Source organism: Mustela nigripes, chromosome 3 (assembly GCF_022355385.1).
Source record: "Mustela nigripes isolate SB6536 chromosome 3, MUSNIG.SB6536, whole genome shotgun sequence".
NCBI classification, from domain to species: domain Eukaryota; kingdom Metazoa; phylum Chordata; class Mammalia; order Carnivora; family Mustelidae; genus Mustela; species Mustela nigripes.
In genome coordinates, this window is record NC_081559.1 from 40,352,964 (window position 1) to 40,490,222 (window position 137,259).

The 137,259-nt window shown below is 45.5% G+C and overlaps 2 protein-coding genes across 13 annotated transcripts in view; one reads left to right on the forward strand and one right to left on the reverse strand.

Annotated features, from left to right (window-relative positions):
• DGKD (diacylglycerol kinase delta) overlaps nucleotides 1-38,652 on the forward strand; it is a 113,978-nt gene extending 75,326 nt beyond the window's left edge. For 2 of the 5 annotated variants that reach the window (XM_059393744.1, XM_059393748.1), the window contains 25 exons: nucleotides 833-939; nucleotides 1,294-1,419; nucleotides 1,549-1,651; nucleotides 2,277-2,439; nucleotides 5,412-5,520; nucleotides 8,713-8,852; nucleotides 9,986-10,070; nucleotides 11,257-11,351; nucleotides 11,457-11,556; nucleotides 11,633-11,906; nucleotides 13,181-13,336; nucleotides 14,199-14,327; nucleotides 15,533-15,629; nucleotides 18,031-18,141; nucleotides 19,565-19,661; nucleotides 19,910-20,017; nucleotides 21,021-21,134; nucleotides 22,195-22,329; nucleotides 22,645-22,796; nucleotides 24,684-24,795; nucleotides 24,880-24,972; nucleotides 25,953-26,072; nucleotides 33,872-33,989; nucleotides 35,143-35,273; nucleotides 36,494-38,652. In XM_059393744.1, coding sequence (XP_059249727.1) covers nucleotides 833-939; nucleotides 1,294-1,419; nucleotides 1,549-1,651; nucleotides 2,277-2,439; nucleotides 5,412-5,520; nucleotides 8,713-8,852; nucleotides 9,986-10,070; nucleotides 11,257-11,351; nucleotides 11,457-11,556; nucleotides 11,633-11,906; nucleotides 13,181-13,336; nucleotides 14,199-14,327; nucleotides 15,533-15,629; nucleotides 18,031-18,141; nucleotides 19,565-19,661; nucleotides 19,910-20,017; nucleotides 21,021-21,134; nucleotides 22,195-22,329; nucleotides 22,645-22,796; nucleotides 24,684-24,795; nucleotides 24,880-24,972; nucleotides 25,953-26,072; nucleotides 33,872-33,989; nucleotides 35,143-35,273; nucleotides 36,494-36,583 — 3,065 coding nt within the window. In that variant the 3' untranslated portion in view covers nucleotides 36,584-38,652. The remainder of the gene's footprint in view (nucleotides 1-832; nucleotides 940-1,293; nucleotides 1,420-1,548; nucleotides 1,652-2,276; nucleotides 2,440-5,411; nucleotides 5,521-8,712; nucleotides 8,853-9,985; nucleotides 10,071-11,256; nucleotides 11,352-11,456; nucleotides 11,557-11,632; nucleotides 11,907-13,180; nucleotides 13,337-14,198; nucleotides 14,328-15,532; nucleotides 15,630-18,030; nucleotides 18,142-19,564; nucleotides 19,662-19,909; nucleotides 20,018-21,020; nucleotides 21,135-22,194; nucleotides 22,330-22,644; nucleotides 22,797-24,683; nucleotides 24,796-24,879; nucleotides 24,973-25,952; nucleotides 26,073-33,871; nucleotides 33,990-35,142; nucleotides 35,274-36,493) is intronic. The other 3 variants (XM_059393745.1, XM_059393746.1, XM_059393747.1) reach the window with 3 other exon arrangements.
• Nucleotides 38,653-43,891: 5,239 nt separating this feature from the next.
• On the reverse strand, nucleotides 43,892-120,691 carry USP40 (ubiquitin specific peptidase 40). Of its 8 annotated transcripts, none has more exons than XM_059393750.1 (33): nucleotides 120,583-120,691; nucleotides 120,166-120,240; nucleotides 119,058-119,275; nucleotides 116,513-116,580; nucleotides 115,135-115,248; nucleotides 112,534-112,698; nucleotides 110,384-110,530; nucleotides 108,055-108,198; nucleotides 105,493-105,621; nucleotides 99,301-99,399; nucleotides 97,555-97,662; nucleotides 89,115-89,415; nucleotides 85,884-85,965; nucleotides 83,876-84,047; nucleotides 81,295-81,379; nucleotides 79,640-79,710; nucleotides 78,231-78,550; nucleotides 75,817-75,940; nucleotides 74,198-74,255; nucleotides 69,564-69,617; nucleotides 68,727-68,815; nucleotides 67,457-67,543; nucleotides 63,735-63,771; nucleotides 61,961-62,025; nucleotides 59,966-60,040; nucleotides 57,794-57,887; nucleotides 55,742-55,836; nucleotides 54,446-54,564; nucleotides 51,382-51,447; nucleotides 49,414-49,624; nucleotides 49,186-49,281; nucleotides 46,873-46,964; nucleotides 43,892-45,516 (listed from the first exon to the last, which is right to left on the reverse strand). In XM_059393750.1, exons 1-33 carry the CDS (start codon nucleotides 120,633-120,635, stop codon nucleotides 45,405-45,407), a joined length of 3,825 nt encoding a protein of 1,274 aa, XP_059249733.1. In that variant the 5' UTR covers nucleotides 120,636-120,691; the 3' UTR covers nucleotides 43,892-45,404. The 8 variants fall into 8 exon arrangements, with proteins under 8 accessions (XP_059249733.1, XP_059249732.1, XP_059249734.1 ...); XM_059393749.1 differs by having other exon boundaries at nucleotides 120,166-120,273; XM_059393751.1 differs by lacking the exon at nucleotides 120,166-120,240.
• Between the last annotated feature and the right edge of the window lie 16,568 nt (nucleotides 120,692-137,259).

Consider the following 137,259-nt stretch of genomic DNA (forward strand, 5'->3'; position numbering starts at 1 on the left):
CTCCTGTTCTTGTACTGCCTGTGAGGTTAAGAATGGTTTTAAATGGTTGGGGGGGTGCCTGCGTGGCTCAGTTGGTTAAGCATCCAGCTCTTGATTTTAACTCAGCTTATGATCTCAGGGTTGTGAGACAGAGCCCCATGTTGGGTTCCATGCTCAGCACAGAGTCTGTCCCTCTCCCTCCCTCTCTGTCCATGCCACACCTTCCCCGCGTGCACTCTCACACTCTCTTGAATTAAAAAAAAAAATTTTTTTTTAAGATTTATTTATTTGACAGAGTGAGAGTGTAAGCAAGGGGTGAGACAGAGGGAGAGAGAAAAGCAGACTTCTCACTGAGCTTGGAGCCCAGCATGGGGCTCTGTCCCAGGACCCTGAGGCAAACCTGAGCTGAAATCAAGAGTTGGACACTTAACCGCCTCAGCCATTCACGTGCCCTTAAATAAATAAAATCTTTTAAAAAATGGTGGAAAAAAAAAGAGAGACAATTTGGTGACATAGAAATCCTGTGATTTTTAAATTTTGGTGACTGTACTTGCAGCATGGTTCACGGTGGCACTCGTGCTGCTGGGCAGGGCTGATGAGTCTGGTCAGAGCCCACATGCAGTCCCAAGAAGCGGACGCCTGCAGTCCTGGATGCTGGTCTCACTGTGCTCAAACTCTGCGCGTGCCCCTGCTGTGTCGTTTACAACATGTAGTGTATTCAGTGCTCGTTCCCAGCGGTCCTGGAAGAGCAGGGCAGGTCGTGATGGACTGCCTCCTCAAGCACGGGGAGCAGCACTGTGCTGAGCGAGGCTCGGGGTCGAGGCTTGACGGTCCTGCATCTGTTCTCTCACAGTATGCAAATTTAAGGCCCACAAGCGGTGTGCAGTGCGCGCAACCAACAACTGCAAGTGGACCACGCTGGCCTCCATCGGGAAGGACATCATTGAGGATGAGGATGGGGTATGCATGGGGGAACCTGACAACCCTGCACCGACCCTCTCCCCCTTATGCTGGCGTTGGGGCAGGGGGCCCTCCACCCCCACTGGCCTGTGCTCACTTCTTCTGCTCGCACTGGGTGTGGGGGGCTCGGCATGGTCCACTGCGCCTCTCAGCCTGTCCCTGTGAGTCGTGCTGTGCCCACCGGCAGCAGGAGTGGGGTGCCAGGCAGCATGCTGCAGACCCTGCCCTCCCCCTGCTTATGTCGGGGAGCAGGTCTTTGTTGAGTTATTCCAGAGCGTTTTCGCATGAGGGCTTCCTGGCCTGTGTGTGGGGCTCTGGAGACGTCCCTAGTGCACATGTCTCTGTGCTTTGCAGATTGCCATGCCGCATCAGTGGCTGGAAGGAAACCTGCCCGTGAGTGCCAAGTGCACAGTGTGCGACAAGACATGTGGCAGTGTGCTACGCCTGCAGGACTGGCGCTGCCTCTGGTGCAAGGCCATGGTGAGTGGGCAGGCTGCATGGGCCTGGCACCTGCTCCCTGTGCATTCTCAGCTGGTCCTGAAGTGCCCATTTCTGAAGTGGCAGGGAGTGTTCCGGGGGATGCCGGTGACCCCCTGTGATGTGTTTCAGGTGCATACGTCCTGTAAAGAGTCCTTACAGACCAAGTGCCCGCTGGGCCTGTGCAAGGTGTCGGTCATACCACCCACGGCGCTCAACAGCATCGATTCTGACGGTGGGTGCCTCGTGCTCTCCTGGCTCACCCACATTCTCCCCTTCCCGGCACCAGGATGGGTGATGCTGGTGATTTGGGGATGATGTCGGGAAGTGGTCAGGCATGGCGGCTGGGGCGAGAAGATGTGCACAGAGGTGGTAACGGAGTCTGGTGGCCGTTGAGTATGCTTGGACGGGAGCTGGTGCACTGTGCTCTTCATCTGCTGGCTTCCATCGAGCAGCAGATGTGAACCAGCATGCTCACCTGCACCTGCTCTTCTGTCTAGGTGGTAGATGACGGTGTATATTCACAGGCCTTGGTAGAAGGTGGGAAACTGGGGTATGGATCTTAGGAATTAGCTCCTCCAGATTGAGAGCCAAGAGGGAAGGACAGCAGTGAGGTACATGGTCTTTCTGAACTTGAGTCATGTAAGCACAAAGTCAACTGCCTGGGACCCCCATCCTTCTCCATGGGGAATGGGGATGGGGAAGATTGTTTCTTGATCTCTCTGGCTGGTGACTGGGCACGCACGTGGAAGTTACAGGTCTCTTGCAGGTGTTGGCTGCTTTTTTATATGATGGGGCCCCTGCTGGGCTTTTGGACAGCTTTCTCATTTTTCCCTCTCCCTTTTCATCCTCACATTCAGGCTTCTGGAAGGCCACGTGCCCTCCATCCTGCACAAGCCCACTGTTGGTCTTTGTCAATTCGAAAAGTGGCGACAACCAGGGTGTGAAGTTCCTCAGAAGATTCAAACAGCTGCTGAACCCTGCCCAGGTCTTTGACCTCATGAATGGAGGACCACACCTCGGGTAGGAAGCTTTTAAAGTCGAAGCTTATAAAGTCTTGGAGTTCTAAAAACGTTTGAAGATAATGCATTGCTCGTGAACTAAATGATTCAAAGATACAGACAAATTTAAATAAGAAATAAAAATAGTCTCTGTTGAACAGTGAGTAGAGCTGCTTGTCTCTCTAGCTTTCACGTGTGTCTTTCAGTTGTACAGACACACTTTGAAATTGGTTCCCTCCTGTTATTTCCTATCACAATGGCCTGCTTTTCGTGTCTGTCAGCATGGGCGTGTCCTCACGCCAGCCATTACAGGTCCTCTCGTTCTCTGTAGTGGAGCCTGGGACGGAGGAGGCTGTGTTTCTCCAGTGAGACTCCCAGGGAGGTCTTCATCTGGGGAGACACAGGAGGTCTCTTATCTGTTAGCTGGGGATGTGAGGTGTGTTCTTTTTCCTTTTGTACATTGTGTAGTTTGTGGAGAACATTTGCTGCTGTAATGAACTGTTAGATTCCTTGCTTGGCAGCACCAGTTCAAGGTAGGGCTCTAGGAGGTGGCCTTGCCTGGAAGGGAGATTGTCCAGGATATTTGCTGTGGAAAGAGCTTACAGAATGTGTTCTCTGGTGTGTTTTGGCCTCGGAGGCTCTTGGGAGTTGTGTTGTTCTGGAGCCGGGTGTTGCTGGAGCAGGAGCTTGGGCCCCTGTCAGGGGAAAGGAGCATGCCCGCTGGCGCCCTAGGGGTCTGGCATGTCGCTTTTCCTCATGGGCAGCAAGGCCCCGCTGGGAAGCAGTCACGGGTGGCAGCTTGCTGGCCTGGCCCTCAGAGGCCATGCTCCACGCATTTCTGCACATGGACTGCTCAACTGTTGGAACTGTTGGTCTGTGTGTGGGATCACATTCACTCTTGGTTTGAGAGTCTTAAAAAAAAAAAAAGTCATTTTAGTTAAAAAATGGAACTAGTGGTAGGACCATCACAAGCCTTTGTATCCCAAACTGGGCCTGTAGACAGCCGGGGTTGGGGGGGGCAGGTCATTGGGTGGGGCAGGCCCTGCAAACCCCCACCCTGCCCCTTGCAGTCGGCCCTAGGAGTTCCCTGGGGACCAGCCCCCTGTGGGAGCCCCTGTGGAGATGCGGTGGGTGTTGGTTTAGTAAGTTCCCGTTTCTGGGAAGCAGCCTTGACCTCCTGCAGTTCACCACAAAACTTGGAGGCGCTGCTTCCTTTTCCTGGTTCCCAGTCTGGATGTGTCCCATCTTCTCCAGAGAAGGAAGGCCTGAGAGAGACCAGTGTTCGCAAGAGAGCATACGTGGCCATTTCTCTCACAACCTGAAGGTCAGGTGCAGTCTCGTTGCTTCAGGCCCTCAGCCCTGCTGATAGCCTCAGTTTTGTGCTGTGTCACTCATCCCTGTTTGTTTTGTGAGGACTTCCTCTGGCCAGGACTCTGTGCCAGATGCAAGGGCAAGTAAGGTAGGGACCTTGTTTTCAGGGTGCCCAACACACAAATGGGTAGTCAAGGTTACAGAACAGGACAGTCTGTGGCGTGAACAGGGCTATGTACAGATTGTTTAGGAGCCCAGGGAAGGGGCATACAAATGAACTGGAGAGTCTCTTAGTCTCTCTGCCGAGCTGGCGCTGGAGAAGAGTTAGTGTTCCAGTGGCACAGAGGGAGGCGGGCAGCCTGGTAGGCAGAGGGCGCTCGTGTGCAGAGAGGGGAGGACATAGTGGGGTGGCTGGGAAAGCTGTGGAGCTGGGACAGGTAGCAGGCAGCCCCGGGCGAGAGGTTTGAACATTCGCTGGAAACAGGTGGCAGCTTCTTTGTTTTTTTTTTTTTTTTAAGATTTTATTTATTTATTCATTTGACAGAGATTACAAGTAGGCAGAGAGGCAGGCAGAGAGAGAGAGAGGAGAAAGCAGGCTCCCTGCTGAGCAGAGAGCCCAATGCGGGGCTCGATCCCAGAACCCTGGGATCATGACCGGAGCCTAAGGCAGAGGCTTTAACCCACTGAGCCACCCAGACGCCCTGAAGTGGCAGCTTCTAAAGCTAGACAGTTAGGGTGCCGGGGAGGCTCAGTCAGTTAAGCATCAAACTTTTGATCTCAACTCAGGTCTTGATCTCAGGGATGTGAGTTCAAGCTCCATGTTGGGCTCCCGGCTGGGTACGACGCCTATTTAAAATAATAAAGCTAGGGGCGCCTGGGGTGGCTCAGTGGGTTAAAGCCTCTGCCTTCAGCTCAGGTCGTGATCCCAGGGTCCTGGGATCGAGGCCCGAGTCGGGCTCTCTGCTCAGCAGGGAGTCTGCTTCCCTCTCTCTCTGCCTGTCAAATAAATAAATAAAATCTTTTAAAATATAATGATAATAAAGCTAGACACTCGGCAAGACTTTTGGGAAGGTCATGCTGGTGGCATGAATTAGAGGGGTCCCTAAGGAGATGTGAGGTAGGGAGGAGGCTGCCGTTCTCTGAGGAAGGAAGCTTAGGTCGAGGAGGTGCCTGTAGAATATGGAGTGACATGTTCTTGTAGACGGGTGAAGTGTTTTCCTTCAGGAAAGCCTAGAGGATATCATTCAGGGTCATTGGTATCTGTGTGGTCCCTGAACCCAAAACCCAGAGAAGGCCTCTCAGGAGGAGGGTGAGGAATGAGCAGAAGGCTGTGGTGTTCTGAAGGGACATTGTCTGTAGCAGGTGCCCAAGAGGAGCACAGGAGGGAGATAGAGACAGATTTGAGGGGAACTTGATGGATCTCATACCTGGGAGGGAGGGGCAGTAGTAGCCTAGGGCTCCTGAGCTATGTGAGTGAGGGACAGTGGGCACAGAGGCATGGGTGGGCAGCCCAGTGGGCTGAGCCTGAGTACACCTGGGCTCTGGCTCCCAGAGGCCTATTCACAGTGGGGACACAAGTCAGCCAAAAGGAGTGCAGGTGGGGCCTTTTGGCTCAGGACTTGATGACCATCATTTGTCCTTTAGAATGGACCTCATCTCTTTGACATTCTCTTTTCTCTGCAGCTTACGCTTATTCCAGAAGTTTGATACATTCCGGATTCTGGTTTGTGGTGGGGATGGCAGTGTTGGCTGGGTTCTCTCTGAAATTGACAGCCTCAATCTTCATAAACAGGTACGTGGCCATGTAGGGGCCCAGCCAGGGGAGAGTGATGCTCTGGTTCCGTGATGCTCTTTGTCCCCTTGGCAGGGTGTGGCGAGGGTCTCAGAGGGAAGAGCCGGCAGCCTGATGGCATCACAAGGCTCAGGAGCTGTGCTGTAGGAATGGGAACATCACAGTTAGAAGTGAAGGGAGCTACGAAAGAAATTCCAGCCCTTGGAGGCCCCAGGCAGGAGCGAGTTGGGTGGGACTGCCATCCCACGGCACCCCACTGGCTTCTGTTGGGTAGTGGTAGAACCTGCTGCTTGTGGGGAGAGAGCAGAAGTAAACGAGAACGTTAGGTCACAGGGTTCACTGGACTTCATGTCTCTCTTTGTTTTTTTTTGTTTTTTTGTTTTGTTTTGTTTTATTTTCATTGCTATTAAATTAAAAATAGATTTTCCTGTTTGGAAAACAAAAAAAATGTTTATTGATTTTCCACTTTGCTCCATCATCCTCATTCCCCACCCCCCCAGCATTAACCACTGCCACTAACATTTCAGTGACTCTCTTTCAGACCTTCTGTCGACATGTATATATAGTGTAAGATATGATGCTGTTTTAATTTAAACAGATTCACATTACACATGGTCCTGTTACTGTGTTTTGCCTTGTGCCGCTCATCAGTAAATAGAGAGTCTTGCGATGGTTTTCCATCGGCGGAGCCGTGTGGCCCAGGTTGTCTTGCCTCCCTGCTCTGTGCAGGCTGTGGTTGCTCTTGGTCGGGGCTGCACCAGTTTCCCTTCCTGATGCTGCAAAAGCTGTCCCTTCCCCTTCACTGGCTGTTGCTTATCTTCTTAGTTTTGCCTAAGTAGACAAAAAAGGTAGGCTTGATTTTGATTTCTTCAATACTGATGAAATCAAATGATTTTGATTTCTTCAATACTGATGAAATCAAACATCTTGGTTAACTATGAATTTTTAGATGAATCAGGTGTTCATGTTTTTTGTCTAGTTTTCTGTTATGATATTTACCTTTTTAAAACATTTGATTTCTAAGAATTATTGTTATGTTAGGAATATAAATTTCTCATTGGTCCTATTTTTCCTAGTTTGTCATTTGCTTTCAACATAGGTTTTTCAAATCTTCAACCTGATTTGGGCATGTTTTTCAGAGATGTAGCCTTGACTCTTAGTGTTGCTGGTCTTAGTAGGTGGGTGGACTTCTCTTGTCTGTGGTGAGCCCTGGGCCCGGGGATGATGCGGAGAGGCAGCCCATCTGAACCCGGCCTGTGCAGGTGGACTGCTCCGCTCAGGCACATACTGCCCCCTAGTGGTGAAGGTGGACTAGTACACTTGGGTCCGGGATTATTTACAAAGTTCTTTATCAGGAGTCAGGAAGCCAGGGAGGCCAGTCATCTCCTTACATCCATTCGGCTGAGTTCACTGAGCATCCATCTCCTTTGGCTTCTCTGTGGCACTTGGTCCTGGTCACTCCCCCAGTTGCCTGGCTTCCCTGAGATCCCACCCTCACCCTTTCTCTGTTTCTCTTTCTCCTGGCTGCCCTCTGGCCTGCCTCCTTGCCTCAGAGTGCCTTAGGCCTGGCATTTTCAGCACAGAGCCTACTGCTCAGCCCTACCCAGCCTGCATTTCTTTCCCGGAGTCTGAAAATACCGTCCACCAGACATCTAAGCCAGCAATCCGACAGTCATTCTGGATTCTTCCCTCGCCCTCCCTCATGTTGTAGTTAATCACTGGCATTACACTCCAGTGTCTAGGCCACTTCCTGTGTGCTGCTGAGTACACCTCACCTGACCCTGGGCCTCTGTCCATCTAGGCCTTTGTCCATCTGCTCCTCACTCAGGGCCTTCCCCATGGGCAGTTTTGCACACTCACCCTCATTCATTCTAAATGAGTGTTCTTTGGTAGCTTCTTGGCTTTCAGATAAAGTTCAGACTTAACACAGTTTATTGGAGCTCCTGGTGTGGCTCCTTCATCTCTGTTACTCTGACTTCCTCACTCCTGATGGGGCAGGTGGGTCTCCTCTCCACCTGGAACACCACTGTGTCTTCAGCTTGAAGCCTGCTCCTTTTCTTTAAGGCTCTGGCACCTGGTACTCCCTGCATGGTGCTGGGCCTCCTTGTCCTTGCAGAGGACCAACTGTGCTTCCACACACTGCATGTGGAGCTGGAGACTGCGTTCTTGGGCATCCAGCATATAGGGAGCTCTCTGAGCCCAAACTGGCCCGATGAGAGTTCCAGCTGGAGGGCCAGGCCTGAGCAGTGCACACTGTCACTTTGGGGAGGGTCAGGTGGAAGGCTGGAGGCCGATGCGGGGGGTAGAGCTCAGGTTTGGTGACTAGACTGTTGATATCCTGGCCCCTCTTTTTTGTTTTTGTTTTTGTTTTTTTTTTTAAAGAAACATATAATGTATTTTTAGCCCCAGGGGTACAGGTATGTGAATCACCAGGTTTACACACTTCACAGCACTCAACATAGCACGTACCCTCACCAATGTCCATAACCCCACCACCCTCTCCCTACCCCTCTCCCCCTGCCACCCTCAGTTTGTTTTGTGACATTAAGAGTCTCTTATGGTTTGTCTCCCTCCCGATCCCATCTTGTTTCTTTTATTCTTTTCCTACCTTCCCAACCCCCCACATTGCATCTCCACTTCCTCATATCAGGGAGATCGTATGTTAATTGTCTTTCTCTGATTGACTTATTTTGCTAAGCATAATACCCTCTAGTTCCATCCACGTCATCGCAAATGGCAAGATTTCATTTCTTTTATGCTGGTCCCTGTTTTTGCTAGGACTTAGAAGCCAGGAGTGAAATGACACTGGTGGTGTTTTTGGAAGCTGATCCTGGCATTAGTGAGTAAGATGTAGTGGATGGAAAGGTAGTGGGGGAGCTCAGAGAACGATTCTCTATAAAGAAAGGGACAGGATTGTGGCCAGAGCAGTGAAAATGGGAAGGAAAGGAGTTTCGAAAATTTGTATCAGAGAGATCATAGAGGATTAAGTGTCAAGATGAGAAATGGGTGTGGGAGAGGGTGGCTCAGATGGTTCTGTAATCTCTCAGCTTAGAAGACCCTCGGTGGTCTCCTGTGGGCTCTGCCTAGATTATGGGAGCCCACCCATCTTAGAGGAGAATCTCACTGAACTTAGCTGCCTGTGTAGGTAATGAGGGTGTTTAATGCCGTGTCTTCCCCTCTGTGTCCTGCCAGTGTCAGCTGGGAGTGTTGCCCCTTGGCACAGGGAACGACCTGGCTCGAGTGTTAGGCTGGGGCTCAGCCTGTGACGACGACACCCAGCTCCCGCAGATCTTGGAAAAGCTGGAACGAGCCAGCACCAAGATGCTGGACCGGTGAGTGGTGGGTGTTCTTGTGCCACACAAGGCAGGTCACCTTGACCAGGTGTTCTCAGACTGGACTCCCCAGAGAATGTAGAAATTTCTACCCGTTTGTAGAAATTGGACCTGAATGAGAATGATTGAATCAGTGTTTGCACCTGAAACTAATATGAACACTGGACGAGAATGACACTTCGGTAAGAAACATGGAAGAATCAGATCTGGGATGTAAATCCCTGCCCTGTCACTGAGAGTTGCATGAACTTGAGTATTTTACTCAGTCTTGCTGTGTAGAAGAAGAAAATCCCAGCTACCTTGAGGGGTGTTGAGAGATGGAGAGTTAATTTATTTGGTAAATTCAGCTAGAGTTTGTTGAAAAAAAAATTACACCTGATTAGGAATTCTTTTATTCTGATAGTTTCTAACTTTTCATCAGGTTATGCAGAAGGTAAAAGCAACCAGAATAGGTGAGGAACCGGGCCCTTGTGCTCAGGTATGGGGAGGCCTTGGGGTGTTGGAGAGGGCAGCTCTGCCCCTTGTAGACACTGTGAGCAGAGTCGGCCTTATCACAAGGCAGGGCAATCCTGTTTCCCCATGTTCTGTTCCCAGAAGAATCTGAGTTCTGGGTAATTGTCCTGGGTAAGTTTAAAAATACTTTGGCATCCTTTTTGAGTGAGCTACTTTTAGTTCTGAGCTAGAAGTAGGAAATCCTACTAAGCACATGCCTGTGGGAAATTGGTCTCACTGAAAATGCTTCATGGTCTTGGGAAGGATCCTGCAGTTGCGATTGACAGTGTGATTTTGAGCGCACACTGGCTGCCCTGCTGTGTCTTCTCTCTTTAAGGGAGGTGTCTGTGCCTTTGGAGCCTGTGAAATGCTCACACCTGGGGAGCTGGCTAATGGCCGGGTCGGGGGAGAGTGTTGGGGAGGTTCAGCATTCTGCAGGAGGAGAACCCTTCTCTTGTGGAAGCAGGTGTTCCTTCCTGGGATCCCCTTCCCCTCCTTCAGGAGGGCTGTATGCCTTACTGGTTGTGACGCTTGTTCTCAGTTGTGGGCTGCAGAGTGGAGAAAGGGCTTCCGGATAAAGTCAGAGTGTTAGCTTCCCAGGGGCTGGGCTGACCTGCTGACGGCTGCCTCCCTGTGTGCAGGTGGAGTGTCATGGCTTATGAGACCAAACTCCCGCGGCAGGCTTCCTCTTCCATGGGCACCGAAGACTTCAGTGAGGGCTCTGAGGTATTTGCTGTCGCCCCCACCGGGCATCATCTTACCAGCCCACTTACCAGTTCGGGCCTCGTCCCCCACCCTCCGGTGATGAGCCTCTCTTTAAATGTCCAGCCTGAGGTTAGACCTGCAGAGGTATGGGCTCAGCCCCAGGTGGTACCGGAGCTGAGTGAATTCCGACTACCTTGTGGGCTTTGGGGTCATCTGGGGGGCTTCCTGGGATTACTCCAGCATTTGGGGTCCCTTTTGATGACTTAGGACTTCTGCTTTCATAGCATACATTCCCGAGACTGTTCCTGTGTTCCCATCGTCCCCACCAGGCCCCAGGCTCCCTCTCTGGACCCACCTTCTCTAGACCCCCCCCCCCCAACTTCGTCTTGCTGCCCTTGTGGTCAGCCTGTGCTAGTTCAGGGTTCAGCTCTTCTCTTCATTTTGTGGGACTTAATGGTCCCCTCAGGGCCTAGATTTTGCCCAGACCAGTGCAGCACTGGGCACATAGCCGTGCTCCTCCCCCTGGGCAGGCTGGCTGCTGGCTGAGTGGAGAGAATGCTCTGCCAAGGGCTGTCTCTCCATTGGGAGGGTCAAGGACAGTAGGCTAGGGTAGCGGTCTGCAAACGATGACCCCCCCGCTCCAGTCTGCCCATGCCTGCTCGGACCTGTCCAACGAGCAAAGAATGGCTTGTACATTTTGAGGAAGAATATAGACTGTAAAGTCTGAAATATTTACTGTCTGTCTGGCCTTGGGCTTGAGCCTCAAATGTTTGTCACATGGTAACCCCCATTAGCAGGCGGAGGTGAGTGGTGATGGGGTTCTTTACACTGAGAGGAGAGGGGCCAGGGCCAAGTCCTGACCAGAAAGAGAAATGTGTTGTCCACTGGGAATGGAGCCTTAGTTAAGGAGGCCTGCCTGTCGGCCTCGCTGCCGTGAGGCCCCAGGATCGAAGATTGCAACTCCCAGTGCGGACTGGGGATGTGTAGTCAGACTAAAGCGGCGCAAGCTCTCTGCGCTTTTGCTCCACGTGGTCTTTTTTGTTAAAATCTGTCTGTTCCCAGCTTGAGGAAGCTTTGAAATCTTTCAGCCACACTAGCAAATCTCAGGTTGGCGCGTGAAGGAAGCGGATGCCCCAGGCTAGCTGGGGATGAGGGTGAGTATGCTGTGAGCTTCTGGTCATGCCTCCCTGTCTTGGGGTAACTGTAGGTGCAACAAATTCTCTTCTATGAAGACTCGGTCGCGGCCCATCTTTCTAAAATCCTGACGTCCGACCAGCACTCGGTGGTGATCTCCTCGGCTAAGTGAGTGCCCGGCAGCCTTGGGGGAGCCAGGGGTCAACCTCACAGGGCGCCCGGTTCCCAGGCAGAACTTTCCCTGGAAGTGTCTTTTCACGTTTCCTCCCACAGAGTGCTCTGTGAGACAGTGAAGGATTTCGTAGCTCGGGTGGGAAAGGCCTACGAGAAGACCACCGAGAGCTCGGAGGAGTCAGAGGTCATGGCCAAGAAGGTTTGTCCCTGTGCCCCTGGGCAGGAGGGTGTGGGACAGAGAAACACTCTGCCCCATTCCATTTGTTTTCCACTAGTGCTCTGTCCTGAAAGAGAAGCTGGACTCTCTCCTCAAGACCCTGGATGATGAGTCCCAGGCCTCTTCCTCCCTGCCCACCCCGCCCCCCACCATTGCAGAGGAGGTTGAAGATGGAGATGGGGCGGGCAGCGGCTGTGGCTCCACAGGGGACCGCTCGGTGGGGTCGGCATGCCCTGCCCGGCCACAGATATTCCGTCCTCGGGAACAGCTCATGCTCAGAGCCAACAGTCTGAAGAAAGCCATCCGTCAGATCATAGAACACACGGAAAAAGGTAGTGATGAATTAGCTTTCTTTAGTAAGCACTAGAACTCTGTTTTCCCCCAAATAGGATGATAAGCAGGAATCCACCATGTAGGTCACAGCCAGACCCCCCAAGGTAACTTGCAGCCTGTGTGGTGGCAGCACCTCGTATCCGAGAGCGTGCTGGGGAGCATTCTCTATTTTCACCACACTTGTATCTGATGGAAGGACCAGAGGGAGCAGAAAGTAGAGGGCAGAGCAGGACGGTGCCCCCAGGGGGGAAGATGTAAACGGGTCCTTGGGTGGGGGACCCATCCCTGGTAGGGGCCTGGCCTGCGCTAATTGTCGGCCCTTGGGTGCAGCTTGGCAGAAGCAGGCAGTAGCAGCAGATGTGGAGGGAGCCTCTCCAAGGGGAGGTGGGGCTGCCCCTGGGGTGGGGAGTGTTCTGAGAAGAGCCTCACACTTGGAGTGGAGGAGCTCTGAGGAGTCCCTAAGGCAGCGGGGAGGCCTGGGAGAGGTGGGCTTGGCCCTGGGTGGTGGGTGAGGCTGTCAGCTGAGGTCTGGAGAGAGGGGCTGGCACAGGGCACTGCTGTGTCGAAGAGTGGGAGGCCAGGTTAGTGCGAGGTGGTCAGAGCAGTGGGGGGCTCTGAGGGGTTCCAGGCTGGGTCAGCCGCTGTATCCCAGGTACTTGGGACCTGGTGGCCAGGCTGCTGACTCTCCATGATGAGCCTGGGGACAGTGGGTAGGCAGACCATGTTGGATTAAAGACTGTGCCAGCTGGTTGCTCCCTTTTTCTAGACTTGGTTTCTAAGCTTTGAAGGGAACACTGCAGGTGCAGGGTGACCTGTGGACTTCTTGCATCCAGGCTCCCTTGCACTGTGTTGTCCTCAGTCGGTGTGCTCAGAAACCCTCAGAAACCATTTCACCACACTCCCATTCACCCCAGACCCTTCCCAGCAGACTGTCCTCCTTGTCCTTCAATGAGAAGCATGGGTTGTGACCCACCCCCCCCAACTCCCACTGCTGTGTGTGCACCAGCCCTGTTCCTGGCTGACGGTTGGTGGAGGCCCGGTGTGCCTTCATTCTGCTCGCCTTCTCCACATCTTCCAGCCTCTTGGCTCTCCCCTTTTTCCCAGCGTGGCCACACGGATGCCCAGTGCCTGGCGTTCTTGCCGATCTGGGAGAACAGGGGACAGGGTGGCTGCTTTGGGCTGTGAGCCTTCAGCTGAGAGGAAGTCTGAAGAGAGCTTCGTCCAAGTGCTCTGCCGTCGCGTGCTCAACTGTGGGTATTCTTTTCTTGCACAGCTGTTGACGAGCAGAACGCCCAGACCCAGGAACAGGAGGGGTTTGCTTTAGGTCTCTCCGAGTCAGAGGAGAAAAAAGACCTGAAGTCAGATGACAGAGTGTGTCCCACCGAGAGCTGCGGGGTTGCAAAGGGCAGGAGCCTCCGCAAAGGTACCGGTCAGTCCTGGTGACCCCATTGCTGTGGTTGAGCCCCTGCCACAGTTGGAAAGTTTTAGGTGCCTTCTCATAGTCACTTGGCAGTGTAAAGTCATGAACACACAGCCTGTTTCCATGCAGCACTTCCCTTGTCTGGGGAGGGCCCAGCAGGACCCCCGTCGGAAGGAGTATGCTTTCCTCAGAACCTGCCCATACACCCCAGACCCAGGCTTAGGCCTGTGGGTCCTCCTGGTGCAACAGAGATCCCAGCCTGGGGCAGGCACCCCTGGCTGCAGCCAGCCAGACACTGTGCGCTGTGCAAGTTACTCCAGACCAGGCTGCCTGGCATTTTGGCCAGGGTACCTCCTAGCCCTATGGGGTGTTTGCCAGGGGACCCTTATTCCTCCCAGAGCAGCCCCGCAGCCCAGGCTGTTGCTGTGGAGAGGTACTGCCTTCCCCACTATGTGTAGCCCCCTCCCTCGGTGCCTGTACACCTGCAGGGAGGTGTCTGCCTAAGCATTTTACTCAGTGGTTGTTACTGCTCTGAGCTCCGCACTGCCCATGCACGGATGCCCACAACCCAGACTGTGACCCGGAGTCAGCCGGGCCTCCCCATCCCAGTCTTGGCAGCGCCTCTGTCACCCTCCAGATGGCACCCAGACCCACTTACCTCTTGGGTCCCTTCCCATTTCCCCTCCTCTCTCTTGGGCCGCTTGATTTGTCTTATACACTCTGCCAGGGGCTGACCAGGGACTGACCAGGGGCTGATGACCTTCCCACTCCCCCCAGCCCTTAGGATGGTTGTTTCTCTAATGACTTCTCCCAGTGCTCCAGTGATGTTCTATTTTGGATGGTTTTATGGCTTTCTGTTCTGTTTTTGTAGTGTCCAAATCTCCATGTGAGAAGCTGATAAGCAAAGGAAGTTTGTCACTGGGCAGTTCTGCCTCTCTTCCTCCCCAGTCAGGAAACCGGGATGGCCTGCCAGCCCTGAACACCAAGATCCTGTTCTCGAGTGAGTGTCCCCTGCAGGCTGGCTGTGTGTGTCTGTGGGCCGGTGCAGGTGGGGCGCTAACCTGCCAGCTGGCAAGGTCAAGGCATTTTGCTTGGCCTGGCACTGAGTCTGGGGGAATGAATGAGACCAGGGCCTTGTCCTTCAAGAGTTTATATATAGGTCTGTGGGAAATATAGATTGGGTTTCAGAGTTATGTCATGGCATGTACAGTACCTTTATTTATCATAAAGGACAGCCAGCATTCAAATTGCTGCCAGAGGCCTTGGGAAGATGTCATCAAGGGGGTGATACTTGAGCTGGGTCCTCAAGGATGACTAGGAGTTATCCTGAGTGAAAAGGGTGGAGTGGGTAGGGTGTGATGGGGAGCCAGTCGAGTCATCCTGTCATTTCTAGCATGATTGTAGGAGGCACTACTGGCCACCAGGGGAGTATGCCTCTGACTCTGCTTTCATTTTGCCCAGGTTAGGGTCAAGGTAATCTTCCCTCCAGAGGGACTGTGGCTGTACTCTGTGTCTGCAGAAGGAAGGATTAGCACAGGGGGTTGAGGTTGCTGATAAGAGGCCCCTGACCAACTTCCTGAGGCCTCCTGGGCCCGGCAGAGTGCACGCTACACCATCTGCTCCCATAAGTGATTTGGTAATTTCTAGGTGAATCTCAACTGAACAGAGAGAAAATTCCAGAAGTCCATGGGAGATGAGGCTAGCAAGATATATTTGGTTAATCAGAGGCATAATTTTCACCAGAAGGGGTTAATTGGCAGAATGTTTAAAATCAGAGCTTCATTTCTGCCTTAATGTTTATGAGTTAAAATTTGTAAATTGGAGCAGGTTCCTTGGGGGTTCTGGACACTCGGGGTGTTCCCTACTGTACAATTGAACGTTTAGGGTTACTTTTACTGAGAGGTTATTTCAGGGGAGCTTCTCACGTGTAATGAGAACTGTCTTTGTAAACTCTTCTTTACCATGTCTCCAGGTGGTGGTTACTGCCACCGGTGTGTTTCATTTTGCTCTGTGAATAGCGATTTATAATGGTGATTTTTGACCTGAAATACTTAATTGTCAAAATTTGGATCTGTTTATACGTCATTTAGAAATAATTTAATTGCAGCAATGTTTTGAAGAATATGTGTTTCTTAGTCTGGAGGACACGGGTTTCTCTTAATTCAGTGAATCTTGACTTACTCTCTTCCCGTTTCCTCCTTACAGATGTGCGGGCTGGGATGTCTGGTTCCTTGCCTGGAAGTTCTGTCATCAGTCGCTTATTAATTAATGCTGATCCCTTTAACTCGGAACCAGAAAACCTGTGAGTATGGTGGTAAACCAGGCGAGCATGTTGTTAAAGGAATGTTGGAGTGCAGAAAACAGATTTGGAATTGGCTGCAGGAATTCACGTACAGTTGACTAGGTGATCCTTTTCCAGCTTCCTTAGCTGATAAGGAAAACTCGGAAATTGTGATGCCTCAGCTGTGTCTGGTTGGAAACTTCCTGTGAAGGGTGTAGCCTATCCTGGCTCATCCCAGCTTCCCGCACGGGTCCTGCCTTAGTTGTTTCTGAACATCCCCCGGGGTCTGAGGTTTCAGCAGGTTCAGAAGCTTCTGCTGGGAGCTGACTTGGCCCTTGGTCTTCATTTGCTCCCCAGTCCCCCAGCTGGCCCTGCATTGGCGCTTTGTCCTGACACCCTTCCTTTCCCCGCTCTCCCCTGTTGGTGCTGCAGGGGCCTAGGTTCTGGGGCCAAATCTAGGAGATACTGTCCTGGGTTTGGGATTGCAGGGAGGAAGGCTCCAGGGCTGCCCTGTGGGCTGGTGTCGTGTCCTTTGCCCTGCTGCTCAGGCACTGAGGACTCTGACGCGGCAGTTCTGGAGACACATGTATTTGAAAACGTGGTTTTCTAGGTTTTCCCTTTTGCTGGCTGATAGCAAGGTCTGGACGGTGTGGCTGGTGGCAATGGGTTGAATGTGTCTGGTGTGGTGAAGGGTGACAGGAATGTGAAGCTTTGCACTGGCTCGGGTGCTTCTGGAGAGTGGAGCCCGACGTGTGCTTAGCGGCCTTGGTTCAGATACCTGCTGCCTGATGCTGGCCTCGTCCCAGACCTGACACTGCTGTGTGCCTGCCCCTTACCCCGCCATCCTGCTCTGGTCCTCACCCTCCCCAACACCTTTCCTCAGTAAGGCCAGAGCTCAGCCTTCCGTGAGCAGTACCCACACGGCCTCCAAAGCTAGATTCTTCATTTGTTCCCTTTGCCTGAGATCACTGAAGTGCCACATCTGGCAGCTTAGGCGTCTGTGTCTTTTCCTCTTGCTCTCTTCATGTAGAGCGAGTCTCACCTGGAGAGAGAGGCCGCTCTCATCCCTCCATGTGGGGTGGCACGTCAGGGCCTGGCTCAGGGGCCCCCAGACTTGTCATTCTGCCTTTGCCTGTAGTGGCTTCCGGGGCCTGGCTGCCTCCCACTTCCCAGGTCCCTGGGTCCAGTTTCTCCATTCTCCTTCCCTTGTCCCCATGCTGTTTTTCGGAATCTGATCCCTCCCTTTTCCTAGGACCCATAAATACTGGTCAGCATGTGGTCTTTTGTTCAGAAAACAGTTCTGTCCAGAGCTTTGCTCTCACTAAGCTGTCAGGCACTTGGATTAGATGTGTCATAAAAACACATCCATGGGGTGATTGCTTCTCAAAGCAGACTTCAGACGCCTGTGAATCTTAAACGTGGTGGTGTTCTGACCCCCCAGGTATTCCCTGGGGAGTTTGTGGGGGAACAGCCAGCAGGCCTGCTAGGCATGTACTTTTCTCCTTGCTGTTTTCTCTGGGTGGAGGCTCTATGCTGCTCTGGAAGGAGAGGAGGGTCCCTGGAGCCCTTTTGTGACCCCTGCAGTCACGACGATTGCAGGGGGAGGACGGAGGCTGGGAAGCTGGAGTGAATTGAGTCTTGTCAGTGGCAGACACAGAGAAGGGAGGTGTTGCCATGGGTGCTGGGATAGATGTTTTTGCATTTGCAGATGGCTTTGATTGGGCATAGGGATGTTTGAGGCATGTTCTGAGACCCACAGTTGAAGCCGTGGGAGTATATGGCTGTAGTACTGTCGGGCTTCACACTGCTGCTGGGGGTGTGAGACAGCGTGACTGCTCCGGGAAACGGTCTAGCAGTACCCCAAAGCCCAGTTTCCACGTGGCCCAGAGTGCCACTCCCAGGGCCACACATGAGAGGAGGGAGGCCGCGTCCACACCAGTGTGTGTATCGGTGCTCACGCATCCCCAGTGGAGTGCTGGCCAGCTGTCAGGAGGGATGAGGCCCTGAGCACGGTTGAGCCCTGAAAACGTTATGCTCCGTGAAAGGAGCCAGATGCAGAGGGCTGTGCACTGTGGCTTCTACTTCCGTGAAACTTGCAGAGTAGGCACAGCCTGGAGACAGAAAGCAGATTTGTGCTTGCCAGGGCTGGGGAGGGTTTGGGGGCCGATGGCTAAGGAGGAGGGCAGCTTGCTTCTGGGGTGATGAGATATCCTAAAATGGATGATGACTTCATCGAGGAGGTTAAGTATCACCGAGTCCTATGTTCTAAACGGGTACGTCGGGTGGCCTGAGAGTTCCAGGTCAGTACAGCTGCTCCTGAAGAGCAAGGCGTGAGTTTCGCCCTCAGGGAGAAATGCTTGGAGGTCGGGAGGCTGCCAAGTGACCCGGGATGGTTCTCACTGGTCGGAAACCCCCATTGCAGAGAGTATTACACAGAGAAGTGCGTCATGAACAATTACTTTGGCATTGGCCTGGATGCGAAGATCTCCCTGGACTTCAACAACAAGCGTGATGAGCACCCGGAGAAGTGCAGGTAGGCGGCGGTGTGTGTGCACACCTGCCCTTTGCATCGTCCTCACTTCTTCTTCCCGGGAGTGAGCTGACTTCTGGAGTCAGCGAGATAGAGGGTGTGCAGAATGCAAAGGCAGAAGGCATATGTAAAGCCCGAGTGCCTTGTTGTCCGAAATGGAGGTGCTTTTACGAGGTGTGGGTAGAACCAGGTCAGAGTCCAGGAGGCTGGCCTGGAGGAGGTTTCCACCCCTCGGGCTTGGTATGGTGGGGCAGTTCCACATGGGAAAGTGAGTGACTGAGTCAGTCAGAGGGTCCAAGTTTCCGGACAGTTGTAAGTTCATGGTGATGCTATAAAGGGGCAGGTGGACACACCTCAGGACTTGATCTGGTGATCACCCAAGTCGTGTGTAATTGCAGATTTCTCGGAAAACAGAATCGAGCGTAAGAATTCAGGAAAACTTTGAGCTCTGGGGCTTGTGAGGTAGAGGAGACTGTCTCCGAGGCCCCAGGGACATCTCTGTTTTACAGCTCATGGTGGTGAGCCCGAATCATTCAAAAGTTCTAGTTAGTTAAAAAATAGCTGAAAAGGGCATTACAATGCACATAATTTAACAGAGTAAAATAAGTGAACAGAGTCATGCATCATGCAGTTTTAGAACCGTGGGACCCTGATAGGATACTCCCTAAGTTTGTAGCAAGAGCTTTGAAAAGGTCTAAGAGGAATTCAATTTCTAGGAGTCTATCCTAGAGAAGGAACTGGAAATGTTTGCAAAGAGGTGTGTGCAAAGGGATGACTGCCACATGATTTACAGAGCCCTGGAGTGGGAAGTGGCTGGGTTCCAGCAACCATGGGGAGTGGGAAGTGGCTGGGTTCCAGAAACCATGGGGAGTGGGAAGTGGCTGGGTTCCTACGTTGGTGGGAAGGTGCCCCGCTGGGGTCAGTCCTGCCTCGAGACACAGGCTTCGGTGCCAAGTGAACAGAGTTGGTCAGAAGACTGTAGACCGGCTCTTTCACCTGTAAGCCAAATACCTTGAGTAGACTGAGGAAGTGCACTGAAGTTTGTCATCATCAGTACATACAGATGTGGGGATTACGAAGATTATTTGCTGCTTTGTGCTTTTCTGCACTTCCGAAATTTTCTGTGATAAGCATACTTTTATAGCTAGAAAGAAATCATTATTATTATTATTATTATTATTATTATTATTTGTGAGGTTCTGTAATGTCTGTAAGTTACTTTTTTGGGAGTATTTTTCAGCAGAATTTTCCATCAGCAGATGTATTTCTTTATGCATATCTCACACATAAAGAGGAACTGTCCTCCCTCCCCTCGAGGTGTCTGTGCTGCATCTGACCGGCGTGTGATCAGCAGCTCGCGGCAGCGACTGTAGCTCCCTGTGGAGAGAGATTTGCGATCCTGTCATTCTTTGCTTTCCACCCGCAGGAGTCGGACCAAGAACATGATGTGGTATGGAGTTCTTGGAACCAAAGAGTTGCTGCACAGAACCTATAAGAACCTAGAGCAGAAGGTCCTCCTAGAGGTGAGCTGGAGGGTCTTCTGCAGCTTCAGGTGCTTGGGCCCATCTGGTCTCCTCTTAGCCTTTCTCCAGCCTGGGTGGGGACTCCCTTTGCCCTTTTGGTACCTCAGTGAGAGCTCAGCTGTGGCTGTGGCCTCCTCAGCCCGGTGTGGGGTAAGGGTGGGGGAAGGGGAGGATTGTTAGTGAAGAAGGACCAGGTTGATGCTGTGCATCTTTCTTTTTTTCCCTTTTCCGGCATTTCTGCTGTGCAGTGTGATGGGCGACCCATCCCACTCCCTAGCCTCCAGGGGATTGCTGTCCTCAACATTCCCAGCTATGCCGGAGGGACCAACTTCTGGGGGGGCACCAAGGAAGATGATGTACGTACTGGGGTCCTGGGTGGCGTGGCCCCAGGTGGGTGTGGGTAATTCCTTCAAGGAGCATCCACCACTTCAGGCCTTGATGGAGTACTCCACCTCTTAGGGGGGCTCTGTTAGTGGTGCAGAGGTATGGATGGATCTCCTCCCCTGTGCTGTCAGTCGGGGTACAGTGGAGAACAAGACAGACAGCTACCCCTGTCCATGAGAAGAGAAGCTGAACAGGAAAAATGTGGTCAGGGTATAGGTGTGATGCAGAAGCCAGGCCTGACTCCAGTTTGGGGCAGTCTGGGAAGGCTTCTCAGAGGAGGGGACATCTACACTGAGACCTGAAGGAGGACAGAGTTGGCTGGGTCAGGTGAGGGGAGATGTGGAGTGGGGAGGCTGTTCTAGGGAGTTGCTGGAACAGTGTTCCAGCTCATTCCGGCTCATTGGTGGGATAGGATGTGGCTCGGAGAAGGTCCCTTGACGGTGTGCAGTGAGTGGAATGCAGACAGGTTTGGGCCCATGTTTGGGCCCATGTTTCCCTGGATAGGTTTTGCTATCCAGGGAAACTATGCTAAGACCTGTGGGAGGCACTAATGGCCTCTAACCAGGGGCGTGGTGTCCTTCCTACATAAGAGCTAACAGAAATCATGAACGTGAACTACACCCTGGAGATGCTCTGGTAGCTGTTGAAAGGACTGGTCATGCGTTACCTCGGTCCTCATAAGAACACACCAGGGTTAGCCCTGGTTCACGGATGATGGGGCCAAGGACAAGAGAAGTTAAGTGACTTGCTTGAGGTCACACTGCTAGTCAGTGGAAACTCAGAGATTTGATTCCCAGCAGCTGGTCCTAGAAACCCCCTCAGTAATGCATTTGCTCCACAGCTGCCTCTCAGTTAGGACGCACACTTCCTGGTAGTACCCTCTCTATAACCAGAGCAGCGGCCTGGAGAGGGAGCACAGAGGGCTGTGCAGGGAAGTTTGGAGCAGAGGTCCGCTCTTAACACTGGTCCTTGCAGACTTTTGCAGCTCCGTCATTCGATGATAAGATCCTCGAGGTGGTTGCTGTGTTTGGTAGCATGCAGATGGCCGTCTCTCGTGTCATTAAACTGCAGCATCATCGCATCGCCCAGGTACCAGCCATGGTCTTGCAAGTGGGAGGGACCTGGGAGGCAGTCTGGCCTGGACATGTTTGGAGAGACAGGGCCTGAGCCAGAACCAGGCTCTTGCCTCAGTGCTCTCCTTGCACAGAGCCCAGAAAAATGGGCGGTTTTCCAGGACCACCCACGGCCCTGCCTCCTGGCCCAGAGCCCTTCCTCACCTGCTGTATTTGACAGTTAAATGACACTCTTTCAGAATTGGGGCCTACTGAATCCTGCTTGAGCTCCCTGCCCTGGCTTTCTCTGTGGGTGCACTATACCTTCTGTCCCCTTCTGTTGAGGTGGGATGAGATGAGACAGGCCCGACCGAACTCGGCCCGAGCCTGCGGCTTTCAGCAGCCACATTCTGAGTTTGGGAACAGAGGCCAAGCAGTGAGCAGTGGAGAAAGCATGGTCTTCCTGCTGCTCTAAGGCCCAGGAGGAGAGGGGAGATCAGAAGAAACTCCCCTAGTACTTACTTCTGGTGATGGGTAGAGGGCAGTGCTCTTATGCACAAGGAAGTGGGGAGTTTGATAACCTAGCCCACCCAAACCCCACGCAGTGACTTTCTAGTCCTTCTGGCCTCATTCTGCCCCCATGTAGGGTAGGGTGTTTGAATTTTATGATTTTAACTCTTGGGCATTATTTTTTGTTGAAAAGAGAAACAGTGAGTCATTAGCCACTTGTTGGGAGGGCTTTACCCTGTTCTGGGAGTGTTTCCCATGTGCACAGGGCCCTGTGGCTCTTGCTGGGCATGAGTCCCACCCTGGGCCTGGTGCTCGTGCCTGACCACTGAGGTCTCCTCAGTGCGGTCTCAGATGCAGTGCTGGGTGAGGGGGCGGTGGGGGTGGGACAGACCCGGGTTCTTCATGAGCTGTGCCCCAGCTGGGGTTGCTCTGCAGCAGTGGTCGGCAGTGGGCGTGGTGTCCCCCCAGACATCAGCTAATGGGTGCAGGGGCACATGGGACAGGAAGGCTCCTGCAGTGCTGGGATACAGCCTCTTAGCTCCTTGGTTCCACATGGTGCATGAGTAACGCCTGTGGTGTTTGTTCAGTGTCGCACGGTGAAGATTTCCATCCTGGGGGACGAGGGCGTGCCTGTGCAGGTGGACGGAGAGGCCTGGATCCAGCCTCCAGGATACATTCGGATTATCCACAAGAACCGGGCACAGACACTCACCAGAGATAGGGTAAGAAAGGCTGCCTGTGGGAAACGGGAGAGAACACACTGGTCCCAGGGCTCACCTGCGCACACGTGTGTGCCTTCTCAAAGAAGACCTGAGTTTCTAGTGTTTTGTTCTAGGAATTTACTTTTGTTAGACACAGAGTTTAAGGGAACAGGGGTATAATTTCCAGGATTACTTCCCCTTCTTGGTGTGAAACCGAACTCTATCTCTCCTTTTCTGGCTGTTGTCCAGTGACTGTCCCAGCAGTGTTTGCTGTTGGGCACCTGCTTGCCTCTCGAGAGAGCAGTGCATGGTGTGATGGTGCGTCCTTCGCCCTAGGCATTTGAGAACACCCTTAAGTCCTGGGAAGACAAGCAGAAGTGTGAACTTCCTCGCCCTCCGTCGTTCTCTCTGCACCCGGAGATCCTGCCCGAGGAAGAGGCCACCCAGATGGACCAGTTCGGGCAGGCGGCAGGAGCCCTCATCCACAGGTGGGCCCTCGCCTTCCCTGTGCGGTCAGCCTGCGGCTGGAGCCTCTGGGTCCCTGAACGGCCTTGGGGCTGCACGGTCACCGCTAGGGTGCAGGCGTGGCGTCCCTCCTCTGGGGCCCATGTGCCAGTCTGCCTACTTCATCAGGGCCCAGCTGGGGTTTCTGTGGGCCCTGGGCTTTGGTTCGTTTCTGCTCACTGAGTTGCAGAGATTGCTCGGAGTTCATGTAGCTGGACGCTTAAAATCCACTGGTGTTTTCACTGTCTCGGGTTCTTCAGAATAGTCCTGTTATTGCCTCTTTTACTTCATCCCAGAGAGCAGGTTTGTTACCAAAAAACAAACCCTGTAGTTATTAGGAAAAAAACAAAAACCACCAGTACCCAAAGGCATTTCCTTCTCTTAATCTGCTTTTGAGAAGTGGCTCCTGGAGCCACTGGGGACGACCTTCCGCACGGTGGTCTCCCTCTGCCACTGTCCATTCTCCCCACCTGCCTGGGTGCCGGCTGCCATTGGGCCTCACTCTGAAAGGGTCGTTCAGCCTGGTGACCTGTGCCCTCTCAGTTGCCAGATCCCTTGACCTTCTTCGGCTGCTGTCTGGTTCTGGTTTTCAACTGTATTTCCCTTCCCTGGTCGCCCCCTGAGGTCTCACGCTGGCCTGGTGCTCCTTGACTTTGCCTCTGTGCTGCTCTGAGGCTTCCTCCTCCTCTCCCCCTGCCGGGAGCACTGCTGCCCTGTGGGATCTAGGCTCTGTGTGCCCTTCTGGGCGATTCTTCTGTCCTTTCCCCTGGCATCACGCTCTCAGTCTGTGGGTTGGTAGCTCTCTCGGGATTCCTGTAGGCACTTCTGGTTCCATGCCTCCTTCTGGGTACCCACCCTCGAAAGCATGTCCTGTGCTGTGTCCTCTGTCTCAAGTAGCCGGCACCACTTCTTGCCTCTCCTGCCCCTGTGACCAGATCAGTATCCCGGCTTGATGACTTCACTTTTTACATTCTTTCTCAGTTCCTTGCTATATAACAGGCTTCTGCTTTTCTTCTCGCTCATTCTTGTCCCCTCAGAGTCTGTGCCACCCCCATGGGTGGGGACCTGCCATCTCATTGTCTTGTTTAAAGTCCGGCAGCTTGGGACGCCTGGGTGGCTCAGTTGGTTAAGCGGCTGCCTTCGACTTGGGTCATGATCCCAGCGTCTTGGGATCGAGTCCCACATTGGGCTCCTTGCTTGGCAGGGAAGCCTGCTTCTCCCTCTGTCTCTGCCTGCCATTCTGCCTGCCTGTGCTCTCTCTCTCTTTCGCTCCCTCTCACAAATAAATAAATGAAATCTTTGAAAAAAAATAAAAAATAAAGTCTGGCAGCTGCTCCTAGTTTTCCCCAGGGTAGGACAAGTGGTTCCCCACCCTCCTTCCCTGACTTATGAGCTCCCTCTGTCCCTGGTGCTCTTGCTATGTCCAACCCTGTCACCGCCCCCTATTTGTGTGGGTCCCTCAGGCCAGGGGCTGCTGCCTGGGGCCATGTCCTGGAGTCTCAGCCTTTTGAACCAGGATCATCCTCATAGAGAAGGGTCCTCTCATCCTCATTTATAGAGCAGGGAGGCAAAGTCCGCTTTCAGGAACAATCAGCTGTCTCCACACAACAGGCCTGCAAACCATGCTTCCTGTCAGCTTGCCATTTTACAGGCTGTGAGTCTCATTTTGGGTATTTTCCTCCCTGGTTGAGTTTCTGGAGAAACTTGGAGTTTGGTATCCCATTTCCCCTCTAAGACCTGCTCTGTTCCCTGTTGGCTGGGCTGTGTCTGTGTTGGCCCTCTGGGCTGGACCGGGCCTGTGTCTGAGCGAGGTGACATGATAGGCTGCCCCTTCATCTGGTCTGATGAGTGCTGTGTTTCTTTCCCTCTAGTATCCGGGAGATCGCTCAGTCCCATCAAGACATGGAGCGGGAACTTGCCCATGCCGTCAATGCCAGCTCCAAGTCCATGGACCGAGTGTATGGCAAGCCCAGAACCACAGAGGTGCCTGTGCTTCTCAGGTTTTGCTCCTCTGGAGTCCTGTAGCCCGTGGGCCTTCTACATGGGTGTCCTTCTGATTCCTCTCAGGGGCTGAACTGCGGCTTTGTCCTGGAGATGGTGAACAACATTCAAGCCCTGTGCAGGGAGACAGCACTGCTCCTGGCCGGGAGGGTGGCCCTGGTAAGCCGAGGGGCTGGCTCCCCATTGGGCATGCACTAGTGCCCACTGTGCAGGCGGCAGCAGGTTTCAGCCTGGAGCTCCTGGTCTTACGAATTCTAGACTCAGTGTGGGAAAGGGCCTTGGAGGTCATCTGATCTGGCCATGTGGTTGGTTCTCCAACCCTCTGGCCATGGCTCAACCACATCATCGCTAGCATGTTAGACTCCTGTGGACAGAACCACGTTTGTGGCTGTATGCAGAATTCTGCCTTAGAAATCTGCAGGCGTGGAGCCGTCTGCCTGTGACCAGGGAGGCAGACTCTGTTCTCAGAAATGCTGTGCTGTTGCCGTTCCTCACTTGGCCCTGCCAACCTGGCTGAAGAGTCAGCCCTGGGGAAGCATGTAGGTTGGGTTTCACTGAATTGCAGAAGCTAAAATAGGGAAGACCCGAGGGATGGCCTAGCCAACATTCTTGTTTAAAAAGATGAGTACGTGGAGGTCTAGGAGGTAGAGTAACTTGCTGAAGATCACACATCTAGAACCACCCCAAAAGTCTAGTTTCCATGTCTTCTATTGTTCATTTCACAGTAATGTGCTCTTCTGAGTGTGATGGCTGCTCCTTCGCTACCTCATAGCACTTCCTGCACTCTGGCGCAGGTCTGGTCCTGTCTTCTTTCTAACATAGGGCTCCCAAGGTAAACCCAATTAGGTCAAGTGTCAGTGCTGCTATTTTAGTTTTCAGACAAGCTTGTTTTTTCCCAGTATTTATGAAAGGAGAGTTTTAGTTCCATCACCCGATTCTTCTTAGAAGGGGAAGTTCTGAATCTGGCCCCTTAGCCAGTGCTGTTTCATTTAGTTTCCTTAGGAATTCTTATAAGAACTGTCTGAGAACCATCACTTTCCTTGGAGCAGACTATGTGCCTGCATGGGGGCTTTGCTGTGGCCCCAGCTCCTCACTGCTAATGACCAGCTCTGTTTGTCTTTCCTTCCTGCCTGGAGCAGCAGTTGGACCCCCCTCAGAAAGAGCGGCTTGGAGCTGCTCTCACAGAGATGGACCAGCAGCTCAGGAAGCTGGCGGACACCCCCTGGCTGTGCCAGTCCGTGGAACCTGGTGATGAAGAGGTATGTGGGTCACAGGCCTTCAGCTTCAGCGCCTCTGGGTGCAGTGGCTCTCCCTTCTGTACCTGTAATTACTGTGATCTGTGTAGCTTTGAGGTTAAGATGGTGTCCATCTTGCAGCCCCTGATAGGGCTTCTCAAGACTTCTCTATTAAAACACGTTAGAGGTATGGAAAGCCTGGCAGGTAGGAAGGAGTTGGGAGTTAGTACTGAGCACAGTCCTTGATGACTGGGCACTTACCGCCGTCAGAAACAGAATGGCAGGGCTGGCCTTCAGATAGAAGGCGGAGGCTAGCCCCGTTGTTTGTCCCTGGTGTGAAGACACATGGAAAAATGGCAGCTTCTTGAGTTTGTTGTCGACAGGGACACAGAGTTGGTCGACAAGGGACAGTCACACTTTTCTTTTGCATGTGTTTAGAGACTTCAGCATGTGTACTCCCTATCGCCAGGATAGATAGAACCCTGGGCATGTTGCACCCTGGCTTGCCTCCTGCAGCCAGTGAATAGGTAGGAAGAGTCCAGGAGACTCTGGATAGTTGTTTTGTTGTATAGTCAGTTTTGTGGGCAGATCTTGTTAAATGTGTACTGTAGATTTTCTTTTTTATCAGTGGTGGAACAGAAGTGGGCCAGGAGAAAAGTTCTTCCTAGGGTAGGGTACTACAGTCTTGCAAGAGAAAGAACTGTTAGACATTACACATCTGGCACCCCACTGCCAATTTTGTTTGTTAGAACCTGTTGGTAGCAGTAAGGAGAGGAAGAGAGGAAGGCTACAATAGTCTATCCCGTTCTTCCCTGAAAATGGAGGCATTTGTTGACAAATGCAACCTTGCATGGAAAACTGACTCTGAGGCCTTCCAATGAAACAGCAAAACTCAGTAACTTAACGTGTGAGGATATTTTGGTTTAAAAGGACTGGCTGAGCTCCTCAAACTTAATTAAATTATTAGCTGTAAATACAAAATTCTCATGTGAGAAAAAATTACTAAAATAATAATATATAGAATATTTAATAGATATAGCAGTAACAGCTCAGGATTTCCAGATTAAGTTACAAAAGCCTGTGAAGTGGACAGTAGGTGGGGAGGCTGGGAAGAAGACATGGACAGAAGAATGAAGGCACAGTAAGGTGGAAGGTTTAAAAAAAGGGTTCTTGACTTTGATAATTAGGGAAATGCAAAGTTAGTAGTATCTTTAAAAACTTAAAGGTAGGGGTTCCTGGGTGGCTTGGTTGGTTAAGCGACTGCCTTTGGCTCAGGTTATGATCCCAGGGTCCTGAGATCGAGCCCCTCATCAGGCTCCCTGCTCAGTGGAAAGCCTGGTTCTCCCATGCCTGCCATCCCCTCTGCTTGTGCTTGCTGTCTTTCTCTTGCTCTCTCTGTGTCAAATAAATAAATAAAATCTTAAAAAAACAAAAAACAAATCAAAACAAAAAGTTAAAGGTAGTTTCTAGTAGAATTGAAAAGATTTTTGTTTTTCCAAATCAGTTTTTCAGAACCAAAAACAACATATAATCTACACTATAAAAGAAAATAAGAGTCTTTAAAAAAAAAAAAAGAGAGGTAGGCAAACCGTAACAGACTTTTAACTACAGAGAACAAACTGAGAGATGATGGAGGGAGGTGGGCAGGTAATGAGCTAGATGGGTGATAGGAATGAAGAAGGGCACTAGTTGTAGTGAGCCCTGGGTGTTATATGTAGTAAGTGATGAATCACTAAATTCTACTCCTGAAACCAATGTTGCACGATATGTTAACTAACTAGAATTTAAAGAGAAACAGAAGAAAACAAAAAGAAAGAAGAAGGGACTAGTAAAAATGTAGCTAACAGCATACAAGTAAGATAACAAAATGACATAGCTTCCCCTCCTAAAAGCAAATTATTATAAGATTGTGTTAAAAAGGAAACCTAAACATATACCAATCTCAGGAGTCCAGTTTTCTCTCTCCATCCTCAGTAAAAACTTATGACACAGGAAGATTAAAACAATTTTAAGGAAACACAAAAGAACTGAAGTAAATTTTAATATAAAAATATAATTGTAATACATGATTAAAACATCACTTTATATTGGTAAAATATAATTTTATAGTTGTAAGATTTATTTTTGTCTTTTTGGTCTATCAATTACTCTGATCATGAACTCTGATCATGAATGTAGAGATCTCAATTTACATTTGTGGTTTTATTTTTGCTTTCTGTGTTTTGAGGATATGTTATTAGGTGCATATAGGTTTTGTTTTTATGTAAAGATACTCTAATTCTATAGTAATTTCTTTTTAAGTTTGCTTGTTTGGTATTTTCATTTTCATACTTTTACTTTCAAGCTTTATTTGGAGGATTTCTTTCATAAATAGCATGTTGTCAAATTGAGGTTTTATCCAGTTGGGTACCATGCATTTTAACTGAGGAGTTCAGTCTATTTATATTCGTTGTGATTACTGATCTATTTATTTGTATATTTTGCCATATTTTGTGCTTTGTATTCTACTTTTTTTTAATTTCTTCATTTTGATTGGTAAGTCTCTCCTTTCTCCCACACAATTCTCTTTGTACTCTCTAGTATTTTGGAAATGCAAGCTCTCTATTCTTTTAATGACTATCCCCCAATTTTAATTTCAATTAACATAGAATCTGTGAAGGAAAGACTTCCTGAAATGAAAGTGACAGAAACCAAATTATGGTGTGAACCATTACTATCAGTCCATGAATAATGAAATAAACTATCATAGCATGCAAACAAAAGAAAATTGACAAAATTATGTATGTGTGTGTATTATGTTTCTCCATTGAGAGAATTTTATATTCTGTAAAGATGGACTTTGTTTTTTTTCCCTCTTGCCCATAGGACAGTTTCAGAATTGGATCATGTTGTAGATAAGCACTACTGACAGTGGAAAACTCTTTGTTATTATAGAAATTAAGGGAAGAGTTTAGAAACTTTTAAACAATTAACAGAAAAATTTTATTTCTGTTGAAAATAATAAAAAATTGAGGCTTATACTTTGGATGTCCCTTCTTGGTTTCATTTTTTTAGTGATTTATTTTACTGCATTTTGCTAAAGTATCAGTCCACTATGGAATGGAAATTATTAAAGTTGGTTCCTTTCCAGGAGTGGTTTGAGCAGCACAGTGCTGGGCCACAGGACACCTCAGACACCAACTCAAAGTAGAAATGCCAGCTGTCAGGTGTGGGCCGTGGGCTCCCATGCCCTGCCCAGGGTGGGTAGATTCCTCCTGCATGCAGATTGCCTCTGAAGACAGAGGGAGGGCTAGAACGTTCCTCAGTCCATGGACAGTGTAGCAGCTGCTGCAGTGGGAGACTCGCAGCCTGGTGCCTGGTTGCAGGATGACCACAGTAAACTTGGGTTGTTTGGGACTTGCAGGTGTTAGTACTGAACGTGTCTGTTTCAGGAATTGTGGTTCCAGAGCTTTAAGCCTAAAAATATTTTCAAAACAAGTAGCATCAAATGTAGAGCCACTGCTGAAACAAACCAGTGCAAGTCCCTCCTGGATGTCTGACCTCATGAGTCCTTCAAGCCATGTCAGTGGTTGCCCTGGTCTCTAAAGCTCCTAGCTGTGGACTGGTGAGACAGTGCAAGGTGACAGGTGGGAAGTTGTACAGATGGTGCACGGGCAGGTTAGTCGCAAAACCAGAAACCTCTGGAGCCAGCTGGGGCAGAGCAGGATGGGGCCAGGGCAGTATTACTGTCAGCATTGATCCCATGGGACCTCAGCCCAGAAACTGCAGCCAGCTGTCCCGGGAGTGAAAGGAAAACCACACGTGCTCTTAGGGGTCTTCTGGGCTGTCAGGACTCCTGCCTTCTCCACCTTTCTCTGCTGGCTGCTTCACAGCTCAGTGCTCCCAGCTTCTGGGACCTCTGCTATATCCATGTAAGGGGAGAGAGCAAGTGGAAGCTTGGAAGGCATGGTGCCACATTCTACTAGTGTAAAAACAGGACAATGACTTCTTTGAAAGCAAAAAACAAAGTTGGCAAGTTTGTGAGCTAGTTCTTTGAAGTACAGTTGACTCTTGAACAGTACAGTTTAGACTGTGTGGGTCCCCTTATACAGGTTTTTTTCTGATTAATGTAGTGCTGTACTGCAAATGTATTTTTTCTTAGGATTTTCTTAACATTTTCTTTCCTGTAGCTTACTTTTTTAAAAGAATATGGTATATGATATACATAGAGAATTTGTGTTAACTGTTTATGGTATCAGTAAGGCTCTTTGGGGAGTCAGAAGTTATACATAGATTTTCAACTTCATGGGTGGGGGGTGGCACTCCTGACTTCAATGTTATTCAGAGTTTAACTATAAAATACAAGAAATTAAATCATTCTGTGGCAAATCGAGGAAGGTCTGGACAGTATGAAGTGATAAAGGTCATGGAACAACAGATAAGAGGATAAATCAAGTATATTATTTTCAAAGAAATGCTAATTTAAAAAATCTTGCTAAAACCATTGAAATGTCAGGAAAAATTTAAACTATACAAATTGAAATCTAAGGACATTTATTTGTGAATTATTTTTTAAAAGATTTTATTTATTTGAGAGAGAGAGAAAACATGAGCAGGGTGAGGGGCAGAGGGAGAAGCAGACTCCCTGCTGAGCAGGGATGTGGGGCTAATGTGGGGCTCGATCCTGGGCCTCCAGAATCATGACCTAAACCAAAGGCAGATGCTTAACTGACTGAGCCACCCAGGCATCCCTAAAGACATTTTAAAAAGAATAGCTACAGGACAACTTGAAAAAATAATTATCTCTGAAGGAAAAATGTCAAGGAATATGTAATTCCTCTATATAAGAAACAGCATCAAAGCTAGGCAAAGATGGACGTTGGCGCAATTTGTGTTTTAAATTGTGATAAGAAACACACAAAATTTACCATGTCTGCTGTTTTTAAGTGTATAGATTAAATAGTGTTAAGTATAGTCACATATTAGAAGCAAATCTTGGCAACTTTCAAATAGTTCATTACTTTAAAAACTAGCAAATCTGATTTCAGAATTCTGTATTATCAGTAGATCTGCAAAACCAGTTTATTACTGTTTTTTTAATCTTTTTTTTTTTTTTTTTAAAGATTTAGTTTATTCGTTTGAGAGAGACAGAGAGAGAGAGAGTCACACAAGCAGTTGGAGAGGCAGAGGGAGAAGCAGACTCCCCACTGACCTGGGAGCCCAACATGGGACTTGATCCCAGGACTAGAGATCATGATCTGAGCTAAAGGCAGATGCTTAACCATCTGAGACACCCAAGTGCCCCAAAATTGAAAGCAATTTTTTATAAAAGAATTCCGGGTGGGGAGCACCTGGGTGGCTCAGTGGGTTAAAAGCCTCTGCCTTCGGCTCAGGTCAAGATCCCTGGGCCTTGGTATCATGCCCTGCATTGGGCTCTCTGCTCGGCGGGGAGCCTGCTTCCTCCTCTCTCTCTGCCTGCCTCTCTGACTACTTGTGATCTCTGTCTGTCAAATAAATAAATAAAATCTTTTTTTTTTTTAAAGATTTTATTTTATCCATTTGACAGAGATCACAAGTAGGCAGAGAGGCAGGCAGAGGGGAGGGGGGGAAGCAGGCTCCCTGCCGAGCAGAGAGCCCAATACAGGGCTCGATCCCAGGACCCCGAGACCATGACCTGAGCCGAAGGCAGAGGCTTAACCCACTGAGCCACCCAGGTGCCCCAATAAAGAAAATCTTTAAAAAAAAAAATTCCAGGTGGAAAGTGCAGAGGGACTGAAAGGCCATTTTGCATCCTCCCCCCGCCCCCACCCAGGAAGCACTCAGTTTCCAGTGGGTCATCCATGGGTGGCAGCACCTGTGGTGAAAGAAGCTGCTGGCCCCAGAAAGAGGATGGCAGGCCTCACCTGTTGGGAGGCAGTTGCAAGCCTGTGTCATCACTGGCGACAGCGTCCTGTCTAAAGGCAGGAATCTGGATCCAATCTGCGTGGGCAAGGGGTGGGGCGGGCCGTCTTACTGGGCAGGCAGCTGGTTTCTCTGTGGTGAAGGATGAAGCCGGGGAGCCTGAGAGCCAGAGCAGCTGAGTGTCACTTGTGGCCCTCACGAGGGTCCTGGTTCAGACACACCAGCCATGAGGGTAACCCTTTGGAACAGGCGGGGAGATTTGATGTTATTAGATGTACGTGAGCTCGTGCTGGTGTCAGTGTGGTGATGGTGCTGTGGGTAGATGCTCTAGGAGCGCATTCCTGTCTTTTAGGGTTGCATACGGAAGCGTTTGTGTGTGTGTGAGAGAAGTTTGATGTTTGGAATTTGCTTAATTTACAAGGTGGGGAGACAAGGTCATACATTGATAGCCTCTTTCTGCTGGCCTCCCAGGATGAAATCCCCATATTAAACGTTAGAAGTTAGGGGCACCTGGGTGGCTTAGTTGGTTAAGTGTCTGCCTTCAGCTCAGGTCATGGTCTCAGGGTCCTGGGATTGAGCCCAGCACCAGGCTCTCTGCTTAGCTCTCCCTCTCCCTATGCCTGCCGTTCCCCCCACTTGTGTTCTGTCTCTCTGACAAATAAATAAATAAAATCTTTTAAAAAATAATAAAAGTTAGAAATTAATGTGATCCTCATAGGCATTTAAAAAAAAGGAAATTGTAAAGTCAGGCATAGGATTCTGTTTGGGCTGTGGGGAGAGCAGCTCTGGGTTGCTTGCGGGTGCCCCTTCTGTGGGAGCGCTGAGGAGTGAGGCAGGCGCCCACCAGTCCCAGCATAGAAGAGCCTGGGAGCCGAGGCGCTAATGGTCTTTAACGGAGCAGCTGTTCGATGGATGGTTGATGATTTTGCCAAGTTAAGAAATTTGTAAATTAAGTTCCTTGAGCCCTGCGATCATCAGTTAGAAATACCATTGTGAGAAGTCTCTTTTCTAGTAGAAAACCTGAAGCTAGAAATGCCTCTGATCAGAAATCCACGAAGGGGCTCTTGGGGCACCTGGAGGGTTGGTGGCACTACAGAGCGTGTTCCTGGATGTGAGGACCCGTACTCTCCCCCCGTCCCCCGATTTGGTGCAATTCTAATGAAAATCCCTGTGGCATTTTTTTCAGTGGGACCATGTGTCCCTTTCAGATCTGAAAGTATCTTAAAGCTGCCAAATGTGACCATGCAGGTCAGTGTGGGGACGTCAGTAGAGAGGGCCCCCTGGGGCAGAGTCCAGGCCCTCAGGGGCAAGAAGAGGCGCTCATGGGACATAGGAAATTCTGCTTTATTTGTGAATACGGGGGTAGGATGTGTACACACGTAAATCCAGGCCCATGTATCGTGTGCAGAGGCCTGTGGCCCTGCTTCTGTGTGAATATAGTCAGACCAGCTGGGAAGGGGCAGTGTCCTCTCTGCCCATTTCCTGGGCAGCACTGTGCGGGGTGGTGGCAGGGATCCAGTGCTCCTGTCCCTCAGTGATGCTGCTTTGGGGAGTAGGTTCCAAGGAAAGACCGAAAAATGCCAGAAAAGCTTTGTTTTTAGAAAGACACTATATCCCACTTGTCCCTGTCTGCCCGTGCAGCTCTGAAGATCGGCTGTGACCTACTGGATAATCTTTGTAGAATGTATTGGTATTTGGGTAATATTCATGAAGCTTTTCAATCACATGAGAAACACACGTTATAAAATTAGGAAATCAAATGTGGTATTAGACACTGTGTGATCACTGTGAAACCACCTTTAAGAGGCGTTACAGGTAAGTCTGTGAGCCTAGAAACCAAGGGGGACAGTGGTACGGTGGGGACTGAGCCCCCCTGCCCAACGTGTACCTTCTGCCTGGCTGCTTCAGCCTCTGACTCTCCCTGCCTCTTGCTTCCCCCACAGAATGTGATGCTGGAGCTTTCCAAACGCAGCCGCAGTGGCAAGTTCCGCCTGGTGACAAAGTTTAAGAAAGAGAAAAACAGCAAGAACAGAGAAGCTCGCAGTAGCCTGGGAGCCCCGGGTACCCGCCCTCCTGCTGTTCTTCTGGCTGTCCATGCCGGCTGTGGGGGCCATTGTGGTCTCTGCTTTTTCTGCAGCCTTTTGGTTCTTCCCCGTGGTCCCTGATCACGACCCTTATTGCCGCGGTGTTTGTCTAGGGAGCTGCCCCTGTGTTGTCGCTCCTGCCCGGGGTCACTCCCTGGGCGGACTCCGGTGACTGATACCACACTGCGTGCCTGCCCTGGATTAGGGGGTGCAAGGGGGGAGGGGGACACTAGAGGTGATAGGACACTCAGAGACACAGAGCTCACACTTCAGTCTTGTGCAGGGCCCACCGGGCCCTCCTCTTGTGAGGGGCTGCTGGTCCCTGGCCGACAACTCATGAGTCCAGGCCCCATGCTGGAGCCTGGGCCAGCGGCGCTTGCAGCTGGGGAGGTCAATAGAAAATGGCACTCGAGGACATTTTTGGGGAAGTCCGTAAACTGGGGCTCTAAGCATGGCTGTTTCCAGTGCTCTCAGGTGCCGAGAAGCCCCGAGTTTGGATTTGTGCCTTTGATTTTTCTTCTTCGCATGTTTGTCCAGCAGTTGGGTTTCTTTTAATGACGGTGGCTCTGGCTACATGAATCTCTGCCTGTTTCCCTTCCTGCTGTGGACCAGAAGTGATGGGACCCTCCAGAGAGGAGCGCAGGCTGGCCTCAGCGGCACAGTCACATTGGCATTTACCTCTTTGGGGGTGTCTGGTCCCTCCTGGGACATGGGGGAAATGACCAGGCTGATGGCCAACCTGGCAGGAACAGATTGCAGCTCCTTCCCTTGGAGAGCGGGTGGCTCCCTGCTGCTTTTTGCGAGGCTCTGGGGCGGTGCCTGTGGCTGGGCGGTGGGTGCCGGCTGCTGGGGGTGTGTGTGGGGTCCCTGCTGCTGGAGGTCTCGGGAGCCAGCTGCTGGGGGCATCTCAGGGCCTGGCTGCTGGGTGTCTTGGGTGCCAGCTGTTGGGGGCATGTGGGTGCCAGCTGCTGGGGTGTCTGGGGTACCTACTGCTGAGGCATCTTGTCTGGGTGCTGGCTTCTGGGGCATCTTGGGATGCCTGCTGCTGGGATGTCTCAGGTGCCGGCTGCCACCTGCCTCGCGCTGGGCTCTGGGCACTCACTGCATTCGTGCTTTTCCGTCTCCGACAGTTCACCTCTGGGGGACAGAGGAGGTTGCTGCCTGGCTGGAGCACCTCAGTCTCTGTGAGTATAAGGACATCTTCACGCGGCACGACATCCGGGGCTCTGAGCTCCTGCACCTGGAGCGGAGGGACCTCAAGGTACTTCCACATTGTCTCCTGGGAACCCGCCCTGGGCTTCCCTGCACTCCCTTCTCTGTCCCCTCCCTCTGACCTGGCCACGCCCCAGCATCAGGGCTCTCCTCATGGTTCTCTTGTGCGTCTCGGGGTGATGCGCGACGGTGGCCAGCAGAGCGCCTCTGCCCCCCGGCAGTGATGTCGCCACCTCCCATAGCCAGACAAAGCCAAAGTGGACATGATGGAGATCTTTGCTTTTCTTAATCTAATTGGACAAGTGAACTATTTTAACATTAAAAATCCTGTCGAGGGCGGGCACCTGGCTGGCTGTGAGTAGAGCATGTGACTTTTGGTCTCAGGGTTATGGGCTTAAGCCCCACCTTGGGGGTGGAGCCCACATAGAAATAAACTCTGTCAGGGGACGCAGCTCTATGCTAAGGAGTCAGCTGAAGAGCCCTGTGTGACAGTGGCCCCCAGCACGCGGGGGTCCCTCTCCCTTTGGAGCTGACGCGCAGGCACCCCACAGAGATGCTGTGAAGGAACGAGTCTGAACTGTTTGGTTTCCAGGTGCACAGGACAGTCACGTGTAGAACATGCAATCTGTCAGGTGTGCAGCAGTGTTACGTCTCAAAAGTGTGCCTGTCTTAGTGAAAAAACTCGTTGCTAAAAACTACTGTTATTGGAACTTTCAGTGAGTCCTGATCAGTGGTCACCAATGACCACAACAAATGTAGTAGCAAAAATGTCTGAAATATTGTAAGAATTCCCAATATGTGACACAGAGGCTCGAACAGAAGCTGTTGGAAAACTGGGACCGACAGACTCGCTGGACACAGGCTACTAGGGGTCCTGAGTGTGGGAGGTGTGTGGGGTCTGCGGGTGCAGCAGTCGGAGGCAGGCTGCTCGCGCTGGGGTTCGCGTGGGCCAACCTGAGCCCAGGGCTCCTGGAGCCATGTCCTGAGTGGGTGACCCACCCCTGGGGACGTCTTGGACGGCAGCTTTGTTGAGTCACTGTATCCCTGCCGCCAGGCCAGTGTCCTGGGTCTGTCCTGCACGGCAGCAGGGACTGAGGCTTGTGGGAGGGGCTGTGGCGGGCATCTGCACGACTCTTCACGCGTGGGCCATCTCTGTCTGGTGTCACTGTCTTCATTTTTTCTCCTTCGCTTGCGTTCAGAAAGCCAGGTAGAAGGCCCGCGGGGGCCAAGCCCCCTTCCTGGCATCAGGGTGCTGTCCTCTCGTTGCAGGACCTCGGTGTGACCAAGGTGGGCCACATGAAGAGGATCCTGTGTGGCATCAAGGAGCTGAGCCGGAGCACTCCTGCCACCGAGGCCTAGCCCTGGCCCTGTCGGCCTGCATCCCCCGCACCCCCCACGACTAAGGCCAGGCGCAGCGCCTGCCCCTTCTCATGGTGCTACTCCCTTTGCTCCAGACAGGAAGCCTTGCAGACGCCCGTTCTGTGACTGCTCCGGGGTCTTGAACACACCAACATAGCTACCTTGAAACAGCACCTCGTCCCACCCGGCGTTATGTGGGGCGGACCACCACCTCCCCTCTGCTCTTGCTGACCTGTGACCTGGGCCGGGCCTGACCTCCTGGGCCCTGGGGCTGCCCGGGATTGTCCTGTGGGTTCCTCACGGTGAGCCTCATCATCGCACACTGTGTGGCATCTCCCAGGCGTGCAGAAGCTGACCCAGCTGGCAGCCTCCTGCACTGGAAAGTTCTTTCTGTGCCCACCAGCCACCCAGGTCTTGACAGCACCCTTGCCAGGCCACCCACGGCTGATGTCCCATTTATGGATGAGGTCTTTCACAAAGATCTGCCTCTTATCACTTGAGTGTGGCAGGATTGCATTGCCAGTCCCGTCTGTTGTCACTAAACCTGGAGAGGAGGCAACTCGTCCCTCCTAAAGCCAAGTAAACGGGTGGCTGTGATCTTGGGCTGCCAGATCCCTTCCCCATTGCTTTTGGTCCCTTGTCCTGGTTGGTGCCCTCTCTTGAGCTGCTGGTATGGGACATGGGATGTCTATCCCGAGACGCCGTAGCCTCTCTTGTCTCTCCACAGAGGACATATTTGTATAAGCATGGTGGTGTGCGGAGAGAGCGCTTCCTGGGCGCTGGGAAGATGTCTCTCCCTATCCTGGGGGAGACCAGGCTTCGTCCCAGGCCAGCGTCCCGACAGTTTGACCATGTGGACGGCTCTGTCTCATGCCCCTCTAGCCTGCGTCCCCAGCCCTTGCGGGCCCGGGTAGGGGACAGTGTCTGGCTGCCAGCTAGGGCTCCATGCTCCAAAGGGGCATGCCACCCCATCTCCTGGAGCTCGCTTTACCCCTCGTCCATGTGAGGGGACTGGGCTGCAGGTGCTGTCTGGTCATCCTTGAGGGGACCATGGGGAGCTCACCAACAAACAGCCTCTACTTGGCACTCGCTTTGCAGGCCCCTGTGCCTCCCCTTTATTGGTGTGCCTGGTGGGCCCCTCCGTGAGCCAACCTGGCCCATACCTCCGGTTTGGGGGTGCTCCTGCTGGTGACCTTCCAGGTGCCCAGCCAGCTCCTGTCCCCGAGAGTAGAGTGGCAGCATTGGGTTTGGGGTGAATAGGCCTGTGCTCTGCAGGGTGCTCTGCTGCGCCTTTGGAGGTAGGCCGGGCAGCTGTCTGTGGCCTTCCCCACCCTAAGGTCCAGTGCCAGCAGATGGCCGTTTGGGACGTGGAAGGCAGAGAGGAGTCATCTGGCCACCAGGAATCACTGGTTTTCCAGGTAGAACAGGCTGAGAAAGGAGACTGAGGGGACCTGAGCCCGCGGTGCCAGCACGGTGTCTGCGCTGTCCCCTCTGGTAGGGACCGGGGACAAGCATGCCCATGGCAAATGGGGGAGTGGCAGCTGCGGATGGGTCTGAAACTGCAGGCCACCCCAGGCCCTCCCGGCCCTCTCTCGGGGAAGCCTGAGGGTTGGGTCAAGCATGGTGTTTAAAATTAATGTGTTGTCAGTGATGAAAACACACTGTTTACATAGAAACCATTTTTCTGATTCTAGTAAGTTAGAGGTGAGTGGAGTCAATGTGCTTGTCGCGTGGAAGTGCGCCGATGTGGGGATCGCGCTGCGTTGCTGTGGGGGCCACGTCGCCCTCCGTGGCCCGCTTCTCCGCCAGGCCCCGATGTTCCTGCTGTGGCTGAGCGCGGTCCCGCTGGGACCCCAATCCTGTCAGCATGGAGGGAGGAAGGGTCAGTCCTGGGGAGTCTTGGAGAAGAGGTTTTGTGCCCTCGGGTGGGGCTTACCCCTCATATTTATGATCTTAATTTATACAGTGCCCGCCGTGGAAGCAAATGCCTCCTGTATTGCTGTGTACATACCCGATCTGGGGTTGTAAATAGGTTGTTCTGTGTATAAATAAAATCTTCCATTGACAGATTTTCTTGTTGTCATTTCCTGTGCTTTGACATAAAACATTACTTGCTCAAGTCTTTCCAAACTGGATTCAGGATTGTTTTTTAGCTACTCTAAAAATAAGGTGAATTGGTGTGGCTAAAGAACAAAATGGAAAGTCATTGTGTTTTTTAGAAAACACAAAGAGTGTTTTTTAAATGAGTTGAGTTTTTTAAATGAGTGAGTTCTTGGGTCTTTTGAATTAAAAACTCAGCAAGGAGGTTGGGCTGAGGGTCAAACTCCATCATGGGCAGCCTGGACCAGCCTACTGAGGGCATGTGATGGAAGCAAATATTCTGATCCTCCTAAATCTTTCCTATAAAACCACAGACCGCCTCTCCCACCTCTCTGTTTAGCTCCTAGTACCTTTATCCCAAGGCAGCAGCCTCTCCAAGCTCAAGGTTATGCTGTCATCTCTCAGTTCTCTGGGGTGAGGCATGGTGACTGGGATCACAGAATTGAAAATGAGGCTGACAGGGTTCAAAAGGGCTGTGTGGGCTTTGAATACACTGGTTCCCTCTCCGACAGCTCTCCCTCCCTCCTCGCTCTTCGGGGGGCCCTGGTGTCCTGTGGTGTGCTCCCTCTTCCCGTGTGGCTATCCAGGATTAGCCTCATGGTTATAAGATGGCTGCCACCACTTCAAGCATCATGCCCAAAAAGTGACCCAAGTCCAGGGTAAGGTGTACGTGAGCAGGTGGTGGTCTCTTCTGGGTCTTGAAGATGAAAGGAACATTTTCAGAAGACCTGCTTTTGCTGACCGTCCCTCATGCCTCATTGTCTAGAGCCGCACACAAACCCGGATGAAAGGAACGGGACCGTGCTGCTGATGACTGGTCATGCGTGATCAGTTAGGCTAACGCATGGAATATTTTATCCAGACGCTGGCCTGAGTGGTCTGCACATACTAACTCCTTTATTTCTTCTAACAATCCTGCCTCTTACAGATGAGGAACGGACTCAAAGAGGTTCTCAGCTTGTGGCACATTACACAGCTAGCATGTGGCAAAGGTGGGAGTCACGGGGCAGGTGGGTGCATGAGATCTTACCTCAGGTGCTATCCTCTGTCCCAGCCCTGACACTGAGCTCAGCCCACATGACAGGTGAGAAAATTGGGTCCAAACTATCCTAGTCTGTTGGCCCAGAAGCCCAGCTCCGTTCGGTTTGGCAGGGGTGGGGATGGGGGACCCTGCACGCCTGGGAGGTGGGTCTCGGGAGGGCTGCTGTGGGCCCTGCTAGCTGCTGGCCACTCTCACCGGGGAGGCGCACTGCATGGGGCTGGGCTCCACTGTGTCACAAAGCAGTCAGGGAGCCAGCAGGAGACCATGTGGGGCAGAGTGGGTGGAGGCCAGATGCCAGCCCAGAGGGGACGAGGGGGAGGGTGCAGGTGTAAAGCGATGGCCAGACTGGCCAAGGCAGTGTGTGCAGCAAGGGAAGCAGTCTTTCTAAAATCATGCCGCTTCCTGTTAGATGTCATCCTCCAAGGAAACCCAGGTGCTCTACATAGTTTCCCTTCATCCAATCCAGTGACAGAAGCCTCCCGAAGTGAGGGAAGGCCAAGCTGCTTGACCTGTGTTGGCTCAGACTGGTTTATTCTTTGTTCCCAGAGCAGTCGAGGGCAGGTGTGTTTCCGCGACTCAGACTGCAGCCCCTCCTCATGTCCCTTGGGGGTCGGGCTGTCGTGGCCAAGGTGGCTGTGGGGGTCACCTTCCTGCTGGGGTTGGGGGAGTGTGAGGCTTCCCGAGCCCACCTGGACAAAGGTGGTTGGAAAGACAAACCACCCTCCTCGCCCCCCGCGCCCCACCATGCCCGGCTGCTGTACGCGAGCAGGGGCCGCACACACACTGGCTCATCGCTCACCTCCAGTTGTCTCTTGCTCTGGGGCCCCTTTGCTTTCCGGTCTCCTTCGGGGAGAAGGTCCCTCAGTCAACACACACCTTGCCCGCCTTCCTCCTTTAGGGGGTTTCCAGGTGTTTTGCAGGAGAGAGGCATGTATCTCTGAGGGGACCGGAAGGGTACCCCAGAGCCTCAAGCTGTCCCTTGACAGAGCCTCAAGCTGTTCTCTGGTCAGCAGTGTTCCGTCTGCCAGAGTGGCCCTTACCTGCTGTCTGAGAGGCTTTCCTTGCTCCTGGAAGCTGACGTCTGTGACTCAGGGACTGTCCTGGCCCCACCCAGGCAGCGTTCCTGGCGGTGCCTCCTGTGGGGGGGTGGCCTCCACCTCCCGAATTCCAGCCTCTGCCACAGGCTGTGGGGCTACTCTGCTGGCTCCCGGCTGAACGTTTGTGCTCCCGGCTGAATGTTTGCACTGCCCCACTGGCCGAGGGTGGCCGAGGGTGGCCGAGGGTGGCCGGGGAAATGAAGCCTGGGGGCACGGGGGCTACAGAGGAAACTGGGACTCATCTGGACACTGGATCCTTCTCCTTCCGTCTCTCTTTGTCCCACGGTACTTCATGAAATGGGGAGCTTTGATTCTTGGTGTTTCTTCTCCTGACCCCAGCCTAGCTTCTCTTCCCCTGCCAAGGGTGAGTGCTGGCAGTGCGGCTCTTGTGGACATGCGTGCAGGATGCAAGGAGGACTTCGGCTTTTTGCTAAAGATAGTATCTAGGCATGCATGGCTTTTTTTTTTTTTTTTTTTTGAAGAGTGCACATGAGGGGGTAGGTGGGTGGGGCAGAGGGGGAGGGAGCAAGAACCTCAAGCAAGCTTCATGCCCAATGCGGAGCCTGATGCAGGGATCCATCTCATGACCATGAGATCATGACCCGAGCTGAAATCAAGAATCAGACGCCTAACCGGCTAAGCCACCCAGGTGCCCTAGGCTTGCAGGACTAACTTGTACTGATCCTGGGTTTAACATTTTAATATTTTGTTCATCATGGATTTTTCTGCATTAATTTTGATTTCTAAAAATGCTGTTACTAAAAACTGATCGGTCTTGACTACCAAATTTTTTGGGCAAAAACCTACAGGTTTTTGCCCAAGGCCTCCACTTCCCCGAGTCCTGGCCCCCTGTTGCATAATCTGGTTGTGAATGTTAGAAGCTCTGACTCCCTGCCATCTGTGGAAGCCGCTGCTTGATGCCGATAAATGTCAGTTTTCTATCTCTTGCACCACTAACAGATCCCCACATCATCTGGGTCGTGTGTTGTGCTCAACATTCTCCTTTCTCCTCGGCAGTCGCATCTCCTGTGAGGTCACTTAGTAATGTGACCAAGTGTTGGCCAAAGAAATGTGAGTATTAATTGAGATTTCCAGAAAGTTTCTTTTAAGCCTTTCTTTTTCCTCCTGCATTTGGCCTGGAGGGTGGGCATGATGGATGGCGCTCCAGCAGCCAGCCTGGGCCACGGGATGGCGCCGAGCATGGAAACACATGTTGAGGGTGGCAGCCCACTCTTGGACATCTCCATGGTCTCCCCAGAGTTCCTGGCCCCCTCGCTGCTCCTGCCCAGCAGCCTTCTCTTATATGAGAATTACACGTGTCTCGTTTTGTCTCCAGGTTGAACCTATCCCTGTCGTAGTCCTTCTGTAAAGATTTTGTACTTGGGAAGCAAGAGTGAAAGCATACAGAGACATGAGTTATACCTATTACGCAGGTGTGAGGCCAAAGGGGCCCAAACCCCAAGGAGATGGGTGAACTGGTACAAAGAAAACTTGGCAGACAGGTGTACACATGGGGCAGGTGTTTGTGGTGCATGGAGGCCTCTCCGAAGCCGGGGTCTGAGAGCATCAGTGTTGGCCCGAACAGAGGAGCTGCTCACACCAGGGATGGCAGCTCCAATCCCGCCAGCCCAGCTCTGTACATGTTGGAAGCATACTGGGCACAGTCCATTCATGGTTTCCAAACCACTAAAGCAAAACAGGTTTGCAAAACAAGAAGAAAGCTGGCTGGCTCGGAGTTAAAGGCTTTGTCACTCACGCTGTTGATGGAAGCAGATCAACCGTGAGCTTCCTGAGCACTCCCAGGAAGCATGTCGCCAAGTCCCACGCTGGCCGGTCACTCAGCCCCCAGGGTCATCCATCCCAGGCCTCCAGGACGTGCAGGAGGACATGTGTCCAGGGAGTGCTGCCCTCTCAGTGTCCATGCTGGGACACTGGACATCGATCCTCTGGAGAACAGGAGGGCGACCAGAGGGTTAAGTGAGGGTTCGCCTCTGGGGCAGGACCAGGAGCTTGGGGATCTCTGTCTAACTGTGTGGGTCCTCACTGCTGCATTTGTGCCCTCATTTTCCAGAAGAGGTTCTGCTGTGGCCCTCCTCACCCCCTTTGTACACAGATTCTGGGTCTGATTCACCCTGGTCTCTCAGGCACCAGTTGCTGAACTGTGAGGGTGGCTGTCCACTGGACCTGACCCAGAGTAATGTGGCCCAGAGACCTCAGACCTGAGCTGGGGACATGGACTGCGTGTGAGTTGCCTCCCCTGGCAGGGGCAGGGGGTGCCAAAAGAAGGACACAGGTGTGGTCAGGGTGTAGGCGGAACAGCTGCTGGTGTTATGGTGGGTAGAAACAGGAGAATGGGAGGATCCCAGCAGATGCTGGGCAGCTGGGGCTCAGGACCTCGGGCCAACGTGCTCCCTCCAGGAGACCACCTGCTGCACCCTCCCCCACCCTGGGGCCTGCATTCTGCTCTGCTTCTGGGTGCTTGTGTTGCCCACGTTGGGTTCAGTCACCTGGAAGTGAAGGGTCCAGGCCATGACCCTCTGCAGCGAGGGACACAGGGTGACTGCGGTGAGTGGCTGTGCTGCAGGGGTGCAGAGGGACAGAGAGAAATGGGGAGACTGCAGGGAGGCCACAGCCCTCTTCTGTGTACGGCTGTCCTTGCTTTGTGGTGCCTCGGGAGGTGAGCAAATATACCCACTGGTGTTTCTTTTACTGACTGGGCTTTGGGTGGGTGTGTCCTGGGGCAAAGACCCAGAGGAGCAGGACAGGCAGGGGAGGGAGTGTCCGCTGTGGTCCTTCCCAGCTAAGTGCCTTCCAGAGAGAAAGGCATCTATAAAGCCATGATTTGGTAATCATCAGGAAATTCTGGTGCACCCCCCACTTTTTTTTTGGCCAGAAAAATGTCCTAGGGGAAGAAAGTTTTTCTGTCATGAACTACCCTTGCCGCTTCCCTTTCCCTAGAAGGGAAAGAAAACAGATCACTTCTAATTTCTTCCGAGATAGTATCCCCCTTGAGTTGGGATTTATTTAAAATGCAAACATACTTCTTTCTGAACCAGCACCAACACCGTATTTCTAAATATAAACGTTTATTGAGCATCTGAAGTGCGCTTGGGGGAAAAATGCCGAGGGGAACATGGAATAGTTGGTGCACAACAGAAACGGGGAGACTGCAACCCAAACAAAGTTTAACAGAATCTCACAGCTCTCCATGGAGCCCCACTTCCCCTAACGGGAGGGAGCGGCCAGGCCAGTGGGCAGACAGTAGCCCGAGGCTCACACGTGAAGGCACAGCCACCTGTGCGGCCAGGAGGACTGTCTGGTGAGGCCCCCTGGTTTCCCCAAAGCAAAGTTTTTCGGTTATTTCTTTAATATTTGATCACCTTAAAACAAGGGCAGACCAAGGAGCTTGCGTCAGAGCAGCAGGAACAGAGTAGCTTCCCTGAGGGCCCGGCTTCCAGCTCTAGCCCCTCATGTCTGGTTTGGGCCTGGGGATGCGCTCTGCGGAAACCACGTGAGACACCGTTAACCTCGGTTCCCTAAGCTGGTGGCACGGCTGGAACACTGGTCCACGGCTGCCTTCCGTCTCCTAGCATGTGAGCACCATCTCCACGCTGGCAGGCAGCGAGCGTGACAGGCCTGCACAGCAAGAGCCGCCATGAAGCCTCATCTGAGGTAAGAAAGTGAAGTTTGTTCCCTTCCCAGGAACCCCGCTTCCAACCCAGCCGCAGTCTGAGGGCGTGAGGCCTCCCCGTGTGCCCGTGTCCCATCAGCTGGTCCGTACCAGAGGCGGGTCTGTCATAAATGCCGACGAAGTCTTTCATGAGCCGTACTTCATGAAGAGTTCAGTCTAGGTTTTACGTTCTGTCCCCTGTGCTGAGGCCACTCTGCGCTGCCGCCTCAGCACCCCCGGGCTCGTGTGCCCCAAGCAGGCTTGCAGCCCCAGAGAGGCTCTGGCAGCGAGAAGGTTCGGATCCCTGCCCCCGGCACAGCTACGCGTGAGGCCTCCTCTTTCCTTTGGCTGGAAAGCAAGCCGAGGCTTCAGAATCTGTTTTAACTCAGACAGCAGGGGGCACGTGGGCCGTGGGGACCAGAAAACAGCCACCGGCTGGGTAGCCTGAGCCAAGCCAGACCATCGTGTGAGCGGAGCTGTCCGATCCTTTGTCAGCTCAGTGGCCGACACCCTCACGTGAACAGTGGAATAAGGCGGGGAAGGCGGACCGTGCAGACTTCCAACGGCAGGTCGGTCCAAGGCTGGCAACGTGCCGTCGTATCCATGCCTGTGGTTCATGCAAAACCGGGGAGTTTTCTTCTATGAATGGTGGCTAGAGTCAGGTGCAGCGTGAGGACAGCATGTCACTGGCTGCTGGAGGACACTGCCGGGTCTGGGTCATCCCCCGGCACAGGTGTGCAGTGCAGCACGGCCACGTGTAAGGTGCACTCACCTGGCCCAAGGCAGGACATCCCTCTGCTTGTAACGAGGTGGAGGATTTGGACCGTCTGTCTGCAGAAGGCAGAAAACCGCCCCACCTGGCGAGGCGCTGCAGGAATGAGGAGCCCCCAGGGACGCTGGTGGCAGCCCGTGCTATCGGAAACTCCCGACATGGATGGAAAGAGAAGCTTCTGGTGCGCGGGGCCGGCTGGGTATCTTGGCACCGGAGAAAAGGTCACTGCTTGGCACACGAAGGGCTTCTTGGCTGCAGGAGACACAAGAGGCTGTCACTGACTCAGCCATGGACACCAGAGGCCTCACCAGGTTGAGGGATGTGGATTGACTCCCCTCAAGTTAGAACAGGCCCCAGCAATGTGCGTGTGGACCTCTGGCAGGTATTCCCAGACTGTTCAGCTGGAGGACCTCAATTCATGCAGCCCCCTTCCACCCTGTGACAGGAGAGTGGGTGCCCACGCCCTGTCCACATAGGGAGTCAGACGTTCCCAGTCCGCTGGGTCAAAATGTCCACAGCAAGATACACCTTTACCTTGAGAGATAGAGCGCGAGGATGGGACAGGGATGGAGACAGAATCTCTGGCAGACTCTCCGCTGAGTGCAGAGCCCAACATGGGGCTCGATTTCCTGACCCTGACACTATAACCCGAGCCAAAACCAAGAGTCCGATGCTCGACTGAGCCACTCAGGTGCCCTGAACCTTTTGAATCGAAATGTAGCATTCACAGAGGCGCACATCTGGAACGTCCAGCCCCACGCATCAGTACAGCTGTGCTTGCCCGGGGGACATTCCCTCCCCCTCGGCCCGTTCCTGTGTGTGCTTTTCTCCGGCCCCACTGGACACTGAGGCAGCCGAGAGTGTGCGGAGGCAAGGAGGGGCTGGGTCAGGTCGCTGCACTACACCAGCAAGAAGGACCCCTGTCCCCGCATCAGAAGCTGACTGAGGACCAAGATTTCAGGAGACCGGGGGCGGGGCCCTGGAGTGGCTGGCATGGGGTCACGTGGATATAGGGGTGAGAGCCAGGTCCAGACACGTGACTAATCCAGTTCAAAGGACTGACAGAGGTAGAATGTTCTGGCAGATTCTGGGAGGTGTTCTGTGGCCCACGGCCAGGGGAGAGACAGCTGGGCTATGTGCCGAAAAGGAAGGAGGGAACAGAAGGATGGAGCACGAGGAGTGGGGTGCAGGGTCCATGTGCTGAGCAGGGCAGTGGCCTGTGGAGGACCCCTGGCTGGACGAGGGCAGACAGAGGAGAGAGTGGCTGGAGCACGAGTGATCTCGAGTGCTCATTCGTTCAGATGATGGAGAAGGGCGAGGGGCTGAGAAGGTAGCAGGGAGGAAGCGGACCAGCAGGGCGAGCTCCTGAGACCGGGGTTGGGGGGTGCTTCACCCTGTGTTCTGCCTAGGTTCCCAGAAAGCCCGGTTAGGGGGTGATGTAAAGAATAGGTGTGGGCAGCAGACAAGAAGCCCCCAGGCTGCATGTCTTTCCAGTGCAGTCTGGAAAGCAGCGCTCCAAGCCCCATCAAGGGCACTCCGCCCGGGAGCGCCGACGTCTGGGGGCCGCCAGGGGAAGGTGCTGCGGGCATGAGAGGGCCGGGATGGTACCTTTTCTTTCCCAGAGTGAGCTGCTTCTGTGTTTCCTTTCCCAGGTCATCTCTGACTGTACTGAAATCTTCGTCATCCTCAACCAGGAGATTCTGCATTTCAAAATAATTAATGAACAATGTTTTCAGACACTTAAGGTGTACGTAAAAAAGACTTCAACATATGGCCATCCGAATTCACCTAAATAGCGGACACCAAGCATCCCAGGGCTGGGGACTAGCTCAGCAAATGGCACGAAGAGCTGGCACGGGGACTCTTGTGCCAGCCCTCAGACCTCTGCCTCTGGCCACCAAGGCTCCATGGAGACCTGGCACAGGGACATGCCTGTTGGATCACGTGCACTCCTGCCCGCTAGTACAGCTGCTCTTCTAGAAATCCTGTCACCACGTCCCCCCACATATCTCCACAGCTGCCCCGTCTGCCCGGTCTGCTAACTCCCAGCCTCCGCAGACACAGGCTGCCCATGGTCTCCTGAGGGGCTGCGGTCAGTTTCCTATACCGACGTCCTTCCCCAGGAACACTGGCCACCCCCAGGCTGGCCTCAGTGAGCAGCGCTCTAGGAAGGACTCCGGGGCTTGGCCGTCCCAGTGTGTTTCGGCTTCCTGGCTCCTGACCGCCTCCCTCGGGTGCATCTGGCAGAGGTAACCCGCTCCAGCGCCATCAAACTCCCAGGCCAACAGCAGGAGTGGGCGCCATCTGGCGATGAGGAAGTCCCGTACCTGGCGCGTCTGGACCCCCGGGCCACACACCTGCGCCGCTCTGAGGACCTGGGTGTCTGTCTCGCTACTGCTGTGCCTTTTCATACTTTGTAGTGTTTCACAGTTCTTAGAAAGCACAGCACACTACAGCTACTGGAATACGAATGTACTGTCTTAGTCACCGAGCGACCGTGGGAGCATCCTGCTGCGTCCACGCGCAGCTCTCAGGTGAGAAAAACGGAGCAGACGCGGGGACCTCTCTGTCCCAGTACACGGTGCTCGGGACGCATGTATCTGAATCAGCCGCTGGTCCTCCACCACCCCTGGAGGGGGGCACTGCTGCACCGGGCCTCGCCTGGACTTGAGCACTACCTGGGGGCATGACCCTCTGTGACCCTTAGCATTGCACGGGGTTTTCCAGTCCCTGGAAGTGACCCTGTGACTTCGTTTCAGCATTAAATGATGGGCGCTGTCTCTGCGCTGACACATGGAGCTCTGATGTATCGATGTCAACCGCTGGCTTCCGTGCCACCACATCCACACTTTCTTCATTTTCTCTGTCCCCTTCCTGGGGTCACTCTTCTTTCCAGTCGATGCTATTACAGCTAGTGTCTCAGGGAACCCTCTGCACGTCCCCTCCCTGCACGTGCCAGGGCTGCCCGGCTGACCGATGTGGGTGCCACGCCCGCAGCACTCCCTGCGGTCTCTGCAGAAGAACAGTCTAGGAAGGATGGCTTTAGGCCTTCGTTTCAGAATCCCCCTTATCTCTCCCTCAGTGTGTGTTCACTTCTCTTCGGGGGGGAGAAGGCACAACGGTGGACGAAGCGGGGCTTACGGGAATGCTTATTCCTTGATGTGAAAGTATCGATTAGCAACTCAATCCTTAAGTTAATATCAGTAAATTAATTCTTAAGGATTAAAGTTATTAATTCTTAATATAAAAATATTTCTATGTGACAAAGGAGGTTTGTCCACAGTAGGTGAGGATGGCTCTGTCCCCTTTTGTAACAGACACCAGATTAAAGACGGGAAGCCAGGGACCTAATTACACGGTGCAGAAACAGTGGGAATTTAATATGCCGATGCTCGCGCAGGATGGAAAACAAAAGAACTCAGAGCAAACTAGGCATGGAAGGAAACGTCTTTCCCTGATGCTGGGACCGACCCCAAACCTACAACAACGCACTTCATGTTAAAACTTCCGCAAAAGCATTTTCATGCAAGGCCAACCCAAGATTAAGATTGTGATACTGAGGTTCTACTGGCCTCACGAAAGGAGTGGTTGGTCTGGCTTGCCCTCTTATTTCTGTTCTCTGAAACAATGTAGGGAAAAGGCACTATTTGAGCCTTGAAGATTTGATACAACTTCTCTCTCAAGGCACTGATAGGGGAGCCTGGGTGCCTGAGTGGGTTAAACCTCTGCCTTCAGCTCGGGTCATGATCTCAGGGTCCTGAGATCAAGCCCTGCATCAGGCTCTCTGCTCAGCGGGGAGCCTGCTTCCCCCCTCCTTCTCTGCCTACTTGAGATCTCTGTCAAATAAATAAATAAAATTTTAAAAAAGTCACCGATCCTGGTGTTTTACTTAAATGGTAAATTTGCTGTTAAATAACTTGCCTTAATACCAATCGTGTCTCCATCTTTCAAATAATAAGGTGCCCCCTGCAAATTATCTTGCTTTTTCTTCTTTTTCCTCTTGGTAAGTTGCTGGTTCTACAGAAAAAGCAAGCATCTTGAATAAAGAAAATTCACATTCTTAGCAAATTCCCCGTCTGTGAGAAACGGCAGTTAACCTATTCACTACACCAGGAAGGCCCAGTCTCCCGAGAAAGCCTGCAACTTTACCCAGCTCGATATCGGAAGCCACTCAAACTTTTCCGGGAAGTACTTGGCAATTTCAATTTTCTCCACGGGCAGAGAGCAGAAGTAGGCGACCTGCTGCCGCAGGGAGCTGGCCGTCCAGCCGCGGGCGGTGTCCCACACCAGGTCCACGCAGGGAGTGTAGGCCCTCTCGCCAGGGAGGCGCATCTGCGTCCTCAGCACCACGTCATGGGGGCTGCAGCAGAAGAGGAGCGGAAGGACAAGGTCGCAGGAACCATGGGGCAGGGGCAGTGATGGGCAAAGCTTTTCCTTGACCCTCTGGTTTTCAGAAGGACAGATCTTCTTTCCTCAAACCCTCTAACCCTCTTCTCTGCTTTGCTTTCCTTTCACTCTGACGCTGCCTGAGCTGGGGGAAGCTCCCATCGTGGGCCCCCACGCGGTGGCGTCTCCTGGGAGGTGGCAGGGAAGGAGCCCACAATGAGGGCCGCAGCTGTGCCCCAGAAGAGGCGGATTTCGGAACCAGAAGTTGGCAGGACAAAGCTCCGTTAGCTCAGCGCGGGGAGGGCAGCAAGGAGTGAGTGAGGGCTTAGCGGCTCACAGGACAGGAGGCTCTGGCTGGAAGGTGGGGAGGGAGACGAGAAAGCATGTATGTGTGTCTAGGCTGGGCACACCGCGTGTGATTTTACATGCTGGGTTTCAGTTCTATTTTGGTTATAGGGGAGCTTTTACCAAAAGAAGAAAGGAACCACCGGAGGCGTGGGCCTGGGGAAAGAGCAGGCCTGGCCGGGCCGGGGTGGCAGAGGCTTCCCAAGAAGGGGAGAGAGGGAGAGGAGAGCGCTCCGGAGGCTGCGCAAGGATGGGGGCGCCCCAAGCAGGTCTTCACTGCTTACGACAAACGTGACAGTGGGTCAGTGTTGTTATTTCAGAAGGCTTCACAGATTAGACTTTTTCCTAAGACCCCTTTACAAAAACATGCAAAATAACATGATTTCACACACTCCCAAAACACAAATGGCTTACAAATGATAAGCCTTTGAGAAAAATGCCTGCTTTTGCTACCGATCAGAGCACTGAAGCAAATGAGACAAGACAACCACTTCTCACTGATCAATTTAGCAAACACTTAAATGAAGAAAATATCCAGTGCTGGTGTGAGGGGGCAGGGAGCGCTACTCATGGGCACTGCCTGTGCGAACGTGCATGGGAAGGACTTACCTGGAAAGGAACTGAATGGTTTTAAGAAGTTTAAGATGTTCATACCAGTTTGACCCAGAAATCCCCCTCCAGGTCACTACTCTTGGTCAATACGTTTGGCAGTGAGAATGCACGTTCATAAAAGCCATGGGGCTAAGTGAAGGTGAGACACGCAGAAGCAGAGTCCCCGCTACTATCCAGCAGCGGGAACGGCATTCGTCACATCACGCAGAACCACCTCACCCTTCAGTGATGCCGACAGAAGGTCTTAAAAAAGATTTTCTTATCGTGATAAAAGAAATAGGAAGGTTTGATTACAGACCCCACTGGGGTATTTCTTTAGTCAATAATTAATCATTGGCTCTGACACAGGCATGGTTGTGGGTACTGGGGGTAGAGCAGTAACCGCAAAGCTCACATCACAGTGGTGGGAGCCAAGTCCCCCATGAGGGTCTCCTAAGTCAGGGTGTGAAGGTGATGAAGGAGGGGAAAGAGGTGGTGACAGGTGCTGACAAAAGACTGTCCCAGGGCATGGATGAGGGCTGGGAAGGAGCATCCTGTTCGCTCTCGGAGATCACTATGGAGTCAACATGCATTTGTGACTCACTGTTTTCATGGGAAGACGAGTTCCCAGTTCCAGACACCAGAAACACAAACGCATTTGTAGAAGACAGTCTGGTTTAAATTGCCAGGCTGCTCAAGCAGTGGGGAAAAACCCTTTACTATTGAGCACACTATTAAGGTTTTCAAGAAATTACCCACCAGGACAAGTCAAGCACGCAGAATTGGATGACTTACCCCAAATTTTCTTCTTTCTCAAGGGGCTCTAAGCAGATCTCAGTTTTCCTTCCCAGTTTGTATTCCCTGATAAAAGAAATGAAACAAAATAACAGTGAGTGACATACTTAATTTTTTAGATCTTTTGGGGAAAAACACGAAGCTTTCTTTTTAAGCAAAAGTTACAGTGAATAAGAATATTCAAAATCTGAGAGATGACTATGAATGAGTAGATGCCGACAAGCTGGGGGAGATGGACAGACCTTGGCATGTGCTGAGTCGCAAAGAGAAAATCTGAACAGAGCAGTTACAGTAAGAGAACTAAGTAAGTAATAAAACACCTTGAACAAAGGAAAGTCCAGGACCAGATGGCTTCACTGGTGAATTCTAACAAACATTCTTCCCCAGCTCTTCCAGAAAGCTAAAGAGCTATTACAAGGCCAGCACTACCCTGATACCAAAACCAGACAAGAAAAAGTTACAGACCAATACCCTGGCTGAATACAGATGTAAAAATGCTCAACAAAATATCCGCAAACCAAATCCCAACTCCTCCACCTCGATCAAGTGGGATTTGTTCCAGGGACACAAGGGTGGTTCAGTGTCTGCAAATCAAAAATGTGATACAGTCAAGTGAAGTCATCATCTCAACAGATGAAGGAAAAGCATTTAACAAAATTCTACATTCTTTCATGACAACCTCACTTGACAAACCGGTAGAAGAAACCTAACCGGACACAGTAAAGGCCAGACACGAGAACCGCTGGCAACTCATCCACCGACGGCTGCGCGTCCGCACGCCTGTCTCCGCCGCGGGGAGAAGGTGCCCGCTTGCGCCACTCTGACCCGACGCTCCACTGGAAGTCTTGCCCAGAGCCATTAGACAAGGAAAAGAAAGAAAAGGCGTAAAATCAGAAAGGGTAAAGTACAGCTGCCTCTACTTACAGATGCCATGCTATTCCATGTAGAAAACCCTGAACACCAAAGAACTAAATAAATTCAGTGAAGTTGCAGGATACAAAGTCAAGATATGAGAACCACTTAGCATTTTATACACTAATAGTGAACTATCAGAAAGACAAGAAAACAGTTCCATTTATAAGAGCATCAAAAAGAATAAAATATGCAGAAATAAATTTAACCCAGGAAGTGAAAGATCTATATGCTGTAGAACATTGATGAACGACACTAAAGACATACGGAAATGGAAAGATATGCCATGCTGCTGAACTGGAATGTTGCTAAAATGTCCCCATTATCCAGAGTGATCTGCAGATTCAATGCAATCTCTATCAAAATTCCAATGGCATTTTCCACTGAAATAGGAAACCAATCTGAAAGTTTGTATGGAACCACAAGAGATCCCAAAGATCTGAAGCAATCTTGAGAAAGTAGAACAAAGCTGGAGAACAATCATCTTTCTTGATTTCAGACTGCAGAAATCAAAACAGTATGGCACTGGCATAAAATCAGACACAAAGATCAGTGGAAAAGAACAGAGAGCTCAGAAATAACCCCATGCACATACGGCCAATGAATTTACAACAAAGGAGCCAAGAGCACAGAACAGGGAAAGGACAGTCTTGGTCTCTCCAGCAGATGGTGCTGGATAACTGGTCAGCCACGTGTGACAGACCGCGGCTGGACGGCTATCTCACGTCATATCCTAAAATCGACTTAAACGGATTAAAAGACTAGACTGTAAGGGCCAAGCCACAAAACTCTTAGAAGAAAACACAGGGTAAGCTCCTTCACACTGGCCCTGGCAATGATTTTTTCATTTGAAACCAAAGAAAAAGACAAGAAAAGCAAAAATAAGCAAGAGGGACTGCATCAAATTAAAAAGCTTTTGCACAGCAAAGGAAACCATCAACAAAATGAAAATGTGACCTAGGAAATGGGTGAAGAAATTAGCAAATCATGTATGTCATAGAGGGTTAATAACCCACACAGCTCAAGAATTAAAAAAACAAACAAACCTGTAAATACTATTAAAAAAATGGGCAGAGGAACTGACATTTTTCTCCAGAAGATCTACAGATGGCCCCCAGTACATGAAAAGGTGCTGACCGTCACTCATCCTCAAAGAAGTGCGACTCACAAGCACAGGGAGAGACGTCCTCCCACTCGTCACAACGGCTAGCACCGAAAAGGCGAGGACAGTGTTGGCGGGGGATGTGGAGGAATCGGGAACCCTTGTGCTCTGCCGGTGGGAATGTGAACTGGTAAAGCCAATTTTTTGGAGGTTCCTCAAAAAATTAAAAATAGAACAACCCATATGATCTGGCACTTCTGGGCTTGTATCCGAACGAAATGAAAACAATCTCGGAAGTGCTATCCTCGCTCCCACGTTCACAGCCGCACTATTCACAGCAGCCAAGATATGGAAACGACCCAAGCGTCCGTCAATGGAAGGATGGACGGGCAGGGAGGTGGGGTACACGTGTATGCAACAGAGTATCAGGAGGACATCCTGTTACTTGTGACAACAAGGATGACCTTGAGGGCATTAGGCTAATAGTGAAGTTAAGTGGGACAGTTAAGTGTGGTATCGCATACATGCGGATTCTAAAAAGGCCAAAAGCATAGGAACTGTACATGGCCGTCTCTAAGGGCTGCAAGGGGCGGAGGGGGAAGAGATGTTGGTCAGAGATGCCCAACTTCCAGTTCAAGATCCGTAAGTTCAGAGCCTCTCATGTCCAGCACCGTGCTTACAGTTCACTGTAACACAGACTGGAAAGTTCTTTAGAGAGTAGATCCTGAATGTTCTTACCACAAAAAAGAAATGCTAATTATGTGACACGTGCAGGGTTGGCTAACGCCAGGGCGACAATCATTTTCAACGTACGCAGCGCCATGTATCAGTGATATCCCAACAAAGCCTGAAAAACTCAATATTCTGTTCATGGTACCTGAAGCACAGTAAACACACAGGGAGCTACATTTATGCCTAATATGGAAAAGTAAAGCCCCAGAGTGTCGATGGAAAGCGTCACCCAGCTGCCAGCAGGCTGCCTGACCCCCCAAGCCCCCCGGCCCTCATGGCGGCGGCGAGGGAAGACGGCGATTCCGCTGAGGAACCTACTTGAGCTGCTGCTGGTTGGCACGTAAAAGCCTGCTGGGGCGCTGGCCTTCCATGGTCCAGGCTCTGAGGAAGGCTGGGGAGGGGATGACCAACTCCGAGGAGGGGGACAAGGTCATGGCCTAGAAAGAAAACAGACATTTCTCCAATGGTTTGAAAAAGTGCTTCAAACAGATACATTGCTTTAGGAAGACACAGACACTACACAGTGACATCTGAGGGAAGAGTGCCTCGAGGAAGGATAAACCCTATTTAAAAAAAAAAAAAACAAACCACAGGGTATCTCTAAAATGAAATCCATCCAGTCACTTCTGTCTTCCTCTTGCAGGAAGCCAGCTTGAGGGATGAGTGAATTTTCCAATGAGCCAAAAGCTCCTTTTAAATATTTCAGGAAGTGAAACTTAGAAATTCATTTCAATGTGAGTATAACTCGCCAAAGCTCTAATGAAAGCCAGGGGTTCACCTTCTGCTGTCTTCAGTGCCAATATAGTTCTTCAAGGTTGGCTGTCAGTGGAATGTTCCAGAATCTTTGGATGCAGCTGCTAGGCCTAAACTTCTGTACTCATTTAGCAGGCTGACAGCTATTTATAGATTGAGACCGTAATATATAAAACAGCCAGTACTCAATTTTTATCTAAAAACAGCAACTCTGTATTTCTTTTGAGAAAAAGAAATGTTCTCATGGCAGTAAGAGGAAGGTTATTTCAGATGCTGCATGCACACAGGAAAATCCAGGACGGACGGCAGGTACTCGCGTTGTGGGCCTGACAACAGCAGGAATTTCCAAAGCGTTCTGTGCTGTGCTCAGCCCAGCCTTTCCGTCCGGACCCAACACTCTGTCTACAGAGTGTGAGTGTGTAAGAAAAGGATGCAGTATCTAGTTAGACATTCTAGGACACATGTTGTAACAGACATTTAACACAAGGACCACAATGATACAAGAACAATGTAAATAAAGGGGTAAAGTGAATGCTTCACAGATGATCCAACACATGTTTCCCTAAGAAACCAAAATGAACATAAGCCGCAAGTCACTGAGGAGAAATTCAAATGAAAGCGCACAGCATGCCCGTCCGAGTGGGGACACATGACAGCCACAGGGCGAGTGGCAGAAACACACACCAGGGCCGTGTGAGCCGAGCGCACGAGTGCCTGCTGGGTACTTACCACTGAACGTGGCCTACAACACATGCCCTATCAGAAAGACTGTAAGTGAGGGAAAAGGAAATAGAAGAAGGTATTAATATCTCACTGGAAGAAGCCGAGCCACCACTCCCGCGCCACAGGAAGAAGCCTGACCTGGGCCTTGAGCTCTGCCACAGTGGTGTCTTCGGAGATCTCCAGGTCCCCCAGGAAGCGGAGGGAAACCTCCCCATGCGGGTCGCCAGGAGCATCTACAGAGGACAGAGCCAGACGTCAGAAGGGAGCCTGGACTGCGTCTACTTCCTATTTCTGAAACACACACCATGTTTTGGTATCGCTGATAGCTTTAGTACCAGCTCCCTTCGAGAAACGGGTCCCTGGTGACTTTGGAGGGGAGGAAGCCATGCCTGGGGCGTCAGCCGGCAGGACCATGCCATGGGCACCATGTCCTGGTGTTCTCACTGCAATGGGCTCGAGGAATTTCACATTTGTGCTGTCTGCCTACATTCTTCTTCTCTACATGTGCTCCTTCCTCAGAGAGGCCTTTGCTGGTAGGATGTGGAGTATTCCTAATCTGTCTCCCCCAAAGAACGTCATTCTCCAGTGAGGGCAGGCTGTCTATCATCTTTGTCTGTCCAGTGCCCGGGTGGCTGCCACACAGTGAACGGCCACGAGAGGTTTATTGACTAAAAGATCTTTGACAGTAAAAAGGACTTTCTACATGTATTTTTAAGAAGGTGAAAACAAAATGTTCTCTTATCTGAAGTTCTATATATCAATGGTGGTAACTAAATTTAAAATTTGGAATAACTTCACTCATGTTTGCTCTGTTGATTGCTGGGCACATTGCTAATACACACTAAGAAGTCTGATTAAGTAGGTCAAACGAAAGACCCTCTTCCTGCGTCGTTCTTTTGTCTTAAGGACACCATGAGCTGGCACCACTAGGAAGATACTTTTAGGCAACTCAGGAATGAAAAAATATTTCCCAGATATTGTGATCTAGAAGGACTATCAAAAAATGAACTGTTTCCTTTACTTTTATGGAGAAAGACACAGCTTTTTAAGGTTGTATCCAGTTCTATATGTAACTATTCTATTACCAAAACATTTTTAGAGTTAGTACCTATCTAATGTAACCCAAACAAAAAAACTTAATACTGATTTCATAGGTAATTCAGTATGAAGTATTTTATTGCTCTATACATATAACCCTAACTTCGCAGTAAGGAGATAAAAATGTGACTCACTTACGTTGATTTCAGTACTGAGGCTTAAAAGGTAAAAAGAAATATTAAGTGTGTAATACTCCAAGGCACTAAAGAAGGCTAAATAAGTAAGACCTAATAAACAGAAAAAACATAAAGAATTGGTCCTACCATATTCTCTTTAGTTACAAAGGAAATTAATTTTTTTTTAAAAGATTTTATTAGAGAGCGTGAGCGAGCACAAGCAGGGGGAATGGCAGGCAGAGAGAGAAAGAGAGAGAGGGAGAAGCAGGCTCCCCACTGAGCAGGGAGCCTGATGCGGGACTCGATCCCAGGACCCTGAGACTATGACCTGAGCTAAAGGCAGACACTTAACTGACTGAGCCACCCGGGCACCCTGTGTTTTCTTTATAATGAAGCACAAATCTGTAAAATTACAAACGGCAATTGAGACTCACTGCTAGTGACTTCTTGTTCATCCTGATGTGTGTGTGGAATTCTGTCTGTGGAGAAGCAACTAAGAATAAAACAGCATGTTTGAATCCTGTGTGTCTCCTCAGAAGTCAGAGATGAGGCGAAGCACCCCGGCAGCTGCCCCTGGGGTGTGGCAGTGGAAAGAAGCAGGGGCGGGGTGTGGACTGTGCACAGCCCCCGTGAGGGACCCGCGTCTACTATCAGGCTCAGTACCCGAGTCTGGGATGGGGGGGTGGGGGAGGGTACGCCGCGGGAGGATCTCGCAAGATGTTGTGGACAAATTCTAACGTGCTGCCAGAATAATAAAGACAGTAAGACACAGCACTTGACAGGCTGCAGAGCACTGGATAAAAACAGGATGGAGTTCTTCTACGGAATGAATAGGTTTTGATTTGTCGACCTTACATTTAAGATACAAACTCCATCTGCCTCCCAGAGCAGAAGCAGTCACTGTACTCTCGGGAGGACATGCTGGTGGCTACAGTTCTGTTCTCACCGTGGGTGGAAGCAGGTCTGCAGACCCTACCTGGGGAAGGGGTGCTGTTCATCCGGACCGGACTCTTCCAGTGACCCGTGGGCCCCCCAGGCTGGTACCACCAAACGGGAACCCTCAGGAAACCCTGAAGAATGGAGCATTGCCAACCGCGGTGAGGTACACGGATTAACTATGTTTCTACTTCCACACACACAGAGAAGTATCTTGAGAACAACAAATGTTCCTGAGTTTATTATTTTTCCTTTTGGGGTATATTAACTGCCATATACTATACCTGTTAATTGTTTTTACAATCAAAAGTTTCAGATCATAAAAATTAGTCTTTGGGACGATGGGGACTCAGTGTTCTTTGCTTAGAAGCATCTTTGTAAATACACTTACTTGTAGGATCTTACCACAATCAAAGAAAAGTCTAAACGAATACCAAAGCACTGGACAGAACAAACGATATGAGTATTTTCAGGCCTGCTAAGGGCACCACCCCCAGCACGATGCTCCACTTAGAAGTAGTTTTCAGTCATTAAAATTCCTACAGGAACTTTCTAAAGAAGCAAGAACCTATTGCTGCAAGTTGGATTCCTGTAAAGAAACTTCATGAAATAAACCTGATCTACTAGCCGCTCCCCCCCCAATAGATACACACCATTTCCGGTAGTAAAAACCATGAACCAGCTTCCAGGTCCCTTTAGACCAGTTACATTAGGGGAGGCCGGGACTTTTGACAAACTGATTTCAGCTCTAGAACTTATCCTAGAGATACATACACGCCAAATGGCATATATATGATATTTTGGGTATTATTTGTATCAAGACTGGAAGCCACCTAAATCCTTGAAGACACTGGCTGAATAAATTATGGTACCTACATACAATGGAGTATTCCACAGCCACCGAACAGAGGGAAACAGCTGGATGTGTACGAACACAACATACACATGGACATAAAATATTAATGAAAAAAGCGAGGTACAAAGTAGGTTGTCTAGCAAATAATCTTCTGTGTAAGAAAAAAAATGCACATGTGCAAACACATGTGCTGTGTACACACACACACACACACACAAAGTGTGCATTACCAAGTACAGACTTCTGAAAGGATCCAGTGGAAATGGGCTGCTTACAGAGGGAGGACCTGAGTGGCTGAGGGATACTTACTTTTCCTGGCCGAGGCTTTCAAACACTTCAAATCTTGTATTATGAATATTACCAACTAAAAAGTTAACTTTAAAGATCATGGAATAAAATATAAATCACGAAGTGATGCAGAAACGTCCGTGTGTGTGCGGGTATGAGGAGATACTCGAGATATAGGAAGTGAATAAAAACAAACAAAGATGTTTGTCAAACAAGGTATAGAATACGATTCCCTTCGGGTGAACTTTAAAAGGGAGACGCACATATTTACATTCTGCACACGAACAGGCAGAACTGTTTTCTGGGAAGGATATGCAAGGGAAAGTAAGTTAATTGTGACTCTTTCTGGAGAGAAAAAAAAATGGGAAAAGCTCTTTTCATTTTATAGCCTGCCACATCTTTTGAATTTCCTAATCATAAGCCAGTGGTTATCTAAGTGCTGGAATCTGGGGTCATTTCTTAACTTCCATCTTTACATGTGTCCACCTTAAGAAGAACCTAATAAAGAACGGTCTTAGGTAGCAGCAATCCACGGTGTTTATTTCAGAGCAGTGAAATGAGTGTTCTTGTCCGCAGCTCCTGGGGCTACCAGTTCGGTGCGGCTTTCTGGGAAAACAACGTGGCAACACAGAGCGAGCATCTGGTCTTAAAAACGTTCATACCTTATGACCTGTTCATTTTGACTGGAACAATCCTGAGGACGGTTTCCATTTAAGTATTAGGTATAAAAACAAGGCATTTATAACAAGCTAAATTTCTCACGGAGGGGGGTGTATGAATTAAACTGGTAAGTCACATCCTTGATACAATGACTGGTTTTGGATTCTGCAGTCTGTTTAAGGACTGAAATATGAAAAGCAGGAAATAAACTGGTTTATACGACTGATTTTGCAAGAGAGAACTCCGTGAAGACATAAAACACAGCAGCTGTCTGATGAGAGAACTTACCCCAATTCCCAGCATTCTCTTCATGCCTGGCTGTGTCTCCCCACAATGAGAAACATCATCTCAGTTACCAGAAAGCAGTAACTCTTCTTACAAAATGTCAACTCAGAAGCAAGACCTTACCGGAGGAGGAAGTTTTCCTTCAATTAAAAGCAAAGTATCTCCAGAACGTATCGCAACTTCTCTCAGGGCTGCATCCTGGGGAAAGAGAAATTCCTTTATGACTTCTGACAGGAGCAAACAAGACCTCTGGATCTTTTCTTGGACTCCTATGACTTTATGACCCTTTCAAGAAAGAAAGAAACAATAAAGCAGGCATCAAGGAGGCAGGAAAGACACTAAGACTATAAGCAGTGGCTCCTTCTGCATTAAATCATAGGGGATGGACTGGAGTATCACAGAGGCTGTGGGGAGAGGGCACGGATGGGACGAGACGCGGAAGACTGAGCTGCAGAGGATGAAATACCAGTTAGGCCCGAAGGCTGGGCTGGATGTGGAAAGCTAAAGGAAATGAGAAGGAATTCTCACGAAAAGAAGAGCAGGGTTAAGGCTGAGTCCAGAATAAGGGGAAGAGCTTAGGAGACGAGACAGACTAGAGCACCAGCTGGGGAGTAACAGGACAGGAAGCTGGATCGGAAGGTCCCAGATGCAAGGGCTGTGAACTAGATGTTAAGGAATTTTTAGCTGCTTTGAAAAAAAGCCGCTCAAGTTTTCTGAGAAGGTGTTTTTTTTTTTTTTTTTAAGATTCTATTTATTTATTTGACAGAGAGAGAGAGACACAGCGAGAGAGGGAACACAAGCAGGGGGAGTGGGAGAGGGAGAAGCAGGCTTCCTGCTGAGCAGGGAGCTCGATGCGGGGCTCGATTCCAGGACCTGAGCCGAAGGCAGCCGCTTACTGACTGAGCCACCCAGGCGTGAGAAGGGGTTTTTTAAAGACCAGTCCAGCTGCTACATGCATGATACACTGGAGTGGGGAACACCTGACTTGGGACAGCCACTTGGTGTAATTTATGGAAGAGGACAAAAAAGAAAAGACGAAATCAGCTTGGCCCAACAGCCAGCCGTGGGAAGGGCCAGGGAGGAGTGGAAAAGCCGAGAACAAAGATGAAGGACCGCAGGGCCAGCAGCATTGTGGGCCAAAAACACAAGGCCGGGAAACACAGCATCTCTGCAAAGGGGTGCAATAAGTTTGCTTTTAGGTGAATTATTTGATACCAATTTAGGAATTAAGAGAGAGGAAAATGCAGAAACCACACAACTAGACACACTCTCTGACCCCAAACCGCATGTCCTGCGGATGGTCTGAGGACCACGTCTGGGCAGTCAGCTTCCCGGCTGAGCCTCAGAGGCGCCTCTCTCCTCTCTATGCTCACTCCCTCGGCCCCAGTCAGCAGAGCGCCCCCCCCCCCCCCGCCCCCAGGAAGGCCCAGCCCACCTGCCTCATCACCCTTCTGATGCGGGAGGCCACCAGCTGTCACTGAACGGCAGGCACAGCAGGACTTGGGGGAGCATGGCTGACCCCAAGTACCTAAGCTTGCTTCTCCCTGAGCTTCCTCTTGGGACTACCTCTAAGGCCATGGGTTTGACCGGCAAGTGCGACGCTATCTGACCAGAGTCCGACTATCTTGAAATAAAGTTGTTCCCAAGACTACCCAGAGAGTTTGGTTGGATCTAGAGATGCAGCTTCGATCAGAGCCTGAGTGACTGGCTGGTAAGATGAATTCTGCCATCATTAACTTACAGAGAAACAGAGATTAAAATATTCAGGTTTCAAAATTCAGACTGTATCTTCACATTGTTTCACAAATGTCTTTTGTTCTCGCAAGTCCTCTGCTTTCTCACGAGGACCTAGTATTTCTAGGGACATACTCTCTTAAGTCAAAAGAGCACTTAACACAGACGTCAGAAATGTTCCCACTAGGCTGAGACCTTCCCTCTGACTTTAGCAAAGACCTACATACAGTGAGGAAGTAGACGGAGACCAGGTACAGATTTTTGTAGCCTAAAATAATGAAAGTTTTCTCTAGAATGTATTCACCAGTGGGGTGAGGGTGAATATCCTGTATGGAACACAAACACAATCATTTCTAAGAATAAAACGTGTAACAATAATCTTACTTCTTCACATAAAGGCTCTCCAGCTTCATAACACCAATCCATTTTTCGTAAATGCCATGTGTCTCCTGTGAAGGAATCAAAATCAGCATAAAAAAAATCAAAAATATATTTTAAGAGTTTGTCAGTAATGACCCTCTGGATAAGCAAGTATCAAACGGGATTTGAGCAAATAACTGACTTCTAAATTCTCTCTTCCAAGCAGGAGAAAAATAAAGCGATTCCTTCAATTCGGTTAATTTCCTCTCTATTCCACCAAGATCTGCATACTTGCAAACAGATCAACCCTTGCTACTGTCACATGGCACCGACGTCCTACTTTTATCAGTTACTCGTGCACACATCACACACGAATACAGATACTGTCCATCTAGGTACAGACTCTCTTCTAAAATCATTATGAAGTTGTTTTATTTCACGGTTTTGGTTGAAAGTATAGGCCAGTATCTCTTACCAACTGATAATGTGTACCACCAAACTGTTCTCATCCACTTACCGGTTAATCTAACAAAAACCAGTGTTTCTGAAATAGCATTTTAATGAAGTTGGTATAAACAAGAATTTATGAATGTTAAATAGTCTTTAATTAGATTTCTCTCAATATGCTTGCTGTACTGATGAAATGTGAAATTTTTTGAGGCAGACAGGGAAGCTGAATAGAGTAAAAGTTGGAAATCCTGATCAAAAAAAAAAGCAATGTTTTAGAAACAGTCAGCTGTCCCACCCACCAGAAGCTAGAGCCAAAGGAGTAAACACGGATCTAATACTGAACCTCCAGATGCCACAAGTCTTTAATTCTTACCATACTGTTCTTTGCAGATCCTCTCCTACCATTAGTTCTAGTTTTAAATACAGTAAGAAGTATACTTAATCTAAGTGTGTTTTTTCTTCAAGATTTTATTTATTTGAGAGGGAGCAGCACAAGCAGGGGAGAAGCAGTGGGAGGAAGAGCAGACTCCCCGCTGAGCAGGGAGCCCAACTTGAGGCTTGATCCCAGGACCCTGAGATCACAACCTGAGCTGAAGGCAGACGCTATAGCCAACTGAGCCACCCAGGCACCCCTCTGTGTTTAAAAAACCAAACAAGGGCGCCTGGGTGGCTCAGTGGGTTAAGCCGCTGCCTTCGGCTCAGGTCATGATCTCGGGGTCCTAGGATCGAGTCCCGCATCAGGCTCTCTGCTCAGCAGGGAGCCTGCTTCCCTCTCTCTCTCTCTGCCTGCCTCTCCATCTACTTGTGATTTCTCTCTGTCAAATAAATAAATAAAATCTTTAAAAAACCAAACAAACCCCAATAGGTTAAAAGGTTTCTCCTCAGCAGGTCTGAGGATTGCCAACGCCCTAACAAGAGCAGCGGGATGCCCCGGGAGCCCTTTCACATGACCCCCCCGGGGAGCTACTTCAAAGATACCCTGGATTTATTTTTTCATTTGTATTACATTCCCTAATGTACACCACAAAAATTCTGGCATGAAACACAAGGCACTGAAACTCTGAATCAATGAGGTTAAAAAGAAAAAAAATCAGTGAAGGGCCTGGGTGATTCCAGAGGGCATCAATCCTGTTTGCTCTTTTGGGCCTGTGCTGGAGCCTGTCAAGCTTCTCTGTCCTCACAGCGGCTAAGCCACAGCTGGCTTTCTGTTAGCTCGAACAGCGGAGCCAGGAGAAGGCACTACGTGCATGACAAAGCTGGAGGAAAGCATGTCTGAGGGGCTGTCATCAGGCTTACAGATGACTTACTATGAGGACACAGATAAGTGACTTTGTCATCTGAAACTTACCTGGCAGGCCAGACTTCTCCAGCAGGAGCTTTAAACACTGTTCAAAAAGAGAGAAAAACCACATTCAGTTCTCTGTTTCTGAGATACAGCACTGGGAGAGATGCCCCTGTTGGACCCTGGGCATGTCTGTCTTATAATATTTAGTAATTTCTGGAGGGATGAGGATATGTACAGCTTAGGTGACTTAAGGGAGCTCTGCTTCCTAAGAGCTAGGTGGGGCCAGCCAGGAGAGGAAAAAGTTGCTGGTGTCTGTATCTGAGGCTTAGACTCTGCTCATCCGCGAGTAGGCCTGCAGCATGAGCGTCCGCTTGTGAGGACCAGCGCTGGGGTCTGGGCCGGATATGACTGATTAGGCCGATTTCCTAGATACATATTGAACCCTGAATCCTATAAAAGATCAGCCTTTACACAGCACCCAAGAGATACAACTGGTCATCTATGAACTCACAAAAAGAGATCCGTGCAGGCGGTGCGACATGATTAACAGAAGTTTAAATAACAGTAATAAAAATCAGAAACTCCCAACTTCCTTGGGGGAAAAACCTACTCTTTCGCCTACCTATAAATTCACAGCAAGAGTAAATAAAACTTGAATTATACTACGCTAGCAGAGAAGGAAGCAAGGATAAGGAGGATTACTACTGTGCTCCTTGGAATAAGAAAGAGAGCAAAGATCAAAATGTCCACGAACAGGAACTCTTAAATAAAACAAAGGATAAAATAGATTCATACACACTGGTTTTAAAAGACCTTCACAAATTCGAAGGGAAACAAAGTTCTAGTGTCATACACGCAGCGTGATCCCATTTATGATTTAAAAGAAACTGTACGAACAAGTCCAGCTCATCTGTCCCTGTGGAGCACATCAACGGTCTAGAAGGACTCGCGCTCGCTGGGGTGGTCAGGTCACGCCGTGCCAATACCACGGAGACGTCCGGCTGGGCACTAGGGTAGGCTGTGGCCAAGGAGGATTTTTATCCATATGCTCCCCCCAATGGGGTTTAAAGAATAAGCCCAGGATTACTTGTATGATTAAAGATAAAAGAGACTTTAAAATATTCCTGAAGATTATTTAGAGAAGGACAGCAGTGAGAGCCCAATCCAGTAAGACACAGGGACTGGGCGCACGGCGGCGGCCGCACCCAACTTCTGCAACTTAAGAAAAGCGAACGGGTGGATGTTCACTTCAGCCGACGTGGCCCAGCGGGGCGAGCACTCAGGACCTCTGAGAGACACAGGGAAGCACAGGAGGCCTGGGAGCACAGGGAAGGGACCGCTCAACGTCCCTGTAAGAATAGACCTTGGGGAAATGCAGGCTGGAAAGAAAAAGATCCGTCGGGAAGCTGCTAGAATAACCCGGAGGAGAGGTGCCCAGGGTATAGCAGTGGAGGGAATGAGATGTGGTCAGATCCTAGACAAATCATGACGGGAGAACCGAAAGGATTTCCCGAAAGCCTGGATGTGAAACACAAAAGCACCGAGGGTGACCCCCAGGTGTTCTGGCCTGAGCAAGCAGAGGAATGGAGGTGCCACCACCGACTGACAAGGAGGGAAACGGAGGTGCGTGTGAGAGAGGACAGGGGTCACACAGCAGAGGGACGGCTATCAGACAACCAAGCAGGTCCCACAAGCAGAGCGCCAGGCCGAGGTCCAGTCGACTGGAGAGAAGAGCACAGAGCAAACTGCGGGGGGGTGGGCTGTGCGGTGGGGGGAGACCGGGAGGAGCTGCGGTCCTCCAAGCCAAGTGACAGCGGCGTTCTAGGCTCAGAGAGGCACCGATCGCCTCAGAGGCCACGGAGAGCGGGAAGAGGACAACTGAGAACTGCTCATGGGACCCAGCCACATGGAGGGGAGTGAGTGTGCCCCCATTGGGCTTCAGAGCAGACAGACAGACAGACACATCGCTCCTCTGAAAAGTTCTGCGGCCTCCCTTCTCTGACATGAATAGCACCAAAAAGTTAAAAGCTAAATGAAAAACTAAAAATATTTATGGCAGGTAACAAGTTAAAAAAATTTTTTTTTTAAATGTTTTGCCGTGGACAATTGCAAACACGTGCAGAGAGGGCAGTAAATGTGAGCCGACGGTGCCCATCACCCAACCTCCGTGACTGCCGCAGCCTTTCGCGTGCGCCACAGCCTCACCCATTTCCTGTCCCGCCCCCTGCCCTCCAGGGCCTCAGAGGCAAGAATGTCCGCTATCTTATCATTTATTAATAGTTAATACTCATCTCTAAAAGATGAACATTTTTTAAAAAAACATAAGCCTCAAACAATTATGAAAAACTCAAGAAATCCTTAATAACAAATACCCAGTTGGTGGTCACATTCCTTTTTTTCTTTTAAAGTAATCCCTATGCCGGACATGGGGCTCGAACTCACAACTCCCGTATCAAGTCACACGCCCTACCGACTGAACCAGCTGCGTGCGCCCCCACATTCTCCTAGTTCTCTTACACTGTAACTAAGGTTTTCCTGGTTTGTAACAAGAGCCAAATGAAGTGCACACACCGCACTCGCTCCTCCTGTCTCCTGAGTCCCTTCAGGACCATGCAGATGGTGGCCCGTGCTGCGGTGACACGTCCCCTCTGTCCCCTATGCCTTGTTTTGTGTTGGCAATGGTTACTCTTTTCAGAAAGTCAGCAGTCTTTCAGGATCATTGTTCAGATCCATTAATTTATTAGGAGTTAAAATAGCTGACAGCCTAAAATTCTCATTTATCAGCTAATATGTATCTATAAAAACACCTTCTCGTTACCTATACCTGCAATATAGCTTCCAAAAAAAAGGCAGGATAAATGCCTGACCCTCTCCTTTTGGTTCCCCAGCTTTCGCTCTGCGTAACCAATGACGATGGTCTTTTTAGGATCATTTATGAACTCGTGCAAAAGCCTCTTCAAGTTGGTTCCTGGCTTTCTCTGTGGACCCCCGCTATCTTTGCTGGCTTTACTGCTTCTGTCAGGACAAAATGTTCCAGGCTCACTGACCTGTTCCTGACCTAGATACGGACCCAGACGCCACTCCAAGAAGCCCTGATTCCTTCCAGTAGGAAACGGTATTTAGCAATCACAACCACAGTCTGGGTGCTGGGGTGCTTGCTGCCACCAGGCTGGTCACTGTGTCTGAGCTGTTTCAGGGGGCAGAGCTAGAAAAAATTTTAAAAGCAAACAACCAAGTTCATTCTGCCTCTTCTGATTCAAATTCAGGAGTACAGGCTCTACTCAACTATACCACTGTGTATTTTCCAACACTGAAAGTCGTAATTATCTGTGACACTAACATAACTGTTACGACATACGCACATGTGCTCACAGACACACACACACATTTGTGCCCAGGTGTGTGATTATGCACTTATATAACCTAAAAACACCAGCAGGAGATATGCCAAAATGTTAAAATTAGCAGGATACAGGATAATGAGAGGCTTTCATTCCCCCCCCCCCTTTTTTTTCATTTTTCCTTTTAATCCACTTCTACAGAACCCAAATTTCTGGGTGTAAGTATTACCGATAACCAAAAAAAAAAAGATAATCTTATTTTAAAAATTTGGGTTCGTTCACCAGTTTTCAAGTTCTCCAAACTACTCTTTTAGAGTAGAGTAGAGAATTCTCCAAAGTATACTGTGGGAACCCTAGGACCTCAAAATGCGAACAGGGTTACCATGGCTCCCCAGACCAAATGTCCACAGATCTCTCCCCACAGCAGGAAGTAGAATTACTTACGTCTCCCACAGACATTGTTGCTTCTACTATGATCTCCATCTCTGTACCCGGCTGAACATCACTTCCCACAGTGAAAAACAGGAACAGCTAAGATCAATGAATGCAATTTAATCTAAATTTTAAAATTCTACAAATGTATTATCTGCTTCCAAAAAAGAAAAGCTAATGGTCCATGAAATTTTAATAAAAATCTCCTTTCATAAAAAAACAAAGACGCTGGTTAATTTAATGTTGCAATTTAAACAACAATTCTGATGACCCGGAAATGTAAGATGCTTCACACCAGTGTCCTCACCCGCACAGGTGTTACATCATTGTTCTTCTCTCACAGATACTATTTATTCCACTGTGATCTTTGTTTCTTTCTTGGTCATTCCTCAAAGGGATCTGCTACATGCTGTGAGCATGAACTGGGTTTTTGCTCTGGGTCATTTGGCTGTGATCTGATTTTCTGTCCAGCGAATCTGATCGTTTGTGAGCTCAGCTCCCGATAGCCCTCCCTGTCCTTTCGAACTCCGTCTCACCTGTCACGTTTTCCTACCAGCTTGTCATGCACTCCTAGGTGGTCAAGTTCAGGGGAAGAACAGATTAGAGAGGAGGTAGCTGGGAAACAAATGAAGTGGATCCAGGAACCACAGGGATCCTGACAGGAGTCCAGCTTCCCTCGAAACAGTCTTACCAGGAAGGACACCGTGACTTTTGGATGGTAATGAAACTTTATTAAATAGGCAGGCCTTCTGGCAGAGGTTGACCTAATACTTTATGCAGAGAACGAGGACTGATTAAAAACAAAGGCAGAGAGTAATTCAGTCCAGAATCAGTATACTCTATTTCACTAACTTTAAGATGCTGCTGGTTGTTTCTCATCACTTTCTGTGCCACTGAGAGAGAAACAGTCACAGATGCCACAGATGAAGAGGGACGCCGGCCTCGCAGATGGTAAAATGTGGGGAAAAGGGGTGCTTTTTAGAATTTATGAAACAGGTGGTTCAAACAAGGTGGCCACTCAATTTTAAAGGTCCCCCTGAACCACAAAATTCTTACAGGAAAAGAACGTTATGAGTATGCTCTGACACTAGTATTTTTTATTTAAACACAAAGGACTAGATGGTTCTTTGTATGCCTAACATACAAGGTGTCATTTAAGAAAGAAAAAAAAAACTTCTAAGGGAAATGATTACTGGTGCAGTAGTTATGGTGGGAATGATGAGATTAAGGACTTCTGATTCTGGGAAGGGTGGTTTCACTCTGTCAGGTGACCCCCCATTACCTGAGATGAGGTTGGCGCTTTTCCAGGACACAGTCCCAGGGAACTCCCCATCTTCAGTTCCGCTTCCTTCAAAGTGTAACTGTCCGGCACTACAAAGAATTCGGAGAACAGGATGAATGTTATTAATTCCTACCTCCAGGAATATACTGAAAACGTACACGAAGTAATCCACTGAAGTCAGCCTTCCTTTGAAAATTAAAAACGTCAAGAAAGAAAGAACAGGAGACGTGCTCCATGCAAAAGGATGACCTGCATTACGGCTCCGATTTTCCATTTCCATACTCTAGAATATATTCTTCCTCTCTGTACAACAAGGCTAAGGAATAAGAGGCGGCTATGAAAGTTCGAGATTCATACTTCATAAACATCAAAGAGCCACTGTTTGCATGGATTAAAAGCTAGATATTCCGAATTGATTCAAGAGCGGTGGACCTGCCTCCTGCACGCTCAAAGCTGCTGCGGTGACCATCACTTAACTAAGTCTAATGACAGGAGGCGTCACAGAGGTGAGAACAGTCTATTCCGCGGCTGTTATCACAATAACATGAGCAGCGCAAGCGCTCTGACTTAATCTAGAAAGACGTAACTCGATCAAAACAACTGCCTAAAATGAGAATCAGCTCATCAGAAAAGGTGTTTTCCTTTCAAACAGAAGGGTTTGAATTTCTGGTTATGATTTTCCATAATACGTGAAGGCTGTCCTGGGATGACAGTAAGTCCAGCAAGTTAGTTTCTAAAAGGCGACTGAAGGATATTAGGTGCCGGAAGCCATCATTTGCATAAGAAAGATCGATGGTATGAGAGTATCCGTTTTTGGAGGCTACCATGAAGATTTACCTGGACAAAGTAGCTTCCCATTTCTGTCGATAGGTCTCAAACAGCTGTTCTCAGCTACAAATAAAAAGAAGCTGGTTAGTGCACCAGAACAACTAAAGAGAGATGCTCTACTGTGTTCATTAGGAAAGCTACAATGAGTGACAAAACAAAAAACCCCCAAGTACAGGCAGTCTTCAGCTTGCACAGGAGCTCAGGGCCACGAGAAGGCCGGGGAGTCCCCATGAGGACACTGCCGCTGTCCACGGACTCTCGACATTGTTTTTTTTAAAAGATTTTATTTATTTGACAGACAGAGATCACAAGTAGGCAGAGAGGCAGGCAGAGAGAGAGAGGAGGAAGCAAGCTCCCTGCTGAACAGAGAGCCTGATGTGGGGCTCGACAATCCCAGGACCCTAGGACCATGACCTGAGCCGAAGGCAGAGGCTTAACCCACTGAGCCACCCAGGCGCCCGGACCTCTCGACATTGTTGTCACAACAGTTAAATCTCTGCAGTTATATGTGTACAATGAAATTTTAAAAATAGTAGAATTAATATTTACATCGCAAGTTAAAGCACTAGAAACATTGAGAATTTTTTTTTTCTTTTGGTAGAAAACATCAAGACTCGTTTACACAGGGCTTGCTTCTTGGTGTGCTCACAATTTGGAGTGAGCATCTTCTCTATCCCTGAGTGAACCATCATCCTCTCGGTTGGCTCTGCTTCCAGAATTTCCTATTTTGTGCTTTCAATCTCATGAAGGGTCTGCAGGGGGCTCCTTCGATGGGAAGGCTCCTGGCAATATCGTCTCTCGAGTGACAGCAGTGCCAACGTTCCCACAGCCGGTGATTTCCTGTAGCCCTCTGCAGACTTTCTTTGCTGCACCTTCACCTTCAGGAAGCGATTCCCTTAGCCTTGACAGCGAGACATCACATGGGCTTACCATGGGAGAAAGGGAACAGACCATTCCCTCTGCTGTGCTGAAATGAATACCAGACACTTCAGAGGGAGGTAACTGGTCCCTGATCCTGATGCACACCTGCTATTTAGGTAGTGACCTGCGGAAAGGAGAGTCAGTAGCAAAGTTTGCACTTCTGCAATGACTCCGTTCGCGTCCAGTGTAGCGGACACTGGAACCATGCTGTCGGCTGGCTGACGTTATGTAATGAGCCCTGGTAACTGATATTCGTGCAGACTGCCTCTGTGTGAAATAGGTCAGGTGGTTTTTAAGCTTATTAAATGGATTAGGGCCAGTGGGCCCTATTCTTGCAGGTGTGAAGATGCTGGCTTTTGGGGAAGGAGCACTCTGGGTTTTGAGTCACTTGCCAAAAGGAGAATGGTTTGGAGGGGGACAAGAGTGAAAGAAGGGAGACCTGTTTCACGGGAAGATGATAAACTGCTCATTTTAATAAACTATACGCTTTTAGTCAATTTGAGGTATAAGTTGCAATACAACATGTCCTAAGTGTATGGAGTCTGAGCTAAACACTGAGCAACCACCAGCAAACCCGAGATGGGATTTGCATCACCCCCCAAAATTCCCTTATGCTGCTCTGCAGGCCACCTCCCCCTGCTATCCAGTCTTCCGTCCCTGTAACCAAAGCACAGGTTTTCTGTTTCGAAAATTTCACATAAATGGAGTCATGAGAGTATGTGCTCCTTTGTGTCCAGCTTCTGCGCTGCACTGTTTGAGAGTCACCTGGGTTTTGCAGGGGGTGGCAGTTCGAAGCTCGTGCTGAGGACCTGCATCCTGTTATTAGGATGCAACACAATTTGCTCACCCATCCACTGGCTTGTGGACTTTTGGACTGTAGCCACCTTTTCATTATGAATATTTACGGAGAGTATTTGTAAGGATGTGCTTTCATTTTTCTTGGGTAAGCACCCGGGATGGGTAAGTGAATGTTTAAATTCCTAACAAGCAAGCTAGCTCTTCACCAAAGTTACTAGCATCTTGCACTCACAGCAGTAGTGCATGGGGGCTGCTGCATGTCTTCGGTAAAGCTTGGTTTTGTGGGTCCTTTAACGCTAACCGTCCCACTGGGACAGCTCATCAATTTCATAGCTAATGACACTAAGCATCTTTCCTGTGCTTATGGGTCATCCATAGGTAGGTGTTCTGTAAAGTGTCTTCCCCATTTGGGCTGGGTTGTCTTCTTACAAGTATTTCTTTTATTATTATTTTTTATATAACCTGGATGCACATCTGTGTCAAACGTGCCACAAATTTTTTTCTCCCAGTTTGCAGCTTGCCTTTTTAAATGCCCTTTGAAGTATAGAAACTTTAAATTTTGATATTGCCCAATTTATTAGTTTTTTCCTTTTATGGTTTGTGCTGGAGTCCTAACTTAAAAAAAAAATCTTTTCCTTATGATAAAATTAACAAAGATTTTTCTCATAAGTTCTCTCCTAGAAATTTTACAGAAATGGTTTTAACACTGAGGTCTACAATCCATTCTGAATTAATATTTTACATGATGTAAAGCAAAGTGAGAGGTTCATCTTTGCCTCTATGGAGAGCTAATTGGTCCTGCACCTTATGCTGGAAATACACTACTTTTCCCCATGGGACTACCTTGGCACTTCTGTTGAAAGTCAAGGGACTTTTATTTATCTGCACCTAGTTCTGGATTCCCAATGTAGTGCTCTGTCAGTATTTTAGACTCAAAAACCACGTATAATCTCTATTGCCGAAAAGGAGCTGTTAAAAGTGTGAAAACTATTCTCAGCTCAGTGACTGCACAGAAACATGTTACAGGCCTAGGCAGCTTGCTGACCCCACTCTACATCTGCTCCTGTGCCAGGACCCACGGTCTCGATCCTACAGCTTTAGAATAAGTCTTGAAATCAAACAGAGTAACTCTTCCCACTTCATTTTCCTCTCCCCTCAAACAGGATACTCTAGGTTCTTTGCGTTTCCTTGTGAGTCAGCTTGTCAGTTTCTCTCTGACACACACACACACACACACACACACACACACACACTCCTCTAGGATTCTGAGTGAGGATGCACTGAATCTACAAATGGATTTTGGGAGAATTTACCTCTTAACAATGTTGTGTTTTCTGATCCAAGAGCATGGTGCAGCGTTCCACTTATTTACATGTTCTCTGACTTTTCTCAGGGATATTTTCTTGTCAACGTATATGTCCTGCACATATTTCACTGAATTTATCCCCAAGTATTTCATGATATCTTATGCTATTATAAATGTTTTCCTAATTTCATTTCCCATTTTTTGGGGTTCCTAGTAAACATACAATGGATTTCTGTGTATTAATTTTGACTTCTTGTTAAATTCCCTAGTTCTGACAGTAAACACATCAACAGTACTCACCACCACTGCACTAGGAAAATCCATTAAACACACAATGAGAGTAATTCACAGCCACCAGCACGGCTACAGTTGACAGGACGGATACAAACACTGCCAAGGATGTGGAGGAGCTGCGACGCCGGCACACTGCGAGTGAGCATGCAAACGGTCTAGCCACTCAGCAAAGTACAATGGCAGTTTCTTATAAAGGTAAACATGAATGTGCCCTGTGACCCAGCAATTACAATCCTGCAGATCTATCCGAGAGAACTGAAAACATGTCCACAACTGTGTATAAGCGTTATTCATAAAATCCCCAAACCAGAAATAATTCAAATATCGATCAAGTGCGGCATGAATAAACAAACTGTGACACATCCATACAGTGGAACATGGTCAGCAATAAAAAGGAACACATTTCTAAGGCATGGACGGACCTCAGAACTGCTACTCTAAGTGAAAGATGTCAGTTAAGAGAAGAACATATTACATGGTTTCCATTTACTTAAAATGTCCAGAAAAGTCTAGAGAGACAGAAAGTAGATAAGTGGCTATCGGGGCTTGGAATGCAAAAGGGGCACAAGAAATCTTTATGGAGAGATGGAATGTTCTGGATTGTGCTTATGGCTGTACAACTCTGTATGTTTACTAATACCACTGACTCATACTCTGAATGGCTGTGATGGTCTATAAATTATACCTCAATAAAGCTGTTAAAACCTAAAGCTGAGTGAAGAGTGGGTTTCAGATGTTGTATTCAGTATGACAGAAATTAAATGTGAAAACACAATATACAAATATATGTACCCCGATATATGGAATGGAAACACAGTATCAACAGAACAATGTGAATGCACAGGGAAGACACCCGAATCAAATATACTGGTTTCATCTGGGGAGGGAGAGAGAATAGGTCCCAGGAGGAGAAAAGAGAGAATTTAACTTTATTTCCAATGTTTCAAACAACAACAAAATGACAAAATGTTAATTTAACACTTATCCATGTGGGGTGGTAGGTATGTGAATTTTCCCTAAATTGTTTTTTTGTACTCATATTTTTTTTTAGAGATTTTCTTTATTTATTTATTTATTTGAGAGAGAGGGGGAGAGGGAGGGAACAAAGCCAGGGGAGAAGCAGAGGGAGAAGCAGACTCCCCACTAAGCAGGGAGCCCAACGTGGGGCTCGATCCCAGGACCCTGAGATCATGACCTGAGACGAAGGCAGACACTTAACCAACTGAGCCACCTAGGCGTCCCCGTACTCCCATATTTTTTCAACCAAAAATCAAACAAAACTAAATTAAACCAGAAAAACCCGAAAGCAAATGTAAATGATTACCTAGTTCCTTCATTAATTTTAATTCCTTTATGGCTTTGATTCGAATATCAAACACCACCTAAAACAGAGAAAGCAACTAGTGACTGTGTGCGTGAGAACAACGGGAGGGGAGGGTGCGGAGGCCGCCAGTGTCTGCGTACTCAGCTGACTTACCAGTTACTGGACAGAAGTTTCTGCCTACTGGAAAAAGATTTTTTTTTCCATCTTGGATATTCATTTCCTCTCCTCTACCAAGTTAAAAGCAAATACTGGGACCTTAAATAGTTAAGGCTTTACCAAACCGATGGTAACCAAAACAGAAAGACAAAAAGCTAAAGTAACCATTCCAGCTAACAAAGGCAAAAAGCTGAAAACCCACACTAACCTTTCTAACAAGAGTAAACAAAAGAAAATACAGTTAATCATATTTCTTTAGGTTAAAAATGATAAATTCAGGGCCAATGAACTTAAAAAGAAATCAAAATGGACAATACTAATCTGAGGGAACTATTTAAAATTTTTGTTTAAATTACTTTTGGATTGCTTTCTTCCTTTTCTTTTTAGTTAAGGCTAAGTGCCTCTAGGGCTTGAAGCAGGAAATTTAGGGGTGAAAGTGATGTTGGTGATCATGGACTAGAACCTCCCAGCAGTTCCCCACAGCACCCCAAGAAGGAATGAGGACTGGAGCAACCAGGACTTCACCAAAGCCTCCCACTTAGGGTCAGGGGGTGGGGTGGGGGGGCCAAGTCTGCCAAGCTCCGGAGTGCTGGCTTTATACTGTCCCCTCTACTGTGCCAACAGATACTAATGCACCGTAAGAAATTATAATATTACCTGGCGATTCACAGACCTGTACCCCTGGGGATAAAAATATATGTTTATAAAAAATAAAAAATTAAAAAAAAAGAAATTATAATATTTATAGAAAACATTCTAAAAGGTTTCTTTTGATGTTCTAGAAAAAAAAAACAAACTTCATGAATTCAGACCACATGAATATAAAGAGACGTTTGCAGGAATGATGTTTAAGGAAATCAGGGTCAATGTCTTCAAGTGGAAAATGGAAGGACTCTGTTTTTAAGAGTAGATGGCTTTAGATAAGAGTACAGAGTATGATGTAGAACAATTTCAGGTAAGCTTAAAAAAACAAGCACCAAAAAACAATACAACACAAAAAATATATGCCTGGTTTAAAAAATAAGAGACAAGACTGTGGGAAAATAGCGTTTTATATTTTTCAAAGCTAGGGGATTCCATGAACTAATTAAATAGGTAAATCCTCTATTCTAATGTAGCTTTGGATGGAAAAAAAAAGCACATATTTTCTTGAAACATGTCAAGGGCTAATATAGGTAAATGAGTGGTAATCAAATATTAACAATAAAATATTGATTTCCTCTCCCAACATATTTTTTTTTAAGTTAAACTCTATGCCCAACATGGGGCCTGAACTTACGACACTGAGATCAAGAGCTGTGTGCTCTACTGACTGAGCCAGCCAGGTGCCCCCAAAAGTTGATTTCTTAAGCTGTAGAAACCCACTGAGACAAGCGTTCTGGAAGATTTCAGGTACTGCCTTTTAAATCAAACACTGTTAAACTAGAAAACTGTCTACCAGACTTGAACTATAATCTACTCACTGTGTTCATAGTTGCTGATATTTTTACTTGCTTCTCTTCGGATTCTAATCCGCATAGATTTTGAACCTGGAGCCAGCTGATCTCACTCATACCACTGAACCACTTCCCTTGTTTGAGGAGCACACTGTGGGAACAAAGACATTTAAGACATGTGTCTTTACACAGCGCTTCTACGGATCAGAAAATTAATACTGCTCCTTCACTTCCAAAATTCTGCATGTGTCCTTTGATGTGACAAATTAAAGGTGACCACGGTCTATGAAGCTGGCTTTAAGAAAGTTACCTCTTTAGGGCAGTGCTAGGCAGCTGGGCACGCAGTCTATTTCCACTCCAAGTACGCTCTGACTTATACAAATAATTTATTACCATGTTTTTTTGTTTTGTTTTTTGTGTTGCCACATTTTTCAAAGAGAAGTATTGTTGAGGAATAATCTGCTGCTAACTTCGGCCTGCCCAGGGGACTCACGAGGCGAGCTTTCAGAGTACTGATGCCAGAAGCCTGCCCAGAGGATTTAGATCCAGCGTCATACTAACAGGACAGCCATGCAGGCTGTACAGACAGACTCTGCATAAAGGCCACATTTAAGTGGGTATATCTTTCCCATCACACGTGCTGTGTATTTTTATGTTTATTATAAATAGTTTTATTTTATGACAGCAGATGGCCTAAGAGAACAAGTAGGGTGTCTTATTCTAACAAAATTTTCCTATACATAGTAGGTAAAGGCTCCCGAGGAAGGAGTGGCTTTCTAATTCACACGGAGGTGCTGAATTGTGGGCAGAAGTCCTCCTGGGAGTGCGTATCGGAAACACAATTCTACTCTCTATCTCTTTATCTCAGCTGTCCCTTGAGCTAGCAGTCCTAAGGTCAGCAAAGTTTTAGCAAAAAGATGTTCCCTGAAGACCACCCCAATTGTGGCGAAGAACTGGATGAGGACAGTGACAACGACACCCCACCTTTAACCATGTGCGAATGCTCCATAAGCACTGAACTCCCAACCCTCAGGCTCTGGGAAGCTGGCACTGATTTTTACCCTCATTTTGCAGAAGAAGAAACTGAGCAGAAGGAGAGGAGGTGACTTGCACACAATCACACTGTCAGGACACGACAAAGCTGCCAACAAGCCCAGGTGGCCCAGTCCTCACCCCGGCACACACTGCCTCCTGCATCCGGAAAGCTACAATGTCAACACTGACGGCTGCACAGCCGCACAGCGAGGCTTGTGAAGAGTCTGTAGACACGGAGCGGGGGAAGCAGGCTCTAACTGTCCGTGAAATAAGCATTAGTAAGCTTAAAAAGAAAAAAACATTCAGAACTAAAAAACCAATTACTTGAGCTCAGGGCAACAGGAAGGCGAATGGTGACTGCCAGGCACGGACGCTGCTTCAGCCTCCTGTCTTCACTTCTATACTTCCCAAGTTCTAATACATGCCGTGTGACTTTTTTTTTTTTTTTTAAATTTAATTTTGGGGGGAGCAGAGGGAGAAAGCAGAGAGAATCTTAAGCAGGCTCCAAGCCCAGCACAGAGCCCGATGTGAGGCTTGATCCCACAACCCTGAGATCACAACCTGAGCCAAAATCAAGGGTCAGATGCTTAACCGAGCCATGTGGGCATCCCGTGTATTATTTCTTATAAAGGGACATATAATAAACATTTAAATTAAAGAAACCAAGTGCAAAAACATATGCCTGGAAAACAATTTGCCTCTGTGTCACAGCCACTGTCAGTGACAATATGGAGACTCCGACTGATCGAGCAGGGAACGAACTGTTTTTCGCAACCTCAAATCTTCAACATATGGAAACCGGGGGTTTACAGGGCAGTGCACACTGACTACAGAAAAGCAGCATAACAGACGTGGACAACAAAACGGAGACAGGCGGCACTTCTGGGCTCCCAGTGCGACTCACAGGAACCAAGAGAGCATGCACCCCCACGTACCTGCCCTCTCTGGGAAGCTGGGAGGGTCTCAAGACTCAGATAAAGGATTACAATGAAAACCTGAATTGCCTTATGGGGGTCTTGTGACAAAACAGACACACTTGGCTGGATCTTAATATCCTCCTCATGAAAAGATTCAGGAACTTTCTTTGTGAGAATGTGCCTTCAGTTTTGACAAGACCTTGCTTTACAAACAACTAATCTAGATTATATCTCATCTATATCTACGTTATTTGGTCATCTTATTTACCAACAAATAAAAATTTTGAAAAATCAACATAATATCACCTTCCTCCAAGCTGCCTAACTCAGAACACTCCTGTATACGAACATATCCAGGACGCAATGTTTAGAAACAAAAGTAAAATACTGAACTATTATCAGTATTAAGATAAAGCTTTCAAGTTCCAAGAGACAGAACTATCATTTAAATAACTTAAAAAGCGATTCTCTTATGTTTCAGCAGGGTACCTGTTATCATCTCTAGAATCCTGAACGAGAACCGAGCTGTGGTTCCCGAGGCCCAGCTCTCTGAAAGTCTTCTTCAGGTCCTCCCTGGGAATGGTGACCCAGTTCTTTTCCTCGGCAGGGTCAGTGGCGTTGATGAAGAGGACACCCATGGGCCCTGCCAGGGTGGTGAGCACCTCACCCATTTGTGCATTGGACGGAAAGACATGTGGAGACTCTACCAACTGCTGACACTTGTCCCCCTCACTGCTTGTTGCTAGATGAAGAACATTTATGAGCAGAGGTTCACAGTCGTTCCCGGTTGGAATCTGGATGCCACCAACCTACAATAATACCAAGACAACCATTAGTACAGTTTCTATTTGCCAAAATCAAGTCAACAAAATCACACAGAAAGATTCTCTCTCTCTCTCTTTTTTTAAGATTTTATTTATTTGTCAGAGAGAAGGAGCATGCACAAACAGGCAGAGTAGCAGGCAGAGAGAGAAACAGGCTCCCTGCTGAGCAAGGAGCCCAATGCGGGACTCAATCCCAGAACCCTAGGGTCATCACCTGAGCTGAAGGCAGGCGCCTAATGACTGAGCCACCCAGGTGTCCCTAAAAGACTAGTCTTAAAAGGCGCCTAGGTGTTTGGTTGGTTAAAGTGACTGCCTTCGGCTCAGGTCATGATCCTGGAGTCCTGGGATCGAGTCCCACAGCAGGCTCCCTGCCCATTAGGGAGTCTGGTTCTGCCTCTGACTGCCCCCCACCCCATGCTCTCTCTTAATAAATAAATAAAATCTTACATACTACTCTTAGAGAAATTTTTTTTTTCTTTAAGTGAAATGTCTTGTACTTTAGATTTTCCTTCGAAACTTTCTCTTAGCCATCTTTTATTTTCTAGGAGAGCAATGTGGAGTGGAGACAGAGATGCAGGAGTCCTCAGCAATAATAATAAAGACTTGGCAGGGGGAAAGGGGAAGCAGAAAGAAAAAGGCTTTGGAAATATATGAGATGGACCAATGACAGACCACAGAGTGGGTAAGATGCTGCTCACTCCTTTCCCGACTTGGAGAACCCCCTCTTCTCCTGCAGGTCACGGCCCTAACTCAGGGTAGCTACCTACCCCCTCCTGAACTCCCTCAGGGAGCAAGCACAGAACCCTACTGCTGCCCGTGTTAGTGGGATTATTTACAACAGGACAGCCTGAAGGACTAACTGACTATGTCCCTTCATATGAGCACTTGGCATTGCAGAAGTGCTCGACAAATATCTCCTTAGCATAGGACTAACACTGACTGTACCTAAAATTTGTCAGACATTTCAGGTATTTTCTAGCATCTAGTTACCTTCGCAGATACTGAAGAAAGTTTTCTTACAAGACACTTAAAAAAATCGAAAACCATCAAAGTATCTCTTTAATCCGTGCTTACCTCCACCCCATTCCATACAAAGAGGTCTTCCCCGTCCACAATCTCCATTTCCCACAGTGTCAGGTCATCTCCTAAAACATGAGCTCATCAGTGAGACCATTCGTCACAATCACCAAAAACAATCAAACTAAAGAAAGAGCTGAGACACTTAAATATTTGTTTGAAAAAGCATTTTCACCAAGGAAACTTAAGAAAAAGGCAGTAATTACATTTATTATTTTGGCATTATTTAAGATTATTTTTATCTTGGGTGCCTGGTGGCTCAGTGGGTTAAGCCGCTGCCTTCGGCTCAGGTCATGATCTCAGGGTCCTGGGATCGAGTCCCGCATCCGGCTCTCTGCTCAGCAGGGAGTCTGCTTCCTCCTCTCTCTCTCTCTGCCTGCCTCTCTGCTTACTTGTGATCTCTCTCTGTCAAAAAAATAAATAAAATCTTAAAAAAAAAAAGATTATTTTTATCTTTATGCTTTTCACTGTAGTCTTTAGGGTTTTTTTCCACCTTGTGTAAGCATCTCCGTGTGTTGTTACGGAAGCTCCGCGAGCACACGAGCAGGGGAGGCGCTGACGGAACCCGACACTGTGTGTGGGAGGGAAGCTCTCCAGCACGTGGCCCGACCCAGCACGAAACTGCTGTCTGTCCTGTGTACTGCGTCCCCAAACTTCAAGAAATATAGGTAAAGAATCTTGTGAAAATCAAAAGAGATAATTTATATAAAACTTATCTCTGGATTTGGTGCAGTGGAGTCCCAAATAAACGTCACTACAGTTGCTATTATTATTGTTTTGTTATTATTCACAAGTTGTAAATATTTTTAAGTTCTCCAAGAACTTCTGTTTGTTTTACTACAATATCTGAAGCTGTTGGGGCGCCTGGGTGGCTCAGTCGTTAAGCGTCTGCCTTTGGCTCAGGTCGTGATCCCGGGGTCCTGGGATTGAGCCCCACATCGGGCTCCCTGCTCAGTGGGAAGCCTACATCTCCCTCTCCCACTCCCCCTGCTTGTGTTCCTGCTCTCGCTGTGTCTCTCTCTGTCAAATAGATAAATAAAATCTTTAAAAAAAAAACCACAAAAACAACAACAAAAAACAAAATCTGAAGCTGAGATTGGGAGAAAAAAAAATTAAGCCATATAAACACAATGTTAAGGGTTTGAACCATTTTGCTAAAAAAAAAAAAAAATCTGTGGTAATACAAACACAATTTCATAGCCTTTTATTATTTTTTATTTTTTTACAAGATTTATTTGTTTGAGAGAGAGAAAAAGAGAGTTGGGGGCGGGGGAGAGTCTTAAGCAGACTCCCTGTTGAGCACGGAGCCTGACATGGGGCTCAATCTCACCCTCTTGAGATTATGACCAGGGCTGAAACCCAGAGTTGGATGCTTCAACCAACTGCACCACGCAGGCGCTCCCACAGCCTTCTAAAGATTGTTTTGTTGGAGAGGTAGCCTTAATTTCAAAAAAACAGAAAATATTTCTGTGTTAGCAAAATTTACACATTATAGAAATCAAATAAATTATTTGCAGACTGACCATGTGATGACAGCCTAGGTGAGAAAGTAGTAGGTAGGGGGAAAGACTGGCCATGAGCAGAAGAGCACGGATGAGCCCACGAAATACAAATATAGGAAATGAGTCGCAATGTTTTAACATTTATCTTACCATCAAGCGTCTGGTAAACGTGAAGTCCTGCTGGTACAAACTTTGCCACACTAAGAACCATATCTCCTTCCCAAAATTCTAACAGCTATAGAATATTAAGAAAAGAGAACAATGAGAAGGAACATAAATATCACATTTCTAGGTAAGAGAACACCACCGAACTAGTTTTCATATGTTTAGACGACATGGGGAGCTAGCAACTGAGTATAACCATCCCGCCCAACACCAAAGAAGACATCACTGGTGCTAAGTTCACCAAATCCAGAAACGGTTGATCTCAGCCACCAGTGACTGGAGAGCACCGCGTGCATGATGAGCAGCGAGCACCAGAACAGGTGTACTGAACTGACAGGAAGACCACTTTCATCAGAAGGCAAACTGAGCAGCACGCCAGCCCAGAGATCTTTGTCCAAAAGAGCAAAAATCATTTGTTTAATTAGCATCGTTCAGGGAAAAGCAGCACGGATTCTAGCACACATCAGAATTTTTGCTCTCTGAAAGGAATGTTTTTCATCATAAATTCAAAAAAGTAGCATTACTAGTTTCCATATGACCATGGATTGTTTTTTTAAATTTCTAGATTCAAGACTCTGGGGACTGGTCATCTTACCAGAGGAACATCACCCATAAAGTCAGTCCCATTTCGTCTCTCTCCACAATAGCACACGGTGGGTCTCGTAAAAAGGAATCTCCTGGGGCGCCTGGGTGGCTCAGTCGGTTAAACGTCTGCGTCAGCTCAAGTCATGATCTCTGGGTCCTGCGATCAAGCCCCATGTGGGGCTCCCTGCTCAGTGGGGAGTCTACTTCTCTCTCTGCCCCTACCCCTGCTCAAGTGTTCCCTCTCTCTCAAATAAATAAAATCTTAAAAAAATAAATTTCTCTTTACACACATGACTAGTTAACTGCATCAATCTTGTAGCCTCCTGCCAGGCGCCTACTTCTAGGATAACAGTGACGTACACTTCAAACACCAGAAAGCAAACTGGAATGAATCTAAAACCTATGAAAGTGAGTAGGTAGGTCTTTTCCATTTTAAAGGTCCCCTAGACAAGGCAGCTCCCCAAGATCACTTATATTAACACTGCGGGACTGGCTCAGGGATGAACTTTTAATGCAAAAGTTCAGAAACATTAGGAAATTTCAGAAATCCTAATACCAATCCAACCCTGAAGCATTATTCAAGTCAACTAAAGTTAACAAAGAAACTAGCCTGCTTTGCTTTGTACAAGAGAAAAATTAAAGAAAGCTAATAATTTGGGGCCTTGATAAGTTTCCGAGAAAATTCATTTATTTCTGCAAAAATAAAAGCTCCCCCCCTTTTTTAAAGATTTATTTTAGAGAGAGAGCCTGAGTAAACGAGCACACACTAGAGGAAGGGGGAGAGGGAGAGAGAGAATCTCAAGCAGATGCCCCGTTAAGCGTGGAGCTTGACTCACGGCTCGATCTCACAACCCTGAGATCATGACCTGAGCTGAAATCAAGAGTCAGATGCTTAACTGAATGAGCCACCCAAGTGCCCCTAAAACTACATTTTCTATTTCCCTTTTCCTTGATCAGGAAGTAGTGAGAGGTGAAGAAGTGTGGTGAAAAGGAAGGAAAAAGTAAGGAAACCAGGGCTGAGGCTAGTTCTACCACAACCAGAAGGCTGCCTGTGGGCAAGTCACTAGATCTCTCTAAATCACACGTTTCTCACCTTTAAAATGGGGTTAGCTTACCTTCAGGTTATCCTGAGATTAAAGAACCAAAGGACATAACTTATAGGAAGGCACTATAAGTAAAATGAACAGCACTGCTGTCCTAAAAACACACGTGGATCAATTACTTGGGAGGCAAGGATTTACAACAATCCTTGTTTTCACTGCACAATAGAAGGTGTTTTCCTTCCCTGAAAAATTTTGGTAATAAGTGCTATCCTATACTTAGGAAAGGGAGAAACATTAGTTGCTTTTGTTTAGTTCTTGGTTTTAGGCAACATGCTTATTTATTATTTTTTTTAGATGATTTGATTTATTTGAGAGCGAGAGAGAAAGGGAAAGCATGCATGAGTGAAGGGAAGGGCAGAGGGAGAAGCAGGCTCCCTGCTGAGCTGGGAGCCCGATGTGGGGCTCGATCCTGGGACCCTGGGATCATGACCTGAACTGAAGGCAGATGCTTAAGTGACAGTGCCACCCAGGTGCCCCAGCAACATGCTTATCTTTACCTTTTTACTCCTTTCCAAAACAACAACAACAACAACAACAACAACAAAAAAAAAAACAAACCAAAAACCAAAAAATAAACCAACCCCCCCCACCAAAAAAAATAGCTTTCTACTTCTTCTCTACCACAAATAAAATGTACCAGGCTTGATTCTCCCCTGAAAGCCTGCTGGCTGGACAGTGCGGGCCTCGCCTGTGCAGAAGGAAAAGACGCACAAGTAAAGAGAGAACATCTGGCTCGACCCTCGGAAAGTGGGAGATGTAGAATTTTCTTAAGTGCTTTGCAAAATAAATAGTTGAATCCTAAATGGGGTTTTGAAAAGGAGAAACTACCTTGAGATGGACCTTAATGTCTAAATTAAGAGGAATCAAGGCTAAATTACCTGAAATATTGACTGTCGCAGATCTCCTAAAGTTTTTCTTTTATCAAAGGTTAAATCCAACACACTTTCTGCTTTAGAGACAACTGGGTGCAGAGCCCCACTGAATAAATGATAATGAGGGCCCAGGTGGAGATGTAACTCTAAATTATTGTTTGTAGAATCCCATTCTGCCCTTTAAAGAAGCATAAAAAAATACATAAATGCTCTGTTTTTATAACACAGTTTCATCCCAAACCAATTATACTTGATTTACAATAAATTCTCTGTTCTAATTATGATTATTAATGTCCTTTTCTTCCATGTGCCGAAATTTACACATTTTAATTTCTCAATGAATAGCAAAATTTCAGCTCTGCCAGCATGAATTCCAAGCAAAATAAATTTTAGTATACACCATACAGTATTACTCTAAGTATTGAAACTCAAACTCTTCTAATCCTGAGAATATAGTTACAAATGTGCTAGAAACCTTTTCCTGTAATTGTGGCAAATGCTCTTCTGTAGGCCCTTCTGTAAAATATTTCAAGTGGGTCTCATGACCCTCCAGCCCACTCTCTCCGGTTGAGTAGACCGGAAGAGGCGGCTCGCCTCTGAATCCGCTGGTCGGCCTTGGAGCTGGTGCCCGACCATTCTGCCCCAGGCAGTCTGGCCCAGGGATTGTTGGATGAGGCCACCGCCACTGCTCCAAAACTCCTGACACAATCCTGTTCGCGTGGTCGAAGACAGCACTAGCTCTTCTGATGGCCACATTAGAAAGCTTAGTGCTGGCTGGCGAAACCCCTACGGCTGTGGTTGTGAACACCCACTGCCAGTCCACACCCACTCACGCAGGTTATTTTTCCTGTTTAAGATATTTTACCCTACTTCTTATATTTTTAATGTCTTAATTTCCTTTGATAGTGGTTTGCCATTCAATCTACCTGCTTCTTTTTTGGCCCAGTTTTTAAGCCAACGACTAAAATATTGAACACATGCTGGCTACATAATCAGCCAGCCACGTGGGGCCACAAGGAGTCCACGAGAACATGCACTTCCCTAACCAAGCGCCCCACCGACCTCAGCAGAGAGCAAATGAGGACACAGTTCTTCAGGATTCCAGGCAAGACCGCAAAAGAGAAGATGAAATCAGCAAGTCCTCACAAACCAGGCCCGTGATAACCCATTACAGGTGTCTGCTCGGACGGACATGAAGCCTGGTAGTTTGCAGAATCCTTATTTCCTCCTCTCACTCGCCTCTGGTCTTCTGTCACTGAGTGCTGGGTCCCCCACAACTACTTAACTCACGGGAGCTGGCCTTTCCTCGAGCAACCACCGCATGGCCCAGCCTCTGTGCCAAACCCGGGAGCTCCTCGTCCGGCCAGGGCCGCGAGGCTCCCAGAACGCGGCCGGTGCGCGGTGTCGGCGTCCCAGCACGCACACCGCCTGCCACAGGGCTTCCCGGGCACGCCGGGTGGCAGCACCCCCCAGGACTTCGGGCGGAGGCCTTGCGCAGGGGCCCGGTCAAGCTAGTTAATAGCATTGGGATATAGTCACTGTCATGGTGCTGTTAACAGTTGACACCATTGTATTGTTTAACTTTGTGTTCTGTATCTCCTCAGCCACATATCTTAAATATCTTGTTTGTCATCCTATGTGTATGGTGGGGGCAGACTTTGCACTTGAGGCTTGACTTTCACCCAGGCTCCCTCTACCTTGGGAATCACCTGATGGGCCAGGATACAATTCACTTAATGTCCTGCATGTTCACTGATTTCTCCAGGCTTCTGAGGCTTCATCCCTACTCGGCAATGGCCATTTATGTGACATCGTTTCATTCACTCTCACAGATAAAGATGATTTCAAAGTAAGATACTCTGCCTACAAAAATTCAGCAGCTACACAGACACAGGCACTGATGAGTTGACTTTGTTTCCTTTTTAATTTTCCTGATTGAAGACTTAAGACCTAAATGAGATCCTCATTCTCCAGGAAAAAAAACATTCAAACTCTAAAAGTAAGTTAAAATTACCTTTTTATTTGCAGTTCAATGTTGGCTGCGTCCATTTCACTCAGCAAATGACATGGAACCCCATATCTTGGATTAGCTTGAGCTGTGAAAAGAACACTTCATTAACGTGGGCTGATTAAATGGAATCTGGAGGCTGGGACTCTGGCAAGAATGTGCTGGGAGCTAGAAAGCCTCTACTAACTACCTTTGTGAATGCTAACTTCCTGTGGACCTGTCTTCCCACGTGAAACATGGAAACACTGGAACAAATGGAAGATAAACAGTTCTTTATGCCATGCTAGAAGGATTCCATTTCTTCAATTCTCTTTAAGCATACTTTTTTAAAAAGAACACCCACTATTTTTTTCCAGATAACAAATGTAGTAATTGCCACCATAAAAATTCTGGAAATTACTTTTACAATATAGAAGATATCTTATAGATATTACTGTAATCCCATTCCCAAAAGATACTGTTAAGACCTGTTGTATGTACTTGTGGTCTTCCTTCTAAACCTACACAATGTGTCTGTATACACACATGTACCTACATACACGTGCACACACTTATGTAAAGTGAGACTGGGATCGTATTTGACAAATCTGTAACGTGCTTTTCACTTCAGATTTGTGTTTCTCCAAAATTTTAAATGATTACACAGGAGTTCATTCTATAAATATCATAGTTAATATAGCCAATCTTTTTCTGGTAGGTATTTAAGGTGATTTCTAGTCCTTATTATAAAATAATGGGAGTAACAAACACCTTTGAACATGAATATCTATATACAGCTCTAATTATTTCAAGAAAGATTTGCAGAAGAATTACTGGTTTAAGGTTTTCAAGTACATATGATCAACTGGTTATAGGACTGTGTATGCCTACCAGCTGTAGATGAAGTGCCAACTGTTGAGAACAAGTAACAAAAAACATTTAACTTGGTAGGGAAAAAGTGGCATCTCATTGCTGTTTCAATTCCTGTTTTTTTTTTTTTTTTTTTTTTTTTTTTATTTATTTATTCCACAGAGAGAAATCACAAGTAGACCGAGAGGCAGGCAGAGAGAGAGAGAGAGGGAAGCAGGCTCCCTGCTGAGCAGAGAGCCCGATGCGGGACTCGATCCCAGGACCCTGAGATCATGACCTGAGCCGAAGGCAGCGGCTTAACCCACTGAGCCACCCAGGCGCCCCTCAATTCCTGTTTTTTAAAATTATTTTTTATTTATTTAGTTTTTAAATGAACATTTAATGTATTATTTGCCCCAGGGGTACAGGTCTGTGAATCATCAGGCTTACACATTTCATAGCACTCACCATAGCACATACCCTCCCCAATGTCAATTCCTATTTTTTAATTATGATTTGGGTTGATTCTTTTTATTTATTTATTTATTTATTTATTTATTTATTCATTCATTTATTTTCGAGAGAAACCATGAGCAGGGACCAAGGGAACAGAAAGAGGGACAAGCAGAGCAGGGAGCCACATGCAGGGCTCAATCCCAGGACCCCAGGATTATGACCTGAGCCAAAGCAGATGTTTAGCCAGACTGCACCATCCAGGTGCCCGATTCTTTTTTTTTTTTTTCCCTCCAGTTTATTGGTTGTTCCTATTTCTTCCTTTGTACATTGCTTATTTATATCATTTTCCCAATTTTCTACTAAGCACAATGGAATATATGTAAAAGCACTTGGCAGATGGGAAATAAATTTATTTTGCTGTTTCCCATTAGGCCTGTCATTTGCCTTTTTTATTGTTTAAGGTTTATAACACTTTTCCTTAATTTTTCTTTCTTTGCTTTTAAGCTTAGAAAGGTCTTCTCTACCTTAATATTGGAAAATATATTTTATACATTTTAAGGTTTCCTTTTAACATACACATTAAAGGAACTCAAATTTCATTCAAGCAATGATTATAGTCACTTGATTACACGGACTGTTAATTCAAGTGACTGGCTGCTAACCAGCTTCCCCCCTCTGCATCTTGAGTAATTCCCTCTCCTCCTGTTCATCTGAAAAGTCACCTTACCACGGATTAAAATCTTCGAAAGACCTGGGTGGATTTCTGGGCTGGCTCTACGCAAGCGCCGTGTCCCTCTCTGTGTGAGCACTGCACTCTCTTAGCTGCTGGAGCTCTACAAGCAGATTTTACTGATGGAATCAATGCCCTTCAGCAGGTCCTTCTTCAGTCTTGGTGAACGTTCACCTCTCTAGATGGATTTTAGAATCACTTTGCCAAGTTCTGTCCCTTTATCCCCACAAAAAGTCCATCAAGATTTCTGCCAAACCTTTATTCATTTCCTAAACTAACTGGAAAACCATTCAGTGCATAGCCAAAACATAATGCATACTAAAATCCAATTCATTCTTTTTGTGTTAATATATATTTCTGTAACTGTGGATTTTGCTTCAGAATATTTTTACCAGAGCCACAGCTATATTCTTCCCCTGTCAGAAAAATAAAGCCTAGAATTTCTCGTTAAACAGAATAATTATGTAACTGTTTTAGAACCAGAAAGTTAATTTCCTTTGACTCACATGCAAATTAGTAACTTATCTCTTCTTACTTTTTATAAAAACGATTACTATTCTCATTTTCTAAGAACAGTGTCCTAATTTGTAACTACAGATATCCCTCTATCTAAGGAACTTCCCTTCTTAGGATTTTCTACTTCTGAGTAGACTTTGGGAAGTGACCAAAGTCTTACATACTGATTCATGTCAGTGGTTTCAATAAAAAAAATTTATCACTGAGGGTCTCAGTGTCTAGTCTCCCTGCTATGAGCTGTGTTAGAAGGTTTAACAAAGAACGCTTTTAATTTATTTCAACTGCTCATAAAACACATTAGTTACCTTGAAGGAAAGGAAAAAAGAGGGCAATAAAAGGCCACTTACAACCTGAAGGCGATAAACACATGGCCAAATGACAGAGCCAAACCTAAGCATAGGGCAATTGTACGCAGGTTGGTCCACCCAACAAGACACCATCACGCAGTTCGAGAAAAACTAATTCTGAACACTAACTATGGTCTCATATCATTAGAGGGGGAAAATAAAATAGAAGTATATAATTATAAAATGAGAGATTGCTGGATTTCTTTTGGCATAATGTATTTCTTACTATTAGCCTGAAAATATTTAAAAATGTTCCAAGAGCACACTTTCTCTTTAAAAGGGTAAAAATTAAAATAGCATTCAATATTTATCTTCTAACATCAACAACTTGAACAAATAGGAACACTTCTCTTTCCATACCTTCTGGGGGTCTCTGCAACTGGGATTTCCGATAAAACAACATGTAGGCACTTTCTTTACCCTGAAACTGCCGTTCAATATCTTTTTCCTTGATTGGTTGGACTTTGGAATCATTTATATCAAACCAGTGAGGACAGGAGGTTTGATCATTTAATCCTGGGGATTCTGAAGTAAATGTCTTGAAAATGTGTTGATCATTCCTTTGGAAATCAGACTCAGCCTGGAGAAAACCATTCTTCAATAGACTGACTGTACTTTCATCTGAACTGAGTAGAAATATCTGGGAATGAAGCTTTAAGAACTATATGGAGACAAAAAACAAGTACTAGGTTAATGAAAAAATTTTTTTTAATTGGACACAAATAAAAAAACTACATCTTCCTTTCTGTGACTAGATTTTGAACTTTATTTTTGCACTAGACAGCTGAGAGGGAAAAAAAAATCCATCTGAGTCATGATTAAAACATTTAATAAAAATCAGGGTTCTCTCTGTTCAACAGTCACATCAAGGGAGGAAGCTGCCATGCCACAATCTAAAACATAGGTTACTTCTGCTTCAGTAACACCATTCTTAAAAAGTACTTTACTGGGGCACCTGGGTGGCTCAGTGGGATAAGCTTCTGACTTCGGCTCAGGTCATGATCCCAGGGAGCCTGCTTCCTCCTCTTTCTCTCTGCCTGCCCCTCTGCCTTCTTGTAATAAATAAATAAATAAAAATCTTTAAAAAAAAAAAAAAGTACTTTACTAAAGCAGATTAGGTAGAACAAACACTTCTGAGATGTTTAAAACAATCTAAACGAAGCACAAAGGCAATCCCACAGTGAAGCACTACAGAAGAGAATTTTAAAACTAGTGACTCAGACAAACTCTGTTGGAATGAAGTCATAATTATAAGCCTACACTGTCACGTAACATTAACTAGACCAAATGTTTATTTCAGAAGGAACTAAAGGAAGCGGACAGGTTAGCTCAGGAAACCAAAGCGCAGAAAGCTTAGGTCTTAATCTCAAAGGCTATTACTCAAGTTCTAGCTAAAGGATTAGGAAGAAAAAAACACCTTTCCTCATTGCCTACCCCCACTTTCCATCTCTACTCTTCTCTCACTCCCTGACTCCTGTAGCCTTACGTCTCCTCTTTTCTCAGCTTGAACTCACTTTATACAGGAAACCATTCGGGAGGCATGTGCAACATCTGCTTAGCCCATCAATCAATATGGAAAGGTGACTTTCTGATTTTCCACTTGGATGGAAATAATGTATAGTAGTACCAACACTCTAATCAAAGTATTGTTTTATCACAGACGGATGGAAACAGGTCTATGACCCAAAGACAATATTGCTAATACTGTGTATAGAAGATGGTAAAACAGTGTTGCGGCTAATTTTTAAGGTACAATCAAATAGTGATAATCAGAGAGTAGCCATTTTTTTCCTTCGTTTGAGAAGTGAGAATTAATTCTTTTTAGCCTCAAGCTTCAGCAGAGTCTGATCCAATAATGGCAGAGAACTTTTACTGGTCTACCTTTTCTGATAAGAAAGGATAAACTCCAGACAAAATAATGAAAACAAGTGTTTGGAGAATAACCAGAAACAGGCTTAAGCAGAGGGGACATAATCCTTCAAAACTAGCTGAGTTTTACATGAAGCCACTGGTTCCCACTTTATAGCAGTGCATGGTGGGAGAGTTCAAGCAAAGGGCAGGAGTCTTACTGAGCTGAGGAAACAGAATTTGAAAATGCCAGAGAGGCTATAAAGCAAAAGACAAAGAGTTGCATTAAAGAGCCTAGAATCTATACCAAATCCCCCTCAAATCCTTGGCTGACTCCTGATTGGAGCATGGATGGCCCAAGACACAAGAAACCCCACAAAAAGCAACAGCTGGTGGAGTCACAACTGGAACAGAGATTTTAGCAGAGATTTCTGGGTAGATGTGCAAAGATTTTAGCAGAGATTTCTGGATAGACAGAACACAGAATTGAAGTTCTGACAAGATAGAGACATGACAAATACCTGAGGCTTTCTATTGAAGTCCTAGAAGGGCCGTGCCGTAGGGCAAGAGCTGGTACGCTTGTAAAGCGCCAGATAAAAGGCAAACTTGAGGTAGGTACATACATAACTTTAAAAAAATAACCACTTAAAAGTGTGAAGATAGTTCTCAGCTCAGGGGCAGCAGGTCATATTTGCCCTCAGGCCACTGTTTGCTAAACTCTGCCTTCAAAGGAAGAACCATGCATTTCCCACGGGACTAAGAGCTAAACTGCAGCAGATTCACCCTACAAAGCCCAAAATGAAGCTTCCATTGGATCAAGGATTCAATAACCTGTTAGAGCATGATGCAAAACTCTTTAAAGAACAACCATTAAAAAAAAAAAAAAAAAAAGAACCACCGTATAATCCACTGTGTCCAGTAGGCAATATAAGATTAAATGACACAGAAACAGGACAGTGTGATTCAATATTCAAGAGAGGATACAGTCAATTCATAAGGGAGATAAAGTTAACAGAAAGAGCCCCAGATATAATCCAGATATTATGACAGTAAACAGTTATTAAAATATTTAATTTATATGACTTAATAAAGCTAATAGTATCTTCAAAAATTAATCTATAGGAAAGGATGAACAGACTGGGTTCAGATAGGGAATTTCAGTGGAGAAATGGGATACTCTCAATTAGAGATAACTGGAAATTCCAAAGCTGGCAACCACAATATCTAAATGAAAAGTTCACTAGCTGGGCTTAATGGAAGACTGGATACAGCCAAAGAAAGAACCAAGAACCAATGAACTTGAAGATGGTGCAATGTAAATCAACCAAGCTGAAGGAAGGTAAAAATTAGAAAAAGAAAAAAATCTCAGTTACTTAAGATCTGTGAGGAAATCCTGAATGGTCTAATCTACATGTAACTATAGTCCTGGAAGGAGAAGAAATGAGGGGCAGAAAACCAAATTGGAAATATAACGGTCAAAACTGAAGAAAGACGTCAAGCTACAGACAAAAAACTTAGCAAATATAAAGCAAATAAACATAAAGAGTACCACACTGAGACACAGTATTGTCAAGCTGCTAAAAAACAAAGAAAAAAGAAAAAGAATCTTAAAAGCAGGCAGAGACAAAGATACATCTTGTTCAAGTGACACTAGCCTTCTGAGCCAAAATAATGGTAGCCAAAACATAATGGAATGACATCTTTAAGGTGCTGAAAGGAAAAAATGGAAATTATTACACTAGAATTTAATATCCAGCAAAAACAACCTTTAAAAAACTGAAGGCAAAACAAAGATTTCAATCAAAATCAAAATGATACCAGATGCCCAGCTGAATGTGCAAAAAGCAGCAGCAAATACCAGAATGGATAAATATAAAACACTATTTTTTCACTAGTTTCTTTAAAAGTTGCCTAAGTGTTTGAAGCAAAAAATAGTATTAATAAAAATAAGTAACACAGAGTAGAATTTACACTTAATGGTACAATAAAAGGCAACAGCAGACAGGATGGGAGTGGGGAAACGTAGTTATACGACTGTAAGCATCTTACTTACACTGTTCAGGAAATGGTATACTATTAATTTGTAGTTGGTAATATTGGTTTATGTACAGTATAATCCCTAGAATAAAAATATTAAAGAAATAAAGCAATATATTAGCCAACAGAGGAGATAAAGTAGAAAGACTGAAAACCACTTGAGTCACCTAAAGGGTGAGGAAGAATGAAAGAGCAAAAACAGAGGGGCGGATAAACACCAAATACCTCAACGGTGAGTTTAACTCAACCATATTCGTTGCTGCATTAAAACCAAGTGAACCGAACATTCTCATTAAAAGAAACTATCAAACTGTCATCTGATAGAAAACAGATGAACAAATAGAGAAAGGTAGAGAAGATCAACAAATACAAAGCTGCTTTTTTGAAGAGTTTAATAGATAAACCCCAAGGCAAGATTGATGGAAAAGAAAGCTAAAATGCAGAAATGATCAATAGCAGAAATGAAACAGGGAACTTAACATCTGCTCCAATGGGCCTTACAAGGATAATATGGTGGTATTGCAAACAAATTTATGCTATTTTTTTTTAAAAAAGATGTTATTTATTTAGAGAGAGACAGAGAGAGAGGAGAGAGTATGAGCCAGGGGAGGGGCAGAGAAACAGACTCCCAGCTGAGCAGGGAGACTGATGCAGGGCTCAATCCCAGAACCCTGGGATCATGACTGGAGCTGAAGGTAGACACTTAACCAACTGAGCCACCCAGGCGCCCCAACAAATTTTACTTTATTTTTTTTTTTTAAAGATTTTATTTGTTTATTTGACAGACAGAGATCACAATCAGGCAGAGAGAGAGAGAGAGAGAGAGGAGGAAGCAGGCTCCCTGCTGAGCAGAGAGCCTGATGTGAGGCTCAATCCCAGGACCCTGGGATCATGACCCCAGCCAAAGGCAGAGACTTTAACCCACTGAGCCATCCAGGCGCCCCAAATTTTACTTTAAATAAAAGAACAAATTACTTAAAAATCACAACCATGCAAATAGGAACTAACTTCATACTGTTTGCAAGAAACACACTTGTATAAAATGGCTTGCAGGGTTACATTAATACCAGATGAGGTAAATTTTAAGGCAAGGAATAAAGGAAGGGCAATGTACATCAGGAGGCCATAAAAATCTAAAATGTGTGTGTATCTAATAATATAACTTCATGGTACATGAAGTGAATCTTTCCAAAGTAAAAGGAGTAAGGGACAAATCCACAATTAAGGTTAGAGATTTAAACCCCTCAGTAACTGATAAAACCCAAAGACAGAAAAATTAGTAAGGACAGAAAAGAAATGCTATTAACCAATTTGACATAATTGACATTTATAAAACAATATACCCAATAAGTGCAGAAAATAACTTTTCTGGTTATTACAGAACTTTTAGCAACACAGAGCATATTCTGAAGTGTGAACCAAGTCTCAATAAATTCAAAAGAACTAAAATCATGGAGAGTATGTTCTCAGGTACAATGGAATTAACTAGGAATCAACCTATAGATAAAACAAAAATATAGAAAGAAATCCCAAATATGTGGAAATTAAGCAACACAGTTCCCCCAAAAATCATGAGGGAAATTACAAAATATTTTGAATGGAATGATAATGAAAACAGGTCAGATTTGTTTGCAGTTAAATTAGCCCTTAAAAAGAAATTTATAGCTTTAAAAGCTTGTATTAAAAGGAAGGTTTAAAAACAACTGAGATACCATGCTGGCAAAAAGTTGATCTTATGAGATCCCAGAAGAAAAAGGAAGGAAATAATTAAAAATAAGAGCAGAAATCAATGAGATAGAAAACAGATGAACAGTAGAGAAAATCAACAGAGGCAAAAATTTGTTTTTTAAGAAGTTTAATAAACTTGATAAACCCCAAGCAAGACTGATGAAAAAAAGTGAGAAAATACAAATTACTAATATTACAAATGAAAAAGAAGAAATAACTTCAGATACTACAGAGAATATGGGATACTGTGAATAACTTTATGCCAATAAATCTGATATTATAGATAATGTCAGAGAACAAATTCCTTAAAAAACACAATTTTCCAAAATATTGCCAGAACAGAAAATCTAAATAACACTACAAGCAAAGAAATTTAAACTATAATTACAAAATCTTACCGCAAAAAAAAAAAAAAAAAAAAAAATAAAATCAGGTCTCAATGCAATAGGAAGCCCACAAATAAATAAATCCACAATTACGTGGTCAATTAATCTTTGAAAAAGGAGGCAAGAATATCCAATGGAAGAAAGTCTCTAAAACAAGTTAAGTTCTAGGAAAACTGCGCAGTGACATGCAAAAGAATGAAACTGGACCGCTTTCTTAGACCATACACAAAAATAAGCTCAAAATGGATTAAGGACCTGAAATCATTAAAATCCTAGTAGACAGCACAAGCACAGTAAGTTCTCTGACATCAATCGTAGCAACATCCTTTTAGATAGGTCTCCTGAGGGAAGGGAAACAACCAAAAATAAACTACTGGGACCACCTCGAAATAAAATGCCAACAAAACTAAAAGGCAACCTACTGAATGGGAGAAGATATTTGCAAATGACATATCTGATAAAGGTTTAGTATCCAAAATATACCAAAAACTATACAATGCAACACCAAAAAAATCAAATATTCCAATCATAAAATGGACAGAAGACATGAACGGACATTTTCCCCAAAGAAGACATTCAGATGGCCAACAAACACATGAAAAGATGCTCACCGTCACTCATCACCAGGGAAATGCAAATCAAAAGTACAATGAGACATCACCTCACACTTGTCAGAATGGCTAAAATCAAAACCACAAGAAATAACAGGTGCTGGCAAGAACTGCACAGCCACTGTGGAAACGATATGGAGAGTCCTCAAAAAGTTAAAAACAGAACTACCCTATGATCCAGTAATCGCACTACAATATTTACCTAAAGAACACAAAAACACTTATTAGCAGGGATATATGCACCCCTACGTTTACTGCAGCATTATTTACAATGCCAAGGTATGGAAGCAGCCCACGAGTCCATGGACACATGAATGGATAAAGGTGTGGTATTTACATACAATGGGTATTATTCAGCCAATTAAAAACAAAAACGAAATCTTATCATTTGCAACAATATGGATGGAGTTGCTGTGTATTATGGTAAGAGAAGCCACCAGAGAAGGACAAATACCACGATTTCACTCGTTTGTGGAACTTAAGAAACTAAACAAACAAAGGGGAAAAAAAGAGAGACAAACCAAGAAACAGACTCTTAACTAGAGAGAACAAACTAATGGTTACTAGGGGGGAGGTGGGCAGGATGGGGGAAATGGGTGAAGGGGATTAGGAGGACACTTACCATGATGAACGCTATGGACATATGGTACTGCTGAGTCCCTATACTGTACAACTGAAACTAGTAACACTATGTTAATTACACTGGCATCAAATAAAAAAATTTTCAGGTCTCAACAGCTTCATCAAACATTTAATAAAAAAAAATCAGTCTCTGGGGCGCCTGGGTGGCTCAGTGGGTTAAGCCGCTGCCTTCGGCTCAGGTCATGATCTCAGGGTCCTGGGATCGAGTCCCGCATCGGGCTCTCTGCTTGGCAGGGAGCCTGCTTCCCTCTCTCTCTCTGCCTGCCTCTCCGTCTACTTGTGATTTCTCTCTATCAAATAAATAAATAAAATCTTTAAAAAAAAAAAAATCAGTCTTAGAGAATTCTTTCCAAGAATATAAAGGAGTGTTTCCTGACATGTGAGTCCTATATGACCCTAACACTAAAATCTGACAGACACTACAAAAAAAGAAAACCAAAGACTAATATCTCTCATAAATGGAGAAGCAAAAATCCTATATGAATGAGCCAAATGAATGCAGCAATACAGGAAAAGCTCATGACCAAGTGGGATTTATCTCAGAAATATAAGCTTTGCTCAACATTAAAAAGGTCAATGGAATTCACATTAACAGAATACATGGTATATAAAAAAAAAGTCAGCATTTGATAAAATCCAACCTCTATTCAAGATCAAACTATCAGTCAATGATTGAAAAAAAAGCTAACTCTCTCAAACTTATAAAGGATATTTGCATTTTTAAAGAACCTGCAGAGCTAATATCACACTTAAGAGTAAAACACCGAGACAGCGACCCAATCATTTTATTTATTTACTTGAGAGAGAAAAAGAGAGCATGAGAGGGGAGAGGGTCAGAGGGAGAAGCAGACTCCCTGCTGAGCAGGGAGCATGATGTGGGACTCGATCCCGGGATCCATCCATTCAGGATCATGACCTGAGCTGAAGGCAGTCGCTTAACCAACTGAGCCATCCCAGGTGCCAGACCCAATCATTTTAAATGAAAACCTTAAAACCTATGCTATGGACTCAGAGTCATTAAGCCAACATACACTTCTGCAGTGTGGTCTAATTTAAAGATGCACTTAAACACTTACTGAAGTATGTAAGCCCCTTGCTTCTATAAGGAATAGCTCCAAAATGTTTACTAAGTGTTGCTGTGTGTTTTTTCAGTCGAGTGGTTTCACTTGTGTTCAGTTTTTGCTTCTAATCTCTCTCACAGCCTAGGAAAACTGATCACCAAGATTAACAGGATTATGTGTAAAAGAAAGATCAAGGGAAAACTGTGGGAACACCCTAAGACATTTCTGTAAATAAATGATGAGCTTCAGGGTATGAACTTCATGACATTTCTTGCTATTGCATTAAAAGGCTTTCCCCTCTTCTTTTTCTGCTTACTTCTTGATTCTATAATAAATTACTCAATAACTTAACATTTAATAAAGAACTCAACTGAACTTTAACCATTAAATAAAAATACTGATTTCATCTTCACCTAAAGTTTCGTTGCAAAGGGATCATAATATAATTTCCTGGTATGGGACCTCCCATATGGATGTCATCTATTACCTTTCGCAGTGGTCCATACTGTCTTCTGTACTTCTTGTTCCAAGACATTCCTGTCTTTTTCAAGAGTTTCTGGCCCAGCTGATCAACAGGAATTACATTATTCTCCTCCTTTTGAAAGAAACAATCATTTAAGAAAATGTGGTAAGATGTAACTAACATTTATGAGTTCAAAGGCACCAACAGAATTCTATCTAATTACATGTGCCTAAGACAGCGAACATGTAAGTGGATTAGCCATAACTGTTGCAAAATAAAATTTTTTTAAAGAAGTAGATTAAGCCTCGGTTTAGAAAACTTGAATTGTGCTTTCCTACACCAAAGTTTACACATTTACTTATTTTTAAGGATTTACTTACTTATTTTAGAGAGAGAGTGAGAATGCACATGCACACACAGGAGTGGGAGGAGGGGCAGAGGGAGAGAAAGAATCCTAAGCAGACTCTCTGCTGAGGGAAGAGCCTGATGTAGGGCTTGATCTCACAACCCTAAGATCATGGCCTGACCTGAACACTCAACTGAGTCGCCCAGGCACCTCAAGTTTAAACACTTAAAGAACATCCAAAGAGTATTCTAAGATTGAGTAAATTCCTGCTACTTTGTGGGAATTTTATAAGAAATATTTAAGTGCAAAAAAGGATTATCAAGATCTCTTCTGAATGTCCCCCCCCCAAAAAGTTCTAAAAGCTAGTAAGAAGTGACTGTTTGGGGCTGAAATGTGTCCAACCCCCCACCACCCTGGCCAATTCATATGCTGACTCCTTAACCTTCAAGATTTCAACTCTGACTTTATTTGGATACGGTTTTTAGAGAAAAATAAGGTCATTAAGGTGGGTCCTAGGCCAATCTGCCTGATGTCCTTATATGAAGAAGAAATATGGACTCACAGAGGTTTGCAGGGTGCCCAGGCACAGAGGAAAGACCATGTGAACCCACAACAAGGAGGTGGCCATGCGCCAGCCATGGAAGCCTTAGGAGAGAACCAACCTCTGGCCCCCTGACCTTGGACTCCTGGCGTCCATGACCGGGAGAAGGTAAATGACGGCTGTTTAAGCCCTCCGGTCTGGGGCCCTTTGTTATGGCAGCCTCAGCAGACTGATACAGCGGCCGCAGAACAAGGTGGTTAAAGGACGCAGCGTGGGTCCATGGTAAAGACTTCAGAAAAAGTCTTTGTAAGAATGGATAAACCCATGCAAGGAACTTACCACCTGTACAACACAGTGCTAAGCAAATGTTAAAAAGCCATATAGTGGAGGCATTACTGGTGTATCAATATTAGGAATGAAAAGGGAGACATAACCTCAGGAACTACAGAGAGGAGAAGGCTAACACAGGAAGATGGCAAATTCCCAAACAATACATACGGTAAATCCCAATTCTATTTAAAAGAACAGTAATACCCCAAATCCTATACCCCAATACCAATATATGTATATAAACAGAGAGAAGACAGAACGCAAAGAATACACATCAAAGTGTTACAATTATTGGGTACTTGGTTTAATTATACTTGTATATATTTTATACTTTTCACACATTTCCTAGGTTTTTTCCCTCAAATTTTCTGCCACAAATATGAATTTTTTATAACCAGAAAGTCTCTAAAAAATAAACTATAACAACAGATACAGAGGAAGCCCCAAAGGAATAAGACTCTGACTAGTACCAGTAGCAGTTCTAGCATGAGCATGTATGTGTGCATATCTGAAATACACACACACACACATGTAACTTAAACTCTCTCTCTACCTGTAGTAAGATTGCTTTCAGAATTATCAGTGGATCATCATCAATCTCTTCTTCATTCTGGAGATCTTTGAAACTCAAAACTGGTTTGCTCTCTTCCTCCTAGAAAGGAAAGCAATAAAAATTTGTTGCTTAAGAGGTAATTAACAAAATAGAAATGTTTGTGCTGTGAAGTTTCAAGATGGAAAAATGATGATAAAAATATTGGAATAACTTAGGTAGACCTTGGAATCCAGCAGACCGGGCTTTGATTTCCAGCTCTGGTTGGCTAAACCTGGCCACGTTACTTAACCTCTCTGGCATTATCTGTGAGCGGGACTGCAGATAAACTCCCAGCACAACACACATGTGGCAGGTCTCCACAGGTTCCCGGGAGACACCACTTCAGCTGCACCTTACAAATCCTGACATGTTGTGTGTCACTGGCGAGTGCAGCCTACTAGCACTCGCTTCTATTTCCTGATCGTCCAAACTTTGCACCTCACTCTATGAAGTTATTCGAGAACATGTCCAAACAAGGTATTTTTTTCCATTGATTTTCTAATACATGCCATCTTGCCAAAGTATTTTCATTTGACTTAAAACCATAAATACGAAGAGACCTAATGACACGAGACAAAAATAATAAAGAAACAGCAAAATAAAATGGTAGACTAACTATAACCATCCTACTGAATGATTACTAAAAATGCTGCATAAGCAAACACAACAAAACAAAGGCATCTTTTTAAAACACACACTGAATTAGCAAGAGTATCAGGGAAATCCTCAGAGAACAAGTGAAATGGGAACTGGGAGGAAATCCAGAGTTGAGGCCTGCAGCTGTCCCAGCTCTTACAGGATGAGGTCTGGGAGACAAAGCCTAAGGACCCTCCAAAGTACGGAGCCGAATGATTGGTGTTCCAAACAACCAGTTCTCCGATCCTCTGACACCATCTAGGGGTCACAATTCAGGTCAGTTCTGATACTAACTTCACGCAGTCCTGCAAGACTGCCCCCACTTCAGACAACAGCCACAAGTGGGGTCCCAGGCCACCTGCACTTCTGCTGGGCTGATTACAAATTCTAGGGTTCCTACAATCCCCACTTCAGGTTTAATAATTTCCTGGAACGGCTCACAGACCCAGGACCTTATACACAGGACTATAGTTTAGTACAAAGGATACAAATGAACAGCCAGATGGCGAAGCACATAGGGCTAGAAGGGTCCTGAGGGTCTCGGTTCCTCTACAGGGTAGGGGCGGCCACCCCCCTGTGGATATGTTCACCAGTCCAGAAGCTCCCTTACTGTCCTGGCTTCAGAGTTGTTGTCGTGGGTTTTAAAATAGATTTTGTTTGTTTATTTGACAGAGAGGGAACTCAGAGAGAGCAGGAGAGGCAGAGGGAGAAGCAGATTCCCTTGCTAAGCAGGGAGTCTGACATGGGGCTCAATCCTACGACCCTGAGAACGTGACCTGAGCTGAAGGCAGATGCTTAACTGACTGAGCCACCGAGGCACCCCTTGCTTTAGAGTTTTAATCAAAGTTTCAACATGCAGGCATGACTGATTGACAGAACTCAATCATCAGCCCATCTTCCCTCCACAGATCAGGAGCTGGGGCTAAAAACACAAACACTCTATTCATGTGGTTGTTTGCTCTGGTGACAAGCCTTCAGTCTGAAGATGTCTAGGCCCCACCAAGAGTCATCACATTAGCATGAACTCAGGTGCGGTTGAAAGGGGTTCATTATGAACAACAAAACGCATGCCTATCGCTCATGCAATTTCAAGGACCTCTATTCCAGGAACCTGGGACAAAGACCAAATATATGCTTTTCCTTCCTCCCTCCCTCTCTTTCTTCTCCCCCTCTCTTTCCTTCTTTTAAAGATTTATTTATTTGAGACAGAGAGAGAGAGTGAGAGTACACATGAGCAGGTGGAGAGGGGCAGAGGGAGATGGGGAGAGACAATCTCAAGCAGATTCCCGGCTGAGCACAGAGCCTGACTCTCAACCTCATAACCCATGACATCACAACCTGAGCTGAAATCACGAGTCGGACACTTAACTGACTTAGTAACCCCAAGCACCCCAAGTATATAATTTTTAATTATATTACAAAGATAAACTTCAGCAGACAGCTAGAAAAAAAGAGCTACCTACTTTCTCAGTACAAACACGACCTAGAAAAAATTCACCCCACAATAAAGGACAACAAGGAACTGGCTTGGTTTGACCTTGATACTAGAGATGAAGGTAGAAAAACATCTGTAACGATTTGTACTCACAAGTAGGTCCCCATAGGAGTTTGTGGTCCAAATTCACACTAGCTGTATGGCTCTAAAACCACTAAGTCAGGATGTGATTTTAAAGTTAAGGGTTGGAGTGACCCCAGGCATGTGGGAGAGACAAACACCTTTTCAGAGGAAGGCGCTTTCAACTCAGTCCTCAAATTACTCCAGTAAATCACATTCTTAAAAAACCAACCATCCCAGGCTACAGTCTAAAATAGTAAAATCACAAGGAAGTAGACTTAGCAGATATCTAATCAGACTGCAATTAGCAGACCAATGAAATAGCATGTTTAATAAGTTTAAAGATGTCATTAAGGAAAAAAAGATGTAAAAATGGCAGAAGGGGAGAGGCAGGCCAGCACTGCCCCCTATTTGACACACTACTGCAGGTGACAAACAGGCAAGGCCCAGTCCTCCTCCGCTTTGCCGGTGTCCAACCCTGGCCTTGTTGGGACAGTAGGACTAGTTCAGGGCTGCCTACTGGGAGCCGTTGTGAAGCCTTCTCTGACCCACTCCCTCAAAAGTGCAAGATAATGTCAGTCAACCATCAATGAAGCAAAAGGTCTCTAAAGAAGCAGAAAGCAAAAATCAGGCTCCTTTTCGCAGCCAGATCTCGAGTCACATTTTGAATAGGAAATGGTGTCCATACTAGAAGAAAGGGAGCATCTTCTAGATAGTACTAAGGGAGACAGAAATGTCGCATTAAAAAAAAATTTTTTTTTTTTTAAAGTAAACTCTACACCCAACATGGGGCTCAAACTCATGACCCCAAGATGAGGAGTCGTATGTTCTACTGCTTGAGCCAGCCAGGCACCCCTGAAATGTTGCCTTAAAACCAGGAAAAATTACGTCCGATGGGTCATGAAAGTTATTTCTTTGCAGACGGTACCTACTAAAAAACTCCATGAATGCAGGGAACAGCTCCTTGAAAGGAAAGAAGAAACTGCCAAACTGTAAGCAGAAGGAACAATACCAGGCTGTGATTAGAATATATGGAATTCTACATCTCTGGGCACAAGCAATCTCCCAGGATAATGGTAATAGAAAGACAAGCAGGGCCTAGCAGGTATACGTACTCAAGTTGAAATTCTTTTTTTTTTTTTTGAAGGTTTTATTTACTTATTTGACAGACAGAGATCACAAGTAGGCAGAGAGGCAGGCAGAAAGAAAAGGGGGGAAGCAGACTCACTGCTGAGCAGAGAGCCCGATGTGGGGCTCGATCGCGGGACTCTGAGATCATGACCTGAGCCGAAGGTAGAGGCTTAACCCATGAGCCACCTAGGTACCCCTGAAGTTGAAATTCTTAAAGCGCTACTCATTATTTGAGCACCATAGAGCTCTGGATGAAAAAGCAGTGATCCTGGAAGAACGGAATAAGGAGAACAACTGGACATATGGGATGCTTCACAGGAGGCATGAAGAAGGAAATATACTAAGCGCAAATGGAAAGCAATCTTCTGATTGCTCTAATGTAACAAAGCTTCAGGAACAGAGGAGCAGCGTGGAGAGCAAAACCAAATGACAGAGAACCTGTCTGCCCTCTCGAGTCACACTGCAGACCCAGAAGGGCAGCCTGACGATGCCAGCAAAGAGCAGAGTGATTCTGAGGAAGTGAACAAGTGCAGATCCGTCCCAGGAAGCACAACCCAGAACGGAGACATGAAGAGAGAATCACCGCTTGAGACACGAGACCTGACCTCTGTACAAGGCTACCTCTGTGCGTGACCTCCACCACAGACTTGAAAGTGAAACTGCAAATGAATATTTAAGCATCAAAGACTGACACTAAATCTCAGCACCTCTAAAAGTGCTGCAAAGTAGTGAAGACAGGCGGCATGATGGGAATCTGCTCGAACTAAGCACAGGGACCTTGAGAGCTGAATTAGACTAGACGAGGGAGGAAACCTTCCCTTTGTCTGACTGGGAATGTGTCCCAGAAACCAGCGTCTTGGCAAACCGTGGCACAAGCATTTGGGAGAGATGCTTGTATGATGTTCTCGGCCAAACAAAATGGAAGGTAAAGGACTGGAAAGGGCGAAACAAAGCAGCATTTCTCCAAAGTTGTCTGAAACTAAGACGGTTTAGCAAGATGGCTGGTTTATAAAGTCAACAAACCAATGGTAACTGCATTTCAAACACTACTACACGGAGTCTAGAAAATACAAAGTTGAGACACGGCCCCACAGAACACCTTCCTGGTAAGTATCAAGCAAAAAGTTTGACTTTTAAACATCCAAATACTTTTTCTAATATCTAAGTACAATAGATGGAGCATGAGAAATGCAGACGGATGTTCTGAAAAGCCAACAACGCCATCAAAGAGAATGTGCCCCCAGAGCACTGTTGTCACCCCGAGAAGCTGTATTATTATATGTGGTACAACTACTGGTTAACACCACCACCTGTCTGATAATCGGGAAGATGTCATAAGCATTCTACATCCTATCACGATGGTGTTTAACTTATGGACATTTCAGTGTGTTTTAGGTACTTGTTAGAAAACTGGTTGCAAGTTCAGGCTTGGTGTGTAACACACTTTGATTCTTCCCATTGCAAATAATCGGAACTAGACTTCCAGGAGGCACTTTCCCTCAGGACATCTGCAAATTCTTAAGAAAATTACAAAACTTTTTAAATAAGAAGCTCTAAAATATGGAAAGATATATCTGACTTATACATGCTGGTTCAAAACTCTACTACTGCTGAGAATGGGTGTTGTGTATGTGTGGCTACTGATAAGCTGATCCTAGAAATGGTCACAAAGGAATAAAAGGCCAAGACACTACTGAAGAATGACACGACACAGGGACACCTGCCCTACCAGATACCACAACTCATTATAATGCTACCGAAATTAACAGTGTTACTACTGGCCTAGGAATACAAAAAAGAACAATGGAACAGAACAGAGGGGCCCCAAAGGACTCATACATAAACAAACAATTGATATAACACAACTGACACTGTCGATTGGTGGGGAAAGAATGCATTATTCAATAAACGGTAATGGTCAACTGGGTTAAAAAAAAAAAAAAAATCACACACCATTCATAGGAAACCATTCCAGAAGGACTAAGAAGTTTTAAATGTAAAAGGCAAAACTATAAAACTTTTGGAAGACATTATAGGAGGAAAATCTTTATCATCTTTGGCTGGTGTCATAAGAGGCAGAGAAGCTGGGAAAAGCTATTGATTATAGGAGACCCAAGAGATACACTAACTAAATATAATGCAGGACTCTGAATTTGACACTACATTGGGGAAGAAAATGCTGTAAAGGGTCTGGATGAGACAACTGGTGGAATCTGAATGTGAACTCTTCATTAGAGAGCACTATCGCTTCAATGCGCAAGCTTCGGATTTTGATCCTTATGTAAGGGAACACCCTCATTCTCAGGAGACAAACACGGAGTATTTAGGGGTAAAGGCACCTAATTTCAGATGGGTCAGCACTCATAATGTTAACTATGTGTGTTTGCACAAATCTGACAAATTGTTAACAACTGAGGGACGCAGGTGAAGAGGATCTATAGGTGTTTCTATGATGCTGATTATTTTTCTTTAAGTATGAAACTTTTTTTTTTTTTTAAGATTTTATTTGTTTATTTGACAGACAGAGATCACAAGTAGACAGAGAGGCAGGCAGATAGAAAGAGAGAGGGAAGCAGGCTCCCTGCCAAGCAGAGAGCCCGATGTGGGACCCGATCCCAGGACCCTGAGATCATGACCCGAGCTGAAGGCAGCAGCTTAACCCACTGAGCAACCCAGGCGCCCCAGTATGAAACTTTTTATAAATAAAAATTTAAAACTTCTAACTATATTAACTTCCCATGCCTAGAAACATTTCCAAGGGCAAATATATGTAAGTGGCAAAAGATGATCCTCACCAAAACAGTAAGACTAGAACTAATTTCTATGCTTACTTGAAATTGCCAGTTTCCCAGATGATCGACATCTTTAATATAGACGTGGTAATGTCCTCCATAGCAACCACCTTTATGTATAATAACCGAGAAGAGGTCATAGACATACTCCAAGTCATCCGAGTCACTCTACAAGAAACAGAGCATAAACAATGTTAGTTTGCATAAAATGGGAAGACACATGACCAAAGAGAATTTCTTTCTATTTTTAAATAAGAAACCTGTTTATTATTGTTATTTAGGGGTAATTTATGTAAATTTGAGTAATTGGCTTTAAAGTTAAATATTTTTAATTCTGAGACTGAAAACTGTCATTCATCTAGGAAACATTTTTTTTTTAAGATTTTATTTATTTATTTGACAGACAGAGATCACAAGTAGGCACAGAAGCAGGCAGAGAGAGAGAGGGAAGCAGGCTCCCCGCTGAGCAGAGAGCCCGATGTGGGGCTCGATCCCAGGACCCTGGGATCATGACCTGAGCCAAAGGCAGAGGCTTTAACCCACTGAGCCACCCAGGCGCCCCAGAAAACTGTCATTCATCTAATACCACATAACAACCAAGCAAATTCTGCCTCTTCCACAGGAAAATGCAAAAAATGTTACTTTTATGAACTTTGGCTAAGATCATGTACTCTAAAGTGCTAATAAAACATGCTCCCCAATGTATCTGCAATAGTTTTAGCAAGAGAAAACCATCTTTGTGTTATACCTATTACGCTGCTTTAGAAATGTGTTCTTTAGCTGTTGAAATGTGTCCTGTTTTCCAACTAGAGGGTCATGGGTCTCAGAGTCAGAGCCATATCCACTATCACCCTCCTGACACTCAGTGCTCTGCATCACAGGAATTAAGCAGTTATGAATACTATCTGTTTGTTTAGAGACAGTTTAGTGGGATGAACAGGTTCTTTCTTCTATGATCAATCTTTTCCATAATTAATGTGCTCTGTAATTGTGACTGACCCAACTGATGAAGGCTTATATCGGCGTTAAAAAAAAACAAAAACCTACTTTAGGTTAAGAGATACTTTGCTTGTGAATACACCATTCGAAGGGTGCCAATTATTAAGAAACTTATTTCCCTGAAACACTGTACTTCTAAAGTAAGTAGTATTTTTTAAATGTCTGGTTCAGGCAAAAGATGAGAGATAAAAACACAGAGGCAATGTGACCATTTTTTTCGTGAATACCGAAATCAAAAAGTAAAACTACGGTCAATTTCTTAGCTAGTGCTCAATGGTTCACCTATTTCAATTTTGTTATTTCAAAGTATGTTATAATAATGTGATAAACTACTCTTTTGAGAAGAGCTAAAATTTTTCTGTATGAGATGATATACATGAACTAAATCTAGAGTGGTCATTTCGTAAGATATGTAAATCAGACTATTATCCTGCACACCTTAAATGTACATAGTGATGTCTGTCAATTATTTCTCAACAAAACTGGAAAATTATAGAAGAATTAATGCAGTTATCCTGAAAAAAAATTATTGTTGTTGTTGCTGTTTTTAAGTAGGTTTTACGCCCAGCAGGGAGCCCAGTGCAAGGCTTGAACTCACAACCCTGAGATCAAGACCTGGGCTGAGACCAAGAGTTGGATGCTTAAACGACTGAGCCACCCTGGCACCCCCAAGAACTGTTTTATTCAGGCAATAAATGGGGGGGTATATTGATTTCCTCTGGAAAAACTGTTCATTCTGTATGTGCCAGTCAAACAAAATCCAAAAAGCTCAGCTACCAGGCTTGAAGTAGAGGAAGGCCCATCCGAATTGAAGAATAAAGAAAATATAATTTTTATACAAAAAAACTTAATAGCTACTTAATAAATGCTCTTTCTGGTCTCGATATACATACAAATGACTTGTAAGAAGAAATGCAGCAGTCTCATGGCTCAGATCTTGGCATGTACAGCAATTATACAGAAAATATTTTGAAACGGCTTATGAAGTACATTGTATAATTAGCGTTCTCAAAACTTTCCTTCCTGTATTTCAAAGATTATAAATTCCAATTTCTAGATGTGTAATTCACTTTCTAGATATGTAATTCATTATTCCATCTCATGTAAACTAAGTCCAAATCCAGATAACAAAATACTAATTAATAGTCATTAATTAGTCATGTAGGGTCATTTCTCATTCTGTTCTTAAGTTTTCTTCTCAAAGATTTTTCAAGGAGAGTTTACTAAAAAGAACTGGGGACAAATCCATACTTTGGAAACCAAAAGGACTGTAAGAAACCAGTAGTCCTTGGCTGGGATTGATTTCATCCACACTCTCCCCCAGGAGACACGGGACACTTGGTAAGATCTGGACATTCTGTCACTACTGGGGATGGGGTGAGAGGGTGGGATGCTACTGTCCCAGAGAAGACAGAGGCCAGGGATGCGGCTTAAAATCCTATAATGTGTGGGATACAGCCCACAACAAAGAATTACGCAACTCAAAAATATTAACTGTGCCAGGCTGAAAGATTCTGCAACAAGTCAACCGAAAATCAGGCCAAAAAATGATTCAGTCTTGAGAGGAGGAAAGAAAGAATTTCACAATAAAACAGTCCAAACCTGTTCACAAAAAGGCTTGAGATTGATCCGTAGAGGGAACGTGTAACAGCTAGTTTCCTTGTATCGTTCACGCTTCACAAAATCAAAATTAAATCTTAATAATGACACAGTAAGAAAGGGAGGCAGCTTACGTAATTTGGCTGACTGTGGAAAGAAAAAAAATTTACAGTTGTTTTAAAAGCAGAGTTATAGAAAGGAATACATAATGTTTCTTAAGATATAAAAAAGCAACCCATGATTCAGTTTAAAGAGAAATGTGTCCTTCAATCACATTAATTCATCAACCTGGATTTAAGTCAGTACTTGATGTGAATTCATCTCTTTTATGGGACTAAAGGTGATGTGACTCATTTATGTTAACAACTAAAAGTTTACAACCCAAGTTTATGTTTTTAGTGTTGATATCCTATAATCAAAGCTATCCGATGAGCGTGTTGTAACTGGTGTTCCCCCTTCTAACACTGCTCCTTCCCTGTGTTAGTCCTGGCCTCCTTGGTGCCTCCACTTTGTCTGGCACACACACAGTCCTTTTATTTCTGAAGGACTGGAGCTCCTCACCTGGACCTACGGACCTATTTCAGTGGATCTGAATTGTTGAAATTACATGGTCTGCATACTTGAATTTTTTGGGGAGAAGATTCACAGTTTTCATTAGACTTTCAAAACGCTCTCACTCCCCTAATGTTAAGACCCACTGATTGGGGTTTTACAATGACTGTCCTTAAAAGCAAGTAAAAAGGCAATTTTTAATTTCCTTGCTTTAAAACAAAACACTAGATGAAGCTGCTTTTTATTTAAAAGTCGTCAGCTTTCCACAACCCCTTAGTACTAATGGTGTGTTGTGTAGGGGGTGGCAAAAAAAATCCTTTCCATCTATAAAATCATCCTTAATTATAATATTATCCTTACATATAAGTATCTAACATTCCTAAAGAGAAATTTAAAACAATTCCACAAATTTGGGGATTAAAAAACAGCAATGTAACTCCAACACGTTAAAAAAAATACATCTAAAAAACCTGAGTATCTCATCTATACTATGGCTGAGAAAAGTCTGCTCAGAATAAGAAAACCTACTTTAGGTATCACAACCAAATGGAAATTTAGGATGCACCTTTAAATGTATTGAGATGAAAAAATTTCCACTGAAACAGAATTAAACCAGTAACATAAAAAGTACATGCCAAGAACTGCTTTCGTTGTGCTAATGATTCTTATTTTACTAATGTGCAAATTAAGTTCAACCAAAATTAAGAATGTGTTTAAGTATCCTTCTAATACTTTCCATCTTCTGAATTTCATGTTTATTAGATTGTAGTTTTAACACCAAACGTGAAATACAAAATAGATAAGCAGAAGATACACATCTCCATTTGCGTGTCACAACAAGGCAAAGCCTGGATGGAGATACACATTAAACAATGTAAAATTACCCTGGTTTCCCAATCCTACTGTGAAAGCTACAGGCATGGAGTTTTTTGTTTGTTTGTTTTTTACTACATTCTCACAACCTCCAGGATCTAAATCAACACTGTATGTTATCTGAATCAGTCCTCATTCTGTTTCACGGGAAATTCCGTAACTGTCAGCTGTTACAGATGATTGCAAAGACCCATCTTTTGTGGTAGCTCTATAAGTGGGTGCTCACTAACCACGGACTGGAGAGCCCATCACATCCTCTGGCAGCAGTGGAATAGTTTCTAACAGTTGTTCCCCTCTCATCCTTTAGTGAGAAACCCAGTGGTACCCTGTCAAGCCCTTTAACTGGCAAGATGAGTACTTCCCACTGAGGGAGGCAGAAGGGGAGTACTAGACTAGCTAGTCTAGACTAGCTAGTCTAGTCTAGTTGGGAAGCGTGTATCTATCCAGTCAAGTAACTCCGTGTACAGAAAACAAAGCTGTCTGTTTTCATAGTAGTAAGCAAAGAAAGCAAAGCTCAATGAGCTCCTTGGCAGCAAGAAAAACCCATCACCTTCTTCCTAATGTTACTCTGCAAAAAGCCAGGAGACAGGGGGTTTATTTAAAAAAGGTATATTTAAGAAACACTGAGGTAAGAAGAAAAAAAAAAGAAACACTGAGGTACACATAAATTTTTTCCTGGGACAAAAAGAAGTTGAGAGAACTGTTGGGTTGAAAGCTTAAAAAAACTCTTGATTGCAAAAGATAAAAATACAGATAGAGAATATGAATGTCTTTTCAAACCTTAGTTCCAATGAAGAGGTTCACATGTATCTTCTGGACTTTCTCTTACAAGCGGACTTCACTTGGCAAACCTTCATGCTACCAGGTATTAAGTGGCCCCCTGGGAGAAGGCAGGTAGCTGTCTTACCTTTGTGGCTTTAACCAGCCTGTCACAAGTCCCACAGTGGTATAAGTTGTCACAGTCAAACACTTCCTCTTCTACAAACATGGTCCAGAGGGCGTCTTCCAAACCTGATACGTTTTTGACTGCTACTGTTAGATCTAAGAAGTCTTCCTGAAATACACATGAACATAATATGAAAAAACAATTTTGCAGTGGTTCACGAACACATCACCAACTCCTACACAGACTGGGAATAACATAACTTTTCCCTAAAACACTGTATTGTATGAAGATACAGACCTCCCGATAAGATACGGTGAAATTCACCACACAAAATTACCCTAAATCAAATTATAATTTGGCTTAAAATACGTCCAGGTTTCCTTAAGTTCGGTGTAGCTATAATAAAACCTATTTTAGCAGGAACTAAAACCACTGAACACACATCTGAACCGAGAAGTGTGCGGTGTTTATCAGTTCTGTCTTAGCCGTGGACAAGGCTAGAGTCCCTAGTGTAAACCCCACTTCCTCCTCCTCTTTTGCTGCAACTGATGTACCAAGAAGTCATAAAAAAAAAAATTGTTTTGAGCCAGGATAAAAAGTTTTTTTTTTTTTTTAAAGATTTTATTTATTTATTTACAGACAGAGATCACAATTAGGCAGAGAGGCAGGCAGAGTGAGAGAGGGGGAAGCAGGCTCCCCACTGAGCAGAGAGCCTGATATAGGGCTTGATCCCAGGACCTTGAGATCATGACCTGAGCAGAAGGCAGAGGCTTTAACCCACTGAGCCACCCAGGTGCCCCTAAAAAGGTATTTTTATGAAAATTAAGAGGACAGTATTTTGCCAACAGGAGTCCATCGAATCTACTGCAACTGCAATGGAATTGTAATTTACTTATAGTAATAAACACTTAAAATCTGGCACGCTTAAATCGTTCAGTTTTGTGTGTGTGTGTGTGTGTGTGCACTAGCATTACTGTAAGGGGTTATTACAGGGACTGGAAACTAATGAGTTCTGATTCATGGTGGAAATCTAAAGTAATACAAACAACATTTATATGCAATTTATCATATGTATATATGAAAAGTTAATGTTGATAATTTACTATGTGCCTTCACACATTTATTTCTCAAAATTTCTTTGTGAATAATTATAGAATTGTTAAGCTAATCATACGGTAATCCAGACACCATTGTCTTAGTATTTCCAAACTAGGTTGACCAAATCCTCTAGGAGCACAGGCAAAAAGAACAAAAAAGTAATTTTTAGGGATGCTTGAGTGGCTCCGTTGGTTAAGCAGCTGCCTTCGGCTCAGGTCATGATCCCAGCGTCCTGGGATTGAGTCCCACATCGGGCTCCTTGCTCGGCAGGGAGCCTGCTTCTCCCTCTGCCTGCCCTTCTGTCTGCCTGTGCTCGCTCTCTCTCCCTCTCTCTGACAAATAAATAAAATCTTTTAAAAAAAAAAGTATTTTTTATCCCCAACTCTTTCATAAAAAGCAGAAAAAGAATACATATATGTATCCAAAAAAGCAATTAATGCAAAATTTAGAAAATGGTATTTAATTTTTTACTCATACAGACACAGCAATTTTCCTTAACTCTTGCCATAACAAAAAAGGGAGATTTTTATTAAGGGACAACTGTTCAGTGATGTAATCATATGCTACACAAGATTTATAGAGCAAGTGGAGATTATTCCAACTCATGAGCAAATTTCTAATTTCCAATGAGATTAAACGGACAACATAAGCTCACACATATAAATGAACTTTCTGAAGGACATTCATAAATGAAATCCAGTATTTAATTATACATGTTTATTACTGTAAACATTCCTTACTGTTCTCTATTTTTATTACTTCCCTTTTGTCCCCACCAACCATGATACTGGCTTTCTCATGAGGACACAGACCTCTACCTATAAACATCCCCCAAATTTATTTTCTAAATATCTGAAGCTATGCTTTAAGACATTTGCTTCTTTCAGTTTATACGAAGAAATGTGGATTACAAATTTAGTACTGAAGTGTAGGGCTAGAGTAAAAGAAAAAAAACATGATAAGATCATTTCTAGTAATAAACACTTGGCTCCTCATGTGGTATTACAGATCACAAATTTAATTACGTGCATTAGAACTTATGACTTATTATTACAACACGCTTGCATATTCACCTGCTTTTCACTGACATTCTTACACTCTTTACAAACAACCTGGTTAACAACGGTTCCATGATACAGACGATTGATGAGGTCATGGCCGGAGGTCCCGACTAAAGAGGTTTCCAAAGCACTAAAGAGAATTCGATTCAGTTCCTGCACATCATGTTGCCTCATTTCCTATAAAACAGGTAACTTTTAAATGGAATTTTGTGCTTCAGATTTTTCAAAACAGATTTTTAAAGAGGTATTAGTTAAAAAACACAAGATTTATTTAGAAATCCAAAGGTAAGTCTTGATCAAATATTAAGGATGACTAAGCTAAACAAACCGGGACCAGGGGAAGAGATCACCACTTTTACTTTCACTTCAAAATGAAACAAGAACAGGGGGTGTTCAGTGTATACATACAACTCAACTCACTTGAAACAGGAAAGTGCTTTTATTCTTGTGGGAAACCACACCCATGGCCATGCCACAGGAGGAGAAGAGGGAAGAACACAATAGGCACAGAGTGGTCTTAAGAGCTGGCAGAGTATGCATGGCACAATCTCACTTCTACAGGGAATCCGAATTACCAGCATTTGAAAAGAACCAGAATTTACTGCTTACATATATGGACCAAGTAACACAGAGATGAGAAAAATTCTGGTGGCACTCACTTCACCCCACGAGTCAGGCAACTCTGTGGGAACAGATTGAATGCTTTAAGAACAATGGATACACCAGAGCCAAGGGGGCCACCAACACTCAGAAGCAGAACAGAGGAGGAAGAGCAGGGGTGGGGAGGACCAGGAGACGAGGTCACGGGAACCAGTGGGAGCTGGTGCTTTGATGGGGGGTGGGGTGAGTGCTCCTGAGAGCCGGCTGAGAGCAGAGAAGTGTCTCCTAGAACTTGGCACATGGATGTCATGAGTGACTTTGACCAGAAAGGCAGAAAGGAGGCAGAGAACAAATGAAAGGTGAAGTAGAGACCACGAGGGAGGACAATTTTAAAGAAAGTGTCGCATGAAAAGCAGCTGATAAAGTGGAGGGAAGCTGGAGCGAGAAATGGGCCTCAGGATCTTTTTTCTTGTTTTTCAACTCATGATCACTGCCTCTGAAGGGAACCGGTGCACGTTTTCACGCTGTTCCTCAACAATTCTAAGGAAGGCAAAGGCGCCTAGGCGCCTCTAAGTCCCTCTCTACCAATCCTAGCAGGTTTCTTGAGAGATTTTGTTTAGAGATTAATAAAAAAGGGTTTCACTGCTTTAAGGGTGTGAAATCAGCAACTCAGTAGACGCTCAGGATCAAAAAGGAAAAGCATCAGCTAATGAGGAGATTAAAAAAAAACAACACGGCCCATCCCTCCAGCTGGCTATTACTTGGCAATAAAAAGGGATGGAGTGCTGATACATCCTATAACATGCCTGAATCTTGGAAACATGATTTTAAGGGAAAGAAGCTAGCTTCAGAAGATCTCGCATCACATAATTTCATTTCTGTGAAACACCCAGAACAGGCAAATCTGGGAAGGCAGAAAGGAGGTGGTGGTTGCCAGGGTCTGGTGGGGAGGGTGACTGCCACTGGGTATGGGGTTTCTTTTTGGGGTGATGAAAATGTTCTGAAAGGGACTGTTGTGACAGCTGTACAACTCTGTAAGTATCCGAACAAGTGCGACTTGTACCCTCAAGAGTGAATCTTCCGGCCTATGAATTGTAGCTCAGCAGAGTGGCCATTTTTAAAACAAGGAAGGAACAAGGAATTAACCCTAAGCGCCTACCCTACACCAGAAATTTAATTGCATGATATCCCATTTTCTTCAAAGCCTAAGCCCTACCTCTTCAATCTCACAGCATCATCTGGTTTAGGCGTGTTCCTCATTAGAAGACCAGAGTGGAAAGTTTATTTTGAAGGCAATATAATGTTATCTGGTCATTGCCTCTTTAAACTCTGTGATAGTCCCCACACCTCTCTTTTGCAAGAATACATCTAGTCCATTAAAAAAAAAAAAATCGCAGCTCATCAATATTGACAAAAAGCACCTTTATTCACTGCTGACATATTTAGTGTTTGCATATAGTGAAGTACCCTTTAGAAACGCCAACAGAAATTCAGAAAATGTCCACATACAGGAGGAAAAGGAGGAGAGACTGGAGAAAAGAGGGACAGGGAAAATAAAAAGACCCGCCAAGAACATGTTCAGCCTTTTGCTTCAAGCGAGTGTCCCAATGAGAATACCCAGACCCAAACACAGAAACACATCACAAAGACAGTCACAGAATTATTGCCAGTCAGGTTTTCGAGCTGATCAGCAGTTTGTTACATAAATGGCAATTTCTGTGTAGTAGATGTTGTATCCTAACTAGACTACATGAAGGGTAGAAACTGTAAAAGCCCAGTTCTACTTCTCCCTCTCTCCACAACCCTCTCTCCCATGCCAAATCATACCCATTCACAGCACAAGTGTCTAGAAATATATCTCTAGCTTGTAGTTACTGAACATGAGAAATAAGAATTTGAACTATTACTTCAGACTCTAAGACAAAATTAAAGGAAGTTAGATAATGTCATTAAACCAGAGTTTACTCTTTATTGTTGATAACCTGGTTCCTTTGGAGGAGCTGACCTTCGTACCTCATTGCTGGTCCACCCGAAGCTGTCAGTGAGGTCTGCTGTGGACGCCGCGTCCTGGTCCAAGACAAGAAGCTGGGCAAACAACCGCTGCAACTGTAACGGTATGATCCGGACCTGGTCAAGAAGCAAACGCGTTTCTAAATGAAATCTGTTCACGTCAGTTGGGGTGTTTTAAAAGAACTGCAAACGAGTTTTCTCTTCTTTCCTAGTTCATTCAGTTCAATCGGGAGGAAGTTGAAAACTATCACATAGAGGGAAGTAAGATTCGCTTTTCTTTTAAAATTCTAATCCAATCCAAAAAGTTTTAGCTATCTGGAGTTTCCTACCTAGACACAGTATGATCAGTATGAACACCCACACAGCCCTTAAGAAACCACGACTGATTGCTGCCCATCATTTCAGTGTCTGCTCGTTCACTCCTCTGAAACCTCTCAGAGACCCACTCCCTGTAGGGAAATTCCGGTCACGACTCCCACCCGCTGTGGAGTCTGAACCTGCCTCATCGTCTTCCTGCTTTATTTGGTGTGGGGAGGATTAGGGCAGGAGAGAAGGATGTTCAGAGCCTTGTGGGGGAGACTGGATGTTCCTATCTAAAGCAAGAATAAGACTTCCGACACTTTTATGGCAATTTGAGGTTGTCACCGCATGTATGACCTTCAGGAGACTGGGAATAAAAGGAAATACATAAAAATTGGCTCTTTGCATCACAGGTGGTTTGAGAAGAGCTGGGCCAGATCACAGAAGACTCCTATTAAGAAGCACAGATTTCTGATCTCAGGGTCCTGGGATCGAGTCCCGCATCGGGCTCTCTGCTCAGCGGGGAGCCTGCTTCCTCCTCTCTCTCTCTCTGCCTGCCTCTATGCCTACTTGTGATCCCTCTCTGTCAAATAAATAAATAAAATCTTAAAAAAAAAAAAAAAGAAGAAGCACAGATTCAGCCCAAAAACAATAAACTTCTGAATGGTATTTAGAGCCAGAATGAAGAAGATTAGATATGCACTCATAATAAACAAATTCCTCACTCTGCTTATTTCCAGAATATCAAAATGAAAGAACACCAGTCTTTATTTTTCTGTTGCTGTTATAAATCTGTTCATTAAGTAGATTTTCCGGTAGGCTAGTGTAGGCTAGTTGCAAATATCTTCTTGACCAAGCTAGGTTTATAAAGCAGTAGCAGCACTATATTTGAGGTAATTATTTTTTGGAAGGAAGATTCAATTCATTCGGGCACACAGGCCAAGTCACTTCTTGAAAATAAAGATTAATATTTGGTAATTAATAAAATTATGAATCTCTATGGATAAGGAATTAATTCCTTCCTTAAAAAACATTTCTTTAATACTCCAAAAAAAGGCCCTGTAAATCATAGATTTAATACCTTTGCATCAGGTTTATCCTTATCCTCGAATGAACCAAGTTCTTCTGGGCCAAGGGAAAATAAAGCTTCTAAACAAAATGTAGAAACAGAGATATAAATGATGTTATTTCATTTTTAAAAAACGGTTTTAGAAAGCCAAAGTCTCCAGTAAATAAAATCAGTTAAAGATTCAGAAGTATGACTGTGGCAGTATTTATACTGTTACTCTACACATTTTACTTCCTGATAACATTACCTTTAACCACCAACTCTATATGAAGAGGCATGCTAAGATTTCAGTACAGAAGATCAATAAAAGGAAAACTATGCTTCTAAAGTAAAAACAGTAATATCAGAAATCTTTGATGGCTTCCTATTGCCTGTGGCAGTGGGTCCCAAAAACCACATGAGGAAATACACAATATATAATAGTGTCACGTGTGTTCATCCACAAGCCACATTCGAGGCTTCCAACCACCCTTTTGAGAGAAAGGCCACCTTTAACTCTCAATGCCCTTACTTTTTTGGGTATAAGAATGTCTTTTCTGTGTTAAGGGTAGTAACAGATGGTAGTGACCTTACCTGGAAAAATAAGTTGGTAACTCAGAGCCAGTCTTCACAACTGTTTTATACTCTTAAGTCTAGGCATGGCCCCCACAGGGGTATATCAGAATCTTATGGGAAGTCTGTATTCAAACTAGATGGAAACTTTGATCTACTCTAGGAAGACAAAGGATGGCATGGATACTGTCTCTCTCTGGAAACCACTGCTGCCTTGGTTATGAATGTTATATTCCTCCCTTCTGGCAGGAACTGGGAAAAAAAATGAACTATAAACATAAAAGTTTAAAGGATAAAACTATACAAAGAGTTTTACAATTATTTCCCACTATCTCAGCCACCATGAACTAGTACAGTAGAACCCAATTCAGCCCTACACAAGAAACTGTCCCCAAAAGCTCCAGAATTCTTCTCCCTGCCAGCACTCTGCCAATTCTTAGCCCTTCAATAAGCATCAGGATTCCTGCAAAGCCTTATAGGGAATGCATCAGCCCACGTGAAGATACAAGCCCATGTGCTTGGCCAGCGATCTCCTTTGCTGAGAGTAAGATGGCCCGGGCTCTTGCTTGGTGGCCTTCTCCATTCAGCCCTATCCTTGCTCAGTGGCCCTCTTTATGACCTGGACCACTTGCCCACCAATCATCTGTCTTAATCTCTTGTTAAAGCTACTTTTCTACTTCAACTATATTAAAACTTGGAAAACTTTAACTCTCCTCAGTATCTATCGAAATGTGTGTTGAAAATTTCTAATGGTGGAATAACTGAATACATTTGGGAGATATTTTTACGGAGAGAATGGAGTCAAGGACAAATGTCACCACTCTGAAATCCCACATGCAGCTTAATCCATTAGAATGGCCCTGGGAAGGGGATAATGGTAAATATTTACTAAATCTCTGGAGGCAGGAAGGCTTTCTAAGCTTAGAAGCAACAGAAAATGTCAAAAAATTTGCTAAATTTGGTAGTGACAGGAAGAGGGATGAGATACTGGATACAGGATGAGCCAGGATTTTTGTCCTCAGTATAAGCAGACGCTGTGGAGAGCTGAGCCACTCATGTAGCTCTGTGGCTGAAGGCCCCAGTCAGGACCATGGGAAGGTTATGTTTATACTGAAGTAAAGGGATCAGAAAGACTAAGACCCTTGTGGAGGAAGCTTGTTTGCAGAGACGGGAATGGGAAAAACAGAGAAAAACAGGGGCAAGAAATCAAGGCTCCAATGAGGTCAGGCTGGCTTCCTGTAGTGGTTAGTAAATCCCCCTTTTAATTGAGCTAACATGAATGGGTTTCTGTTTCTTATACACAGTCCCTTATCTGACATCTTGGGTCTCTGGAATTTCCAGATTTTAGAAAGGTAATAAGAAAGGGTCATAGTACGTTAACATTATATCCCCAGCAAGGTTTGGGATAAAAAGTATCCGTTAATCAAGGAGTTAATACTCCTGTAATAAATGTATGAATAACCACTCAAGTGAGATAAGATAACTAAGACTATAAACGGCCTCACATTAGGTCAGCTTCTGACCCCAAACCAGTTCAAACCAGGCTGCTGGAACATTCTGGATTTCAGAATTACAGATAAACGACTGTGGACTATATAAATAATGTGATGCCCCGTCGCCATTCTAAAAGGCAGGACAGAAGTGTTTTGGGTAACTCTGGTGGGAATGTTTATTACTTTAGAGAAATTTTAAAACTCAAAAATACAAATAGCATAACAGTAATGAAGACTGGCAAAATTGTCTTTATGTTGTATTTTAAATGAGAATTAGAAAAGAAACCCATTGCCTTATTTTTTGTTACTAAAAATTACCGTGCTTGCACAGAATGTACTTAAATAATTTAAGTTTCACATTTCCCTACAGAGAGGATGAACATTTCTTACCTTAGCCACAATAAACACATACGGGGGAATATACCTTTGAGGTAATTTGTAATCTTGCATAATTGATTACACGTAAAGACAAAGGTACATATTATTAATCAAAAGCATGTAACACAGCATACCTCTGAATTCAGGTGTGAAATGAAGAGTCTGAAGGAGGGAATTGAGGTAACAGGTTCCACCCTGATTTCTTATTCCGCTTAAATTGGTGAATTCCCTAGGAGCTGGTGGCTCCAAGGTTTTGGTCTTTAATTTCTTTTCTTTTCCATACTGATAATTTGACACACTGGAATAATCTTCTTCAAACAGATCCCCAAACATTGTGAAACTAGATCCTACCCTTAAAAGAATATGACATGTTATACAAATGCTTTTATTTATAAAACAAGCTTTCCACACATCTCCCAATCTTACACTTCCATCAGAAAGTTTATCCAGTAGTTTGGGCTTTGGAGACTGCAAGACCTGAATTTTCTCATCCTTGCTCCACACTGCCTGGGGGACCACAGGCAAGTTAACGAATCCGTGTTCTCATATGTAAAATGGAATACAGACTACCATGCAGGGTCCCTTGAACCAAATGAGAGACTTAAGAAAGGCACTTGGTGCACAGGGTTTGGCTCACAATAAAGAATAGCTGCTTTTAGGGTGCCTGGGTAGCTCAGTGGGTTAAAGCCTCTGCCTGCAGCGCAGGTCATGATCTCAGGGTCCTGGGATGGAGTCCTGCATCGGGCTCTCTGCTCTGCAGAGCTGAGAGCCTGCTTCCTCCTCCTCTCTCTCTCTCTGCCTGCCTCTCTGCCTACTTGTGATCTCTGTCTGTCAAATAAATAAATAAAATCTTTAAAAAAAAAAAAAAGAATAGCTGCTTTTAAAAAAAAGGCATGGTGAAAAAAACAAAGAAAACCCCTCATTACACCTCATCTACTGCTGGGGTGGCAAAACCAATCCTGGAGTCTGTGAGTTGGCAAGGGCCTGGGGGCCATCAACCGCTTCCTGAAATCTCCGCTTCTCACACTTCTTGTGCCAGATTATGACACTCAGAGGGAGCAAAGGGAACACACTAATCTTTACAGCAGTTCAGTACATGGTCCCAAAGCTAAAGAGCCGGAAGGAGGTTCCCTGGGAAAAAAAGACTGCCATGAAAACCAACGAGCCCAAAGGCCTGCCACTCTGTGTCCAGTGATGCTAACCTTAGCTGTGGGGACCTGCAGGACCCGCTCAAGGTCTCACCTCGAGTGTGGAGGAGGGTCACTTGGAGATGAGACACACAAAGCGCCTAGCACAGTTCCTAAGGGGCAGGAAGCGCTGAAATGCAATATATTCCTTTTCAACCCGTTCCTCAAAAAAAAAAAAAAAAAAAGCACAAAAAAATGGAGCTTGAAGGTCCGGCCTCGAGAATGTGGTCTGGATGCCGGTCTGCCCCACGCCGTGGCGGAGGCCAGGCCTCCAGCCCTGTAACCCACCACGGAGCCCAGGGGCGCAAAAAGCAGACGGTCCCCGCGGCCGCAGACCCGACGCCCGACGAGGGCGGCGTCCGGAGGCCGCCCAGGCAGCCCCTCGCCTCGCCGGTCTCAGGCGTGCAGCCCACAGCGTCCCTGCGCCTCCCACGTCCCCACCCCGAGAACCCCAGCTGCCAGCCCCACTTACTGCCTAAAGCCCAGCCCCACGAGCCGGCTCAGACCCACATTCGAAACAACCATACGCGCCCCAAATGGGCGCAGCCATGCTGGTGCGGGGAAGTCTCCCGCGGCCTGGAGCGTGGGCCATTTAAGGAACGCGCGAACTACGTTTCCCAGGATGCCCCGCGGGAGCGCCGGCCCGCCGCGCGGGACCTTATGGGCAATGTGGTTCTTTTGCCCCCAGAGTTCGGGAGTCTCGCGGTGGGAGAGCAGTGTTGGCGTCCCTGTGTGTTCGCGGGTGCGCGGGTCCACGGGTTCGCTCGGTCGGACGGCGATGCATTCATTCACAATGTAGAGTTTATATTTGAGTCTTTTGGCATGGTTAATTTACAAGTTACCCAAACATTGGAAACTGCAGGGCTTCGGGTTCACCACGCTCTTCGGAAGACCATTCCAAATGTGTCTCCGGTGAAAAATGATCCACATATCCTTAAACCTGTACAGCATCCTCAGTGTTTATTTTGTCTGCACCAACTCTAAGTAGCATACACAGGAGTACATAAAACCCTCAAAATTTTCCTCTTGCCCCTTTGGACACCTTTAGTGGACTATTTCAAGGAGCTAGCTGTTCAGGCTCTGCTTCAAGCATCTCCCTGGTCTAATCCAGCCTCCATCCTGGAATGGATGAGCGAGACAGGGAGAACATGGTTTTTACCTCAGCGAAAGGTTTGAGAGATGAACAGCCGTAGTCATGGATGAAATTGCAAGGCAGGTGTCAACGTGAACCCTCAGGGATTTGCACTTGGAACATTTTAGGGAGATTCATGTGGCTCCGCTGCTCAGGAAATGCTGATGGGGAAAGAGCTGGAAACAGAGGACCGGCTGCGAGGCTAAGGTTTAGATTAGGAAACCGCAGAGGGAATGGCTGTTCACAGGTACCCGTTATCACTCAGCAACCTTGGCAGCCTCCTCTTCAGGATGCTCCGTGGCATTCTATCCTGCCCTTCGAATGCTTCTCCCTTGCCCGCGGTGCTTCATACCCTCCCCTGCTAAAAAGTAGATATTCCTCAAATCTCCATTCCCTAAGAATGAACGCTGGAAGGTTAGCTCCAGGAAGACACAGGCTCTCCGTTCTGCAGAGTTGTATCCCGGCCACCTCAACGGTTCCTGGCTTTTAATAGGGACACCAGCATGGCTCCGTAGACTGAGTGGCTGCCTTCAGCTTAGGTCATGACCCCAGGGTCCTGGGATTGAGTCCTGCATCAGGTTCCTTGCTCAGCGGAGAACCTGCTTCTCCTTCTGCCTGCTCTGCCTGTCATTCCCCCTGCTTGTGCGCTCTCGCTCTCTCTCTCTGATAAATAAATAAATAAATAAAATCTTTTAAAAAAGGCTTTTAATAAATATTTGTTAAATGAATGGCCTATTAAAACCATCATCATTTTTCTCATAGGCATCAAAGTCTTGCAGCTGTATTTGAAATTTCATCTTTTGTCCATAAAGTCAACCATTTGTGACTCAAAGTATCGCCTGGAGGATGCTTCTTTCATTTCCACAGCTCCCACTCTGTCCATCAGACTCTCACTGAGCGTCACGTGCATTAGGCCAACAGCCTTTTGAGTGGACTCCCATCTTATCCAATCCATCCTACCTGTCACTCGCTACAAGAGATACTCTGAGGTCACATTTTTTACCAAGAAGCTTCAGTGTTTCCCCAGTGTCTTCTGTAGAAACTCCTTATTTTGATGTTCTTAGTCCACTGTGGTCCCAACACTCTAACTGCTGTATTTCTCACTACTCACCTGTTTTCTAGTTAAAGTGTTTTCAAGAGTGCCATCTGCCTTCCTGCTTCTGTGACTGATTCATGTTGTCCTGTCTGTGCAGGATATCTGTCCCCCTAGAGCCTCCCTTCACTGCCTTCAATGAAAGCCCATCACAGACTCTAAATCACCCATAGAAGTTTTCCAGAGCTCTAAAAAAATCTGTCCTTTTCTTTCATTAAGCCTCCAGGATTATGTGTAACTCTCTTGTAACCCATGAATCTGGCAAAGTCACATCTGATCATTTTGTTAGTATCTCCAAGTCAGGGATCATACCTTATCTGTCTTGTTGCCCCTACAGCAGTTAACACTAAATATATTAGTTGCATTATCATTAATAACACCGATATGTGGCTTTGTAGTTTATGGTGAAATTTTAGAATATTTTAAAAAAAGATTCATTTAATTATTTTAGAGAGAGAGAGAGAGAGAGAGAGAGAGAGAGAGCTTGCACACGTGAGTGGTAGGAGGGGCAGAGGGAGAGGAAGAGAATTTTCAAGCAGATTCCCTACAGAGCTGGAAGCCTGACACTGGGCTTGATCCCAGGATCCTGAGATCATGATATGAGCTGAAATCAAGATTGGATGCTTAACTGATTGAGCAACCCAGGTGCCCCTTTATGGTGAAAATTTAAATCCTTATTTGCTTCCCAGAAAATTTGAGTTGAACCTATAAAACTGTTGACCAGACTCTGGGCTCATGGAGCTTCCACCCTGTACGTCAACCATGTGAGGTCCTGGGCAAGAAAGGTTTAGTGATGCCTTAAAAACGTTGTGAGCATTTATATTGCAGATGGTTTCTTTTTATTTTATTTATTTAAGAGAGAGAGAGAGAGCATGAGAAGGGAGAGGTCAGAGGGAGAAACAGAATCCCCACGAGTGGGGAGCCTAATGTGGGACTCGATCCCACAACTCCAGGATCACGACCTGAGTCAAAGGCAGTTGCTTAACCAACTGAGCCACCCAGGCACCCTGCAGATGGTTTCTAAGCACTATCTCATTTTTTTTTTATTTTTAGATTATTTATTTATTTATTTGACAGAGAGATATCACAAGCAGATGGAGAGACAGGCAGAGAGAGAGAGAGGGAAGCAGGCTCCCTGCTGAGCAGAGAGCCCGATACGGGACTTGATCCCAGGACCCTGAGATCATGACCTGAGCCGAAGGCAGCGGCTTAACCCACTGAGCCACCCAGGAGCCCAGCACTATCTCATTTAATTCTCATAACAATGCTCTGTGGTGGGAACTGATATCATTCCCATTCTGTAGATGAGGAGACTGAGATCCTGGGAGGCATATAATTCCTACAAAGTTACACAGAAGATCTCCAACCAAGACTTGAGTCCTGGCTCTAGGGCTTGCCCTTTTAATCACGGATACTACACTGCCTCTCTAAGTCAGTCACCTGCTTGCTGGGTTGGTCATCCTCTCTCCCTCCTTCTTCCTCTTCTGCAGCACTGCTAGCAGACTATTCAGTGTACTTCTCTCCTTCTACTAACAGACCCTCAATCTTACAGGGGATGAGACGTCCTTCTCTGAGTAGTCACGTGACACAGTTCTAGCCAATGAGTAACAACGCTATCTGGCACATAGCACTGACAGCAGGCCAGTACGTGTGTTACATATTGTTAAGCTTCAAGATAAAAACTCTCAGTTATTTTACCACCAAAAATGGATTTATTTGAGAATAGCAGAAAGTTATATTCTATTCCGGACATGGAAACTATGGCAAAACCATAGGCAAGTTCAGAGAACAAAAGAAAGGAACAGTGCTTTCATAGAGGGAATGGGGTTGTTGGAAGGGGCTGTTATAAACAAAAAGTCCACTAGAATAAATTGGAGGTTCAAAGCTTAATAAAGTCCCTAACTAGGACACAAGCCTACATAAACCTTCAGGAGGGCAAAGTGAATAGAGCAGAGCAAGAGATTAAAAAGTAAACATGTTCTCATCAGAGTGATATTCTATCCTTGTGTGTGTAACCTGTACATAAGATACACAGAACAAATCCAGTGACACAGGAAATTTTAATCTTTCAGAGATGTGGGTGATGTTTACTGGGCCTCCATCTCTGAGTAATGGGGAGCAACTCAGCAGGCAATACTCACCAGGATCTAATTCTCTCCTTATTAAAATTCAGGATCAGGGTGTGTGGGTGGCTCAGTGGGTTAGCACCTATCTTTGGCCCAGGTCATGATCTCTTGGTCCTGGGATAGAGCCCCATGTTGGGCATCATCCTGCTCAGTGGGCAGTCTGCTTCTCTCTCTCTCTCTCTCTCTCTCCCTTTGCCCCTCCCCACTGCTCATTCTTTCTCTCTCTCTCAAAGAAACAAATACAATCTTAAAATAAAATAAAATTCAGGGCCAACAAACCAAAGGTGCATTGATGGATCAACAGAAAAACAAGTTGGGTAAATACATGTAAAGGAATATTATCCAGCCTTTAAGATATTGATACATGCTACCAAATGGACACAAAAGGACAAATACTGTGTGATCCACTTAACCTATATTAGGCAGATTGGCAGAGGCAGAAAATAGAATATTGGTTTCCAGGGATTAGGGAGAAGGGAGAATGGAGAATTAATGTTTAATGGGTTGCACAACGTGAATATACTTAATATCATTGGATGGAACACTTAAAAACAGTTAAAATGTTAACTCTTATGTACTGTACATTTTACCACACTAAATCAAAAATTTTTTAAATATTTTTTAATCAAATGTAATGTATTTTGTGCAACCATAACTACTATCCATCTCCAGAACTCTTTTCATCTTGCCAAACTGAAACTCTATACCCATTAAATAGTGATTAACCATGACTCCCTACCCCCAGCCCTTGGCAATCACCATTCTACTTTTTTAAAAAATATTCCCTTTACTACAACACTCATGCTTACCATAACCATTATTTTTTGTACTATGAGTTCTTAACAAAATACAGATCTTCCTCAACTTACAATGGGGTTATGTCCTGATAAATATTATAAGTCAAAAATGCATTTAATACACCTAACTATTGAGCATCATAGGTTAGCCTTGCCCAACTTAAATGTACTCAGAGCACATCCATTAGCCTGCAGTTGGGTAAAATCGTCTTGCACAAGGCATATTTTATAAAACAACATTGAATATCTCATGTGATTTATTGAATACTGTACTGAAAATGTGAAACCGAGTGGTTGTATGGTTGCAGAATGGTTATCAGTGTATCAGTTGTTTATCCTGTGTTCGTGGGGCTGGCTGGGAGCTGTGGCTTACTCTCACTGCTCAACATCAGGAGAAAGGATTATGCTGCACATTGCTAGCCTTGGAAGAGATCTAAACTCAAAACTGAAAGTAAGGTTTCTACCAGAGGCATATCATTTTCATACCATCATATAGTAAAAAAATCAGAAGTTAAACCGTCATTAATTCAGGGACCATTTGTATATATAATCTAAATATCAATAAGATCAGGCAATATCTGTCCCTTTGTATTTGGCTTATGTCACTATCATAATGTCTTCCAGGTCTATCCGTGTTGCGAATGGCAGGATCTCCTTCTTTTTTATAGCTGAATAATATTTCATTGTATATGTATACACACACACACACACATATACACACCTCATCTTTTTTTATTTTTTTAAGATTTTATTTATTTGACAGAAAGAAACTCAGCCAGAGAGGGAACACAAGCAGAGGGAATGGGAGAAGGAGAAGCAGGCTTCCCGCCAAGCAGGGAGCCTGATGCAGGGCTGAAACCCAGGACCCTGGGATCATGACCTGAGCCAAAAGTAGACACTTAACGACTGAGCCAGCCAGGTGTCCCTACACACCTTATCTTTATCCATTCATCCATCAATGGGCATTTAGATTATTTTCATACCTTGGATAGTATGAATAATGTTACAATGAACATGGGAGTGAAGATACATTTTCAAAATCCCGGTTTCATTTCCTTTAGGTGTATACCCAGAAGTGAGATTGCTGGCATATGGTTATTCATTTTTAATTTTTTGAGGAACTTCCATACTATGTTCTTTAATGGTTACAACAATTTATATCCCACCAACGGTATACAAAGGTTCACTTTTTTCTACATCTAACACTTGTTATATTTCAACTTTGTGATAATACATCTGAAGTGATATCTGATTTTTGTTTTGATTTACATTTCCCTGACAATTAGTGATATTGAACACTTGTCATGTACTTACTTGTATGTCTCCTTTGGAAAATTTAAAAAATTTATTTAAATAAATTAAAATTTAATTTTATTTGTTTATATTTAAATAATATTTAATTATTTAAAATTTAAAATTTAAGATTAATTAAAATTCAAATAAATATAAATATAAATAAATTTAAAATTTAAATTTAATTAAATAATATATAATATAAAATATAAATATATTTAAATAGAAATATAAATATTTAAATGTAAATATAATATATAAATATAAATAAAAATATAAAAAATAATATTTAAAAAATAAAAAATTTATTTACTTTTTATTGTAAGAGTACCGTAGATATTTTGGATATTAACTCTCTCAGATTTATAGTTTGCAAATATTTTTTTATTCCATAGGTTGCCTTTTCATTTTGTTGATTTTGTTGTGCAAATCCTTTTTAGTTTAATGTAAACTATTTGTTTAATTTTGTTTTTGTTGCCTTTCCTTTCAGTGTCAAATCCAAAAAATTATTACCAAGACCAATGTTCAGAAGTTTTCCCCATGTTTCTTCTAAGAGTTTTATTTGTAGGACTTATGTTTCAATCTTTAATCTATTTTGAGTTGATTTTTTGTGTATGGTGTAAGATAAGGGTCTAATTTCTTTTTCTTTCTTTTTAAAAATATTTAATTAATTAATTTATTTTTCAGAGACAGAGAGCACAAGCGGGAAGAGGCAGAGAGAGATGCAGGCTCCCCGATGAGCAAGGAGCCCGATGTGGGACTTGATCCCAGAACCCTGGCATCATGACCTGAGCCAAAGGCAATGGCTTAACTGACTGGGCCACGAGGTGTCCCTTCTTTTTTTTCTCTCTCTCTCTTTTATTTCTTTTTGGAGCGTAGACATTCAATTTTCCCAACACCATTTATTGAAGAAACTATCCTTTCCCCATTGTGTATTCTTGACAGCTTTGGTGAAAACTAGTTGCCCTTATATGCATAGATTTATATCTGGGGTTTCTATTCCTTTTAGCTGATCTATGTGTCTGTTTTTATGCCAACACCATGTTGTTTTGATTATTATCACTTTGTAATATAGTTTGAAGTAATGAAGTGTGATGCTTCCAGCTTTGTTCTTCTTGTTCAAGGCTGCTTTAGCTATTGGGGGTCTTTTGTGGTTCCATGCAAATTTTAGAATTGTTATTTCTATTTCTGTGAAAAAATTCTGTGCCACTAGAATTTTAATAGAGATTGCACTGAATCTTTTGGTGGTATGAACATCTTAATAATAAGACTTCTTACACTCCACGAACACTGAATATTTTTCATTTATTTAAGTGTCTTCAAATTCTTTCATTAATGTCTAATAGTTTTTGGTGTACAGATCTTTCATACCCCCTTTTGGTTAAATTTATTCTTAAATATTATTATACATATTTTTTGATGTTATATAAATGGGATGGTTTCTTCAACTTTTTTGAACACTTTATAGTGTGTAAAAACACAAATGATTTTTGTGTATTGATTTTGTATCCTGCAAGCTTACTGAATTTGTTTATCAGTGCTAATAGTTTTTTGGTGGAATCATGGGTTTGCTCTATGTAAGATCATGTAATCTGCAAATAGAGATAATTTTACTTCTTATTTTCGGATCTGAATGCCTTTTATTTCTTTTTCTTGCTGGCTAGGACTTCTACTATAATGTTGAATGAAAATGGTGAGAGTGGGTCCCTTTCCCTTGTTTCTGATCTTAGAGGAAAAGCTTTCAGTCTTTCATCATTAAGTATGAAGTTAGCTGTGGAATTTCATATATGGCCTTTATCATGTTGAGTTACAACCCTTCTAAACCGAATTTGTTGAGAGTTTTTACCAAGGAGATATTGAATTTTGTCAAATGCTTTTACTGCATCTATTGAGACAATCCTGTGATTTTTTTTAAAAAAAAGATTTTATTTATTTATTTGACAGGCAGAGATCAAAAGTAGGCAGAGAGGAAGTCAGAGAGAGAGGAGGAAGCAGGGTCCCTGCTGAGCAGAGAGCCTGATGTGGGAACCCTGAGATCATGACCTGAGCCGAAGGCAGAGGCTTGAACCCACTGAGCCACCCAGGTGCCCCAATTCTGAGATTTTTATCCTTCATTTTGCTTATGTATTACATTTGTTGATTTGTAAATGTTGAACATTCCTTACAGTCCAGAGATAAGTCCCACTTGATCATGGTATATTATCCTTTTTTTAAAAAAAAGATTTATTTATTTATTTATTTGAGAGAGAGAGAGAGAGAGAGAGAGAGCAAGTGAGCAGGGGAGGGGCTAAGGGAGAAGGAAAGAGAATGTTGAGCAGTCTCCTCATTGAGAGCAGAGCCTGGGTTGGGGTTCATTCTTAAGACCCTGAAATCACGACCTGACTCAAAGCCAAGAGCTGGATGCCCAAACACCACCCAGGCACCCAGATATATGATCCTTCTAAACTTTTTTTTATTAAGTAAGCTTTACACCCAATGTGGGTGTAAAACCAGCCGGGCACCCCATAAAAGATATATGATCTTTTTAATATGGTGTTGAATTTGGTTTGCTATAGTAGATACACAAAAGACAAAGAGAAAGGGCTCAAAGAAGAACATCATCAAATCACAAAAGAAGACAGCAAAAGAGGAAGGAAGGAACAAAGGATTTATAAAACATTCAGAAAACAATAAAAAAGTGACAACAGTAAGCCCTTACCTATCAATAAAACTTTTAAATGTAAATGGACTAAATCTCTAATCAAAAGACATAGAGTAGCTGGATGGATATTAAAAAAGATGTAACTATATGTTGCCTACAAAAGACTCTCTTCATCTTAAGGACACATATAGATGGAAGGTGAAGAGATGAACAAGATAGCCATACAAATGGTGCCAAAAGAGAGCATGGGTAGCTGTACTTATATCAGACAAGATGGACTGTAAGCCTAAAACGATAACAAGATATAAAAAAGGTCATTATATAACTATAATTATATAATTATAAAAACGATATAAAAAGGTCATTATATAATTATAAGGGGGTGAGTTCAACAAGAGGATATGACAATTGTAAATACATGCACACTCAACATTAGAATGTCTGAATATACAAAGCAAATATTAACATATCTGTAGGAAGGAATAAACAGAAGTACAGGACTCCAATACATCAGACCATAAAACAAGGTTTAACAAGTATAAGAAGATTGAAATCATACCAAGAATCTTTTCTGAACTCAATGGTATGAATCTAGAACTCAAGAACAGGAGCAAAACTGGAAAATCCACAAATGTGCAGAGGTTAAAGAAACAAATAAAAAAACCCTGAACAACCATATGGACAAAGAAGAAATAAAAAGAGAAATCAAAAAGTGTCAGAGCCATCTGGGTGGCTCAATTAAGTGTCCAACTCTAGATTTCGGCTCAGGTCATGATCTCAGGGCTGTGAGATTGAGCTCCATATTGGGCTCTGCTCTGGGTCTGGAATCTGCTTGACTCTCTGCCCCTCCAACTGCTCTCTCTCTCTCTATAAAATAAATAAATAAATAAATAAATAAATATCTTTAAAGAAAGTATCAGAGACAAATGAGAATTGGAAGTGCAAACTGCCTAAATGTATGGGTTGCAGGAAAGGCTGTCTTGGGAGGGAAGTTCATAGCAATACACACCTACATTAAGAAAATAGAAAGTTTTAGATAAACAATTTAACTTACGCCTCAAGGAACTAGGAGGAAAGCAAACTGAGCCCAAAATTAGTAGAAGGAAGGAAATAACAAAGATCAGACCAGAAATAGGGGAAATAGAGACTAGAGAGGCAATTGAAAAGATCAATGAAACTGGAGTTGCTTTTTTTTTAAAAGATAAACAAAATTGATAAGCTTTCACCCGGACTAAGGAAAAAAAAAACAGAGAAGGCTAAATGAACAAAATAAAAAATGAAAGAGGAGATATTGCATTTGATATCACAGAAATACAGCAGACTGTAAGAGACTACTATGAACAAGTACATACTAACACATTGGACAACCTAGAAGAAATTGATAAATTCCGAGGAGCATGCAACCTGTCACAACTGTTATGAAGAAATAGAAAATCTAAACAAAACAGTAATGAATAAGGATACTGAATCATTAACCAAAAATCTCCTAACACATGAATGACAGCTTGTTGAATGCCCAACTCCTGATCTCAGCTCAAGTTTTGATCTCGGAGTGAGTTTCAGCCCAGGGTAGGGCTTCATGCTGGGCATGGGACCTACTTGAAAAAGCTCCTAACAGAGAAAAGCCCAGGACTGAACGGTTTCACTGACAAAGTCTACCAAATATTGAAAGAACAATTAATACTGATCCTTCTCAAACTCTTCCAAAAAATAGAGGAGGAGGGAACACTTCTAAACCCATTTTATGAGGTTAGAATTAAATACCAAAGCCAGATACAAAAGCCAGACAAAAGAATACTAAAAGAAAAAAATTACAAACTAATATGCCTGATGAATACTCAACAAAACTCATTTTTAAGAAAATTCAAGTCTATAAAACCTTCCCACTGCAGCATTCCTGCATCCTAATTGGTCTCAGAGGCATTCACAGGACGTCGATATGCAGAGTCAGGAACAGTTGCTCTTGTAGATTTCACAGGATTTCAACTGGTATTGGAAGAAAGAAAAGCTAGAGCAAAGGTAATAAAGCAGGGAAAGGTTTATGTTAAAAATAGGACTGCTGGCATGGAGAATGAGATGGGTGCAGCAGCCCTGGTTAATGCCTGGTTAATGATCATGGAATGGATCACAACAGGCTAGATGGGTCAGTGAGTGATGCTGAACCTGCTCCTTAGAGTGAGAAGAACTGGAGAAGAGTTGGAGCAGTCACCTGGGCTCGAGTTTGGTAGAGTCCTGGCAAGGAGAGTTGGGTTGCTCTACTTTTTTCCCCTCCTTCCTTCCTTCCTTCCTTTATTCACTCATTCTTTAATGAATATTTGCTAAACATCAACCATATTTAAGAAGCATCTAATAAGTGGCAGGCATCTAGATGTCTAAGATACACTATTAATAAAATTGATGTATTGAGGTGCCTAAATTCACAGAACTTTCTTTTTTAAAAAGATTTTACTGAATCTTGGAACACTGAAAAACTAAAACAATACTTAAAAAAATAATAAAAGTTAGCTAAGGGGGAAGAAGATTTTATTTATTTATTTATGGGAGCTAGAGAAAAAGGGGGAGGAGCAAAGGGAGAGGGATAAGCAGACTCCCCACTGAGTTCAGAGCCCTATGTGGGACTCCATCTCACAACCCTGAGATCATGACCTGAGCTGAAATCAAGAGTCGGACGCTTAACCCACTGAGTCACCCAGGCAACCCTGCAGCTCACTTTCTAGGGGAGGAAACTAAGAAGTGGCTGTTCGATAGGTGTACATAGTGATAAGTGACTCAAGGGAAAGCACAGAGGGATGTGACAGACTAAGTAGCTGGGAAGAGGGTGGGGGCTGTGTCTGATGTTGCCCTCAGAGCAGACTTCTTGGAAGAGAGCTAACAAATGAGGGGGTACATGAAGAGCCCAGGAAAGACCACCCCAGGCAGAGAGGACAGCAAATACTAAGGTCCTCAAGTGGCCAGGAAATTGTCATGGTCGCAATGCAGGAAGAAGGCTGGGCAGAGGAAGCAAGCAGAGTCGGTTAAAAAGGTGGAAGGGAGCTGGACTCACGCAAGACCTTTTGGCCAAGACAGGTTGGTGTATTTTCTAAGTGCAATGGGAAAGCATTCAATGGTGTTATGCAAGACATAGCTTAGTGATTTACGTTTACTTCTTTCTGGAAGCCAGAAAGACCCCTCTGGCTTCCGTCTACAGGGCAAGAATGACAGCAGCAATTCCAGTTAGGAGGCTGCTTCTGGAATCCAAGCAGGAGATGGTGATGGGATGGTGTCAGTGGAGGTTGCCAGAGGGCAGGTTGGAGAGCTCTTCTGGAACGAAGACAGGATGTGGGGATGGGTTGTGCGGTGGCTTTATAATGTGTCAGGTAGACGAGGCTGGATTTCTTTTCCTAGACTTCCCTTCTGTGGATGTTTCTAATTAGCATAGGTCTCAGATAGTTTTGTCTGACATGATAGGCTGGATATGAAGCACAAGCCATTAGTGTTTTCTCACACACAGATGTTCAGGACAGGCGCTTTTGTGGCTCACATGCATTGTCACCTATCTGTGGGCTCGCTTCATTTGCATGAAGTAGAAGCTAGACTGCTTCTGCCTTTCTCTGGCTCCTCCTTCAACTTTTCCCACAGGTGTGTTTAGCTCTATGAGGAAGAGCACCAGTTTCCCCTTCAGGACACCCACATCATCAACGTTGGAGGCACTGAGCACACTGCAGGGTTCTAGTTCCTTCTCATAAGTTTCAGCTCATCCTCGTGGGTCCCAACTTATCCTTTCTCTCCCCCACTTCACACCCATGCACACTTTCTGAAGGCTCACTCTGTTGTCCTTAGGCTCCAGCAACAGACTGTTTACAGGAATTGTTCAATCAGCTCCCACATAGTGTAGGATCAAATCCCTGTAACGAATACTTGACCATATGTATCTTTGGTGGTTTCATTTGTCTGATTGAACCCTGAATGGTGAATGGTGGGGCTGTGGGAGAGTGATGCCTTGTACCCTCTGTGACCTGAAATACTAGGTAGATGAAAATATCTTTACCATACAGAAGACGGGAAGAGAAGGAAGAGCTCATGGAGGGAAATCAAAGCTGTGTTCAAGATATACCAAATTTTAGAAGCTAGTGAGGTAGGAACTGAAATGTCATTAGAGTCCACCCTTTATGGTCACAATAGATAAGCCAGGACCAGGGAGAAGTTGTTGAGTTGTTTATATAAGAAAGAGCTTTCCCGGGGTGTCTGGGTGGCTCAGTGGGTTAAAGCCTCTGCCTTCAGCTCAGGTCATGATCTCAGGGTTCTGGGATCAAACTCCGCATCGGGCTCTCTCCTCGGCAGGGAGCCTGCTTCCCCCTTCTCTCTGCCTGCCTCACTGCCTAATTGTGATCTCTGTCAAATAAATAAACAAAATATTAAAAAAAGAAAGAAAGAAAGAAAGAAAGAAAGAAAGAAAGAAAGAAAGAAAGAAAGAGTGAGCTTTCCTAAAGTCTGGGATGACTACAGATGGCATAGGCTGCCTCCAGGGTGGGTTGAAGAGTACGTGTGTTGGCTGGAGGTCCAAGTGATAGATGGGGCTACAAAGCCATGTACTTGTTTTCAAGTAGTCATCTAAAATCTTTTTTTCACTACGGGTTTAAATAGTTGCAGGGGATTTTTTAAAAATAATTTTTAAATTTTTTAAATAAACATAGTGCACTAATAGCCCCAGGCGTACAGGTCTGTGAATCGCCAGGTTTATACACTTCACAGCACTCACCATAGCACACACCCTCCCCAATGTCCATAACCCCACCACCTCTTCCCCTGGCCACCCTCAGTTTGTTTTGTGAAATTAAGAGTCTCTTATGGTTTGTCTCCCTCCTGATCCCATCATGTTTCATTTATTCTTTTCCTACCTCCCAAACCCCTCATATCAGGGAGATCATATGATAGTTGTCTTTCTCCAGTTGACTTATTTCGCTAAGCATAATACCCTCTAGTTCCATCCACGTCGTTGCAAATGGCAAGATTTCATTTCTTTTGATGGCTGATAGTATTCGCAAGGGATGTTTTAAAAGGTAATCCTTTCAGGGGCGCCTGGGTGATTCTGTTGGTTAAGTGTCCAACTCTTGATCTCAGCTCGGGTCTTGATCCTCAGGGTCATGAGTTCAAGGCTTGCATTCCACTCCAGTTTTTACCTGGAAGCAGTCTGTGTCCTTTTATATGGTGGTCCCTTAGATGTGGCCATTAAAGGAGACACAGGAGAGGCTCAGGAAAACAAATTTTATTACATTCACAAGTCCTAGAGGAAGGCGCATGCCATTCAGGCCTACATGGAGAAGCGCCAGGCTTGGTCAGGAGGCAGAAGAAGGAAGAGCCAAGTGACCTTGGCCACTGATTTTTTTGTGTTTTCATGGAATGGCAAGGCAGGGAAGGCAAACAGCGTAGAACTGGCTGCTTGGAATAATTTTGGTAGGCTCCAAGCTATAGGGGTATCCTTATGGGGGGGACTACACTGGGATGATTAAGACAAAGGAATAGTGTCTCCTAGGGCTCTGGATTGGTTAGTTTGCAATATCAAAGACATGTCCTGGACTGGGCCCTTCGCTAGCTTCAAGAATTATGGCTAGGGAAGGAGTGAGTGTAGTCTCTCCAGCCAGAGGTTTTTTTTTTTAAAAGATGTCCAAACTTCATAAGAAAATGAAAAATATAAGCAGTTCAGGAAGGATACTTCCTTGTCTCATGGATAAATACCTAGGAATGGAAAGCCTTGGTCTTTGACTTGTTCTATGATGGGAGGAGGCTTACCTTTTAATTAATTAACTAGTTAATTAATTAAAAGATTTTTAAAAAATGTATTTATTTGACAGAGAGAGACACAGCGAGAGAGGAAACAAGCAGGGAGAGTGAGAGAGGGAGGAGCAGACTTCCCATTGAGCAGGGAGCCCGATTTGGAGGTCTGTCTAAGCACCTTGGGATCCTGACCTGAGTTGGAGACAGCTGCCTAACTACTGGGCCATCCAGATGCCCCTAGGCTTATCTTTCTAAGAAACTGCCATACCATTGTAGGGTCTCAACCAGCAGCATATGACAGGTCCAGCTCCTCCACAGAGTTACCAACAACTGAAGTAGGCAGTCTTCCACATTTCAGCCATTCTAAGAGGCATGAAAATTAAATTATAGGCTTTTAAAAAAAGATTTTACTTTTTTATTTGGGAGAGTGGGCGAGAGCATGAGCTGGGTAAAGGGCAGAGAGAGAAGCAGACTCCCCCCTGAGCAGGGCGCCCAGGGGCTCTATTCCAGAAGTCCAGGGTCATGGACTTCTTCATGGACTTCAGAAGTCCAGAGTGGAAGGGAAATACTTCAGCGACTGAGCCACCCAGGCGCCCCATTAAGTTGTAGTTTTTTTTAACTTGACTTCTGTAATGACTGATGATGTGGAGCATCTTTTCATGTTCCTCTTTCCATTCCATCAAAGATATAATGTCTGTTCAAGTCTTTGCTTATTTAAAAGTATTTTTCCCCCATTAGAGCATTTCAAGGGTTCTTTATATATTTTGTACATAAATTCTCTACCAGGTCTAATCTCTGCAAATATTTTCTCCCAGTCTATGGATTCTCCTTCTTGTTTATTTATTTATTTATAAGATTTTATTCATTTATTTAATTTTAAAAATATTTTTTATTTTTTGAGAGACAGGGAAAGTGGTAGAGACGAGAGGGGGGGGGGGGAGAAACAGGCTCCCTGCTGAGTGGAGAGCCCGACATGGGGCTCCAGCCCAGGACCCTGAGATCATGACCTGAGCCAAAGGCAGTTGCTTAACTGACTAAGCCACCCAGGTGCCCCTATATTTTTTTCTATTTTTAAAATCTATTTCTTTTTACTTATTTGTTTTCTTGTTTATAAGATTTTATTTATTTATTTTAGAGAGAGAGAGAGTGCGGGAGCAAGCGGGAATGGGAAGAGGGACAGAGGAAGAGCAAGAATCCTGAAGCCAACGCCCCACTGAGCACAGAGCCTGACTGGGGGCTAGATCCCAGGACACTGAGATCATGACTTGAGCAGAAATCAAGACCTGATCACCTAACTGAATGAGCCTTCCAGGTGCTCCAAAGTACAACTGATTTTTTTAACTTTTTAAAAACATTTTTATTTTATTTTATTTTTTTCAGTGTTCCAAGATTCATTATGCACCACAGCCAGTGCTCCATGCAATACATGCCCTCCTTAATACCCACCACCAGGGGGCGCCTGGGTGGCTCAATGGGTTAAGCCTCTGCCTTTGGCTCAGGTCATGATCTCAGGATGCTGCGATCCAGCCTCTCCTCAGGCTCTCTGCTTAGCAGGGAGCCTGCTTCCCCTCCTCTCTCTACCTGCCTCTCTGCCTATTTGTGGTCTCTCTCTGTCAAATAAATAAATAAAATCTTAAAAAAAAAAAAAAAGAAAATAATACTCACCACCAGGCTCAACCATTTCCCTCATGCCCCTGCCCTCCAAAACCCTGTTTGTTTCTCAGAGTTCACAGTATCTCATGGTTCATCTCCCTCACTGACTTCCCCCAATTCACTTCTCCTCTCCATCTCCCAATGTCCTCCATGTTATTCGCTATGCTCCACAAGTAGGTGAAACCATATGATAACTGACTTTTGGGTTGACTTATTTCACTCAGTATAATCTCCTCCAGTCCCGTCCATGTTGATACAGAAGTTGGGTATTCATCCTTTCTGATGGCTGCATGATATTCCATTGTATATATGCACCACATCTTCTTTGTCCACTCATCTGCTGAAGGACAACTGATTTTTGAGTATTGATCTTGTATCCTGCAACTGTGCTAAACTTACTTAATTGCTCTAGGGTATTCTAAAGATTCCATTGGAATTTCTTTAGAGATGATCTTGTTGTCTGTGAATAAGGCAGTTGACTTTTTCTTTCCAACCTGGATGTCTTTTATTTTTCTTGACTGGCTGGAACACTATAGAATAGAAGTGGTAAGACAGTCATCCTTGACTTGTGTCTGATTAGGAGTAAAGCATTCCGTCATTCACCACTAAGTATGTTAGTTAAGGGTTTTTCATATATGTTCTTTATTAGGTAGAGAACCT

Bases quoted from the DNA above. Each gene is read 5' to 3' on its own strand.
- USP40 (XM_059393749.1), bottom strand. From the start codon at position 120,635: ATGGTTGTTTCGAATGTGGGTCTGAGCCGGCTCGTGGGGCTGGGCTTT. The intron at 110,531-112,533 runs GTGAATATGCAA...TGTGTATTTCAG, and splicing joins AGAATGTCAGTGAAAAGCAG to GAAGACTTCTTAGATCTAAC. The intron at 62,026-63,734 runs GTAAGTTTCAGA...ATTCCTTCACAG, and splicing joins GGAGAAGTCTGGCCTGCCAG to GAGACACATGGCATTTACGA.